The following is a 108392-nucleotide window of genomic DNA, read 5'->3' as shown; positions in this document are numbered from 1 at the left end:
AATTTTTTTCTTCCTTCTCTTTGTTCTCTACGCTGTTTTATTCCTACGTTATTAACGAAGTATATGTAGAAGAAGAATGTGATTTATATATAAGAGGAGTAGATACAAGTAAAAAATATAGGTGCTTATTTTCAGTGGGTGGTTAAACTGTAGTATATAAGTTGCCTAGCGTATAAACCTGCTACTTTATCTATTAAAAAATTTAAACGATCAAAAGGCAAGGTTAAACTAAGCCGACCTTAACTGCAGCTTAAATTCATAAAGAAAATTAAAGCAAAAATTTTGCCTTCAATGTGGCTAATTAGAAATAGTTGTATTAAAGAAAAATTTGATAAATAGCGTTATAAAGTACGATATAAATATATTGACAATTACCTTAGTAGAATGGTTTCATTTAACTTGAAAAAAGTTTCATTTGAAATGAAAAAAGTTTCATTTAAAATGGAAAAAGTTTCATTTAAAATGAAAAAAGTTTCATTTAAAATGAAAGAAGGTTCATTTGAAATGAAAAAAGTTTCATTTGACCTGAAAATGCTATATCAGAATTGAACGAAGCAAACATCGAAAAATTATTCACAAAAGATGTTTGTAGATTATTAAACTGACGTCAAAAATTAAAAAGCTAAAATTTTGCAAACAAGTGAAAATACGAATAGTGCAATTTGTTTATATTGTGAAAAAACGTTGTTAATTGATTTAAATGCCCCAAAAATACGTTTATTATCAGGATCTTAATAAATTCGGATATCCGGATAGTTTCACATAGGAATATTAACCGGATATCGATGCCGTCCGGATTTTATCCGTGTCAACGGATATCCGTATGGATATCCATATATTCGAATATGCGGATAGTCCCAGCCCTAATTGTAATTTCTCTCAGATCTGAACTATGCTCTAAGTATCAAGTGTCTAGCTCAATGGGAGGTTACCAAGAAAGACTTTTCCGTGGGTCAAAAATTCGTATGGAAATGAGGGGACAAACATGAAAGCGACTTAATATAAGGTAAAAAAAATAAAAAAAAGTAATTACTTTTAAACTCCAGGACACGATATTATATCTTTGCTATAGAGTATCTTACACTATTTGTTATCTAGAAATAGTTTCTCAAAAGTAGTGCAATTAGCGCATCATTACTAGTAATTTTGTAGTTTTTCTGAAATAAATAATGATTACCTATTCCATGCTCTAGAAAAATGTCTTTAAAAAATAGACATTTTTTCACTTTCAGAAGCAAAATTTTAAATGTAATGCTTTCTTCACGCCATTATGTAATCTTTTTTCCATTAATTAATAATGTTAAAACAAATACGAAGAAAGAATTAAAAATAATTCCGTTATTACCATATAATATAATCAATTTACTTAAATTGAATTATTAAAAATATTTAAATGCATTGCAAAGTAATTAGAAATACAATTTATTCATTACAGTTAAAAATGTACAATTACTTGTAATGGAATTGAAAAGTAATTACTTTTGAAAACATGCTTAGAAGATCCAAATCCCACTTTGTAATTACTTTGTACACTAACAGCAATTGATTACCATTTACAACCACTCTGGAATGTAATAGTAATTGAAAAGTAATTGTTCAGAAAAAAGCGTCTAAATAATTCGGCTACTTAATAATAACTCTACATATATATATATATATATATATATTCCTACCTAACTGCTCTAGTTAGGGTAACAACAAATTCGAATTGTAACAACAAAAAATAAAGGCCTTTGTTTTTAAATATCTTAGTAGCTAACCTAAAAAACAGCAATCATTGCTAGAATAAGCAACTCTCTTTCACAGCACCAGCGGTCTCACTTGCGATGATCCGGAAACTTGCGATTTCGCGGACTGTGCGATACATCACGACGTGGAAACTCACCCAACTGAAAATTCAAAACATAAAATTATATTCACACATAATCTCCATATTCTACCAACCTTTGATGAGCTGCTTCTCGAGCGACTTGAGCTTGTCTGACGCATTGGCACGTCCATCTCATCGTCTGTGTAGCAGCTGTACTCACGCGACGAATCACTGTTGTAGAAAAGCGTAAATCACTAAAAGCAGTTGCACGCGATATGAATTTTTCCATTTAACTCACCTTGGCTCAATTCCGTCGTGTATTTCGGGATCTAATAGAGGCAGCATATCCTCGCCTTGTTGTAGTAGATCAACGCTATTCATGGATTTACTGCTTGTCACACCGTCGACCTCATCTTCTGCTGCAGCGGCGCCTGTATGAGCACTCGTGTCAGCACCTGCACCCGCACCTGCTTCACGTTTAGTTTCATGACACTCGCACTGACAATCTTCCGGTTTCACATAGTTGTAATGGATTTTGCCATCCATTGTTACATCGGGCTGTGGTCCTTGATGTTCATGTCCATGCGTGTGTGCTGATTGGTTATGTGTCGCGTGTTGCGCATTTGTTGTGCCAGCGTGAGCGCGATTGCCGCTGCTTGACGATGTGATTACGCCATCTTTTGGCAAAGCCGTTATACGCTTTGGTGGCTTGCGTTTTTCTGGTATATTTTCGAAATCTATCCAGTGGCCCGAGAGCTTACGTTGCGTTGTTGTAGCGCTGGATGTAGGTATGCTTTGTTTGTGTGTAGTCTGCACGGTTGTTGTTATTACTTTGCTGTGTGCCACTTTCGATTTTGTTTCAGCCTCGGGCTTTTGGTGTTGCATCAATTGCTTATGAGAGTCCTTGCGCTCTAAGTTTACTGTGGCAGCACGGATGCCTTCTTCAGCAAACTCAAACCAAGATTTACCGCTTGCATTTGATGCACGTCGTGGAGACTTTGCACTCTGTACGCGCTCTTTGGTTGAGTCTTTGCGTGGTAAGCTGATGCGCAACTTTTCGCCGCGTACAGGTGCTGAACCGCTTAACTCGTAGGTTTGTTCTTGTGGCGTAACGATGCCGCAATATTCTTCGAGGTGCGAAGGATTAAGTGGCGTAGTTGAGCGTGGACGCTCGACAGGACAAGTTTTCAATTCCATATTAGCTCGTTCCTTCATTGGGATGATTGGTACACCTTGTGCGCGCTCTTCAGGTAAAGTAGTTGGCACATAAGGAAGCTCATCGAAAGATTCTTGTGATACGAGTCCGGTGCTTTCGTGTTCTTCAATAGCGCCAACATGACGCGGCAAGTGACGTCGTTTGGGATCGCCTGACGCCGAAGAGCCACCAGCTAAATCTGAGTCACGTTCACTTTCGGATGACCCAAATGGTTCGTCGGTAGAAGGCATTGATTGTCTTTCGGCAGTTGAACGTCGTGTAGGTGTTGAGGTTCGTGGTGGTTTGACGGGTGTTTGCTTACCGGAATTATCTATGGGTGATTGGGATTGTGAGCGTGGCGCATGTTTTGTGGGTGTTGGCGAACGACTACCCTCTACTGATGCAGCTGTTGGTCTTGGCGTTGGCGTTGGTGAAGGGCCGGTAGATGGTGGTGGTGGCTGAGGCAGTGTTGGTTTACGTTGTTGATGTGGTTTTGCTTGTTTTTGACCCTCATGCAGCTCTTTAGTTTGTACAATAACCTCCTCTATACTCTCGTCGCCTTTTGTGTCGGTTACAATTTGACGCTTTGGTTTTCGTGGCACATTTTCATGGTACTTTTTGCGTACATCAAAGTTTTCAAGATAACGCGAGTGTCGTTGATTCAAAACTCCACCACCGCTCTCTGCATCTTCTTCTGATGTAGAACGAGATTTCCGCCGTGGCTCTTCGTGTGAGTCTTTACGTCGCATAACAACTGCAGTGACTGTAGTTTGCACAATTTGTTTTTCGTCCTCAGAAGTGGAAACAGATTTCTGACGACGAGTTGAGGTTTCCGTAGAGCTACGCCGTTTCGGTGGCGCCTTCAAGTGCTCTTTTGGCTGCCCAACTTTCGGTGGTGCAGTGCTTTCCGCTTCATCCTCTGAGCGGCGTATTACTGTGCCTTGCCTATGCAGCTTCTCTGGCTCAGGGCTTTCGACTATTGTCTCCTGCACTTGTTCGGACAGCTGACTTGACTGACTCTCGGTTTTAGAAATACTGAATTGCGTAGAAAAAAGTTGATCCTGACTACCAGAGCCCAAACGCGTGGTGAAGAGCAGGCGACGCTTCTCTTTTATATGCGCGTTTTCGGGTTGAACTTGCGTCATGTTCACATTTACCATTGCTACCGTTTCTATGATTTTCGTCTCACTGGTACTTTCTACTGAGGGCAGGCGATGAATTTCCGCTGCAGCGGGCACTCCATTTTCCTGTACTATATTTTCTTTGACATTTGTCAAAGTCGAGCGAAGATTAACTTTTATTGCGCTAGCGTAACTGGTCTCTAAACCGGCTGTTTCTTGTGAGTCCTGTGAACCATACTTATTCACTTCTAAGCTCCACGTGCGCTCCTTATTGTCGTCGTCTTGGGTAAGTGTGTGTATGGCATCAAGATTTTCGATGTGCTGCGCTTTATCGACTTGCTGCGGACGTGATTGAGATTGACCACTGCCCGACGATCCACTGGCCGAGCCCTTACGTGTGCCTACCGGCTTGAGAGCAGCAGCGGCAGCCGCCAATTGGCTCGCCGTTATCGCAGTGGGTACCGGACGCATTGGTTCGGCGTTTAGTTGCTTTATGCCGTGCAGCAATTTCCTCGTTTCCTTTTCTTCTGGTGGGGTGTGGAGTGGTATATGGATTACTCCCTCTACAGGCTCATCATAATAACGTAATCTGCTAGCAGGCCTTGATCCGCCTCCCGTGGTAGTGGACGATGGCGTGTCCGACTTGCTACGCATTTGCTGGATTTGCTGTTGTATTTCTTGACCATCGATAGGAGAGGAACTCTTTGAAGATTTTGTATCAGCGCCTGCATTACTGCCACGTTTACCCGGCTTAAAAATCGCTAAAACGGATTTCTGTTTGCTCGGTGTTTCATTTTGTGATTGTGGCGTTTGACGCTCTTTACTTTTACTACGAGACCGTGAACGTTCACGTGGCGAATCGGGTGAGTCCTTGCCACCCAAACGAAAGAACGAACTAAACGAGCTCTTACGTGAAACGGAGACTGCAGCAGGTGAAGGCGAGCGGCTGCCATGCGTGTCTTTCGTTAGTATACTGTGACGAGTTGGCTTTGGACTAGCTGAAGGCGTGAGCCGATTCTCATCTACAGTGGTACGTCGAGCTAAGCTCAACGAAGCAGGTTTCTTTTGGCTGCTGGGTGCGTATAGTGGTGATATGCTATTGGGCGCTTCAACAACTTTCTCGTGCGGAGCAATACCTTTGTCATCGTACATGTAATCCGGCTTCAGGTTGATGCGTATGTATTCAGTGCCGCCTGGCGTCTTTCCAATCACCATCTGTCCAGGACTTTTACTGCTACGACGCTGTGCGCCCACAGCAGCGCCAGCCGTCATGCCAACACCGCTGGCAGGTGTTACTTTCCTCACCCCTTTCATTGATGGCTTAGCCTCACCATTCGACAGTGATGTAGGCTTCTTCTGTGGCGAACTCTCCACAGTAATACCTTCCGCTAGGACAACCTGTGTTGGATCTTGTTTACGTGCCAACAAAACCTGTTCAAGCAATTCAGCTGTGGGTGGCTCAATTGTGGTTGACACGCGTCCGTCTACTACGTTCTCTAAAGGCTTTGGTCCACAAAATGAACTCTCTAATAGCATGCGATGTGGTGAAGGTGAACGCGAGACACCTGATACGGCCGATAGGCGACTCACAGCAGAACCTTGACTGCCCACACTAGAAATGCGACTTGTACGTCCAGATATACAAAGCAACGCAGCGACTTCGGAGCTTGCAGAGTCCTTACGTTGATGCTGCTGTAAATAGCTTTGATGATCTTCGAATTTGAAAATGTGCGGCGATGAGCGCTTCGTCTGGTGAAAATAAATACAAAAAAATGTATTTAATTAAAGTTTTAAATGCAAAATCGAAGCTCAAGTTAAGAAAAGACTATTGCCACTTTAAAATTTCGCTCAATATTGTCAGCCGCTTGGGTACAAGTGAGTTAAGTGCATACCGAAGTTTCAAAGCAGCCTTTACAGGTGATGAGGAAGAATAATTTAAATTGAAATGTCAGAAGTGGCACCGACGTCAAAAGCAACATTGAAAAGAGAACGAAATAGCAGGCAGCTGGAGACAAGGCGTTACAAAGAGCCGGAGCTGGGGTACTGTTGAGGGCGTGGGCAGACTATGGGGTATGCTAACAAATAATAGGCTAAGCAAGCTCACATACGGTTAATGATGATAACACAGCTCTTACGGCATCATTGGTAAAACAAGTAAGACGAATACAAAGCAGTCAGTCAACATGTGAAAGGAGGTGAATTGGACCACTGAGGACCACTGAGATAAGTGGATATAAAGAGGAGAAAATAATGGTTGGCTAATTCAATTTCGTTGCAAAGAATATCTTGGCGTTGGATTGATAGGAATGGATTCGTGTTAAGTTAGTGGGGTGTGAAGCGGCACCCGATGATAGAATTTTGTATCTTCATTAGGCTTGCACACTTAAGGTTGAACTGCAGTAGTCGTTCGTTTTAATTCGTTTATATCTGGAGCTCATAAAAGACGGAATAGATTAATTAAAGAGGGGAGGCCAGTTTTACTAACATTCATTATGAGTTTGAGCACTAACCGAATGGATGTATCTGTACGTGTTAGATTTAAAACCCAGAAGAATTTAAGAAATTTGAACTTGAGAGCTATAGTAGGTGCTCAAGGAACTGCAAGGCTGTTTTTTGATGCTGTAAGCCTCTTAAGTATCAACTGGGGTATGCACACTGTAATAGTTAGATAAGTGCCGCTGTTTGCGGGGCTTCTGGGAAATAAAGTCCCGCCTGTCTTGAAAAAGTAGGAACTTGAAAAGTACCACAAATCAAACTAGGTAGAGTTTTCCCAACAGTAAAACCAAACCCTTCAAATTGGCACTGGACTAATGGCCTTTTTGGGAAAAAGCAGTTAAATAGGAAATTGGATCACTTGTAAATTTCAAATCATTGGGTATCGATGCCATTAATCCAGGGATATCAACTAATGCATCACCTTCCCAAGAGCATGAGAGACAGCTACATAACTACGGTGTGAAAAAAGCACAGGTTGTGTTTATACCCAAAATAGGAAAAGGGGAATACCCTAAAGCAAAATATTTCACACTAAGATATCTAATCTTAGTTGACTTGAGGGCAATAGGAAAGATAATAGACTACGGAATTAGGTGAGCTGCTCTCAAAATCAAGCCTCTACATTCTAGCGTGCCTAGAGAGGTCACACGCTCACGGGTGGGTGATCCTATACTTTGAATCGGCTATCAACCGGAAATCAGAAAGCGTGCGAATTCATAAAAATAGTAGCTCTGCACTGTTCCTAACTGATAAGAGAAGTTCAGAGTACAATAAGTACTTAGCGGTAATCATTGACACAAATTTACAAACATATAGCAAGCAAACTATGAGCTGCAACCCAGTTTAAGCTGGTAATCTTTGAGAAAAGGTACAAGATACAATTGGGAGAGAAGGCAACGTGGAATGCCGCTCACACAAGATCATATGGCACACAGGTGGCTCGAAGATACCATAGGGAATTTTAGCCGGGAGCCACGTACTCAGAGCAAAACTATCCGTGGCTTTGAAAATATATATACACTTAACGACTGTAGGAAAATGAAAAAAAAGAAAAAGAGACAGAGGAGGAGGTACAGTACAGGAAAGATAGAAGGAGACAGAGGAAAGGCTTAGGCAGAAGATAAGAAGAAAGAGAAGGAGGAGAGATCAGCAATAAAGTAAACCTTTTAAAAGGGAAGTAAATTTTCGGGCAGGACGGCTACTGTCGCGTATGGTACTATCGTACAGAAATGCTTGTTAAAATATTGTAACGATTTTAGTGCAAATCCTCTTATTTGCAACCTTCTACTAACGTTCGAATCACTAAACTGTTGAATAAATAACTCCACTATTAAATAATGTAAAATGACCTTTATTAGACTACTTGAAAATAACACTTATACTTCGCTACTGATTGCTTGCTTAAATCAAACTGACTTGTCGTACTTCAACTGTAGCTGCTTTTATACTGTTTGATTTCCTCGTTGACATATTTCTAGGCGCTTCTATTTCTAAAATTTACTAGTTATTTAGCAGCTATAATGCGGGAAAGGCAGCCGCGGCCCGGTCGTTGGTCAGACTTCGTGATGTGGGTTGTGGGCTTTTCGACTTTATCCCGGACAGGACGGACTATTGTATGCCGATGACCGCTCCCTACGCAACCTTCACCCCAGTCGTTCCCCCGAGGGAGGAGTGGAGAAGAGGAATTATCTGGGGCATGGGACCGGTTAAATTGTTCACGGATGGGTCTCAGTTGGACGGAAAGGTTGGCGGGGGGGTCTTTTGTCAAGAGTTAAATGTAAGCCGTAAGTTTAAGTTGGCTGATCACTGCAGTGTATTCCAAGCGGAAGTTGCTGCGATTAGGGATGCGGTGGATGGAATGCTATCCAGTGCAACCACGGTTAGGGAATTTAACATCTACTCTGACAGCCAAGCGGCTATCAAGGCCTTGAGCTCAACTACAGTGCGATCGAGGGTGGTCTGGGAGTGCTTGACCTCGCTTGCGATTGCATCGAATTATTTTACAATTAAGATTATCTGGGTTCCGGGCGATAGTGATATCCCGGGTAACTGTCAAGCGGATCTCTTAGCCCACATCGGTACAACTGAACCGGATGAAGAGGGCTGTAGGGATTTCGGGATTTCGCTGGCCACCAGTGGATTGCTCCTCCATAGCTGGGCCTCGAGTCAGCTCAGCAAACGTTGGGTGGACACCACGTCTTGCAGGGTAGCAAGATCTTTCTGGCCGAAAGTGGATGGCAGGAGGTCTGCTGAAAAAATTGGGTTCACTAAGGCTCACCTATCAATGGTCATTGACAGGGCACTGTTCGATGGGTATCCATGCGGTACATCTCAATATACTGGAAACTCCATCCTGCTGCAGCTGTATGGAGGACGATGAGGTGGAATCACCAAATCACTTTATGCTTGATTGCCCAGCTTTTGCCAGAACTAGGCGAAAGTACTTCGGTCGCGACTCACTTGGATCTCTCGAGGATTTATCCGATTCACCCTTCGTGTTGTCCAAGTGAGCTATCCTTATCAGGGCAGCTACCACCTAACCTAACCTAACCTAGCATCTATAAATTTCTCAGCTATAATTACAGATGCACGATTTTATAGTTTCTCTCATAGCCCATGCGCGTGTATATGTGAGTGATACTTGCGCAAATTATTGCATACTTTTGGGAGTATCTCAGATATATGCATGTGTTTGTGCGTTACTCTCCGCTGCTTGTATGGACATATGCCTAGACATAATGATTGATTTATTGATGTGCATACAAGTCACTGCTTAGTGTTGGCTTAGAGATGATAGTATCCCTTAGTGTTGCTAATATTCGTCACAATATTATGAACTTTTGTGACCATCCCGTCCTAACTTTTTGTGTAAAAATTGTTGCTTTTCAAATGTAAAACACAGAGTTGGAAATTATCAGCCTACGACTTGCTTTGCCATTTGAAAATGTGTCCATTTATATAAATATGGCAGTGAGGACGGCGCATGCAGCTGCTCGTTATAAAGAGTACTGTTTTTGTTGTTGCATGAAATGGGTCAATCACTGCAACGTTACGACCAACAACTGTCATACTATTAGTACATAAAGAAAATATACAAAATGAATGATTCAGTTCGAAGTCATGCAAAACAATTTCGCCAATGTTAACCTACATTTGGTCGCCTACATAAGATGGACATACACACGTACTGAGTATATGTGGCTATATGAGCGGCCCAATTTGTAAAATGTTTTGTATTTGATTTGTGTCCTTGTTTCTCATGCAATATCCGCAATGTTTTGTTGAGCATCCCAAATTGTGCTTAAGTTTGAGTGGGCATGAACGCAAGCGCTCATATTCGAATGAGCTTTAAATTTAATTTTCTATGTGTCAGCTGACACCAAAGTCTACCATGGACAGTATAAAGTAAATCAATTGGTTCCAAAGCATAAACGTTCACATATTCACAGAGATATTAAATAATTTTGTTGTTTACTCTGGCCTCCTCCCTTGGTATGTATGGCAAGACCGAAATGGTTGAGTTTATTTAGTTACATACTTAGAAACATATTCATTATGTTCTACCATGAGCATTTCGTGCATTTAAGTAGCGTTCTAGTGCTATTCGTGTTGTTATTTGTGTTGCGAAACTGCAATTGCTGTTGCTCCAATTTAACAAACACAAATCGACTTCATATCCTTTAGCTACAAATGGTAAAATTTACCTGTTTGCTCGTTGTTGTATTTGTGGTTTATGCGAAGGAGCTGTGTTTCCAACTAATGCATACCCTTTTCGAAAACATATGAAAATTGTTCTTCATCAGTAATCTAATAAACCAAACCTACACCACGAAAGCTCCTATCATAAGAAGCGCATAAGGATCCAGATAAACTCATTAATTAGGAAGAGGGCTGAATCTGCTACCTAATAAATGTTAAACTCTGCCAGTTATCTTTAAAGCAAAAACACAGAGGCGGTAAGTTGATACCTCCCTCCTTAACTGATTTTATGGCCTCACATAGACGCTATTGCAGCCGATCCAATTTGTAAATATCGCCGTAGCTGGTGACGTTGGTCATCAACCAAATGCTTAGAAGGTTCGGCACGTTACCAGTCAAACTCACGGCACGTGCAAATGCCTGACAAAAATTAGATCTCTGATAGATCAGCCGCTTTTGGAGATGCATGTCTGGGAATTCGAGGTGGGGTTAGTCGCAAACGAGGAAAAGTTGGATCTCAATTTTTTTGAAATTCGGGCAGGACGTCTGTTTTCTCAGCTCTGAACGTATCCTAAGGCCTGTGATCTTACGATACCACAGAACTTTATATATCCTATAATGTTAACTATCTGTAAGCCACTCTTAAGCCATCAGCTATAAAAGAATTCATCAAATAGTTATTTTCAAAAAACAAATGCTTTATAATAACCCCCAGCAGCCAAGCTGCAATCAGACAACTTCAGATATGCAACATCTCCTACAGGGTGATTGATCAAAGGATGCAAACAAGAGCTGCCTGAGTCAGCCAAGCTTAGCTAAACAGTGAAGGTATATGACCACAGATACAGGAGTGTACCTGGAAAGTATGCAGCGGCCGACCTTTTCAGAAAAGCCATGTAGTAGCCTCCTTTGTCTACTAGTAATTACTGGCTTATGATGATTTTCTTTTCATAGTCGAACGCCAGAGTGCACTCAATTGCAAGGTGACTAGGATTATCTAAAAATAAAATACTTGGCGCGATTTACCAACGAGAATGTTTAGGCCGAGTTTCTCTTCAAATTCCGACGTGCTTCTTTTCAATTTTTCCTATAAAGTGGCGGAATGGGACCTACAGGTTTTATGCTGATTCCAACGGCAGCTGGAAGGCAGATGAATTGGGACTGGGAAGCTTTTCATGGCAGAAATACAGTCGGAGTATTTTTGCCAGATCACTGCCGATGGGCGATCCTGCTTAGAAAAGCTTTTCTCTAATTTGATAATTTAGAGCTACGCTCATGATTCGCTATGAGCTTGCAGTTATCCCACGAATTGCGGAGACGAGACGGTTCATTTTTAAGGAACTCTGAGGTAAATCTAAAAGAAGAATAATTGAAGCTCACATCAGGGGCTTAAGAAGAGTTCAGTATGTCTCGTATATTACTTTAGCTGCGACTACCCAGCTTAAAAAATACAAATCGGGCAAGTTTTGCCAAGTATACTCCAACGGTGAATTACCGTAACAAATGAAGAGTTGAAGTATAATAAGAGCATAAACTTTCATTAAAGAATCAAAATTATTAATAGCGCCCAATTAATATTCTGAAAGTACCAACTAAACTTCCAGCAAAATTACAGTCAGGTGGCAAATATGTTGTATACTTTTAGGCACGGTCATTACTTAGTAATTTCAAACCTTAAAGAGATATATATGTACTAAAACTAAAATTGTAAGTAAACATTCACCTGTTGTTGCAACTTTTCCTGCGCTTCCTTCTGCTGTTCGGGATCCATAAAGTACAACTCCTCCGTTGAGCTCCGCAACTCTAGGGCGCCTTCTTCGCCAAAAGCCACGCCAATTGTTTCCTGTAGGGTGCCAGTGCCAACCTTCATTTGATTATCATTTTTATTGCAAACAATTTTTTCAACAAAATCAAAAGTAACAACAATTTTGAAAAGCAAAATCGACAAATAGCGAATACGAAACCAAGGATTTATTTTTGTTCAATTTAATGGCATTATTTATTTTATTTAAAGCGCAGTCAACCCAAAAAAATTTGCAACAAATTCAGGAGGGCAAAATGATAGGGTGGCACAACGAACAACAACAACATGAATAGCCAAACATATACCAATTTGCGTACAAAGAAATAAGGCGTGATAAAGATATGTACAAGAATATAGACAATATAAAAAGGATGAATAAAATAGAAACAATGTGAAAATGATGAAAGGGAGAAAGGGCAAGAAGAGAAGAGAAAAGCAAAGAAAAATTTACTCGTCATGTGTCAGTGTGGAAAGTTTATTTATATGTACAGATGTATGTGTGCATGTGGCAACACGTGTTTGTATGCATTAGGGTGTTTGATTGTTCGACTTTTTTCAAGAGTCGGTTTTTAAGTTATTTGGAAAAAAATTTATAGTTCGTGAAACTTTTAAAACACGAAAATGACAACCATCAAAGCATCGCAATATCACTTTAATTGAAAATGTTAAACTTCAAATACTGTCTGACCAATTTTTAATAGGCACCCTTATAAAAGGGCCGATTAAATATATATTCGTTCAAGCGAGAGCTTCCCGATTTTTTTTTCCACAAAAACAATCCAATTCATTTTCTAAACTATTCTCATTTCGTTTTACGTTTTTTAGATATCTAAACTGGGGCGGCCACCGTGGTCCAGGGTTCAAGTCCCGGACAAAGCAACATTGAAAATTAAGAAAACAGTTTTTATACCCAGCTGTGCTTGTACATAGGGTATTATAACTTTGATTGGGGAACGGTTGGTTGTACAGGTATAAGAGAATCGTGATAGATATAGACTTCCATATATCAAAATCATCAGTATCGAAAACAAATGTGATTAAGACATGTCCGTCTGTCTGTCCGTCCGTCCGTTCACACGATAACTTGAGCATTTATTGAGATATCTTCACCAAATTTGGTATACGGGCTTATCTGGACTCAGAATAGATTGGTATTGAAAATGAGCGAAATGTGACGATAACCACGCACACTTTTTCGATATCTGAAAATTTAGAAAAATGAGATAACTCAAAAACGAATACCGCTTAGCTAATGAAATTTGGTATGTGGATTGTTTTTATGACGCAAAACGTAAATTCCAAAAAAATTTTTAAATATACCACCCACATTTAAAAGAAGAAAATTTGGAAGTTCAGCAAGCCGTTAAAGATATCATTGAAATTTGACAGATACACTATTCTTATATGGACTGAGTGAAGACAATCAATATCGGTTAAAGACCACGCCCATTTTTCCTAAAGGTCTAGCCTTAACAAAGTTTGCATTAACTCTATGGTATTTAACTACATTTGACTGATATTCTACCTCATCAGTGGTATGGTTTAGCTAAGAACGAAACTTAAACAAAATTTGGAAATTGGGCGTAACCCGCCCCTTTTTTGCTACTCTTTCCAAAACACTTTTAATGCCATAAGTCGAACAAAAATCGTCCAAAAAGCTCGGCTAATCGATTTTTAAAAAAGTTAGTAAAAAATATGCCCCATTTATGCAAAAACCGGATCGAAATAAATCTTACCAATCAACCTAGTATGCCTACACACATATATGTCTGTATGTATTTGTTGATTCATTTATTCACGTACGAGTAGCAAGCATAAAAGATTTAAGCACGCTCTCGTGAGTATGTATTCACGTATTTATCATTCAGCGTGCGATTGTGTGCGTGCATATATTAACTTTATTATAATAGCAACAACAACAAAAGCAATTTACTAATCCCAAGCGACATTTCGAATTTATCAGCAGCGCTTTGACAGATGTTTGACAGTTCAAAAGGGCAAATACGGTGCACAGGGCGGAAGGGGAAGACAAGGGCGCCAAAAAAATAGCGAATCAGTAAAGCAGGAAAATGCGAAGAGCAATTAGTAACAACGATTAGGCATGCAAATGTGCTTGAGGAGAGCCAGGGTCACTGTTGCATATGTATGGTTGAATCAGTGTGAGTAATTAAGGATGTATGTATGTATTTACGAGTGAGTGAGAAAAAATGGATCGACGGATGAGGCATTAGGGAAAGTAATGTGCCAGCTTTAAAAAGTTTCGTAAGTAAATTAAATTAATTCAATTAGAGTCGATAGTCACATTTTTTAAATAAATTGGAAACTCGCTATCTTGCGTAAAATAGCCGCGAACTCCCTCTGCCAGTAAAATGTAAAATACTTCAAAGTCTCAAAAAATGTGCGGCAAAGTTGAGCTATTATTTTAAATCTTAAAAACACTGTCAAAGTTACTTCTACAACAGCCTTCCCTTAGCGGGTTAAGCAAATTTTCGTATCGAGCAGAATGTAGACAATATTCAATTTAACTTTTCATTTCCCTCTGTGAACCTCTCAAAATAATTCAATAAATGGAGCGCTGCAGCACTTTTACACAAGCACTTCCTCGTCTGCTGCGTCTCTAGCTCGTTGGTCCTTCATTTTCATGTCGGAGCTTTTACTTTTACTGCTCGCTTTTACGCTTCGTTACGACAACTTTTCATAACTGTAAAGTGCTGCTCCACAAATGACTTCCGTCCAAGTGGTTCGTGCACTTGCAACTTTCTATTAATTTTATAAAATTCCTCGCAGCACAGCAACAACAAACTCACTAAGTAAATTTAGAGTATTACAAAAAAATGTAGATCGTAAATTATTGTTCATCTGTTTTGTTCGTCTTGTATTGTGTTGTTGTATAAAGTTTAAGTGTGGTCTCAAAGCTTCAGCAACAGGCACTAGAAACACTCAAACTCTTACACACTCGCACCGCCTCTTCTAATAGAAATTCTGCATCTACGCCCTCCTGCATTTGTATTGCAATGCTGCGGCTTGGGCGGCAGAGTTGTAGGTTGTGGCTTCACTACGCCATGCAACAACAATGCTGCAGGATTTTTCTCATTAATGCCAACAAAACATAGAAAACCATTTTCGGCAAACAATTGCTGATGGTAGAGCCAGGCACAACCTGCAACAAGCGGAGATAGGGACGTACTGTTTAAGACACAACAAGTTGCAGTAGCTTTCTTACCATACAAAAGAAGCAACTTCAACTTGCCACCAACAACTCAACAAGGACTTAAACATAATAGCTAACAGACAGCAATAACAACTCATCATCCTGTCTTTCCCACATTACGGATGTTTGGTTTGTTGTTACTTGTTCCGTTAGTTTTAATTTTCATTTATATTTTCTCTACTTTTTTTTTGCTTTATCTGTTTTTGTTCCTACTTGTGTATGCTATGTTTCTAATTATATTCTGGGGTTTAGAAACTATAAGTTATGGACCTAAATATTTTAAATAGGTCGATTGATTTGTTGTTGCAGCTGTAAAAGTTACATAGAAAAATTATAACTCATCAGAGCGATTTATGATTCAAATGAACACAAAGCGCCAAAATGTCGTGAATTCACAGCGGGGGGCAAATTTCTAGCCCCGAGCGCTTCTCTAGAAAAGTTTTTGTCAGTGAAACAATAAGAACAGCGTCAGCCACAATACTTGACGGCTCTAGGGATACGTTTTAGAAAAGTTTCAGACGAGTTTTTTGAACTTTGGATGCAGCCGCCAGACCTGAAGGAAGAAAGAAGATGAGCGATCTCACAAAGCAATCTGTTTGGTTCACTGCCATTAAGCTTTTAATGGTTGCGCTTTTTATCACTAATGGAATTTGAAATTAGGGGCGGAGTTATGCAAATCACTTTGAAATTATGCTTGTAAGTAGGATTCCTTTCAAACTGCCTACCGAACGGCAGAATCTTCTTTTACTTATATATTTAAATACCGCTAAATAATCTAACTGTTTTGGCCGTCGAACAACATACGCCAATCACATATTTTCTGCGTTACTCGGCGCCAATTGGAAACGCCGTTGAAAGCAAATCGTTTTCAGTTTCGTCCTTCCAACGAAGTGAGGCCTACTCTTGGTTATTGCTATTCGTACCTTATCACAATCGGGTGGGGAAACATCAATTCGTCTTCGATTGTGGGTTCGGGCTCATCATTTTCCCTGGATACACCCTTTGCTGCCTCATTTAATTTTTTAACGGGCAGATATTTGATCTCTTCATAATCCGAGCACTCTCTGGACATCGTTTATTATATCGCCATTTTCGTTCTAACCTCAATTTTTCCTGCGTTTGATAAAAAATACAGAAATAACGCAACTGTTCTTTGGACTGACGTCTTTCTGCCTATGATTTATTTATTTATTCCTAAAAATATGTCCCATGTTGCTTTTCACAACACACTAGCGTTCACACACTCTTTTCGTAGCGTTCGATCACACCGTTGTGCTGTAAAGAGAGTTGATCGCAACGCGAGATTGTGGACTTTAAGGGACGAACTGCGAAGTCATTTTCAGTCTGTTGTGATTTCAGCTTTTCTGTTTAACTCGCGTTGTTCTGTGTATTATTGGTGGGCGCAGATATATTACCCGAGTCGATGTTGAGACCTCGCTCGACTCTTCTCCTTGTAGCAATAAGGAGACTCCCGGAAGGTTTTAGGGAGTTTTATCGATATTGACGGTCCCTTTCTGGATATTGATCCGGTACGTTCCGGAAAGTCGCATCATTAAGGTACTGCAACTGCTACTACGACAACTGTTGAGTCGAATCGTCCGCACTTCTGTAATAATGAATGCATGCCGTGCGTCTAATCGATTTGGCTGCGTGCTTTTTAATCGGGGTACAGCTGTTTTTGTTGTTGTATTAACGATAAAGACAATCCCCGAAAGCTTTGGGAGTGTTATCGATGTTGATGGTCCTTTTCCGGATATAGATCCGGTACGTTCCGGTAACAAAGCACTATTAAGGTACTAGCCGGACCATCTCGGGAACGATTTGTATGACCACATTAAATCTTCTAGGCCAACCCCCCCTCCCCACGCCCTACTTTCATGAGTAACTTGGGGTCGCCAGAGCGCTTGCCTGCACTCTTCACACATTTTCATTTCGTAACCACATTTTAAATTTCTTGTCTCTGTTTTTACACAGATTTTGTTATAAAAATTCTTTGAAATCGCAACTTAAGTGCACTTTGTGATGGTGCTCACACCAAGTTGGCCTGCTTTCTTTTATTTTCCCACAAAACTTTACACTGATTTTCATTGTTGTTGTCCCACATTCCGAGCTGAACTCATTAACCCATAAAAGTCAAGAGACGAATAGAAGGACAGACGTATGAATGGGAGGCAGAAGTGTGGGAGAAAAAAAAAGCCTAAATAGAAAAAACAGTACAATTTACTTTAAAGACATAAATGAGTAAAACTAAGTACAACAACAACTGCAACAATAATAACCAGAATATCCATTAAATAATGTTGGCAGGTAAAAAGTGTTAAAAAAAAGTGCCGTTAGAGTGTTAGTGAAATGTGAACGAACAATGACGACAGCAACAGGAAATAAATTCAATAATCTCAGTTAGACATGAATGAGCGTGTTCTCGTAGTTGTTGTTATTAGATTTGTATTGTATGTTAAAGTGCTGTGATTCGATTGATTGAAGGGTTGGTGTGCACAGAAATGACTTTAATTGTTGCAAGCAGAAGAAAAAGATGCCGAAGCGAACAAAAATCGCATACCAACATTTACACACTGCCCCGCCCCGTACACGAGGCATGGAAATGAAATACATATAACGGAAATATACAAGCATTTGTGTAAGTTATTATGTAGCTCTAGATATGCCTAGAAATGCGCCTTCGTTCAATGTGCATTGTGCAGTTTTTACTTAAAGTTGGCAGCTGCTTTACAGACTACGCACACACAAAACGACAGATACACGCACACACACACACAAGCACATTCGTGCACATTTATAAATCATAATTCTTGCATTATCATCACCTGTTCAAACACATTTTCCGGACTACTTTCCCGACTATCCGCTTCGTGATGCGACGACGATGAAGCGCGACTCAGTTCAATGCGCGGCGTTGATGGTGCGGTGAGTGTAGTGGCTCCCTTAAACGTGGCACTCACACCTGTCAACATAACCTGCTGATTCGGGGCTTGTGGCGTCTGACCAGCATGCTCGTCGCCATCCAAATTTGTTGTTGTGGCAGTGTTAGCGTTAGTCATCTTCAACGGAGATGGGCGTTTTGTATTGTTACCATCGTATTTGGACTTGCTGCCCGTTGTGGTGGTGGTGGTAGCGGCGTTGCTTTCCGATTTCGTTATGGCGATGATGGGTTGTTGTTGTTGAGAATTTCTTGATATTGTTGCCTTTGTAATGAGCTCGTGTGGCTCCATCTAAATGAAAGAAATGTGGATGATAATTTAAGAAAATTGTATAAAGGCAGCAAAAAAGTACAGAAACAAAAGTCTGTAGATGTGTGTAAATGTATTCGAATGAGTCGATAAATTGAGATAAACTATTTTAAGAGTACATAATAAATGTTAGCGATTGCATTTTTGATGTGCTAATGGCAACAACTCAGTTTCGAATCAAAGCATGATGAAGTGATAAACTCGATTTTCGACGGAATTTAAGTCACTTATCAAAGCATTATAGTAATAAAATTAAATCGAAAGAAGAAGATTTATGTTTCTTTGAAATGGCCTAAGGACATGGCTTTTATGGCTTGGATGAAGCGGAACGCTTGTCGTGGAGGCACAACTTAAATTCATATACTTTGAGATCTAAAAATCGCACTTAGCCATAATTGATTCAAATTTTCCTTAAAAATCCGTGCGGGGTCGACTCATATTATATCCCTGACGACGACTAATTGATAATAAATTAGTAATTCTCTAGCCTAGGCTGGAAGAGAAAGTCACACCAGCTTTTACAACAACAATGAATTAGATACACAAAAAGACAAAGAAACAGAGCTGACAATGTATGAAGAAATTGGCCAGTCGAGCTTATGTTATGCGTTACCAATATGGGTACACTGGAGAAAATTGCAGGTCACTCAAAACTATCACGGGATTTTCCATATAACATCTGAACTACACTGATGTGATACAATCCAAGTAATAGTTCTAAAGCGGAATATCCCAGCATACAACTGCTTTATGTAGTTGCGCCCCCAAACCTTGGATTACCGTTGGGGGACTTTCATGAAAATTTATTGAGCGATCGCCCCTATTGAGCAATTTAAAGCATGGTTACGACAGCAGCGTCACAGACCTCACTGCATTTTTTTTTTTAGTTTCGAGAAAACAAGAATTATATCAATAGAATAATATTTCTCCCTTTGTTAATTGAATGTGAATCTTAGTACAAAGGCGCACCATATTGGAATTCGGCCAAATAATGTCACCCTGTTCGCACTTTTTAGAGCCTCCAGAGGAAGCTATGCCATTACTACAATATCAGCATGTGCTTTCTATAAAATTGAGCGGACCATTTTCCTGTCGATTCGGCCTTTTCAGATAAGGATTGCAAAATTTCCTGTTCTTAGTGGTCAAACCGAAAAGCCGACTTGATTACTTTCAACTTCCCTTAAATTGGAAAAAAATAATTGATTAACCCCTTGAGTTGATTTAACTAGTTCCTTAATAGGGGCAGACGAATAATGATGGCTACGTAGATATAGTGTGAGCTAAGGCAGGGTATATTGGAGCACATGACTGTACGTAAGCGTCCTCCAACACAATTTGTCATCACTTTCAATAGAGTGGGAATATGTATGTATGTAGTAAGTGTATAAGTACTTTCTTCCCATTGAATTTCGTTATGAGCGTTTATTCCGGTGCTGTCAGCGCTCGACATTTTCCATCCTTGAATCAACTTTTATGTTACTCAAAGGAATGGGAATTATTTGATTAAATTTTATTTATAACAAATATAATATTTTTTCTCTTCGGTTGCGTTGAGCGAAGTTTTCATAATTAAATTGATTTCTATATCTAATGCCCTTCAAAACTTTTATAAAATTCGCAACTTGCCACAACAGAAACTTTGCAATTTCATTAAGCAGTAAAAACAAAGCAGCAACAAATTTTATTGCAAATCACTTACCGTATGGATATGACAGTTGTCCCCTACACACACTCGAGAGTGCAGTGTGGAATGCGTGTACATACCCTGCAGCTAAAAAGACTCTTTATCCATGAAAATATACAACTGGCAAAAAGGCTAAGTCTAATTCATTAGCCAATTGCCTTATTTCATTGAAGCAACCAGTATTTTTAAAACAAGGATGCTCTATGATATGAAGTTGTCATAAAAACACATTCTAGTTTAATTATGATAAGCAAAAACGGCTCTTTGTTCGAGATCTACCTTCGGATGCAAGAAAATTAAAGAGCAAATGTATATTTGGTTTGTTCGAACTTCGTACACATTTCTTACAAGTGTAGTACAAGTTTTCCGTTGTAGACCATTTAGAGATGATAAAGATGTAAATCGATTACATTCAGGAAACTCTAGTCTTAAACTGATGTTTGTCGACTTTTTTGATCTTTGACTACGGTCGTGTGAAACTTATACCACCTAAGCCTCCTACCTTCAAAATATTCTGGTAAGTCCCCAGTTGTTCGCATTACAATTTGACCAAAATTGTATCTACCAATGGAATTTTGTTTAGCGTGAACCATAACCACAAGTCGATGGCTGAGCAGAAGATCACCCTGTCCCGACTACCGATTCCAATATGTGTTATCTCCAACTTAGCTCACATTGAAATTAAAGTGTGGACTGCTTGCCTCCATCAATACCATCGTCATAACTTCCAATCGGTCCTTTCACTTACATGCAAACTTAGCATTATGGAAAAAGCGCCTAAAATTATGCACCAAAATATTTATAATTGACGTCAGTGACGTCTGGCCTTCCAAAACACTGCTCTCAAAATCGCTACGGGTTGTCTTCTTATGTCCCCAAAACACCACCTACACAGTGAGGCGAAAGTACTTCCCATTAGGGAGAGATGTGACATGCTGAACAAACGGTTTCTGTTAAATACCCAAAAGCCTGGGCATCCGAACAGACATCTGAATGAATAGGCCTGCAGGGGCTGAAGAAGTCATCTCCGAATGTCATCAGCGAATGTTGGTATTTGGGTACAGGTTCTCATTGATATCCACAAAAAGGCATACTTTTCTGCGCACTTGATATTGTTTTAGAGATTTAAGGCGATAGAGTTTTAGCATATCGACAGCAGGAATTTGGGGGCTGGTTTGGGCTTTGCTTGTAAATTCATGTCAAAATCTGGGCTAACGGTAATCACTATAAGGCGATACATAATTTAGAGGAATTGAACTGTCAAAGCTTTAAAACCTGCAATGTTTTGTTGAAAAAATCAAAAAAGGAGATAGCTAGGTGATGTATATTTGAACGATTTTCCGTCATCCCTTGTCAAATTTGGTTTCGAGACAAACAGGTTTCGGCGTTGTGCCATCATCAGTGTCGATTTTCGTTCTGATCTGTTGCTGTCGTTTGTCCTCGACCACCCTCGGTTCTGAATGAGCACATAAATAAGTATACACAAGCATCAAATTTGACAATACCTACTCATATACCTACGAACAATAAATACAGGACAAACGACAACAACAGATCAGAACGAAAATCGACACTGATGATGGCACAACGCCGAAACCTGTTTGTCTCGAAACCAAATTTGACAAGGTATGACGGAAAGTTGTTCCAATATACATCATTTATCCACCCTGTCGGAAAATCAACAACACAAAATAAGTCAGATGGCTAGGTGCTTTTCGATAAGTGCAGTGTATAATCAAATCTTGTAAAATGCTTAAACAGTTGGTCCCCATTAAAAGAAAATCCTAAATACGGAAGATTGTCAATAATCATGGCAGTGCATATTTTTACGCTGAGTTGTATGCGTTGTTTTTGAGATCGGTTGAAGCATGTGTCTGCATAGAGCAATACTCCACATCCTTTATGCAGACCCCTGCTCTATAAGAGCGTCGAAAAAACGGTTGAAAACTTTGTACAAACTCCTTCACGTTAAGGATGGTTATGAAATCTCTTAAATACTGAAACAGTGAACATTATCCTTAGCAAAATTTAAGAAAAAAGCTAAGATTAATTTAGGCTACGAGGCATACAATTTCACAGAGTTTTACAACAGTGGATGATCTCACTTGCTACCCATTCTGTTACAAAGATCTCTTCATGAAAATATTTCACATGTTTGGCTTATTAGTTAGAAATCTTAAGAACCAGTATGAACCTGGCAAATGAAACTATCCGTAATATATTGGTGGCAAAATCCTTCTTTTTGAATCATGTCTCCTAGAGATCGTATCACAGCAAATGATTCAAGAATGGCCCTTTTCAGAATCCCGTTGGAAAATATACTGTTTTACTCAGGGGCCGAAACTGTTATTCCTTTCATAATATAATTCCTTGCAAAACTATTAATTTTGAACTTTTAATATATTTGGATCAAGATAAAAATTATTTTCGGATTTTTATTTTTTGAGTCCGATCGAACTAGTTAAACTCGGACTTTTAAAAATAAAAGTCCGGAAATAAAAGTTAAATTGTGACTTTTATTTTTTAAGGCCAAATAAAATTCCCGCTTGATAAGAAAGAAACGGCTTATCCGAAACAAACCATTTTTTTTTAATTCGCCAGACTTTTATTTTGGCCTTAAAAAATAAAAGTCCGGATTTAACTTTTATTTCCGGACTTTTATTTTTAAAAGTCCGAGTTTAACTAGTTCTATCGGACTAAAAAAATAAAAATACAGATTTTACTTTTATATGTGGACTTTTATAGAAAAAGTTCGAAAAATAAAAAGGATGCATGATTCGACATGATATTGCTATAGGGATACCTGAGAACTCAAACATTTTCACCTAGGACACTTTTTTTACCAAGAATTTTTCGACTCCGAAAAAAAAAATATTATTTTCCGTCCCTGGTTTTACTTGAAAATGTTTTGGGGTCAGGAAGAGCATCTTTTAGCTTCTACTGAGGTAAAGCATTCTTCAAACAAAATTTTGTATAGGGCGTTATTATATGTGACCCGGTCTATGGGGTCACATATTGTTTTCTGAGAGAGGGTATTTATGCTGACTTGTCCGTTAAAGGCCACTCACCACCCATCTCCATCTTCTAAATTCAATTTTTTGAAAGAGATAACCGGTTTCCGGAAAATTATTTTAGTTATTTTAACTAGATTTTTCCTCTTAACATGCGATAATGAAAGATCTCCTGATGTCTGCATTCAATCTGAGTAATATTTGCTTCTAGTTCGACTTTTGTTTTGCTGATTTGCATAAAATTATTCCATATTATATCTTTACCAATTAAGCTTATTGTCTCTTTTCAACCTTCTAATTATAGTAAAATCCACTGGGTATTATTAACAAGGAAACTGTGATTCCTGCTAAGCTCAAAGATCCCCACCATTAAGCCAAGTTAATGCGGAATGCAAATTCATCGTAAAAAGTAATAAATGAAATGCATGAAAGCAAGAACCCAAAATTCTCTCGATTTCATTACATTCATCCTTGATTAGTTTTTTCATTTTCATTCAAATTTTCTATGCTTCTAAATTTGCTAATGACTTGCTTGTTTCTAGGAATGATTATATGATTGTGTGCGTGCGTGTGCATGTACATGCGTACAACAGTTATATGTGCGTGTGTTTGTATAAATTTTTTATCACAAGTGCACACATTCTTGCACTTTAGCTCTTACTAAAAGCCTTGAATTAAATACTTTATATGTCAGCGCGCCTGGTGGAAAGGAAAGTGCATGCGCCTAAAATTAGGCACTCAAATACTTCACTAATTAAAATAAGCCAATACCAGTAGCAAGAGGAGTAATTAATTATAATCAAAAGTGTTTCCCATTTCAGGGTACACACACATTTTTTTCTGCTCAAGCACATTTTTGACACTCGAACTGTGCAGTTCACAAACACATGCACACAAATAGTTTTCGTAAGCGCACAGCACAACTTGAGGTCGCAAGTTAAAGCTCAATTAACTTTTCACTGCTTTCACATGCAAATCTTTACAACTTTTCTATTTCTTGTATGCAAGGTTATTGCTTTCATTCAATTTATATTGAATCTTCGATAAGTTACAGCAGCATTGCTGATGCGCCTCAAAGTAGGCAATATCTGTGACAAAAACAAAAAATGTATGCCAGTGCACATACCGTTTGCTGGGTAAGACGGCGACTGCGATAACGGCGGTGGCAGTGAAATAAACCACTGCCAGAGTGTAGCGTTACAGCGACAGCAAATATTTTAGCTGATTCACGCACGGACCGAACACCAACTGACAGCTAACAGATTTTGTAAGCAATGACAATGGATACGACTGCTTGTCTGGCGACTGGGCACGTGAGCTTTATTTAAAAAGCATGTATACTTTACGAATACATAGAGCTGCTAGTTAATAACAAGGCATGCAAAAGCTTTTGTGTAAACTCAAATGACAGCTGTCAGTTGGTATGTGCGCTATTACAGTCACAGCTGTTGGGGCGAGCTTTTCTTTTAGCACTTCAGAAACTTTAATTTGAGCTTTTTCAGCATTTTACAGAGACATTTTAAATACTGTGCCTAAAATAATGAGAGAGAGAGAATGAGCAACAAATAGATTTTGTTTTCATTTTTGTGCGTCAATCTACTCTCGAAATTGTTGTTATTCACATAATGTCCTTCATGTTATGCTCTTCCATTTTTTTTTTGTGTCAACCGAGTGCACGTGACTTTGAATTCAAGTGACATAGAGCACTGAGTGGCGCGTGTGAGTTTGCCTTAAAAATCGCCGATAGCTTGTTTACATTAAAAGTCAGTCACAGTTCACTTTGTAACGCAAATAATTTGCACTTGAGAGCGCAGACACGCCGGCGTCTACGCTGCGTGGATGGCAATTTGACAGTTTTGTGGATTTTTTGCTTGTAGATTTTTGCATTTTGAAAGAAAGCGTAAGTTTTGTTCGTTTTTTCAAAATTTTATTCGAAATTCAATAAAATCGCTTAACTCAATTAAATTGAAAAATCATTAAAATTTACTTACCATCATCTCACCATTGGTGTGAATACTTTTGTCGGCCATTTCCAGCAGCTGCGGTGCGCTGGGCGTCGTTGAACTCAACAGCGTCGCTGCCTCTATAATAGTTGTTGTTAAAGCAGAACTATTGCTAGCTATGGAGCTTGTGGTGCTGCTGCTCATTGCGGCATTGCTTGATGATACCGAATCCTCGAACGATTTCTCGAATGATGCAATCGGAGCGGCGCCAAGACGTTTTTGTTTGCGCACATCCATTTCGAGTTTGTGGTTTTAATTTGTGTTTGTTGTTATTATTTTTGCAAAGATTTGTGTGGCGCAAATAAGAGCATTGTCACCATAAATTCAACATTTTATACTTATTTAACAGCGCTATTGTGCAGAATAGCGTAAATATGCACGCCATGTAGTACGCGGCGTATGAGCAACATTTCGTATTTTACTTTTTATCTCTTTTGAGTTTACTTTTTGCCATCTCACAGCATTTTTATATACTTCTATTATCTTTTATTAAATTTTTAAGATTTAGTTGTTGTTTTGGCGTTATAAAAATAAAGTTAGTTTAGCTTTTTGTTGCATACAAGCTGACCTGAAGTCTGCTTACTAGGTGTGGACTCATGTGGAATGGATCTCGTTCTTCTCCCGTACATTCACAATATCTTAACATGAAGCTAAATGTCGAGATAAGCGTTGAGTACTCCAGCAGGTTAGGGGGCTTCGAATATAACCGCGGAAGGTATGTCTGTCGCAAGAGTCGTCTAAAACATCCAAATGACCCAAAGGGGTTGCCAGCGCAATTTATAGCTTCTCCAAACCAAATTCTGTTTCTTAAGCAGCAAAGGCTCTGGCGACCCCAAGTTCCATGGCTTAGACGGTTTAATCTAGTCGTATTAAATCGTTCCCGAGATGGTCGGGCCTGTACTTTAATTGTGCTTGCTACCGGAACGTACCGGATCTATGTATATCCGGCAAAGGACCATCAACATCGATTACACTCCCCAAAACCTTCGAGGAGTGTCTTTATCGTTAATACAACAAAAACAACAACAGAGCTTAGTATTTGGTTTTAATGTCGGATAAGGACGGAAATAGCAAATTATAACGTAACCCGATATTAAATCATTAAAAGAGGCCAAAACGTTCAGAGGTATCTTCAAAGTGCAAGACGCATTCAAAAAGACTTTCATGACTTTCTAAACATTGATCGAAATTCACGACTTCATAAAAAATATATACCAGCAGAACTTCACAGAGCTAAGCAACTTGCATTTACCAATCCAATTAAAGAATTCCATTCAGATTGGTAAACTTTTTTGTCCTTTATATATAGAACGGGGTATTGCAAAATAGTTTATTACTTCGTCTATGATAATATTAGGCTATTTATTTCGTAGTGAACCAGGACCTTGGAGTTCTGCTGACCACTTGTAGCCACTCGTTAGATAGGCGGAACTTGATTTAGCATAGCAGGTGCTGGATGGATACGATCTCTTGTGGGTGGTCAGATCCATATCTCAAGTGTTGAATTTCTTAAGTTTATGTTAGAACTGATCATTGTTACGATTGTTGATGATGCTGGCAACACTAGTGAATCAGTCGTGCTGCAGGAAATTGGAACAGGGAATTAAATCCCGAACAGGACCTATGGTTGAAGCGACCACATGAGGACGTTGATTTCTTTGTTAACCGAGCACGCTTACTTTCGTAAATATCTTCCCCAGAATAGGGAAGATTGAAAACACGAACTGCCTGCATTGTGGTAACATAGACGATTTACGTCACCCTTACCCAAAGTTATGCTAAATAGCGTTCCTAGTATGGAGAGCGTGTGCCGTGGTTGATTAGGTTTTAGTGGAAGGAAGTTCGACACTCGGAGAGTCGCGTATTGATGCATAAAGCAATTTCTCCTTCCACATAACTAAAAAAAAAAAATAAATGAAAATTTGGGAAAATTTGGGAAAAGGTAGGTCTTAAAGGCAACATTTGTAAAGGCTAAGATTTAGAATTTAGATCAAGTGATTTCAAACGGTAGCAGTTATGAACTCGGTTTCATTGATTGTGATTTTTACAAGAGTCTTTGCGTAAATTTTGTTGCTTAAAATCTACTGCTGGGAAGAGCCAAATGCTGCTTAATTTTGAGTACTGCGGAATAGAATCTTTCAAATATCGTGCAGCTTTAGAAGAAAAAGGTCAAGTTATATTGGTACGACATTTTGATGTAATAAACGGAGTGATCTGGCACTAAGAACTGAGGACGCCTATTAGCCGCGATGCGCAGATTTTAAGTGAAATAAAATGCGTCAGCGCTGAATTTCGATTTAATTTCTTTATATTTTCATAACTTATGGGATAAATTTAGTTATTTCAAAAATTACTTAGCATGTTGTTGTTGTTGTACATTTTCTAATTCTGCTGCTGCTCCTTTTTAAGCAATATTATTTGTAAATTACTATTACTTAAATAACGCATAGATTTCCTTTAAGCATGCAACATGTCATTGCCTTTGTTACAAACACATTTAAAAACCTGACCGCTCGCCTATGTGTGGGGGTGTGTGTGTTGTGCTTGTTTTCCTGTCAGTCACGCCTCTATGGAACCTTGTTGCTTTTGGGGTGCCTACTACTAAGTTGTAGAACTGCAAATATTTAAATACCCTTGAGGGCAATAAACTCGAGGTTATTACCAAAGTGAAACCAACAACAACAACAACATAATGCAGCAATGCAACAAGCCAAACAAAAGTCGCCATAATGGCATGCAACGGATGTGAAAACAAAAGTCATAAAAAACAATGGGCATATGTTAAATACAAACACACACACGCACACATATACGAACATACATGCAAATGCAATATTTGCTTATTAAAATAGTAATAAACAGCACGAGGGAATGTTGCTCGTTCTTCTTTGTTTTCTTTTTTTGACTTGGCGCTGCTTGTCTTTGGTTGTTTCGTTCAAAAACGTTTTTTTGTTCAACACAGAAATTTTTAACCACTGCTGTTGCTACAATAAATTCACATATACATACACACAGAAACAATGGGAAAAAATGGCATGACCCTTTCGAAAGACATTCAAGCGCATTTGTATGTAATGCGCCTTTATAACTCATTAAACTATAAAAGGACAGCAACAGGGGGTCCAGGCACGCCTTTTGGGTATTTTTATATAAATTTTTAAAGTGAAATGGTGCCAAGTCTTTTCAAGAGACACAATTTTACAGCAACAACGCACACTAGCTGAGAATACGACAAACATGAAACACAAATTTTTTTTGCAAACAAAGCTAACAAAAAGTTAAGATTGCCAAAAACATTGCTCCTAAAAGTTTGCTACAGTTTTAATGCAAGGAAAATTTGGCTCAGATGCGAAACTGTCACACTTGTGCTTTTAGGCATTGTTGTAATAGAGTTTAGGAATTGCATTATTTTATTATTACTGCAACCAGTTTTACATAACTTCGTTGTTTGTTTGTAAATTTTGTGCATACAGTTAGGCGCTGCAGACTTGCGAGTAAAAGCAAAGTGTGGTCAACGGAGCTGTCACAAGGCATAAAGTGAACCTCATGGCCGACTTACATAGGGTTGTTTTCCAGTTCTTGTCCTTCAAATGAGTTAAATTTTTGGTTTAGTTGCAGCGTTTCTACATAGTGAAGTGTAACATCAAGTGAAGCAAACAGCCAAGCTAGCTATTCTTAACATATGACATGCGATTTATGCAAAAAAAACATGTTTGGCGTGATTTATCTCCGAAGAGATTTAGGACGAGTTTCTCTTCCAATTGCGTCGTGCTACATTTAATTTTTCCTACAAATTTTTCTACAATTTACATCTTTTTCAACCCAATTGTAAACCTCACCTTCCCGTGGTGGATCCTGTTTCTTTAGCAGCATAACTAGAGTGTGGGGAACGGGATGACCTAGAAGATTCAATCTGGTTAAATTAGATTGTACCCTGATGATGCTTGTTACCGGAATGAACCGAATATATAGCCGCCAAAGGTCCATCAACATAGATAATACTCCTCAAAATCTTCGGAGAGGGCCTTGTCGCTATAACAACAACAACAGCAACAACGGGACCTACATGTTAAATGCCGACTCAGAACGGCATCTGCCAAGCAGATAAATTTTCACTGCGAAGCTTTTCATTGCAGAAATACACTCAGAGTATTTGCCAAATCACTACGAGGGGCGACCCTGCTTAGAAAAACTTGTCCTGGTGCATCCACGGCCTTCGAAAAGAAGAAGTGGAGGAACATTTTACAGACCACTGCATCTTCTTCTACATCTTTTCTCAGTCGACGCGCAAATTTGTGAATATTCATCAAAACTATTCAATGAAAGGATCGGGATCTGAACAGAAGCCAAGTGGTGACCCTGCTCTAATGTGCGTTCATATTAGAGTACCAATGCTAGCTGTCAATGAAGTTTCGAGACTATGAATCTTATGATACTAACCCGAACTGTCCCCAGCTAATCTTAGCCATCATCTCAGCTTTAATGTGATCAGTGTCGGCATCGAGTTATCACCATGAACGCACCCTTAGGAGCTATGTGAGTTAGATTGTAGTATGTTATAGAACAAAGATGTGGCTGCAAACCACAGATATCTGAAAACTGGTTGTGTTTTAATTTCCAGGTTTTTGAAATAAATTTGCGACATCATCACGAATATAGAAAAATGCATCACCCTAAACTTATGAGATTTGCAGTGTATTCTAGAATATAAGAATTCAGCTATAACATCAGCGGCAGAGTGGAAGTAAAGTCTACTCGGTTTCCGATTCAAAAACGCGCTATCTCAGCAAGCTTTACAGATCCCTTACAATTCGTTTGAAGTGTGACCAATCTTCGTACATGAGTTTAAGTTCAATAAGTTTTCAGTTGGGATAGGGTATTTTTTTTTATACTCAGCGTGCTTTGCACACAGAGTATATTAACTTTGATTGGATAACGGTTGGTTGTACAGGTATAAAGGATTCGAGATAGATATATACTTCCATATATCAAAATCATTAGTATCGAAAAAAAAATTTGATTGAGCCATATCCGTCCGTCCGTCCGTTAACACGATAACTTGAGTAAATATTGAGAAATCTTCACCAAATTTGGTACACGAGCTTATCTGGACCCAGAATAGATTGGTATTGAAAATGAGCGAAATCAGATGATAACCACGCCCACTTTTTATATATATAACATTTTGGAAAACACAAAAAAACTGATTATTTAGTAAATAATACACCTAGAATGTTGAAATTTGACACGTGGACTGATATTGAGACTCTTGATACAAATTTTGAAAAAAATTTTAAAATGGGCGTGGCACCGCCCACTTGTGATAAAATTAATTTTACAAATATTATAAATCATATATCAAAAATCGGTAAACATATCGTTACAAAATTCGGCAGAGAGGTTGCCTTTACTATAAGGAATGCTTGAAGAAAAATTAACGAAATCGGTTAAGGACCACGCCCACTTTTAAATAAAATATGTTTAAAATGTTTGTGAACGAAAAAAATAAGCTATATCTTTGCTAAAAATAGCTTTATATCAATGGTATTTCATTTCCCAAGTGGATTTATAACAATAAATAGGAAAAACTTCAAATTTTATAAAATGGGCGTGGCACCGACTTTTCTATGACTAAGCAATTTTCTATGTTTCGGGAGCCATAACTCGAAGAAAAATTTACGGATCGTAATAAAATTGGGTACACATATTTTCCCTATAGCAGAAAATATTTCTAGTAAAAATGGACGGGATTGGTTAAAGACCACGGCAACTTAGATATAAAACAAGTTTAAAAGGGTCGTAGACTAGAATAATAAGCTATAACTTATCAAAAAATAGTTTTGAATGAATGATATTTCACTTATCAAGTTTTATTGTAGAAGGAAATGGGGACACATTTTTTTAAACGGGCGGTGCCACGTGTTATGTAGAGAAGTAATTTATCTGAAATGAAAGGTGCAATTGAAGCTCACGCTGAGTATATAATGTTCGGTTACACCCGACCTTGGACACCTTTACTTGTTTTTTTTTTTTTTTTTTTTTTTGATGCATTATGAGACAATGTGATCCCAAACTGACAGTCAATCTTCTTCCACTCTGCCAAAAATATCTTGATATTTTCTCTAAAATGTTTCAGTGTTATACATCACCACGAAATGGTTCATGAGTGGGGCTCAGCGGAAGGAACTGAAGGGATAATCAGTATTGCAGTAGGCATACCCATGGGGGTAGCCAAGGGGGGACATTCGAAATTTTTACGTGAACAAAACTTAGAAAAAACAAGTAAGGAAGGCTAAGTTCGGGTGTAACCGAACATTACATACTCAGTTGAGAGCTATGGAGACAAAATAAGGGAAAATCACCATGTAGGAAAATGAACCTGGGTAACCCTGGGATGTGTTTGTATGACATGCGTATCAAATGGCAGGTATTAAAGAGTATTTTAAGAGGGAGTGGGCCATAGTTCTATAGGTGGACACCTTTTCGAGATATCGATATAAAGGTGGACCAGGGCTGACTCTAGAATTTGTTTGTACGATATGGGTATCAAATGAAAGGTGTTAATGAGTATTTTAAAAGTGGGTGGGCCTTAGTTTTATGGGTGGACGCCTTTTCGAGATATCGCCATAAAGGTGGACCAGGGATGACTCTAGAATGCGTTTGTACAATAAGGGTACCAAATAAAAGGTGCTAATGAGTATTTTAAAAGGGAGTGGGCCTTAGTTCTATGGGCGGACGCCTTTTCGAGATATCGATATAAAGGTGGTCCAGGGTTGACTCTGGAATGCGTTTGTACAATAAGGGTACCAAATAAAAGGTGTTAATGAGTATTTTAAAAGGGAGTGGGCCTTAGTTCTATGGGTGGACGCCTTTTCGAGATATTGCCATAAAGGTGAACCAGGGGTGACTCTATAATGTGTTTGTACAATATGGGTGTCAAATTAAAGGTATTAATAAGAATTTTAAAAGGGAGTGATGGTAGTTGTATATGTGAAGGCGTTTTCGAGATATCGACCAAAATGTGGACCAGGGTGACCCAGAACATCATCTGTCGGATACCCCTAATTTATTTTTATATGTAATACCACGAACAGCATTCCTGCCATGATTCCAAGGGCTTTTGATTTCGCCCTGCAGAACTTTTTCATGTTCTTCTACTTAATATGGTAGGTGTCACACCTATTTTACAAAGTTTCTTTCTAAAGTTATATTTTGCGTCAATAAACTAATCCAATTACCATGTTTCATCCCTTTTTTCGTATTTGGTATAGAATTATGGCACTTTTTTCATTTTTCGTAATTTTCGATATCGAAAAAGTGGGCGTGGTCATAGTCAGATTCCGGCCATTTTTTATACCAATAGAAAGTGAGTTCAATAATTATGTGAACTGAGTTTAGTAAAGATATGTCGATTTTTGCTCAAGTTATCGTGTTAATGGCCGAGCGGAAGGACAGACGGTCGACTGTGTATAAAAACTGGGCGTGGCTTCAACCGATTTCGCCCTTTTTCACAGAAAACAGTTATCGTCCTGGAATCTAAGCCGCTAACAAATTTCACAAGGATTGGTAAATTTTTGTTCGACTTATGGCATTAAATGTATCCTAAACAAATCAAATGAAAAAGGGCGGATCCACGCCCATTTTGAAATTTTCTTTTATTTTTGTATTTTGTTGCACCATATCATTACTGGAGTTGAATGTTGACATAATTTACTTATATACTGTAAAGATATTAAATTTTTTGTAAAAATTTCACTTTAAACAAATTTTTTTTTAAAAGTGGGCGTGGTCGTTCTCCGATTTTGCTAATTTTTATTAAACATAGATATAGTGATAGTAGTAATGTTCCTGCCAAATTTCATCATGATATCTTCAACGACTGTCAAATTACAGCTTGCAAAACTTCTAAATTACCTTCTTTTAAAAGTGGGCGGTGCCACGCCCATTGTCCAAAATTTTACTTATTTTCTATTCTGCGTCATATGTTCAACCCACCTACCAAGTTTCATCGCTTTATCCCTCTTTGGTAATGAATTATCGCAATTTTTCGATTTTTCGAAATTTTCGATATCGAAAAAGTGGGCGTGGTTATAGTCCGATATCGTTCATTTTAAATTGCGATCTGAGATGAGCGCCCAGGAACCTACGTACCAAATTTCGCTCTGCTCAACTGAGTATAATTAAAGAGCGGCATGAGTCGTGAAATTTCAAGAGCTACATACATGGTTAGACTAAAGAAAAAATGGGTAAATATGTAAATACGTAACTACAAAAGATACTATTGAGCACGTTTTGTGTTAATGAACAGCTTTAACTAAAACACGTTTAAGATGCTTCGAAAGCCTCTTTTTAGAAATATGTTTGGTTTTATAAACAACTCGGACTGGTTGTTGTACAAGTCCAACGTAGCACTCAGATGGTTCAAAAGAGTTCTATGGCATCAAAACGGCTCTTCATTACCTACATACATCGGCGGTCTGGGTCGCAGCCGGTATACCTACTTACCTACCTGTGCTGCACCAAACTATCTAAATCCTTTTTGACTGCCCTACGAAGTGTACAATAACTCTCTTAGCCAACGACATCTCCGCAGAAAGCACTTATATTATTTTATTTTGTGTTGCAAACTAAAAATCTCATTGTATGAGAATCTAAATTTATGAAGCAAATCAAATCAAATTATTTACCTCACAGTAAACTTTAGTCAAACGGCATTGAAGGCTGACGCGTCTAACTAAATACATACTTGTAAACCTTCAACCTATTTACGTACAAATATTTGGCTATGTGGAAGGTTTCGTTTACAAAAGCACACTTTAGCTGCCTTTATTTGTGAAGAAGGTTATCAAAGTTTTCTAAAATTAGTTTCTAATTGGAAGGGCATTGGAAGTGGAGTAACTAAAATACCAGAAACTTAGTGGAAATTACACAACTACTAATGAGAGAGGAAAAACACAAGAGATGTGCGTGTTTATAATGATTGATGAACAATTTGTATGCATATTTTATGTAGTTTTTGTTTTTTAATTTTAAATGAAGTAATTACAGAATGGGCGGAAATCTCATTTGACGTGCCACACTGCGTATGAGTAACTTTTCATTCTTCAAATACGCTAGGATCAATATCTTAATATTATTCGATAAAGGATGGAAATTGGGTGTTTCAATTATAATAATATAGCAAAATATAGCAGCTCGATTAATAGTTTTTTTTTTTTTTTGTTTCTCATGATGCTCACATACAACAGAAAACAAACAAATTTACTCCAATAATTTCATTATTGACTTTTGCCGCTACTTTTGTCATATTGCGTATTACTATGACTAGCATTTCTGCTTAAAGAAATTTACTATAATTAATTGTTTTTCAATTTTTTATGCCAACCGGATATGCGAGGTGCTCTGCTGCTAAGGCTGGCGTAATAAAATCGATTAAATCAACATAAAAATGCTGGCGCTCGTACTCTTGCCGAGGATTGTTAACTATGCAAACGTTTACTATATAAGTATGTACGTATGTAAGTTTATGTCGTTAGATCAATGACCACAACAAAATGGTAGAAAATTGTGGAAAATGGGTCAGTAAATGATATGTTAGTGTACTTATTGTAGTGCGTAGCTTGTATTTGGCAAGCAGGGCTAGTTGTTGGCAGAGAATAAAGGCAATAAATTGAAATGTGTTACTACAACAATAGCAACTACAAAATGGCAAACATATTTTCTAAGAAGTCAATGAACCGATTTGAGCCTTTAAGGATTATTGAGTAACTGTGTAAGAAAGTATGTCTGGCACTTGAGTATGTCCGCATGAGCTAAGCAGTATTGCTTGAGCTTGTACACTCCAACAGATAATAGGGCAAATTGACATAAGTTTACTTTAGCAAAAGCCAATGCACTCATTTAGCCATTATTTCAGCGCTGCATAAATTTCTTTTGCATTTTTGTACATAAGCACTTGGTTATGACTTGTACAGCTGCATTGAGTCAAGTCCTTCGCCTCCTTAACTATGTGGTTTTTGGCGTATTATGATTTTGCCGATGGCACAAGAAAAACGAACTCCAAGACAATACTATCTCAGTTGGCAGAAAAGATGGGTAAGAACTCTATAAATAACCATATTTTTGAGGCAGGAATTTTTTAAATAAAAAGCAGCCATTTAAAGCGCGGTTTGTTCGCTTAGCGTTAGAAAGAATAAAGTGGCATACTTTAAGCGGTGTTGTAAAGGGTCAGAGTTAAGGGGTTTTCTATGGAGACTGAAAAAATTATAATTAAGTTTTTTTAATACCCAAAGTGTGAATACTGTTGTAATGAATTTTGTGGAAATTTTGCCTATTTTAAACCTTCTGCTAACGTTCGAATTGCTGAACTGTCGAATAAATAAGTCCAGTATTCAGCATTGCAAAATGATCTTTATTTAGACTAATTTGGAGTAGTACTTCACAATTCCAATACTCGCGTACTGCGCTAAAACGTGTTAAAATCAAACTGGTTAGTTATTCCTCAGCTTGCGCTTCTTTTATACCCTCTGTTGCCTCGTTCGCATATTTCTCCTAAAGTCTAGACTATATGCGTGTGAATAGGTGAGTAATGGGTGAGTAACACCTTCCGCCCCTAGCGGATGACTACATATGTGTATGTGAGATAATCTCTTTGCTTTAATAAGCTGCTGGCTATGTTTGTGAAATATTCTTCGTCGTCTTCTATGTATGTGTGTAAATGGCTTACTTTGATGTGTTGCTGCTTGCTTTATTGTTGTTGTGCATTTATTTAGTAACAGCATAGTTATGTATAGAACTGCTAATATTCGCCACATTATAATTGACGATATCATTTAAGCTCCGATTGGAAACCGTTAAGGCGTGTTGTACGAGGATGCAAGCTCAGATTACCCTCTGAACTTTAGCCACTGTGCGATACGCATTGACCGTTTCTTATCGGCGCCAAAATTTATATGTGATATTTTTGACCTTTGCTATAACCGTCTGAAGGAGTAAGACTTGAAATAATCCTATAATTGAGGACCACCCTAATGTACATATATATACCATTACGTACATGGTTGTGTATATTTATAAAACTGTTTGATATCTTCGATTTTTGATTTGTGTCAAAAGCTTGCAGTATACTTGAAAATTTTGTTTGTATGTGCTCGTATTGACAGCCAGCTTTTCGTATTCATTTATAGCCAAGGAGACTTCTTCACTTAAAAGTTAACTTTCATATGTATAAAACCAATAACAAATGAAAAACAAAAATTGAACACCAATGTATTCCAACCAATATAAATCTGTTCTTATTTTATGCCGTTATTCCTTTAAGTTTGTCTGCATTAGCCGAGAATTGTTGTTGTCGTATTTTACTTGCGGCGGCGGCGATGTCACTGAAATTTTTTAACAAGAATTCACTATAGCATTAGTGAAATGCTAAACAACCTCAAAGCGTCATTTAAATATAGAGAAGCATATTTTTCAGTGAGACCCTGCAGGAATATTTTTGGTGAGAAAAATTTCACGTCTTAGCTCATTTTAAGAATATTAATTTTGCAGTACAGCACTTTCAGGTTATCCAACTCCTGAAAAACTCATTGGATTTATATATGTATTGTATATACCTACAAATTGTATGGGGAAAAAAGGGGGGAAAAACTTCAGGTGCACATCCAGTTTCTGAATTTTATATCCCGGTCCGAATCCGAATTTGACATTTATTTTCTTGTATTTTATTTGTGAGAGCCGCTTTCGGATTGGAATATAAAATTTCCTAACAAACTTAGGGAGGCTCGAAATTCTTTTCAGATCTATGGTCCCATGGACAATATTACTCAGTATGACCCATAGATTCAGAAACTGGATGTGCCTTTTCAACAATAAATTTGACCCACCCTAATACCTACACATATAAATATTTGTGTCTAGTTGTCAAATTAAAGTCTAGCTTAGTGAACTACTTTTCTTCCGACAGGGCAAATTTTTACACTACGTACATACAACACTAAATGCCAAACTCCGACTCATCTTCATAGTCGTCACTCTACAATAAACCCAACTAAAAACTCTAACAAAAAGTAACTTAAACATTGCAGTGATGCTTGTACTCATTGACAAGACAACCAGAGACACTCTCAGTGGTGGAAGCAGGGTCTGCAATTTGTTGTGAAGTATTTGATTTGTGCCACTCTGAAAAGCAGCAGCAACCAACATTTTTGCAGCGGCAAACCGAACAATTTTTATGTTCGATTGAACGGTTGCTTTGTACCAAGCACCGAACACCATGCTTTTCCGCCTATTTGTATGCTACACAACACAAAATTTAATGGAAATAAAATGCTCCGATGTATACAGGCCGGCTTTGCTGTGTGTGTGGGTGTTCAGAAAACAACCACGTAAAACGCCAACCATCAACCACCCTCTTTTGCCTACTTCGCTTATCGTGTTCCAATCATTCACCCACTTCGATGTCATTGTATCAGTTTTGATGAGTATAAGAAATTAACGAAGAAGAGGAAAAGGAAAATATTTGTGGCTACAATATGCAAAGGCGGTTGTGTAAATGGCTCTTTGATGCCACTTTCTTGTACTACATAAGCCATATTCCATTAGTAAAAAAATACAACAACAATGGGGCACTAGACGAATACATACAAATAAAAAAATACACGGATTTACTTTGAATACACATGAATACATACTTACGTATATAGTTACATACACAATCACATTTATATTATTAATATGTATGCATGCGTAAGTGAGGGTGGTTCTGTCATAATATGTTTATGTAGAATTATTAATAATAATCTCATTTAAACTTTAATTTTTATTTATTTCCGTTTACAAACTATTTACATATACGTATGTATGTTTGGTTGAGCATCTATACAGGCTAATCTGATGTTTGTACTTGTAAGAATTGAATGGAGAAGAGCTGGGAGATGTGTGGTAGCGAACCAGTTAAATGGAGGTAAATCGAAATGAAAAGCCAGGCGAAAGGAAACATCGCACGGGGAAAAGAAAAAGAGAAAATTAAATAGAAGTAGGTAGGAAAACGTAAGGGGAGATCGGAAGACGTTGAGCAAGTATTAGACGAGGAGAAAGGGGAAGGGAATGAAAATGGGGGAGGAATGGCGTGGAAGGTTGAGAGGAGAATAACTGAAAGATTAGAAGGGCAGCTTATAGCTGTTAAAATGAAGAAGAAATGATGGATTGCCGTCATCCCTTATCCGAAAAATCGCTTATATGAATAATATATGCCACCGTGGTATGATGGTAGCGTGCTCCGCCTATCACACCGTATGCCCTGGGTTCAACTCCCGGGCAAAGCAACATCAAAATTTTAGAAATAAGGTTTTTCAATTAGAAGACAATTTTTCTAAGCGGGGTCGCCCCTCGGCAGTGTTTGGCAAGCGCTCCGGGTGTATTTCTGCCATGAAAAGCTCTCAGTGAAAACTCGTCTGCCTTGCAGATGCCGTTCGGAGTCGGCATAAAGCATGTAGGTCCCGCCCGGCCAATTTGTAGGGAAAATCAAGAGGAGCACGACGCAAATTGGAAGAGAAGCTCGGCCTTAGATCTCTTCGGAGGTTATCGCGCCTTACATTTATTTTTTTTTAGAATAATATATGCCATAGTGGTCCGATGCGATCGGTTCCGACAAATGATTTATCGAATACTCAAATATACCCGTTACCTAAATTGTATCGATATATATCAAAAGTTGAGGGACAAGTTTACGTTCAAACAGACAGAAGGACAGAACGATAGCTGGATATTGCTAAATCAACTCAGCTCGGACTTACAATTTTCGAGAATCAGACAAAACTTACTATAACATTGCATTGTCATGAAAGGTATAAAAATGGTATTGAAAAGGATGAAGAAGCGAGAAATGAATCTAATAAGAAGAACACGAGGAGTAGTAAAAGAGGAAGGGTAGAAAGAAGAGGAGCATGGAATGAAGCTGAAAAGCGATAGGGGGTGGTGAAAAAGGGAAAGGCTGAAGGCAAATGGAGGAAAATGGAACTGTGAAGGGTAAGAAAGAGTAAAAGGAGAAGGACCAGGAGAGAAACGTGAAATTAAGTTGGCAATTAAAGAGATAGAAAAAAAGATGGAAAATGAAAAAAACGTGAGAGACATAAAGAATACTAAAAGAGGGCGAAGGAGCACGGGGCTGAGGGCCGAAGAAAGGAAAAGGAGAAAGAGCAAAAGTTATAGTAAGTGTAGCAGTAACAGCAATGATTAAGCCGCAAATAAAAGGAACCGGCATATACCTGAACAGTTTTCGTCATCCCTCGATAAATTTGGTTTGGAAACAAACTGGTTTTTGTTATTGTGCCATCTTCAATTCCAATCTTCCCTCTAGAAAAAGCAGATGAAGAAAAAGCGTCAAAGGTTGCCATCGAACTGTTGAATAAATAACTCCACTATTCAATAAGGCAAAAGCGCCTTTATTAAAGTACTTCACAATAAATAAATCTACTATTGCTCGCCAGATAGCGTCTTAAATCCAACTGATTCTCGCGCCTCTACTGTTGGTGCTTTTATACTCTGTGATTTCCTCGTTGCATCATCTAGGCGCTTCCGGAATTTACTTAGTTACTGCCATATAATTATAACTACAGATGCAGGTGTATAGCTTTTCATATGCGCGTGTATTTGTGAGCGACACTTCCACAATTACAATTGCATACTTTTGGGAGCATCTCAGATAAGATATCTGCATGTGTTTGTGCGCCTCTTCTCCGCTGCGTGTACGTACATATGTGTAGGCATAATGATTGATCTATTGATGTGCATACAAGGCACTACTTAGCATCGGCTTAGAGATGAGAGTATCCCTTAATGTTGCTAATATTCGTCACAATATGTTATTAACCCAAAAGTCGTGTTTTTGAGTTATGATACCATTGAAGTATATGAGCTCATAAATAGCTCATATCGTATTAAACAAATTAGCCAAAAAAATTTTCTGCAACTTTAATGGTTCTTGGCATATTTAAAGCATAATGTTTAAAACCTGTGAGATTTGAAAATTTTTGTTTAAGCTTGGGAAAAAATAAAAATGTTGCATAACTTTTAAAAGGGTAAACTCCAGTCAGTGTTCCCTTTTATTATGTGGGAAAACACAATAAATTCCGATCGAAAGCGGTCTGCAAAACATTAATAAACTTTTCATGGAATGGCCCATTGCTAAATTTGTTGCTGTTTATAAAATTTATACACGAGCACTTTCTCTTTCCTTCTATTATTTTACATCGTTTGTATGTGTACTATATTCAGCTGTGCTTTCCACGTCTCTATTTGTAATGCCTTTACTCTATTTGTGGTAATAATACCATTCACCCCCAACAGTTGTCAATATTTTTCCTTTATTCTGACTTAAGTAAGTACACATGCACCACCCAATACATGTTTGTGTTTTTATGGTTCAAAACATCTTTTTTACTTAAATTGTAGGTTAGCATGCCAACCGGCAACTTATTACTACAAATACAATGCGTGCCTTGCCCTGGCTCACCCTCCACGCCTGCCGCGACATCTAACATCTGACACAACTGAAATTCTTTGACTGTAAAAGCTTTATGTGAAGGCATTTTGTTTGCCTTTTTGCGTTCTGCTATTCTTTGTTGTTGTTTTTTTTTTCACGAGAACTTGAGCGTGCAAATCTACACATTCACATATACAAATATTTTTACGCATAAAAAGTGGAGGCGATGGCGTAATAAAAATGAAAAACTGTTGTGTCGAGGAAATCCACTATCGAGGAACTACAAGAATCGTTAAGAAAATTAAAATGAGGAGTTCAGCCAAGATTAAAAAATTTGTTCCATTCTCAATACATAAAATTTTTTTAGGCAGATAATGTACTCAGCCGCAATATAAAGAAAATTTTTCGTATCGATGAACTTATTTTTCGCAAATAACTAAATTTAGAGCTTTCTTATACATCGAACAATTTTACTTATGTACGGCGATGCTAACAAAAGTTCTATTAGTTAGTCTTACTTAACTCCCCAAATATACAAAATTATTTCAAAATGTTCTTCGCAACACTTTTTAAATTTTCGGATCTAATTTTTGTTTAAAATTAAGATAAGCACTCGCAAAATTTCAGATAGGTCAAATTTTAAACAACGATTCCAATCTCTAAATTATTGTCAATCATTTTCAGTGAATTCGGTTTGCTGACTGAGCAAAAAAATTTGGATTAAAAACAAAATTTTTTTTCTTAATCTGAGATGAGCAATGTGGTTGTAGTAAATCGTTAAGTTAATGAATATCCTCAGTTGAAATAATAGTGAATCGCTGATGTAAGTCCGCGGCTATAACTCGATTTTGAAGTAGTTACAATATCCACAGAGTCTAGCACCATTTTATTTAACAAGAATATATGCATTTTTAATAGCGAACATTTGTTAGTCCCCCATGTGTTCATGGCTAATTATCTAATATTCAACTTAATCATCCGCACTTTCTATCAAGTTTTTTTTGTTTTATAAAAAAAAAATACCAGTTATTGATTAAGCCAAATTTAAAAAAATGTTTTGCTTCTTGAATTTTTCAAACCAAACTTTCACTTTTAATTAAAATTGCATACTTTCAGGCAAATAATTTCTGGCACTATATTGCACATTATTATTTTTGTTAGTATAATAATTTTATTTATTTCACTTCATACACATTCTATGTATTTTGTTTTTTAATGGAACATTTTTCATTGCACTACCGTTATATGCTGCTTCCACACAACCACTCGGCATTGCAAACGTTCAAATACTTCAAAAGCCAAATTAAAAATACTCAATTCTGCGCTTCTGCTCGAACACTTTATTTGGTCTGTATGCTTATTGCAACACGTTTGATGTTGCGGTGTGGCGTTCAAAAACAAATCACAGGAAACAAAAGCACACAGCACTTGTAAAGTGTGAAAATTGTTGCCTTCATTTAGGCGCTGCGGTCAAACAAAGCAATTTCCGTTGTGCGAAACTGCAGCGCAGAAAGTCTAAACTTCACAATTTGTATTTTTTGTTCTTTGGGTTGCTTTGTATTAAAAACACTCTCGGCACATTCACTTTTCTACCTTTTTGTACAATAATACAATTCATTTTTCTGCTATCCATTTATGCTTTCATCAGATCAACAGCCACATTGTCACTGGCTGAATACACAAAAGTGATAGTCAAACTACCTGCTAATGTATGACACGCCCACCTAGCTTTTGCGTTAATGCTCTTTTTCTGACCCTCACTCCCCCTATTGAGAAGGCAAACACCATCAATATCCTGCCCTATTTCCTGCTGTGCGTGTCCGTTGGCATGCTATGCTCGAAAATATTTGCTAGCTGAGATAACTGTAATTCAAATTTCGTCCCTTGTCGCACTTTTGAGTTGTAAGTGTGTGTAAGCATTAGGGTGCGTCTTATTTTGACACTTGATCCAAATCCCTCATATAGAACATAATTTGTGAACACTGGCTGTTGTTGTTGTTGTTGTAGCGATAAGGTTGCTCCCCGAAGGGGTCTGGGCAGTTCCATCAGTTATACAAACCCAGCGTGAGAAAAGCCTCACAAGCTTTTACCACCTTGTGGGATGATGGTCTTGAGCAAATCTGGAATGCAGGTGGACCTAAAAGCAAAATATATTATAGTTGGAGTCCCCATTGACCCTCTCCTGTAGTAATGTCATGTTTGTACTGACCAGATCTGCTAAATAGGCTTGTTGATGTTGATGGCCCTTCGCCGATTATAGACCCGGTACGTTCCGATAACAAGCACCATTAAGGTACAAGCCCAATCATCTCAGGAGCGATTTAACATGACCACATTGAACCTTCTAGGCCATCCTGCTGCCCCCTGTTAGTTGCAAGAGGCTCTTGGGGTTGCCAGAGCCTCGCCCGCTAAAAAAAATATGTTCGGCGCGGGTAGATGAGATTGATAGTTGGGCTGGAGAAGCTATAAATTGCGCTACACAACTCCTTGAATAATTTGGTTATTGTAGTCACCTTTTATGACAGACATACCTGCCGCATGTATATTCCAAGCCTACCCTTCCCTACCTGCCCGCTAGACGGCTTCCGTACTGTCTTAAACTTTCGTACCTCTAGTTACCACTTCGCCTGCCCCAAGCAGTGATATAATGTAAGTGAACACTTGCATGCCATCCATTCGCAAGACAATCGCCTTCCGCGAGTGCGTAAACTTTTCAAATAGTTTAAATTAGGCTATACTCAACAACGAAAGGGTGGCTCTAAAAGCACGGGTCTTCCATTTAAGCCGTCCTATACGTATGAGCAACATTGGCACGGATTGACCAATTATCGTTTCACCATCCGCCGACCGACCATCCACCATTCACTTTAAGCAACCTATCAGTCAACTGTTCGTTATTTACCAACCACTGTCTGAATATTTCCTGTTCGTTCTGGATACCAGTCAACTACTCACAGGTCCACCGGTAAGTTTGGGTATCCGTCAATATAATTCACCGGTTGGGTTTGACTTCAACCAACCGTTCACCAACTCAGCAGTCTCCGGTTCTACAGGCAGGTTTGGCGTCGTCCACTGGCTTCACTATTATCCGCCCGCTACTCCTTTTACCTTGATAATCTATCCCTTTACTATCGCTCTAACTCTTACGAAGGTGGGATTTACATGGATGTGACATCGAACTTGATGATTCAGCGTGGCATCAAGCTATCATTCAGACTTCTATTACTTTAGAAAATTATCTAGCAAATTACAAACTAAACGCTAGGTCTTTAGCTCGGTTCACACAGTCTGGCATCACTTCACATTTGTGTAAAGTTTCCATAACTGCCTCCTTTCTTTACAAATTACATTATGTTACTGTTGTGCTACAACAAAATTTGCATATCATTTAGTTTGCTGTGAAACTATTTTTATTATCTACAAGACCTGTAATCAATTGGCGACTTAATTTAAGGGAACAGCAGGTGCTATGGCACAATAAAAAACAATGTTTGATTAAACTTTGCACATTTAAGCTTTTCATCGTCCCCTATATCCCCACGCTCTTCCTAGCTTTGTTACTAAATTCACGCTTCACGGTACTTTTCATTTTTCCGCAATTTTGTCTCGCCACAGTTTGATTTTTTTTTTCTTGCTGATAAACGGCCATAATTAATGTGCTTCAAGTGCATAGAAATCCCAATGGAGTTGTTTAAAGGTTGGCTTACCTCAACGCAGATGCACAATTTTCTCGCCATTGTATGTTTTTACATTATTTGTTGTGCCTTGTTTTGCTTTTCTCTCCCTACCTACCCGTTGAAAATGTGCATCTTGCGAAGCACATGGCCGAGCTGCAAATGATGCGACTTGCCGATGTGCCCCACCCTCACTTGTAGGTTGGGCACTTCAAACAGGAAAAAGAAGTGCACAACACAACGCCGAGTGAATGTGTCCTTTGCATGAAAGAGTTGAATGAATTACGGACATACTTTCTACTATGCAAAGGGGCCGTAAATGCAGCGTATGGCTTTGTGAGTGCTAAAAGGCGTTGCAGTAAGTCAAATTGTGCGCGAACTAAGAGGAAGTACTATTTTCGAGCAAGTAGATCACTGCATATAAGGTCGAGCCAAAGAGTTCGTGAAAGGAGACAAATTGTTGTGCAATATCCAAGTAATTGTTTGCTTCTTTCAAAGGTATAAGTAAATATTTAGTATGGTTTCTTGAAAAAGATCATATGGCTGTGCTAGATTACATGGAGCAACATCAACATCAGCTACGTCAGGCTTAAGAAGCAAGTACCCTAGTTGCACGATACCAGAAGATCTTTCCAAAAAGGCGACGTGAGGACGAGATTGCCTGATATTTTTTCTATTTACACTCAAAAAAAGTTATCATCAAGGCGATGCCATCTAGGCATCAATGTGCAATTTTTGCTTATCTTTTTTTCGTCATCAATGATCTTATGTTATTGACATTTTCGAAATATTAGTTTGATACTTGTATTTGTCAAGTTAATATACTACATACAAATGTAATGCGTTTTATAATCAATCTAGTATTAAATGTTATCATAATGAAACTAGGAAATTTATACAGGTATCATTTTGATACATTTTAAGGGCGAAACAAATATTTTCCATGGGCAAATCAATATCAAGATACAAAATTGATACTTTTAATTATACTTTTTATAATATTTATCGTTGCATTGATACCACGAAAATGATACCGTTTATAGTTTCATTTTTGCACATCGTGTATTAAATTAATAGTGATACTTTTTTTTTTGGAGTGTAGGAATAAGCGTTCCTACAAAAAGTTATTAACGAGGAAGCCCATTGTGAATTTCAAGTATGACTTTACACCGAGTAAGCAATTGAGAAGTGAAGAATTTTGTATATCTATGACCCAAATCAGTGATGTATCCCAGATGGGAGGGACTTGGGAATATTCAAGAGGAAGGTTTCTCAAAAATCATATAAATCTAAGCGAAGGCTAAAACTAAAATGGATTGATTCATAAACTGTTCGAGACTTACGTAGACTTCGACAAGGTTCAGCAAATCAAAATCTATGTTGTTGTTGCTGAAGCAGTGTGACCCCATTTAATCAAAATCCATCGTCTTTGCCATCTTGAGTATGTTAACGTAAAGAATAAAAACTTCCGTACCACACAATATAAATATCAACATCTAAAGAAAAAATCCAGTTGAAATTCCATAAGACGGACACTCATACAGAATGTGTCTCATTCTCCTGATAAGCCCAAAGCTCGTTCAACCAGAGAAATTAATCTGAAGGGGTTTCTATTGGATTCGAGGAAATTTCAATTATTTAATAAATGGAAGTCGTTTGATTGATAATTTTCAGATTACTTTGACAAAAGGAGGTCAAAACCGCTCATCTCGATGTTACACATAATAAGAAGTAAGTTTTTGATTTACCCATTAGGCTTCCTACCAAAGTTTTGCGATTAGGTCAGATCAGTGCCGTTAGAGGTTCTCATAAGAAGCTCACTAAAGATCCTTCGAGATACCATTTCAAAGACATTATGGCCCTGGTTGTAATTATGAAGCCTCAAAGTACTTCACAGCATACGTGAGATTGGAAATTCGGTCAAAATTATGTATTTCTGAAAATGTCTGTCAGAGTTAAGAGAATTGCACGAATTCCTAATAAAAAAAGATTCCTTATAGGCTCTAGTCAACTTTAACTTAAGTTTAAATTTGCACTGAAAAATCGGGTCTAAACGATGAAAACACCGTATAAAATTTTTTATGTACTACAATTGGATCCAAAATTTAGGTTTTTAAGCGCGAAATACATGTGCAGAAGATTCGTACTCATACAAGTGAAAAATCTTTCTATTCCTCCATTGCCATACCTACTTGGCAAATAATAGCTGACAGGGAAAATGGCTGTCGCGAATGGGCAGAGAATGGAAGAAAGGTTTGTTTTTTGCTCGCCGTTATTAAACTGAATTGCCATAAATCGCCCATTTGTGTTTCAAATCAGCTTTTCTTTTAATTGTGTATACAGAAAGTCGAGACTACATATTAACTTTAATTTATTTATTTATTTAGTAATTTGATCAGTTACAAATTACAAAAATAGTCTAGTACAAAAATATACTTACAGAGATAAACAAACATATGTAATACCAAATACAAAAACAAAAAAAAAAATTAAATATAATATAATTATGCATGACCAATTACAGCTTTGAAAATACATTTAGATAATGAAAAGTCGATATCTAAAGAATTTGAGCGAAGATTAAATTCTGTTAGTTCGAGAAATGGCAGCATTAGAAGCATAGAGGGTCCGAATAAACCCCGTATAAAACATGTTGCTATTTCTAAGCGGCCTGTTTGGTACATGGAATCGAATACCCTCGAGGAGAGCTGGCGCATCGATTAAACCGTTGATAATGTCGAAAACAAAAGTCATTGACAGCAAGGTTCTTCTATATTCTAGAGACTGAAGGTTGATGAGTGCACATCTGGCTTCGTAGGAAGGAATCGGGTCGCAAAAATTCAAAGAACGCAGTGCAAAACGAACAAAGATTTTTTGCACACTTTCGAGCCTCTTGATATGACACTCATGACAGGGTCGCCAACTTGGAGCGAACAAGTGAGGTGAACAGTATCTTAAGAGTATAAGGATCCATAAATTTTGAGCTAAAACGCCGGATAAAAGTAAGAAGAAAATATACCTTGGCAATTGTAGAGTTTAAATGTACCGAGAACGAAAATTTTGAGTCGAAAACTACCCCTAGATATTTCAGTTCTGTAAGAGTCGAGAACCACAAATGGTATAAGACGTGAGTACGGGATAACGCGATTTTGAAAATGTTACGTGAAAACATTTACTAACGTTTAGCGGTAGATTATTTGAGTTACACCAGGCAGCGACATTGTCCAAGTCGGATTGTAACTTATCTGAATCTTACAAGTTTGAAATGGTAGAGAAAACCTTTAAATCATCAGCATATAGCACAAAGTTTGAGTGTTGAAAACAGACCGAAATGCCATTTATAAAAATTATAAATAGTAATAGTCCAACAATGCTACCCTGGGGTACGCCTGAGGTGGCAACAAAAGAGTTCGAACGCGCATTTTCTATCACAACTACACAGTTCCGCTGGACAAGATACGAATTTAGCCAAGAAAGAAAAATTTAGTGGAAGCCTACACCGGCCAGTTTTGGGATCAATATTGAATGGCTGATTTTGTCAAACGCTTTAGAAAAATCAGTATATACTGCATCGACTTGAAGGCCACTGTTGAAAGCTGATAGGCAGAATTCAGAAAATCGACATGTTCATCACATTAGATCTGCCAGACACAAAATAATTTCTAAAATCTAGTTATTAGATAAAATTTGAGCAGCCAGTTTAGCAAGAATTTTAAAATATGTGAATAATTTAATATTCCAGTCGTTTAAAAAAATCAAAAATTTGTTCGAATAAGTCAAGCAAATCTCTGCTCTGCATGCAATGGCACAAGTATTTTGAATAGTAAAAATAAGTATTTTTGAAATCTTTCTGCGCATCTATTTTGAGCATTTAAAAAAAAAAAATTACCACACATATTTACGCTTGTAAAAAAATATATATATAATAATACATTATAATATACGAAAATACGTTCAAACAGTTCAATCCACTCTCATCTAATCAATTTCCAATGTTTTCAGGCTTTGTGAAACCTTATCCACCTCTCGGTTTGTCTGCGCGTCTGCTACAACTTTCACCTTTCTGCTTTTGTCGATACTCCACGCATCGAGATTCATCAAATAATCTCTGAAAAGTTAGTATTTGGTTAGACGCCAGAAAACATTATTCTCAATACAATCAATTACCGTTTTTCCATCAATAATTTAACCCATTTTTGTTTCAGCTCCGCGATTTTTCCAGCCTTGCCCCCATATTCGTCTGGCATCATATCGCGCGGAAAGTGTTGATAGGGCGTATCGGCGTCTGGCAGATGAAAATGGATCTGTTAAAACAAAATAAAAATCATTTTTAAAATCAATCACAAATCACACTCCGCTTTCGTTTTATACTCACCAACTTAAACACATCGCTTTTGATGAACGGTTTCACCACGGTAAGCACCTTGTCGAGGTAAGATGGACAATTGAGCACGTGTATAGCCTTCAAGCGCACTGGATGCGCATCCTGCACGAACTTCATATAAATACGCAATGAGCTGAATACTGTGCGAGTCATGTGTCGCAAGGTGTAGCCGGCCATATCGAAAATGGGCACCTCACCATCGGACATACCTGCCTCATCGGTTAAGGCAAAACGTAGATCTGCCATCATGAAGAAAACCTTGATGCCGGCTGTGAAATTAAACTGAGTTGCGATATTACGTAAGTATACTATAACTTTAACTATAGTTAGGAACAAACAAAAGAAACAAAACAGCCACTTACCTTATCCGGCTCAAAATCAATTAAACGATAGAGAATCAACTTGTTCTTGTCTGGTGTCAGCCCGGGTAGCGGCAACAAATCGCTAAAGAAGATTGTTTAAAATATAAAAGATTGTTAGCGTAACTCGTTGTTGTAAGTCATAAAATTGTTAACAAGCAAGAAAAACCAAAAATTTAAAAGCTATTAAAAATAGGTTGCGCAACTACACAGTTTCGCATACGCCTTGCCCCTAAAGCGCATCATCAACGCTCAACGGACGCCGGATTTATAGTTACTTACGCGACTTGCAACAGCTGCTGCGACTCTTGGTCCGCGGGATCTCGCTGCAGAAATATGTGTGGATGCTTATTACGTAGCGCATAGTTAAGTTCCAGCAGCCGCTTGGCGCTCTCCACATCGCCGAATACCGAATAGAGGAAGCGTTCAAGCACTGTATTCTCTGCAATTATAAAAGAAATAATCAAACAAATGAACTGTGAGACGTGCTGAATGCGTTGACAGCTAAAAAGGAAGGTAAATAACCGATAAATGTAAACTTTTGTTGTTATGTGTGTATGAGTGAGTGCAATGCACATTAGGGTGATTCACACATTTAGGGTCGTGTTTGTCATATTCAGTTAATGCTAACTGGCACTTTATGTGACAGATCACCGTGCGATTTTTGGTCAAAGAACATATTTTCAATTGCTTAATATTTGCAATTTTCATTGCTCAAAACCCTACATTATCAGTGTGCGCTATTTGGTGCATTGCATGTTTTGACAACGGAAATAAATTTGCAACAAAACGCTTACGATTTCATAGCATTCGATCGACCCGATAAAGTGTTTCAAAATTCAAACACAATAGAAAAGTTTATAAACAAGTTTTCAAATAAACAAACTTCAAATTGACTGGTGAATGTTTGAATAAACCCCTATCCATGATACAAAAAATGGCGGTAATTCCATTTAGTGCGACGTTAGCCACTTGATTTTCGCGGGGACAATGACAATTTCACCAAAAACAAGCATCCAGATTGAAAAATATTACGAATTTTTCTAATTTTTATGGATTTCATATTAACTATACGACTAAATTACTTTCATAGTGATTTAAAAAAAAACAAAAAAATTAGCCGCATGCGTTGGAAATATTTTAATACGAAATATCAGCCTAGAAAAGAAGGTTTTTAATAAGTTTTTCGTGCTCCCGAAAATTGCTTTGGTGGAAAAAACATGGAACAAAGCAAGAGAAGGCTATATATATATATCTTAAGTGTCAGTACGTTTGCTCAGAACATGTTGACCAAACGTACACGTTTGTCAATCGATGCCCAGAGGAGGTCCTTATAAACCGACACCGCAGTTTCTAAAGAGTTTAGCATAGTTAACGCAATTTTTTTAAATTGAATGGTCATAAATTTGCTACAAGTCCACATTTTTTATTTATTGTATTATTAAAGCGTAGCCCTTGAGGAGGGAGAACATTGCCCTGTTTCTCTGCAGGTTAGCCACTAGTTATGAGAGTTCGTTTGCCCGTAGTACCAGGGGTCACCTTCGGGCAAGCCTATACACATTCTGTGCCGTTTAAGCATTGACATGGATGTGGCCTTTCACAAACGTAACAAATTACATACCATGCCTTGAGAAATATCCACTGTAGAGGCATGATAACAGGAACATGCTAGAACAACATGATTTTTCGTATATTTTTTCTGTCTAGGGGTCAAGCTGCCATAAAGATATGAGTCATTAACCAATGTATGAGTCATTATCCACAATTTTTCAATAAAATTGCAAGTTTTGCTGTATTCTCAATCGATATGTATGCACATAAATTGTGCTAAAGCATATTATTATTGTCTCAGATGACCATTGCGCTTTCATCCTGAGGGAAATTTCCATTCCGAAAAACCACAATTTCGTCTTAAACAGTAACGGTATGGCAACGCTTCTGGCAAAACAACAACCATTATGAAACTTCAAAATCCCCAAATACGTCAAAAAATGTTGAGTGGAACTACCTTCTTTTCTATACCATGCCCCCATCTAAGAACTTTAGTATTCGGAGGAGTTCCTATCTCATTTTATTTAAAAACTGTTATAAAATTTGGTTGAAATGCGTTCAATCTCAGAAACGCCTGAAATTAAAAAGTGATTGGTTTACTTATATATATACCCAAATAAGAACATAAATTGCAAAGAAATTAAATAAAAAAAAAATGCGCAGCGCTCTCAGTTTCCCGTCGCTACCGTTCACGTGCTTAAGTTTGAATATTGTATGCATATTTAAAAATACATACTTATACATAAACATAAATATATATATATTCATATATGGACCTGGTGCATTTACCTTTCTATATCTACTCACATATGTATGAACATTAGGATGCTTCCTCCAAAAAGTGTTGTTTTTTTTTCCCCAACTCAAAAACAAAGTAAATTTTCAGGCTTCTCTTTGAGTATTCCATTTGAATATATTTTTTATTGTACTAACGTAAATTAAAAATCTTCAAAAAACTTCTGTCATCCATGAATTTAAAAACTGCTACTGTCTTAAAATATTTTCCTATAAAAAAATTAGATGATATATGAATTGAAGGCTGCCATACCGGAAATAATTGTAATGATTTAAGATTAAATGAAGATTTAACTTAAATCGTCTGCGTTTTGGGACTTAATTTTGTATGATAAAACTTGTAAGATTTAACGTTAAATTCTTTCAGCTGCCTAAATCTCGAATAAAGTTGTAAGTGGAGATATGCTATTAATTTATTAAGGATGTTCCTTCGTCACGCGTGGGACAGTTCTACGCAGTATTTCAACTTTATTGAAGCTACCTAATAAAACCAACTGGGGATTTCCTGTTCTAATCAGTTGGTTGAGACACTTAATGTTCAGTTAAAAGTTAGTTAAGTTATATATGTATTATTAAAACTTGTTTCTTTAAATACTTGAAAGTTTTCTTACATTTAGGACATCAAACATCGTAAAAATATAAAATTTTTCTTGATTTATATGTTTGCTATAATCTAAAATATAAGTGACACGGGTGGGATATGTTCGAATTAGAAGCATTTGAAAAACTTTTTTACTGTTAAAAAAGTATTTCAAAGGTTCAAAATATGCTTCACGTCATGGTATTATTTCATGGGCTAAATAGATTTAGGTACCAAAAATATAAAGAATTTTTACTTTCTATGACTTATATATTTCAAATTTTGATTAAAATTTCTGCTGGACGTTATGAATTACCATTTTTATTAGGTTTATAAGGCGTATTAGCAATGTGTATCCAATTTTAAAATATGTTAATGCGTAAATTTCACAGTTTGTACATACTTCATTGTTGGTAAAAACCAACTTCAAAAAAGTCAAAACTGAATTGTTGGATATATTTTAAACTAGTCTAACATTGTATAATATCAATTTCACACAGAAACTTAATCGAATTATAATTTTGTTTAATGAAATAATTAAGTTTTCCTTTTCACACACGGCTACTTGCCCCAAAAAAATATTACGCCTTTACCAAAAATAGTTTAAATAGATTGCAGCCGTTTGCTCTTTAACTATTGAGACAATCAAAATAAAATGCATGCGCAACTACTCACATATGTTGCACCTAACCAAATTTGTGCCTATTTTTGAAAAAGCTTGATTATCTTTTGTTGCACTTGCAACGAAAAAAAAATTTTATTTTTTTGGTGTTTTTCTATTTTTTGAAAATAATTTATTTTTTATTTTCATTTGTTAGAAACAAGCAAAAAGTATTAGATTTTTGACTCCATTGGGCATTCAATAAAGCAATAATAAGATAATTAGAAGTTTGTATTTTGTATGGAAAATTTAATTCAATAAAGGCTTTAATGTAGAAAACTTGCCTAATTATTTCATTAAGGTTCTGTGTGAAATTGGTGAACAATTTTGATTTTTTTGTCACGTGTGCGACGAATGACAATATAGGGCTTATATAATTTGGTATTTAAATCAGCTTCATTAAATAAAGATGTGTTGCGCTAGTTATTTTTCGTGAATAAAAGTTTGAGACGTCAATCAGCTAACGTTTCCAAAACTGTCTCTCTATCGTAACTATCTTTCTAGTGATATCATAAATCATCCAAGCTTACACGAAGCTATTTAGGTGTTTCTTAAACTCACTAATTTTTATAAAAGGTTTAAATTAAGATAAATAGCATACCAAGTTTGCCAATATATGTATTCATGGCGAAAGTTTTAAAATATTAGAAATATTATCCGAATGTTTTTGTTTGCATGGAGAATTGAGGCAGCCTAATAGTCATAGTACGTCACTTAACTTAGGTACGAACGATTTCGGTAAATTGGGTTGAAAGTGCAATAAAAACCCAATGAAAAAGCCTTTATGTACTCGTACTCGTAATCAGTAGAACCGGTTAAATTTCTTTTGTATTTTTGCAATATGCAATAACTCTTTGTCTACGTTTGTATGCATGAATGTGTGCCTAGTACTCGTTCCAAAAGTGTTGCAATATGCAATTTGTCACTCATACGAATCTTAACTTAACTTTAGTACAGATGCAAGCACTTTTTACTTCGCTGAGGTGTAAATATGTAATTATTTGAATACCAAAATGCACACGAACCAGGCATAAATGATTTTACGTATTGATATATATTTTAGCAGATGATTAAACAAAAAAATGTTTATTAAATATTTGCTGAATATTCAACGTGCTTAGTTATACATATGAACAACCGAAATATAATATAGTAAATTGTTATTATTCTTTTTTTGCACTCTTTATTTCAAATTTAGCCATTGAAATAAGATATTAAAATAACAACCGGAAATATGTTTGAATTACAAAACGCTGATGATATGACAGAAATTGTCAGACATACCGTTTCACCCTGTTTTATTTATAAGCGTATTTGTCTAAATTCTTCTGATTCACTGATTAAAACGCTTGCCTGTTTTTCTCCCACCCCTTATGATCCTAAACATTGGCAGTTGTTTTTGTTGTAGTTTTAAAAGTGCTTCGCCCCATTCAATAGGTGCGAACGCACATAAATTGTTTTCACTGTAACAAGAGTCCAAGGAAACTAGCAGTTTCAAGAGGGCTGGATCAAGGATGCTCCTGTTGGAGGCGTAGGATCCACATTACAATTGAAAAGATGTTTTGTGTCATCTGGGGACATGTCGTGTACTGGGCATATATTCCGTATGTATGTCAGAGTTGATTCAAGACAGGTAAGAGTTTAAATTGTTACCGTATCCAGAACGAAGCTGGACCATAGTGACTCGTGTTTCCCAGGGTAGTCTGATTTTGTCTTCTGCAAGGGTTGGATAATATATTGTTAACAAGGTTCCGGTTTTCACTCCCTACTGAGTAATTTAGTCTCTATAACGCTCTAACGCTGTTTCGTTTCAGCTCACCCCCTTGCATTTTTAGGGCTTCGTGCTTCTAAATAGTTAATGAAGTAAAAATTGTTTAAGCAAGCTGAGACGACCACGAAGCTTCGAAAGACTAGGATATATTGGGTTTGTATCCGACAAAAGACTCGCTCCCACTTCGGTGAGTGTCATTGTTTCATAACAACAACAACATACGATTTTAATGAAATTCTATGACTGACTTTTTTCTTCAATAAACTTTGAAACGAAAATAAATAAAATATAGCCAAAACATGTTACCTGTCATCGCCGTAAATGGCGCACGTTCGACTTTGAAATTCCCTCAAACAAGATCTAAATAAACAAATAGCAAATATAACCTATTTAATATGCCAGACAGCAATGCAACAAATTTAAGCGCTTATTTTGTGGTTTGGATATATCGCATACCAAGATCAAAGCAGCGATCAACTCAAAAAATTAAAATGTTCAAAAAACGCGAAAAACTGACTGCCTCCCTCATATGCGACAATGCAACTTTTGTTGCTTTTTTCGGTGATTAGAGAAGGGTATTAATAAGTTGAGTATTCAGTTCTGTTGGTTTTAAATTGGGCAGCTCGGTTGTACTCATAACTTCAAAATTTGAAATTTTTGAGTTAGCTCCTTTTTGTTCTAGGTGTGCGATATGCAAGTACGTGTTAAACAGTTATAAAAATCTTTCAAACAAATCGCTCAAAATACTATAAATGTTAGTGAATTAAATGTTAAAGCCCTTTATGATGTGTTGTGATCGGGTTCTAAAGACTTTTCCAAGGTTCCAAACTGTAGCTCCAGGGGAAATCGAGAACTCGGCTTCTCGTGAGATTTTTCTATCTCGAAATACTGGTAAATCTTCCGAGCTCCTCGACATTTATTTGAAATTGGGTAAAGGGGTACTTCTTTAACATAAATAATATTTGAGAAACTTTTCATTCCGGGAAGTGTTCCAGGGGCCGACCTATTCTAAATAAAATAGAGTATAGAGCGATTGGCTTGAAATTTAGTGACTAGCTTACTATTGAGAAACTTTTCTTTCCGAGAAGTGCATCAGGGGCCCACCTATTCCAAAAAATCTTATTTATGGTACGGTCTGCTGAAATTTAATACAGGAGTTCTTATTTTTGGTGCAATTTGTGTGAAACGTATTGTTTAGGCAGCTTTTCGAAAAAGGACGAGATAGTTATCTATCGTGGGTGTATGTCTTATTTATAAAAATAAAATAATAAAAAAAAAATTTTAAGTTAAACGGTTTTATTGAAAAATAATTAGGTAGGTCCTAGGTACTAGTCATCACACTCCTCGTCAATCTATGGCCATGATCAGAAAATTTAATAAAAACGTTGGGCGCGTGAAATTTCTAAAAATGTGAGGCGTAGCAAAAACTGATTAAGGTTAATTTGGTCTTATATATGACTATCAATAGAAATTTGACGCGTCCAACGCTTTTATTTAATTGTCTGATCAACGCCATAGATTGATGAGGAGTGTGATGACTAGTACCTAGGACCTACCTAATTATTTTCTAGCTTTTAGTATTATTATTACTTCATGTGATTATTGTTTTCAATAAAAACATTTAACTTAAACAATTTTTTTTTTTATTATTTTATTTTAAAGTTTTTAGTCTTTATTTAATTGCCTATTATTTCTTATTCTATTTAGTTCATTTCGTGACTCACTATTACAAGGACTCTTTCCTAACAATTTGTTACAATCTAAGTCATCAATACATAATCCTTCCAAAGAATTAACTCGACTCTGGGCCACGTATGCTTGTCCCTCCTCCAACTCCAAAATATTTTGATGTCACTTCTACCGGACTGTATGTAATATTTGTTCCAAATATGAGCCAAATCGGACATCATAGGTCGCTTTCTATTCTTGTTTGTATTATGTGTTCCAAATATGAGCCAAATCAGACCACAAATACGATTTTTTTGAATATCTCGATCCTTGCGCCACCTAGCGCCGATTTTTTTCATATGTCGCTTTTTATTCATGTATGTATTATGTGTTCCAAATCGGATCACAAATACGATTTTTGTGAATATCTCAATCCTTGCGCCACCTAGCGGCGATTTTTTTCATAGGTCGCTTTCTATTCTTGTATGTATTATGTGTTCCAAATATGAGCCAAATCGGACCACAAATTCGATTTTTGTGAATATCTCGATTCTTGCGCCACCTAGCGGCGATTTTTTTCTTATTATTGCATTGTCATCGGGTTCTGAACTTTATTCCAAGTTTCAACCTTGTAGTTTATCGCGAAGTTACTTAAATTTCAATTACAAAATTCGTGCCAGCCAGCCAACCAGCCTGTCAAGTCAAGCTAAATAAAACCGTTTAATTAAAGTGATTTTAAAAATTGCGTTAGTTTTATATAGTTTCGTAAAGACAAGTTTCGTAAACAAAGATATTGAAATCGGTCGGCCAGTTGAAACAGGTGTTCGACATTTAGTATAGAGATTCTACGTAAGAGGAAATTGTTGTGAAAAAGGGAAGGGGAATGGAAGTGGCAGTTGTAGGGGATTGGTACTAGGACTGGAAGTGAGAACGGAAATGTGAAGTTTAGCGGAAACAGGAGTGCGTGTGGGAGTAGGAGTGGGATGGGTAGTAGAGGTGGGATTTGCGAGTGGGAGGAAGACAAATGGAATAAGGGATGGACAAGAATTAAAAGAAAAATGGAAGATAGAGTGGAAGAGAATGGGATTGATAGTGAAGAGGGGAAGAGAGGACCCCAGCGGGTTAGGGGACCCGCGGTAGGTATGCCTGTCGTAAGAGGCGACTAAAATACCAGATTCAAGGGGCTGTGTAGCGCAACCCTTCAGGTTGCCAGCGCAATATATAGCTTCTCCAAGCCCATTTGTCAACCTCACATATCCGCGGCGAATCCTGTTTCACTAACAGACGAGGCTCTGGCGACCCCAAGCTCCTCATGGAACTTGGGGGTGGGGAGGGAGGGAATTGACCTGAAGGTTTAATGTGGCCACATAAATCGTTCCCGGGATGGTCGGGCTAGCACCTTAATGGTGCTGTGGTACCGGAGCGTACCGGATCTGTATCCGGCAAAGGACCATCACATCGATAACACTCCCCAAAGCCTTCGGGGAGCAACCTTATCGCTACAACAACAACAACAGAGGAAGAGTCGCTCAATTTTTAGAGTCTGCCCGGGTACTCTAATATTTATATAAATTAGTTAATAATATTATAATTTTTCATTTAAAAATTTAGAACTCCGCTTCTTGCTAAATTCAGGAATCTCGAAATACTCGTAAAACTCGCGAACTTCTCGACATTCAATTAAGTCGCTGTGTTCCCTGTATTCCGGTGTTTTTTACTTGTGGTTTTGTGGAATTTTTTTCTTATGCTCCAGAAGAGATCTTAAGCTCTACATATATAAAACTTCCAATGCAGCAATTAAATTAAATACCGAGAAGCTCGCGAGCTATGCGAGTATTTCGAGATTCGATAATTTTGCTACAAGCCGAGACTCGCGAGGAATTTTTTTCTCTAACAAACTCGAGAATTTGTAAGCTCTAAAGTCAATTAAAAATCGAGTGACAAATTTTCTATTTACTATGTACTAAAACTTGCCGGCATGCATGAAAACTACTTTATATAAAGGAAATAAAAACGTGTAGATGTATTTATAAGTATTCTGAAAACCAATTACGCAGCCAAAGGAATGGCTTTTATTCAAGTTCGGAAAGAAAAAATACCCCGCTAATAAGAAAGCCAAGCACTTCGATTCGAGGTATGGCCAAAATTGTGGCAGACTCCAAACAAATCGCATAAAAAAAATTAAAAAAATAAAGTCAATAATCTCAAACAAAAATTAAATTTGAAATAAAAATAATGATAATGGCGTTTCTGCAGCTCCATTGTTCCCCAACTCTGCTGCCAGTTCAGAAATGCTCTACCTTACTTTTTGTTTTAAAACGCCCATTTTCTACATTTACTTGAAAAATGTGATTATATATGCTGAATAATTTCATATTTAGAAATATGCTTTAAAAATAGCTTATCTCATTGCATTTATGTTGAAACTTATACATTTTTTCACAAATCCTCCAACCGGCTATTCAATCATTTTGCCACTTAGCGAGTAATATACAAGCAGGCTTAGCATTTGTGAAATGCTTTGGAGGAACAGGAGCGGCCCCTTTCTACATCTTTCTCATTAAGCGACATTTCCGATGATTTTAAAATATTGAGTTCTTACTGAATATTACTTTTCTTACTTTTCTTTCTTTTCTTAAAAAAGAAAAAAAAAGAAACTAATGCATTTAAACAAAATTTTGTTTCTAAAATATCTTTACGAATCGGTCTGCAGTAATACAACAAAATTGAAAGTGTTTAGGTAGACCTTTGTAAATATGTTCCCAGGACTGAAAACAAAAAAGGCCTTAATTAGAGTAGGATTTCCTTTGTTTTAAAGCCTTGCAGTTCATTTCAATTTTGACACTCATTTACACCAATATCCAGCTTCATACATATGTACATAGATATTTCTTTTAAGTGTTTGCTTTTTCCATTAGATTTCTTTGAAAATTTTCACTTATTCTCCATATATAGCTCACCTATAGCTTGTGGCAGATGCGGCTGCGCCTTAATCCATTTTTGCAATTGGATCACAAGCTCATCTAGTTCTGGCTTCACAACCATTTTTTTTATTATTCACAAAAGGTTAAAAATAATAATAAAATATCAGAGGATTTAAAGCTTTATTTCTATGTATTTTTGATCAAAACAAAACACTAGCTGGTTTCCACTTTCCAAAAGTTCGTCGCCTAACTCTTTTATTTTCCGCACATCTTCACATTCAGTCAACAGTGAGTTTCCACACAAATCGCGATTCGCAAGGAGATGAACTAAAATCAGCAGACGACCCGCCCCTCACGAGATACTCGCAGCAACTAAAAGCGCGACCCATCCGCTGCAACTAATATAAAATTTCGGATTTAAACAGCGCCTATATTTACGTTTTGGCTGGTAGGAATACAAATAGATATAAACAAAACCGACTGATGTGTATATACATACATACATATATAAGTAAGCGCGATTTAAGTCAGGTTCTTTGTGGTTCCATTGCAGTTAGCGCTAATGGGATATCGATGGGGTCATTGCAAAACTGTCAATTCAGTTACGTAGCTTTTGAACCGTCAGCTGTTCTTTACTTATGCACTTTTGGGCCCTTATTGAGCGCTTAAAGCAACAGGCCGTTTAAAATAAATATTTACCTTTTTGACAAATTTGTTTTAACTTTTGGACGATAGCATTGAAGCGACAATTAATGGCATATGACACTTACGAGTTTATCTGGTGACATTGAAATTTGTATGCATTGTTGTAACGCATGCGCAAGCGCATCTGCCAAAGGGCTAAGTACCTTTGTTTATTAACTGGCATGAATAAACGCTAAATTAAGAGAAAAAAAGTTAGTACATAAATTCAAGTTTATTAGTTTAAGTAAATAAGTATATGCTAAAGAAAAATTAAAAGTGACAGTGGGTTTGTGTGAGTTCAATCCGAATTCAAACGGTTTATTCTTTCACTTATACATAGGTAATATACCCTTCCCGTTACTTGCTCGAAATGTCCACAAATGGTCCAATATTGTGAAGGCAGTACAAGATGCTAGTGCTTCTACCTATTTAAGTTTATCCTATATTGGTGAGCTGTACTGTATGTTTGGATAAGCATTAGTTTGGCAGCAGAACGACCTGGATTCATATAAGGACATGCTTATAAATATATTGTAACGAATTTAGTGCAACTCCGCTTATTTCAAATCTTCTACTAACGTTCGTATCGATAAACTGTTGAGTAAATAACTCCAATATTCAGTATTGCAAAATGGTCTTTATTACACTACTTCACAATAACACTTATACTTCGCAACTAATAGCGTGCTTAAATCAATCTGACTCTGCTTACTCAGCTTTTGCTACTTTTATACTCTCTGCTGTGTCGTTCGCATACTTCTAGGCGATTCTTCTTCTAGAACTTACTACTTGTTTACCAGCTATAAACTCACCAGTTATAAACTACAGATGCACGTTTATAGCTTCTCGCATAGCCATATGCGCGTGTATATGTGAGTGATACTTCCACCGATGATTGCATACTTTTGTGAGTATCTCAGATATATGCATGTGTCTGTGCATATCTTGTTGTTGTTGTAGCAATGCTTCGCCCCAACATAGCTGCGACCGATCACAAATTGTCATCAATGTCCTTTAACGGGAGTCCAAGGAAACTGGCTGTTTCTCCGCTTCTTGTATGTACATATGTGTAGACATAATGATTGGTTTGTTTATGTAGATACAAGTGACTGCTTATAGATAATAGTATGCCTTAGTGTTGCTAATATTCGTCACAATATGTATGTACATATGTACGTATGTTTGTCCAAAAACAGCAAGTTTTGGAAATGATCACAAAATTTTGAATGGAGTGCACCAAACAATAACAACCAAAGTCAAGTTAGGGTCCTTCGACCTATACCAATAGATAGTCCTTTGCGAACTCTGGAAAAGAAATAAATTAAGGCTGGGTGCGAGTTTGCCTAAATCTTACGTACCTTAACTAATATTCCACTGGAACTTTCCAGCACTGCTATAATTTAGACAAAAAACTGTCAAAAATGTGCGAGTTAATTATCAATTAAATACTCATAAATGCATGCTTCTACAGGACAGGGGTCATCGGAGGAAAAGTATCCTTAGATAACAGAACAAGAAAACGCGACGCCTTCTTATAGGATTTTTTTCGGACGTCGTGGAGTACATGGAGACGGACGCTTGCTTTCATCTCAAGATGAATGCGGACACATTGTGTATGCTCTAAATAAGTAGTTTTAGGGAAGCGGTGAGGCGTTTCGAAAAACAAAAATGCTGATTCTTAACCAGCTTTGGACGGTGCTAACGCCAATCTATTTAAAACTCTTACTACACCTTTCAACAATTGCTCGGACACCACCGCAGCCGAGTCATCGTCCTTTGGTCTATATAGTAGCTTTAATTAGTGCGTAAGTGCAGTTTATTTGTTAAAATTTTGTTGTTTCTCAAATTGGTCATTTAAATTTAGGTTGAAAAGAATGCTCATCAAAATTGTAATTTTTTTATTTTGCCCTGCCTTGCCGACAGTTCCCAGTGGACCACCACGGCAGTAAATGATTGTTTAATAGTGTTTTCTTTTCTGAAGTAAATTGTTGCCTAAGTAAATGGTAAAGTCTTAATAGAGTTACTTCTACCCCAGAAAATTTTCAACATTTATAGTGCATGCAAAGAACATAAATGTCTACCCGTGTATTAGCTGATTTTCACAAACGCGCTGTCAATGATAAAAAAAATTCATTAGCAATTATTTTCTTCATTTCAGTTTTCTTCGCTAAAAATATGTGAAGTTACGAAAATAAATTCTCACGATCAGCTGGTTTAGCAGAGTTGCACTACCACACCGCCATTTTAAGCGGGAGTCATTGGTGCCGTATGTCGTATCGCTGTAGTCGTATCCGTAACGTAATCAGCTGTTTATCGTTACGACGGTAAACCAAAAACCAATTGGTTGGCTACGAACGGTTACGACCTTAGCGGCACCAATAATCGATTGCATTGATTCTCATAAGGTTGGGCGAAGCAGCTGTTAAAAGGTTACCGATACGGTTACCGATAAAGCACCAATGTCTCCAGCTTTATGCAGGGTAAAGTGTAACGCTTTTGCGTTGCGAGCAAGCAACAATTTTCACAAAAGAACGAAATACCCCGTATAGGCGTACAAAAAGCGTAACACTTTTGCCAGAAAAGAAAACCTTCTAAGTGTTGATTACATGTTGCATTCTTCATCTTTTGACAATCAATACACCACTGCAAGGCAAAAAGCAGCTAATGCAATGAGCTAACCTTATGATTCAGCCGTCCGATTCAACTGGGAAAAATTAACAATAAACTGACTGATTCCAGCGGCATCTATATTCCAGGGATGCACCTTAACGTTAAGCTAATCGTTTATCAAAAAATTTCCACCGTTTCCGTTGAAACACTTCGAAATATTATCGATAAAGAAATTATCAAGATAAATTGTATCTCGTTTTTAACCGAAACGAAAAGCTTTCGTTAACGTTAAAAACGTTAACGAAAACGTGATACTTTATGTTTGAATTGTGCTGGCAATGCTATAGCCATGGTGAAGCCGTAAGGTGGCAACAACGAGCGCACATACACACACAAACTCTATGTAATTTGTTTGTGTAATTCGTTGGTGGTAATGTCAAAAATACTCTGAGAAATGTTCGTACTGTCAAAATTCATGAGAAAAGTTGCAATCAGCTTGGATAATGCTTTCACCTTTAATGACTCCGCCATCAATCAGCTTTGCCAGCATAGTTTGAAATTAATAATCAACATAAACGATTTGATTTCGTTTTGATATGGCAGAAAACGAAACGAAATCATTTCGTTAATTTGACGATCTTAACGTTAATAAACGAAACGAAATGACTTCGTTTCGTTTATTAACGTTGATTATCGTAACGAAATGATATCGTTTCGTTGGTTAAGCATGCCTGCTATATTCACAATGTGATATATGCCTTCGATGTTTGACATGGTAAACTATGAATGCACCGAAATCTTTTTCAAATCATTTGACCAAACATAATCATAGTTGCCAGTTATGAAACTAATTACCAAAATAGGTGTTTTATACATATGCACTTACACTTTAAATGTATGCCAAGTGCATAACTTTATCTACACTTCTGAAATTTCTGCGCAGAAAATTACTAGTCCTAAATTTCAATACGCATTATACTCAGATGCAACTGAAATGGGTGTCTATGTTTTATATGGTTGCCAGACGTCCCCACTTTCGGGGATTTCTCCCCGATTTCGACGATTTGTCCCCCTTATACTCTAAATGTCCCCGCTTTTACGATAGCATTTTAGATATAATTTCAGTTTACGATGATCTCCTATCAAAAGTGGATGAACGACAAAACTCGTATTTTATTCCATTAGCTGTAAGGACGAATTTGGCACAATTAAGAAAAGATGGAAAGGACCATGGTTGTGACGAATTTTTGGCAAAAATCGATATTGTTTATTGTGAAACATTAGAATATCTGAAACTTTGGACGTCAGGTTTTTCGGAATTCAGAGTTTTCAAATGGTTGGATTTCAAAACAGATCAAAACTTGCAATATAGTGAAATGGAACTATGCCTCTTTTATTTTCTTGAAAAAAAAGCGACCATACATGATTCTTTGTTACATTAGCAAATAGTAAATTTGAGAAAATTTTTGGAATCCAAGGCCGATTATCACGATTTTTTGCACAAAAATCTGCAAGCGCCAAATGGCTGCGTTTTGTTCAGCTAATAAAGATCTCGAAGGATATTCGGAAGTGCTCCAAATTGCTAAATTTTTTATTCAATACCATGTCACAATGCGAGAGAATTTTCTCCTTAATGAGCTCGCAATGGGTCGTTTGACTGTTGAAAATGTTGGGCACATCCTTCGGGTGAAGTTTAATTTTTCAGATTTTACATGGCTCGAGTTCCAAAGAATTTTAACACATCCTGAGAATGCTGAACTTTTGAAAATTAATCAGCAATTCCCAGAAATATGTCGGGAAGTGCTGACAGAAAAAAGCACCGGATTCTTGAAATTAGAAGTAAGAAAAAATAATGTATAAATAATTATCTGTAATAAACAACATGTTGTCTGGGTGCAATTGCCCGTCTTCGACTGCTTTTAGAAGGTTAAACTTGGTCTAACTGTTCACTATTAAAATTTGATTACATTTTTTGTTGGAAGTGTCCCCGATTCATATCTCGGGCATCTGGTAACCCTATGTTTTACCTCGTAGGTTTTATCTCTACAAGTGGTGTGTGTCCACTATTCACCGCAACGGATTCGGCTATATGTTATACATTATGGCCACCAGAGATTTGTGTCTCCGCTATTTGGTACAACCCGTTCTGTAGCTAGTTTTTTAACCGCTGCCGCTGGGTGGGTCTCCTAAGCATTATCTAAGTGATGATGAGCGTTTTTTTACACGCAAACATGCAAAAAAAAAAAACACGGCTTTTGTAACATATGAATGCGTTTTGAAGTTTTTTTTCGAAAGAACTTTTGATGTGATTTTGCTGTGCAGGAAATTTGACCTTAAAACTCGAGCTGTTTACATTAATTTTGTATGTTGTCTCAGTTAACGCGACCAAAGTAGGACTACAAACATGTAGGTAACTTAACACGCAGTGAAAAACTGGTTGTTGTAGCAGTGTGAACGACTGGGCTTCTGTATTGAATGCATTTAATTACATTTATATGTATTGTTGTTTCTGGTTTTTGACAAAACTGCGTTTTGGACATTTTGCTAATTTTTAGTGATTTTTTTTCGCCATGGTAACTTTTTAATTAACGTTGTGGCAACAGTGAGAACAATCAAGCAAAACACGAGCCAACAGCAACTGCACGCCAAGAACTTGGGAAAAACATTGAAAAAATAACTTGAACCAAGACAATCTTTAATTGGTAAATAACACAAAAATTGCTAGCTCATTAAGCCTATTTTTGTTAAAGTTCCTGGAGCGCAATATACTCAACAGTGTGTCAGTAAAACGAACAATTAATAAAGTCCCAATTGACTGCTTCAGCTCAGGCGGCTATTGCAACAACAACGTGTCGCGTAGAGGCATCATCAGCAATTATAATCACCAAAGTAATTTCAAGCCGCAGCACTGAATTCGTGTCACGCACCATTGCCCTTTGTCCACAGGATGGTACCAATCGGTGCTGTGCATGGTCATCCGGGCGTACATGCGCCACAACCAATGCCAACTGCCCCGACAGGCCCTAACACGCTGCAATCTTCATCATCCGCACCATCTAATGCTCCATCAAACAAGAGTTCAATGTCCGTCAAACCCAACTATGCATTGAAGTTTACACTGGCCGGCCATACCAAAGCTGTATCTGCGGTTAAATTCAGCCCAAACGGTGAGTGGTTGGCTAGCTCTTCAGCTGATAAATTAATCAAAATTTGGGGCGCATATGATGGCAAATTTGAGAAAACTATATCTGGTCATAAGCTTGGCATAAGCGATGTTGCCTGGTCATCTGATTCACGTCTTTTGGTAAGCGCCAGTGACGATAAAACGCTTAAAGTATGGGAACTGAGTTCGGGAAAGTGTTTGAAAACTCTAAAAGGACACAGCAATTATGTCTTCTGTTGCAACTTTAATCCACAATCGAATTTGATTGTGTCTGGCAGTTTTGACGAGAGTGTGCGTATTTGGGATGTGCGCACTGGCAAGTGTTTAAAAACTCTGCCAGCACATTCTGACCCTGTGTCAGCCGTTCACTTCAATCGTGATGGTTCATTGATTGTGAGTTCCAGTTATGACGGACTTTGTCGCATTTGGGATACAGCCAGCGGACAATGCTTGAAAACACTGATTGATGACGATAATCCGCCTGTGAGCTTTGTCAAATTCTCGCCAAATGGAAAATATATACTAGCCGCAACTTTAGACAATACATTAAAGTTATGGGATTACTCAAAGGGAAAATGTCTAAAAACATATACGGGACATAAAAATGAGAAATACTGCATATTCGCCAACTTCTCTGTTACTGGTGGCAAGGTAAGTGAAATCACTCACATTAAATATATTTTGTGTACTACATGAAATACTTGTTCTTTTACAGTGGATAGTGTCGGGCAGTGAGGACAATATGGTCTACATTTGGAATTTGCAAAGTAAAGAAGTGGTGCAAAAGCTGCAGGGCCATACCGACACTGTGCTATGTACAGCCTGTCATCCAACTGAGAATATTATTGCTTCTGCAGCATTGGAAAATGACAAGACGATCAAATTGTGGAAGAGTGATACATAAACATGGACTCATCCACTCAGATGTCTGACTAGATACAAATAGTTCTACGTATACTTATAAAAATAGCTTAAGTAATCCATTTTAATATCTTATATCACGAACTGTATTGGAATAACACATTACATTACTAAACGAAAATCTCATTTACATAAATTTGTTCCCCAATATCCTTGTGGAATTTTTTTTTAAATGATTTCCTATAAATTTTTGATTTAACAACATTGGACTTCCAATTTGAGCTGTCAGCAAAAATGTTTAAGGGAATGTTGTGAGCCCTTAAAAGTATGCAATATTTTGTTGCGAATCAGCCCCCACTAAATAATCTCACCCATGTTCGGTGGAGTCGAATGGTTCGCTTCTCCGAAAGAGCATTGTGTCACTTTTCTGGATCGGAAAGGTTCTATTGCCGATGAAGGATTATCGAGGAGTGTCCTTATTGATAATACAACGCAGCCTTACCAGGATCCGACTGGACCAGGGATGCACCTTAACGTTAAGCTAATCGTTTATCAAAAAATTTCCACCGTTTCCGTTGAAACACTTCGAAATATTATCGATAAAGAAATTATCAAGATAAATTGTATCTCGTTTTTAACCGAAACGAAAAGCTTTCGTTAACGTTAAAAACGTTAACAAAAACGTGATACTTTATGTTTGAATTGTGCTGGCAATGCTATACCCATGGTGAAGCCGTAAGGTGGCAACAACGAGCGCACATACACACACAAACTCTATGTAATTTGTTTGTGTAATTCGATGGTGGTAATGTCAAAAATACTCTGAGAAATGTTTGTACTGTCAAAATTCATGAGAAAAGTTGCAATCAGCTTGGCTAATGCTTTCACCTTTAATGACTCCGCCATCAATCAGCTTTGCCAGCATAGTTTGAAATTAATAATCAACATAAACGATTTGATTTCGTTTTGATATGGCAGAAAACGAAACGAAATCATTTCGTTAATTTGACGATCTTAACGTTAATAAACGAAACGAAATGACTTCGTTTCGTTTATTAACGTTGATTATCGTAACGAAATGATATCGTTTCGTTGGTTAAGCATGCCTGGACTGGACACTGTTCCAGCTAAACATTCAAAATTGACGTTTGTCGAAATGTCAAATCCCTGTATAAAAAAACATTTTCGCCACTCTGGCAGCACTCATTTTTTATCCACGTGAAGCAAAGTGCACCATCTGTCGTCTGCGGTTTCCAAAATCCGAATGAAGTTAATTTTTGTAAATACAATTTTCTAATAAGTCGCACACATTTGCAAAAAAAAAATATGTCCAAGGCTAAGGGTAAAAAGAAGAACGATCGTTTCGATGAAGACGGGGACGTAGAGGTGAAGCCAGCAGCAAACAAAAAGGCAAATAAAAAAGGAAAGAAAGGTAAACGTGGTGGAGACTCCAGTGATGAAGAGTCGGTTGTGAGCAGCAAAGCGACCAACAATGCTGACGATGACTTGGAGAGTGTTAAATCAGGCAGCAAGGCACCACCAAAAGGGAAGAAGGGTAAAAAAGGTAAGCGGAAAGACGACTGGAGTGATAATGATGATGAACCAGTAGCCATCGTACAAGCAGAAGGCAAGAAGGGTGGTGGAAAACTACAACATAGTGATGAAGACGATGAGAATGTGCCACAACCAGCACCTGTCGCAAAAAAACAAATTAAAAAGAACAAGAAGAACAAAAAGAAAGATGATTTCAGCGATGACGATGATAAAAGTAATATAAAACCAAAATTGCCTGAATTTGAGGAAGACGAGGACATTGATGATGATGACGTAGCAGTTGCTATAGCGAAGCCAGTATCTAAAAAATCTGCAAAGAAACATCAAAAGGTCAAAAAATTTGATTTCAGTGATGATGACAATGATGATGACAACGCGGAGGTGGAGCCACTGGAAGAGGAAGAAACCGTGGATACACCAGCGGAAGAATCTAAAATAGAGCAGAGCATACCAGAAAAGATAGATAAGGTAGTTGTGACTTCTGTTACGCCAGAGCAAGTTATAAAGCAAATTGAAGAATTGCAAATTAAAAATATTGTGGCCGGGAAAGAAGAACCGGAATCAGCACAGGATCAAACCACAAAAGTGGATACCAACAAAGAGACGGAGAAGGAAAGTAGCATAGATGCGGCGTCGAAGGAAAAGAAGTTAACTCACAAGGAAAAAAAGAAGCAGAAAAAGCAGCAAGAGTACGAAAAACAAATGGAATTTATGACAAAAAAGGGCGGCACCGGACACTCAGACCTTGATAGCAATTTCACAATGTCGCAAGTACAACGTACAGCTGGCCAGCAAGCGCAGTTGGAACACGCTGTCGACATAAAAATTGAAAACTTTACCATCTCAGCTAAAGGTAAGCTTAAAATAAGTACTCATCTACAGCCTCATTTCAATTGCTTACTCATATATCTTCCTGTATCTAGGTAATGATTTGTTTGTAAACGCAAATCTGCTGATTGCTCACGGACGTCGGTATGGTTTGGTTGGTCCCAACGGACACGGTAAAACCACATTACTTCGTCACATAGCTACACGTGCCTTCGCTATACCACCAAATATTGATGTGCTACTCTGCGAGCAGGAAGTCATCGCCACAGACAAAACTGCCATAGATACAATTCTAGAAGCGGATGAAAAACGTAACAAACTTTTGACCAAAAGCAAGGAACTAGAAGACAAATTTGCAGCTGGTGATTTGAGTGTGCAAGAAGAATTGAATGATACGTTTGCCGAGTTAAAAGCCATTGGCGCATATTCAGCTGAAGCGCGTGCACGTCGGATCTTGGCTGGTCTTGGATTCAATGAAGAAATGCAAAATCGTCCGACGAACAAATTTTCTGGTGGCTGGCGTATGCGCGTTTCGTTGGCACGTGCACTTTATTTGGAACCCACGCTGCTTATGCTTGATGAGCCTACAAATCATTTGGATTTGAACGCAGTAATTTGGTTGGACAATTATTTGCAGGGCTGGAAAAAGACGTTGCTGATTGTTTCACACGACCAGAGTTTCTTAGATAATGTCTGCAACGAAATAATACATCTCGATCAAAAGAAATTGCATTACTACAAGGGTAATTACTCCATGTTTAAAAAGATGTATGTGCAGAAGCGTCGTGAAATGATTAAGGAATATGAGAAACAAGAGAAACGTATAAGGGAACTTAAAGCGCATGGCCAATCGAAAAAAGCAGCGGAGAAAAAACAAAAGGAGGTACTCACCCGCAAGCAAGAAAAGAATAAGTCGAAGCAACAGAAGCAGGAGGATGATGATGGTCCACAGGAGCTGCTTGCGCGTCCGAAAGAATACATTGTCAAGTTTCGCTTCCCCGAACCATCGCAGCTGCAACCACCCATTTTGGGTATACATAATGTTACGTTTGCATATGAGGGCCAGAAACCATTGTTCATCAATACTGATTTTGGTATTGATTTGACAAGTCGTGTTGCTATCGTGGGACCGAATGGTGTTGGCAAATCTACGTTCCTGAAATTATTATTAGGCGAACTTCAACCACAGAAGGGCGAACAAAGAAAAAATCATCGTCTGCGTGTCGGGCGTTTTGATCAGCATTCTGGTGAACATTTGACCGCTGAAGAATCTGCAGCGGAATATTTACAACGACTCTTCAACCTACAACATGAAAAGGCTCGCAAAGCGCTAGGATCCTTTGGTTTGGTATCTCACGCGCATACCATCAAAATGAAGGATCTCTCTGGTGGTCAAAAAGCACGTGTCGCTCTCGCCGAACTTTGTTTAAGTGCACCCGATGTCCTGATTCTTGATGAACCTACAAACAATTTGGATATTGAATCTATTGATGCATTAGCAGAGGCCATTAACGAATATGAGGGTGGAGTAATAATTGTGTCTCACGACGAACGTTTGATACGAGAAACCAGCTGTACCTTGTATGTCATTGAAGATCAGACAATCAATGAAATCGAAGGCGATTTCGACGACTATCGTAAGGAGGTGCTGGATGCGCTGGGTGAAGTGGTCAATAATCCTAGTGTGGTGGCCAATGCTGCCGTTCTACAATAAACAATAATTACACATTTAGATAAATTATAACTTTTTTTTATGTCTATGTGAATATCAGTTTGAAATCGAAATTATTTAAACAAATAAACTGTTAAGGTGGAAACGAAACGTATACGCGTGTAAAAAAACACGGCTAATATTGGTGCCGAATATTAATAAGCCTCAATTGAATTGCATTGGCGGCCACCGTGGTGTGATGGTAGCGTGCTCAGCCTACCACACCGTATGCTCTGGGTTCACACCCCGGGAAAAGCAACATCAAAATTTTAGAAATAAGGTTTTTCAATTAGAAGAAAAATTTTCTAAGCGGGGTCGCCCCTCGGCAGTGTTTGGCAAGTGCTCCGGGTGTATTTCTGCCATGAAAAGCTCTCAGTGAAAACTCATCTGCCTTGCAGATGCCGTTCGGAGTCTGCATAAAACATGTAGGTCCCGTCCGGCCAATTTGTTGGGAAAATCAAGAGGGGCACGACGCAAATTGGAAGAGAAGCTCGGCCTTAGATCTCTTCGGAGGTTATCGCGCCTTAGATTTTTTTTATTATCAATTGAATTGCAACAAATACGCAAACCTTAGTTTGTTTATTTTTGCGCACAACCCGACAAAATTTATCCATTGCACACACCACTCTTCAACAATTCAATTGGCAAAACTTTATTTAACTGGGTTGTGCATTTCGAACGGGTGGCAGCTCTCGCTGGGTGTCGCTGAGCATTTGTCAAACAAATTTTTTACAAGTTGACGAGTTTCACAAATTTGTTGAACGGGTAAACTTCGCGGAATAAATAAAAACAATGAAAATTTGGAAGTAATCTATATTATTGTAGTATTTAGAACAGTGGCTATAAAGTGAAACTTTGAATCGATAAATTTATAAGTTTTTTGTTCGACAACAAACGATTTGCCAAAAGGCGAAGTGAAAAAAGCCATGAACGAATTAGAAAGAGCAGCAAATAGGAATTCCCCAAGCCCCAATATTGGTGTGGTGCAATTTAGGGGCGGAGAGAGTAACATTACAAACAATGGTGCGGGCAGCAGTCCACAGCGGATATTAAAAAGCCCTGAAGCTCGAAACAGAATGGAAAACTCCCAAAACCATCAGATCCGCCTGCCAATAGAGGGCATGACTTGCCAAAGCTGTGTAAAGAATATTGAAGGCACCCTAGCACAGAAACCAGGCGTAGAAAATGTGCGTGTAATCCTAGAAGAAAATGCCGGATATTTCGACTACAATCCGCAGCAAACAGACCCAACAAAAATTGCATTTGAAATAGAGGAAATGGGCTTCGATTGCCCATACAAATCTCCAGTTGGGGATGTTGCAAATAGGGCTGAGGAAACTGTAGCCGTGGATGTCGATAGAACCCAAATACACGTGATTGGCATGACGTGCAACTCCTGTGTGCGTAACATTGAAGAAAATATAGGCACCAAACCGGGTATAATAAGTATAAGTGTAAGTCTAGATGACAAATGCGCAACGGTAGAGTTTGATGCCGCACGTTTAACGCCTCCAAAAATAGCTGAAATGATTGATGACATGGGATTCGAAGCGAGTGTGTGGGTGGACGATAATAAAGCAAGAAGCAGAGGGGATACACGTAAGCACTCGCCAAGGCGTATTTCAGCTTCACCACAAAAGCAACACGTGTCTAGTGCACATCCTGAAATACGTACACCATCGCCTACAAAAGATCATGCCGCAGTTTCGGTTGATGAAGCGCTATCGAAATGCATACTACACATACGTGGCATGACTTGCGCCAGTTGTGTGGCAACCATTGAGAAACACTGCCGAAAAATATATGGCTTGGATAGCATCCTTGTGGCGTTACTCGCTGCAAAGGCGGAAGTTAAATACAATGCAAATGTGCTGACTGCGGAAAATATTGCTAAATCTATAACTGAACTGGGATTTCCTGCAGAAATTATTGATGAGCCAGGTAATGGTGAAGCTGAGTTGGAAATCGAAATCACTGGGATGACCTGTGCGTCCTGTGTGAACAAAATCGAAAATCACGTTCGCAAAGTGAAAGGCGTGACCTCAGCTTCCGTTACGCTAATGACACGAAGAGGTAAGTATGCTCTTGGCAATAAAATACGTAATGGATATATTAGACAAATTTATTAAACTACGAAACGCACCAAAGAGTAATGCGTCATAAAAACTGGTCGGTCAACGTAGTAATTTTCATTGTTTCTCATAGAGTTGCGTTTGATGTGATGCAAAATACTGAACATTAAAAAAGTGAATGAAAATAAATCCAGTTACGGATAATAAAGCTAAAGTGTAATGAATATTAAAGTCGAACAACATTTTTTTTTGAATTCTGTTGGTTAGAATTATGAGGTGTGCCCGATTACATGCGTTCTGCAAAATATAAGCATTCCAGCCATTCACAATTAATTAAAGCCGTGTACTCTACAGCCTAATTTTCAAGGCCTTGTTTCCTCTTTTCCCCACCGCATTTCGACAAATTTCCATATCTACGGCTATTGACAACGCGCAATGTTCATTAATTATCATTTATCATGATTACTGTTATCAGAGTTACTCATGCGTCTAATAAAAAGAACAAATATTTCGACCCCATTCAGATTTCGTTTCGCTACAAAAAAAAATTTTAATCTAACAATATGAGCATATTTTTATATAAATTGCAATACAAAGCAAATCGACTCAAAATGCTCGCTTCCCAAGGCAGTCGGTTCTATGTACCGGAGGGACTCGGGATTTTTCCCGACCAAGGACTGTCATTTCAGTGTGACCCTATTTAATTTGTTGCGTCCCTCCCACAAATTGTCATCCTCCCAGCAGCTCCTTGCAGCAGGACTGCTCCATACTCTCTTACTCCGCGAAGGCATCGAATCCAATCCGGGTCCGTCTCCTGACCCCGGTCCTGAGAAATGGTTTTGCTGCATCTGCCGGAAAAGAATCTTTTTAGGACGGTCATACTATGTTCAGTGTATCTCGTGCAAGGGATGGTTGCATCGGACAGGTTGTTCTGGGCTTGATCCCAAAACCCGACGTCCACGTAACTTTTATAAACCTTTTGTGGCTCCTTGCTGTTCACGCCCAAGGGCGTCCCGTAGTCTACGCCTAAGCGCCCCCACTACCTTCCAACAGCCGCGCTGCTCAGCAAGACATAGTACCCGCTGCTGTTGTTGTTGTTGTTGTTGTTGTAGCGATTAGGTTTCTCCCCGAAGGCTTTGGGGAGTGTTATCGATGTGATGGTCCTTTGACGGATACAGATCCGATACGCTGCGGTAACACAGCACCATTAAGGTGCTGGCCCGACCATCTCGGGAACGATTTATATGGCCACATTGAACCTTCAGGCCATCCCTCCCTCCCCACCCCCAAGTTCCATGAGGAGCTTGGGGTCGCCAGAGCCTCGTCTGTTAGTGAAACGGGATTCGCCGCTCGAAGGTGAGGTTGACAATTGGGTTGGAGAAGCTATATGTTGCGCTACACAACCCCTTGAATCCCACCCGCTGCTGCTCGCGCCCCACGGCGCCAACAACTCAAAAAGCTGATACCACTCATAACTACTACCTTCGTAGTAGAGTTGGTAGCAATGCTGAGCATGAGCCCCTGCCCCCGTCTTCTCCCCCCCCCCCCCCCTCTTTACCGGCAGTAATCGTGCAGGTCAGGGAAACAGACTGAGTCCCTACCTCCGTTTGCACCGTCTGCCAGCACAGAATATATAGGTTTGCGACATCCGCCCAATGCAGATCCTGCCTTGGGTGGTGCCACTATCCTAGACGTTCTGGTCTCCGCGACGGCAAGCCCCGACGGGTTTCATCGCGCCGTGTTGCCAGGTCGCAAACCCAAATCATCCGGGTACCCCAATGCTTGCCCAAGGAAGCCCAGTCCCAGGGCCACAACAGCAATTGCGTCCTGGCCTTCCACAACCCAGGCGTAGTCACCCGTCACTTACCCCCAGAGTGGCCGCGTCTCCCCTTATGCACTTCAGAATTCTGCAGTTAAACTGTAATGAACTAATTGGGAAGATTACGGAGATAGTCGATTTCATGAAGCGGCACAACATCCGCATTGCTGCGATTCAAGAGACTAAACTCACAGCAAGATCTGCATTGCAGACCTGCTCTGGGTATAATGTCCACAGGAAAGACCGCGAGAGCGGAAATGGAGGCGGCCTCGCGTTTATCATACACCACTCTGTGCAATATTATATATTTGATCCTGGCATCGATCGCAGGAACAATGTCTTAGAACGTCAAGGCCTATCTGTCCGGTCAGGCGATGCAAACCTAGAAATCATCAACATCTACATCCCTCCTGCCACCTGTTGCCCCAGTGGATACCGCCCTAATATCAGGGCCTCACCCACTAGCAACAATCGCATTATCTTAGGCGATTTCAATGCCCATCATGTTCTATGGCATTTAAACTTGCGGGCGGACAGTAGGGGTGAGATGTTGGCGGATCAAATAGAAGAAACGACTTTCTGCACAATAAACGGAGACGCCCCCACACGTATGGTAGGAAGCTGTCACAGCTCGCCAAATATCTCAATCGTGAGCGCAGAACTCGTAAACTGCGTCAACTGGCAGCCGATGGTAACATTGGCATCCGACCACCTGCCCATACTTATTTCGCTCGAGCGTATCGCCGACTTCATCGTCACCGAAAAACGTACTTTCATAAACTTCAAAAAAGGAAAGTGGGAAGAATATAAATCTTTTACAGACAGCCGCTTTGCTGCCCTCCCTATCCCGACTGATGCCCGCCAATGGGAGCGTGCCTTCCGTAAGGTCATTGAATCCGCCTCGGCACGTTTCATTCCCGCCGGGAGAATTCCCGAAATCCGGCCCCACTTCCCGGCGGAGGCCGCAAACTTAGCGAGAGAACGTGACCTTATAAGACAGCTTGATCCAGGCGACCCCCAAATAAGGGATATAAACCAACGCATCAGATTGCTTGTGGACGAACACAAGCGGGCGAAATGGGAGGAGGACCTAAGAGGTTGTAACCTCTCTACCTGTGTGGGTAAACTTTGGTCCACCGTAAAGTCCCTATCGAATCCGACTAAGCACAAAGACAAAGTTTCCAGTTCGTTCAGTGTGTCTCGTGCAAGGGATGGTTGCATCGGACAGGTTGTTCTGGGCTTGATCCTAAAACCCGACGTCCACGTAACTTTTATAAATATTTTGTGGCTCCTTGCTGCTCACGACCAAGGGCGTCCCGTAGTCTACGCCTAAGTGCCCCTCCACTACCTTCCAGCAGCCTCGCTGCTCAGCAAGCCACAACAAGTACCCGCTGCTGCTCGCGCCCCACGGCGCCAACAACTCAAACAGCTGATACCACTCATAACTACTACCTTCGTAGTAGAGCTGGTAGCAATGCTGAGCATCAGCCCCTGCCCCCGTCTTCTTCTCCCCCCTCTTTTCTGGCAGCAATCGTGCAGGTCAGGGAAACAGACTCTTAGTCCCTCCCTGCGTTTGCAGCGTCTGCCAGCACAGAATATATAGGTTTGCGACATCCGCTCAATGCAGCTCCTGCCTTGGGTGGTGCCACTTTCCTAGATGTTCTGGTCTCCGTGACGGCAACCCCTCGACGGGTTTCATCGCGCCATGTTGCCAGGTCGCAAACCCAAATCATCCGGGTACCCCAATGCTTGCCCAAGGGCGCCCAGTCCCAAGGCCACAACAGCAATTGCGTCCTGGCCTTCCACAACCTAGGCATAGTCACCCGTCACTTACCCCTAGAGTAGCGGCGTCACCCCTCATGCACTTCAGAATTCTGCAGTTAAACTGTAATGGACTAACTGGGAAGATTACGGAGATAGTCGATTTCATGAAGCGGCACAACATCCGCATTGCTGCGATTCAAGAGACTAAACTCACAGCAAGATCTCCATTGCAGACCTGCTCTGGGTATAATGTCCACAGGAAGGACCGCGAGAGCGGAAATGGAGGCGGCCTCGCGTTTATTATACACCACTCTGTGCAATATCATATATTTGATCCTGGCATCGACCGCAGGGACAATGTCTTAGAACGTCAAGGCCTATCTGTCCGGTCAGGCGATGCAAATCTAGAAATCATCAACATCTACATCCCTCCTGTCACCTGTTGCCCCAGTGGATACCGCCCTAAAATCGAGGCCTTACTCACTGGCAACAAACGCATTATCTTAGGCGATTTCAATGCCCATCACGACCTATGGCATTCAAACTTGCGGGCGGACAGTAGGGGTGAGATGTTGGCGGATCAAATAGAAGAAACGACGTTCTGCACAATAAACGGAGACGCCCCCACACGTATTGTAGGAAGCTGTCATAGCTCGCCAGATATCTCAATCGTGAGCGCAGAACTCGTAAACTGCGTCAACTAGCAGCCGATGGTAACATTGGCATCCGACCACCTGCCCATACTTATTTCGTTCGAGCGTACCGCCGACTTCATCGTCACCGAAAAACGCACTTTAATAAACTTCAAAAAAGGAAAGTGGGAAGAATATAAATCTGCAACAGACAGCAGCTTTGCTGCCCTCCCTATCCCGACTGATGCCCGCCAAGGGGAGCGTGCCTTCCGTAAGCTCATTGAATCCGCCTCGGCACATTTCATTCCCGCCAGGAGAATTCCCGAAATCCGGCCCACTTCCCGGCGGAGGCCGCGAGCTTAGCGAGGGAACGCGACCTTATAAGACAGCTTGATCCAGGCGACCCCCAAATAAGGGATATAAACCAACGCATCAGATTGCTTGTGGACGAACACAAGCGGGCGAAATGGGAAGAGCACCTAAGAGGTTGTAACCTCTCTACCGGTATAGGTAAACTTTGGTCCACCGTAAAGTCCCTATCGAATCCGACTAAGCACAAAGACAAAGTTTCCATCGCCTTTGGCGATAAGGTGCTGTCGGATGCGGAAAAATGCGCGAGCGCTTTCTGCCGACAATATATAATGCATCCTACGGTCGACAAAGATAGACGGAGAGCCAATAGACACGCACATAAACACAAATTCAGCGCGTCACCAATCACCATCACCGCTAGAGAGGTTGAGGACGCCATTGGTCGCGCTAAACCATCCAAATCAGTGGGCCCAGACGGTATAGCCATGCCGATGCTTAAAAACCTAGGGAAAGAGGGTTTCAAATATTTAGCGCATGTCTTCAACCTGTCTCTCTCCACCTTTGCCATACCCGAGAAATGGAAAATGGCCAAGGTGGTCCCGCTACTAAAGCCTGGGAAACCAGCTAACATAGGTGAGTAGTATCGTCCGTATCTCTCCTATCGCCAGTGGCAAAGACGCTTGAAGCCATTTTGCTCCCTTATTTCCGAGCACATTTGCAGCTAGCCCCTCAGCAGCATGGCTTCAGAAAACTTTATAGCACTACCTCCGCGCTAAATGTCATTAGCACCCAGATAAATTGCGGTTTGAATCAATACCCCCACCATAGAACAGTACTCGTAGTGCTAGACCTATCAAAAGCCTTTGATACGGTCAACCATGGCTCATTACTGCAAGACCTGGAAGGGTCTACCCTTCCCCCATGTCTTCAAAGGTGGACCGCAAATTATCTGGGTGGTCGGCAGGCATCGGTGCAATTCAGAAACGAAACATCAAAACCAAGGAGAATTAAACAAGGGGTGCCACAGGCATCGGTGCAATTCAGAAACGAAACATCAAAACCAAGGAGAATTAAACAAGGGGTGCCACAGGGTGGTGTCCTATCCTCACTTTTGTTTAATTTCTACATATCTAAGTACCTTCACGACCGGAAGGAGTCACAATCGTTTCCTACGCCGATGACTGCACAATAATGGCCACAGGCCCAGGCCCAGAGATCGATGAGCTATGCAATAAAATAAACGGCTATCTCCCTGATCTCTCCAGTTTTTTCGCCTCGCGAAACCTGGCATTGTCACCGACTAAATCTTCCGCGACCTTATTTACAATATGGACGCCCCAAATGTCGACCATATTGAACATCCACGTCGATGGCACTACGCTACCGACTGTCCTACACCCCAAGATCTTGGGTGTGACTTCTGATCAGGATCTACATTTTGGTGCGCACGCAACCGCAATTGTTCCGAGAATTCAGAGCCGTAATAAAATCCTCAAATCCCTTGCTGGCAGTACCTGGGGAAAAGATAAAGAAACGCTCATGACCACATACAAAGCAATTAGCCAGCCGATTACGTGCTACGCGTCACCCATATGGTCGCCAAGCCTAAAAACTACCCACTGGAAGAAACTACAGGCCTGCCAAAATACTGCTCTCAGAATCGCCACGGGCTGTCTTCTTATGTCCCCAGAACACCATCTGCATAATGAGGCGAGAATACTCCCCATCAGGGAGAGAAATGAGATGCTGACCAAACAGTTTCTGTTGAATACCCAGAAACCTGGGCATCCCAACAGACATCTGATTGACGAACCAGCACCGCCTAGGGGCCTAAGGAGTCATCTCCGTAAGCATTTTGAGGAAATACGGCACCTGAGAACCCAGCCGTATGAAGCGAAAAAACACAAGCAGGTCCTTGGTGAACTCCATAGACAGGCGTCGGACCTTTATGTCGGGAATTGCCCGGTGAATCCAGTACTTGAAGAAAAATATCCAGAACTCGCGGAAGAGGAACGCATACTCCCCAGGGAAATGCGTGTCACTCTTGCTCAACTTCGTTCTGGATACTGTAACTCTTACCTATCCAGAATCAACCCCGACATACAAAATGTATGCCCCGCTTGCAATGTGTCCCCACATGACACCAACCATCTCTTTAATTGTAATGTGGAACCAACGCCTCGTAACACCCCTTTCCTTATGGTCCACCCCTGTTGAAACGGCAAGTTTCCTTGGACTCCCGTTAGAGGATATTGATGACAATTTGTGATCGGTCGCGGCTATTAGGTGGGGCGAGCATTGCTACAACAACAACAACAACAACAACAAAGTTTCCATCGCCTTTGGCGACAAAGTGCTGTCGGATGCGAAAAAATGCGCGAGCGCTTTCTGCCGACAATATATAATGCATCCTACGGTCGCCAAAGATAGACGGAGAGCCAATAGACACGCACAACATCACAAAACCATTAGAAACCATTTTGGGCCACCTCTGGAGTGCCCCAGGGCAGTATTCTTGGCCCTTTACTATTTATCTTGTTCATTAATGACATTAGCTCTTGCTTCTCATCTATCAAATTTCTGCTTTATGCTGATGATCTCAAGATCTATTCTGAGATCAGTTGTTATAATGATGTCGTTGTTCTTCAATCTGAGATTAATAAGCTTTATATCTAGTGTGTTAAGAACCGTCTTTTCCTTAATATAAGTAAGTGCCACACTGTGACGTATGGTAAACTGCTGAGGCCACTTCATACCTCCTATCATATTGCATAAACCTTTCTTCGAACGACTCTTGAAGTTAAAGACTTGGGGGTATACTTCTTCGACTCAAAGTTTAATTTTAACACTCACGTCAGCTTCACAATTTCGAAGGCGCTTTCAATTCTTGCTTTTGTCAGACGCCTTTTCGCAAACTTGAGTATGCGGCTTTCATTTGGCGGCCCTACCACACAGTTCACATCAACCGCCTGGAGCGGGTTCAAAAAATCTTTATGCGCTTCGCGCTTATTTCATTACGTTTCTCTGAACCGATCCCGTCTTATGAGTCTCGATGCCAACTAATATCCTTATTATCCCTTAACAATCGCAGAATTCTTTTGGCCTCGTTGTTCATTTTCGATCTTTTCACGGGCAAAATTGACTGCGCGCTGCTTCTTGGAAGACTATGCTTAAATACTCCCTGTAGAAACCTCCGCCACTTTGAAATGTTTTTCATAGGGCTGAGTAGCTGTTTATAACTCAAAAGAACCTATTAACAGAGCCCTATCAGAAATTAATTGCTTCTCAAGTGTTTTGGATATTGATTTCTCCGACTCAAAATACGCTTTTCAACTTAAACTAAAAAATTACTTAATCTGTAATAATATAAATTCTTTTTGCTAGTGTTTTCCATTGCTAAATATAAGCTGGTCTCTGTAATTTAGTCATAAGTGTCTGTACTAAACATTTGTTACTAGACTAAATAAATAAATAAATAAAATAAATAAAAATCATTAATTATGTTGTTAGCCAAATTCAGTGTAAATTATTCACTTAATTATTTTTATAATGTTGGTCTCCGATAATGAGTCCCCGAGTTCCAAAGACTGTCTATCTACTTTGTTGCGCATAGTCAGCAAAAAAGCCAACGGGCTGAAAGTTATTCATATCAATACGCAAAGCCTTTATAAAAAGCTTGACGAGTTGAGGTTTCTGTCAGAAGGCTCCGATATTGATGTCATATGTGTTTCAGAAACATGGTTTTCTTCGTTTCATAGAAATGATATGGTGAAGATAAATGGATACCAACTTTTCAGAGTTGATAGAAGTGGTCATGGTGGTGGTGTTGCGATATATGTAAAAAGTAGTATGTCCTGTAAATTGTGTTGTTGTTCTAGTCCAGGTGATCCTGTGGAATATGTGTTTGTTCATATGTTTTCTGATAATAATAGTCGGCTTCCTATCGGCTGTGCATATAGACCGAATCGACTAGTAGATTTTTCCGCGTTTATTGAATTTCTTCAATCGTTACTATTAGACTATGACAATATTATCATCGCTGGAGATTTTAATAGTAACCTACTGGTGGATGCCACTTTAAAACAAAGCATGGAATCTCTAGGACCTTTTCCCACAAACTGTGCTATACCAACGCATTTCACAAATACTAACTCTTCTCTATTAGATTTATTTTTTGTCAATGATCTTCATAAAATGATTCACTACACGCAACTATCCGCCTCCTGCTTCTCAAAACACGACCTGATATTCCTAAACTACAACTTCCAAACATCATGTAGGCCAAGTTCGTTCGCGTATCGCGATTACAGAAATATAGATTATTATTCTCTTGCTGAGTCCGTTGAGTCGGTTGAATGGAGCTTGATTCGTACGTTAACATCGGTTGATGACCAGACAAAGTTTCTGCAGGATAATATAAATAAGTTATTCGATGATCACGTTCCACTAAAAATAAAAACACCTAAATACAAGAATAGCCCTTGGTTCAATGCTACATTAAAACACCTTATCCACCTTCGTAACCAAGCTTACTCACGGTGGAAAAGGTACAAAACAGTCGAAGCGCATAGCTGCTTTAAAACAGCTCGGCTTACTGCAAACAAAGCCATAAGGCTGGCCAAGGCAAATTATTTTAAGTATAAGTTTAGTTCTGCTTTGAATACAAAAGAAAAGTGGAACAAAATCAAACAAATAGGCTTCGCCTAAGCGCCCCCCCCCCCCCCCGCTACCTTCCAGCAGCCTCGCTGCTCAGCAAGCCACATCAAGTACCCGCTGCTGCTCGCGCCCCACGGCGCCAACAACTCTAACAGCTGATACCACTCATAACTACTACCTTCGTAGTAGAGCTGGTAGCAATGCTGAGCATCAGCCCCTGCCCCCGTCTTCTTCTCCCCCCTCTTTTCTGGCAGCAATCGTGCAGGTCAGGGAAACAGACTCTTAGTCCCTACCTCCGTTTGCACCGTCTGCCAGCACAGAATATATAGGTTTGCGACATCCGCTCAATGCAGTTCCTGCCTTGGGTGGTGCCACTTTCCTAGATGTTCTGGTCTCCGCGACGGCAACCCCTCGACGGGTTTCATCGCGCCATGCTGCCAGGTCGCAAACCCAAATCATCCGGGTACCCCAATGCTTGCCCAAGGGCGCCCAGTCCCAAGGCCACAACAGCAATTGCGTCCTGGCCTTCCACAACCTAGGCGTAGTCACCCGTCACTTACCCCTAGAGTGGCGGCGTCACCCCTCATGCACTTCAGAATTCTGCAGTTAAACTGTAATGGACTAACGGGGAAGATTACGGAGATAGTCGATTTCATGAAGCGGCACAACATCCGCATTGCTGCGATTCAAGAGACTAAACTCACAGCAAGATCTGCATTGCAGACCTGCTCTGGGTATAATGTCCACAGGAAAGACCGCGAGAGCGGAAATGGAGGCGGCCTCGCGTTTATTATACACCACTCTGTGCAATATTATATATTTGATCCTAGCATCGACCGCAGGGACAATGTCTTAAAACGTCAAGGCCTATCTGTCCGGTCAGGCGATGCAAATCTAGAAATCATCAACATCTACATTCCTCCTGTCACCTGTTGCCCCAGTGGATACCGCCCTAATATCGAGGCCTTACTCACTGGCAACAATCGCATTATCTTAGGCGATTTCAATGCCTATCACGACCTATGGCATTCAAACTTGCGGGCGGACAGTAGGGGTGAGATGTTGGCGGATCAAATAGAAGAAACGACGTTCTGCACAATAAACGGAGACGCCCCCACACGTATGGTAGGAAGCTGTCATAGCTCGCCAGACATCTCAATCGTGAGCGCAGAACTCGTAAACTGCGTCAACTGGCAGCCGATGGTAACATTGGCATCCGACCACCTGCCCATACTTATTTCGTTCGAGCGTACCGCCGACTTCATCGTCACCGAAAAACGCACTTTCATAAACTTCAAAAAAGGAAAGTGGGAAGAATATAAATCTGCAACAGACAGCAGCTTTGCTGCCCTCCCTATCCCGACTGATGCCCGCCAAGGGGAGTGTGCCTTCCGTAAGGTCATTGAATCCGCCTCGGCAAATTGCATTCCCGCCGGGAGAATTCCCGAAATCCGGCCCCACTTCCCGGCGGAGGCCGTGAGCTTAGCGAGGTAACGCGACCTTATAAGACAGCTTGATGCAGGCGACCCCCAAATAAGGGATATAAACCAACGCATCAGATTGCTTGTGGACGAACACAAGCGGGCGAAATGGGAAGAGCACCTAAGAGGTTGTAACCTCTCTACCGGTGTAGGTAAACTTTGGTCCACCGTAAAGTCCCTATCGAATCCGACTAAGCACAAAGACAAAGTTTCCATCGCCTTTGGCGATAAGGTGCTGTCGGATGCGAAAAAATGCGCGAGCGCTTTCTGCCGACAATATATAATGCATCCTACGGTCGACAAAGATAGACGGAGAGCCAATAGACACGCACATAAACACAAATTCAGCGCGTCACCAATCACGATCACCGCTAAAGAGGTTTAGGACGCCATTGGTCGCGCTAAACCATCCAAAGCAGTGGGCCCAGACGGCATAGCCATGCCGATGCTTAAAAGCCTAGGGAAAGAGGGTTTCAAATATTTAGCGCATGTCTTCAACCTGTCTCTTTCCACCTTTGTCATACCCGAGAAATGGAAAATGGCCAAGGTGGTCCCGCTACTAAAGCCTGGGAACCAGCTAACATAGGTGAGTAGTATCGTCCGTATCTCTCCTATCGCCAGTGGCAAAGAAGCTTGAAGCCATTTTGCTCCCTTATTTCCAAGCAAATTTGCAGCTAGCCCCTCATCAGCATGGCTTCAGAAAACTCCATAGCACTATACCACCGCGCTAAATGCCATTAGCACCCAGATAAATTGCGGTTTAAATCAATACCCCCACCATAGAACAGTACTCGTAGCGCTAGACCTATCAAAAGCTTTTGAAACGGTCAACCATGGCTCGTTACTACAAGACCTGGAAGGGTCTACCCTTCCCCCATGTTTTAAAAGGTGGACCGCAAATTATCTGGGTGGTCGGCAGGCATCGGTGCAATTTAGAAACGAAACATGAAAACCAAGGAGAATTAAACAAGGGGTGCCACAGGGTGGAGTCCTATCCCCACTTTTGTTTAATTTCTACATATCTAAGCTACCTTCACCACCGGAAGGAGTCACAATCGTTTCCTACGCCGATGACTGCACAATAATGGACACAGGCCCAGGCCCAAAGATCGATGCGCTATGCAATAAAATAAACGGCTACCTCCCTGATCTCTCCAGTTTTTTCGCGTCGCGAAACCTGGCATTATCACCGACTAAATCTTCCGCCACCTTATTTACAACATGGACGTCCCAAATGTCGACCATTTTGAACATCCACGTCGATGGCACTACGCTACCGACTGTCCTACACCCCACAATCTTGGGTGTGACGTTTGATCAGGATCTACATTTTGGTGAGCACGCAGCCGCAATTGTTCCAAGAATTCAGAGCCGTAACAAAATCCTCAAATCCCTCGCTGGCAGTACCTGGGAAAAAGATAAAGAAATGCTCATGACTACATTCAAAGCAATTAGCCAGCCGATTACGTGCTACGCGTCACCCATATGGTCGCCAAGCCCAAAAATTACCCACTGGAAGAAACTACAGGCCTGCCAAAATACTGCTCTCAGAATCGCCACGGGCTGTCTTCTTATGTCCCCAGAACACCATCTGCATAATGAGGCGAGAATACTCCCCATCAGGGAGAGAAATGAGATGCTGACCAAACAGTTCCTGTTGAATACCCAGAAACCTGGGCATCCCAACAGACATCTGATTGATGAACCAGCACCGCCTAGGGGCTTAAGGAGTCATCTCCGTAACCATTTTGAGGAAATACGGCACCTGAGAACCCAGTCGTATGAAGCGAAAAAACACAAGCAGGTCCTTGGTGAACTCCATAAACAGGCGTCGGACCTTTATGCCGGGAATTGCCCGGTGAATCCAGTACTTAAAGAAAAGTATCCAAAACTCGCGGAAGAGGAACGCATACTCCCCAGGGAAACGCGTGTCACTCTTGCTCAACTTCGTTCTGGATACTGTAACAGGTTAAACTCTTACCTATCCAGAATCAACCCCGACATACAAAATGTATGCCCCGCTTGCAATGTGTCCCCACATGACACCAACCATCTCTTTGATTGTAATGTGGAACCAACGCCTCTAACACCCCTTTCCTTATGGTCCACCCCTGTTGAAACGGCAAGTTTCCTTGGACTCCCGTTAGAGGATATTGATGACAATTTGTGATCGGTCGCGGCTATTAGGTGGGGCAAGTATTGCTACAACAACAACTCAAAATGCTGTTCGAAAATTCAATTATTTGATCGTGCTTTTGAGGGCATAATATAGTATTATGCTATTTGCATACATATAAAAGGTTTACGCCGATCGCTTTCCTACTTGGTTTTCTTATGTATTTAGGAAAGTAATGGTAAGGAAATTTATTGCCCTACGCTGGGCGAACTGTAGGATTGGAAACGCGTCCTTTCCAACCTCCCTTATATGAGTGGCTCCCAGACTCGCCCGTTTGTCACGCTAGTAAATATGCTTTTGACATGGCATTCCGACAGCATATTCAATAGAAATAAGTGATTGCAATAATGACTTGTATTTAGTAATTTAAGTTTCAGGCCTGTTGTTGTTGTTGTAACGATACGGTTACTCCCGAGGGCTTTGGGGAGTGTTATCGATGTGATGGTCCTTTGCCGATTACAGATCCCGTACGCTCCGGTAACACAGCACCATCGGGAACGATTTATGTGGCCACATTAAACCCTCCCCACCCCAAGTTCCATGAGGAGCTTGTGGTCGCCAGAGCCTCGTCTTTTAGTGAAACAGGATTCGCTGCGGATAGGTGAGGTTGACAATTTCGTTTGGAGAAGCTATATATTGCGCTGGCAACCTGAAGGGTTGTGCTACACAGCCCCTTGAATCTAGTATTTTAGTCGCCTCTTACGACAGGCATACCTACCGCGTGTATATTCTGACCCCTAACGGTTTTGTTTATAAATATTAAGGGGGATCGGGTTATCGGCCATTTCGGACTTCCCACGGCAAACGGTTCTATATACTGGAGTGATCCGGGGTTTTTTTCCAAGACCAATGGCTGACATTTCAATGAAACGCAGCTCAACTTCTCGCGAATCGTTCAATAAATTTCGTCCACGGAGTTGCTCGTTGCGGAGGACGGTCCGCATCTCCCTAGAGAGAGTGCTTTCCTCATCTGCGAGTTCAGGGTATTTATCAGACTTGGGTTTTGGCAATGATCAACATTTCAGATGCTAGGTTTGAATATAAGCCCAAGTGATTTTTCAAACCTTTCTCATACGTATAACTTAAGTAGGTATCAGTTGAGAATCATTTCCAAGGAGTATTTAACAAATGAATAGGACACAAAATATGTCAGCAACTATTTTTCTTGTATAGTGAGAATGTTTATAACAGTACTTAGCGAAATTTCATATGTGAATGTACATTTTTAACCTTATTTCATATTGGAACAGCTTGAATCAATACAATTTTGTTTATCTTTTTCTAAAACATTTGAAATTTTAATTACATTCTCGTGTATTTGATAAAGTGTCCAACATCAGAACTTTTCTCCATAATTGGACTTATTCCATTCTCTCCGAAAGTGTATGTTAACTTCATCAGCATACATATTTCTATTAAATCTCATTACACTCGCTTCTTCTAAACATTATTTTTTATCAAATAAAGTCGAATTCTTTATTGACTTAAGTCTGATGTTGCACTCTTGAGCATGCTCCTACAATTACTTGCATACAGTAGACGTGCACAAAAATATATACAAGATTTAAAAATATAATGGCCAGTGGGATTAAAAAAAAAATAAAATAAATTGCTTTTTAAAGCTTTTATTTAAATTTTCATGTTGTTTTGTCAAATTTCTGAAATCTTAAAAAAATATTTTTTTTGTCGTTTCAAATAGAAAACATACACCGTGCGATTTCTGGCATGAGGAGCTTCTCAGCGAAAAATCATTTGCTTGTAGATGCCGTTCGGGGTTTGGATAAGACATGTAGTAGCTCCCGTTCCCGGAACTCTTTTTTTGCAGTTTTTTTTCGTTTTATTTCATACATGATTTTCAAACTCCAATCGCCAAACTTTTTGTCGCAAATAAATCCGCAAGCAACCGCTTGCTACCGCAATAGGCACGATAGGTTAGGTTAGGTTGCAAGTGCTGAACTGGACACTATGGTAACAGCTCACTACTTAGGCCACCAACGGGCCCATTGTAATACCCTATACGGTCTCAAAGGGGACCCCTACCTTGCCTAAAGCGGGTCAAACCACTTCGTGGGAATTATATATTTTGCTAGAGCCTTGATTTCATAGCTAGAGACCTCAGCAAGGTCATGTAGAAAAGGTTTACCAAGAATGGCCAACCTACGCCTACTAAACGCTGGACAATTACAGAGAAGGTGCTGGGCACTCTCCTCTTCTGTACATCTGCAGCTGCGACAAAAGTCGAAGGTCGTCGCCCCCATTCTAGCACCATGCGTGCCTATTTAACAATGCTAGACACGATAAGTTACTCCAAAAAAATATATATTTATATAAAAATCGGTGTCCTTAGGTTATTTACCATCGCTTTATATGAACGTGTTTCTTTAATTAATTTCTTCATTTAGTTATTTCTTTCTCATTTTTTTTCTTTTGTTTTCCTTCATAACAGAAAACTATGCATTGTTATTAAACAATTTTTTTCTTATTTACAAAACCCGCTTTGTTCTTTTTTCAGGTAAATTTCGTTATAACACAGAGTTGACGGGACCGCGCAGCATTTGTGAGGCAATTGAACACCTGGGCTTCCAAGCACGTCTACTCAGTGGCAAAGATAAAATGACACACGACTATTTGCAGCACAAAGAGGAGATTGCCAAATGGCGTAATGCATTTCTCGTGTCTTTGATTTTCGGGGGTCCATGTATGGTGGCCATGATCTATTTTATGGCTGAGATGAATGAGAAAGGGCACGCAGCTATGTGTTGCGTCGTTCCTGGGTTGTCAATGGAGAATTTGGTTCTTTTTCTGCTCTCGACACCTGTTCAGTTCCTTGGCGGTTGGCATTTTTATGTACAATCTATACGCGCAATACGCCATGGCACCACAAACATGGATGTGCTCATTTCAATGGTCACCACTATATCATATCTCTATTCTTTGGCAGTCGTCATAGCAGCTGTGCTAATGGAACAGAATTCCTCGCCTTTGACCTTCTTTGATACCCCGCCAATGTTGCTAATTTTCATATCGTTGGGTCGCTGGTTAGAGCATATTGCGAAGGGAAAAACTTCAGAAGCACTTTCCAAATTGTTGTCATTAAAAGCAGCTGAGGCATTGTTGGTTGACGTGACTGCAGATTTTGATATAAAATCCGAAAAAATTATCTCGGTAGACTATGTACAGCGCGGCGATGTTCTTAAAGTTATACCCGGTGCCAAAGTGCCCGTTGACGGCAAAGTACTTTATGGTCACTCCACATGTGATGAAAGTCTCATTACCGGCGAGTCGATGCCAGTAGCCAAACGTAAAGGTTCAGTCGTTATTGGCGGATCAATCAATCAGAATGGGGTCTTGTTGATATTAGCTACTCACACAGGTGAGAATACAACTTTATCGCAAATTGTACGATTGGTTGAGGATGCACAAACTTCCAAAGCGCCCATACAACAGCTGGCTGATCGTATTGCTGGTTATTTTGTGCCCTTCGTTGTGGCAGTCTCAACCATTACCTTAATCGGTTGGCTGATAGCTGGCTTCTTAGACCCCAATCTTGTGCCGATCGCAATGGAACATAAAATGCACATGGATTGGAATGCAATTGTCATAAGTCATGCCTTTAAGTGTGCCCTAAGTGTGTTGGCGATTGCGTGTCCATGTGCTTTGGGACTCGCTACACCGACAGCAGTAATGGTAGCTACAGGTACAGGAGCCATAAATGGCGTACTGGTTAAAGGTGCAACAGCTTTAGAAAATGCTTACAAGGTGTGTTGTTAGATTAGAAATTCGAGAAAATATTTCATACAAAGTTAATTTTTCTTCTTAGGTGAAGACAGTTGTCTTTGATAAAACTGGTACCATAACGCACGGCGTGCCCATGACCTCGAAATTAGTGATGTTCGTTAAACCCGCTGTATGTAGTTTGGCACGTGCTCTTACCATTATTGGCGCTGCCGAGTCAAATAGTGAGCATCCTATAGCCACGGCGATCGTCCGCTTTTCTAAGGAAATGTTGGGCGTGCAAACATTCGGCAAGGCACATAATTTCCTTTCTGTTCCTGGTTGCGGCATCAAAGTCACCGTAATGCATTATGAACAACCCCTGCGTAAGGCCTGCAATGCTGAAAAAATAATCAATTACGAAAATAACTATCGTTCGCATCCAAGTGTGGTACACATCGAGAACGGCGCTATCATTGAGGAGGTCATACCCCAATTGGCAACACGTAAAACAATGGAGCTGCAACAGCAACAGTTATTGCAATTAGATGGTGGCATCAATAACGCAGAGGCTATTTCAACGGTGCTAGGCAGCGAGATAAATGTTCTAATTGGTAATCGCGAATGGATGCATCGAAATGCAATTGAGGTACCCGACGAAATCGATAACTGCATGAGCGAAGAGGAATCAAAAGGGCACACAGCTGTGTTGTGCGCAATGAATGGTCAACTGATTTGTATGTACGGTGTATCGGACATGGTTAAACCCGAGGCGCATCTTGCCGTCTATACGCTAAAGAAAATGGGCATAAACGTAATACTGCTGACTGGCGATAACGAGAACACAGCCGCTAGTATTGCGCGCCAGGTATGTGGTGCATCATTTACCAAAAAAATATGCTAACTATAATTCATTTTTAGGTCGGCATCAACCGAATCTTTGCTGAGGTCTTGCCATCACACAAAGTTGCCAAAATCCAATTAATTCAAGAAAGTGGTGTGCGCGTTGCAATGGTTGGCGATGGTGTAAATGACAGTCCCGCATTGGCACAAGCGGATGTCGGCATCGCAATTGCGGCAGGCACTGATGTGGCAGCCGAAGCTGCGGATGTGGTGCTAATGCGTAACGACCTACTGGACGTGGTGGCTTGCCTCGATCTGTCGCGCCGCACTGTGCGCCGTATACGGTACAACTTTCTATTTGCTAGTATGTACAATTTACTCGGTATACCGCTAGCTTCGGGAATATTTGCACCTTTCGGTTTCACTTTGCAGCCATGGATGGCGTCAGTGGCGATGGCGGCCAGCTCTGTATCAGTGGTCTGTTCGTCGTTAATGCTCAAATGCTATCGCAAACCCACGGCAGCTTCGCTGCGTACAACTGAATATATGAAACAATTGACGCTCGAGCGTGGTGGCGGTCACGAACCGGATCAGTTATCATTACATCGCGGCCTAGAAGATTTGCCACGCGCGAAATTAAATCGCTCCAGCAGTTCTCTTTTTTCGCGTATATTTCTGCAAGGTACTGCCAATAGTCGCCACGATCCCAATGAAGGTAGTTTGCTCGATACAGAAGGTGGTGAGTTCACGCCAAAAATTGTTAAAACAAGGAACATAAAAATGGACACGGAAATGCAAAAGCTTTGAAGCGAAGAAAGTAAGAGTTTTATATTTTTTCATAAAGACCGCGAAGAGCAACATTTCCTTACTTGTTATCATCTATGTATGTTTATATATATATGTATATATCTTATACCATGTAAATTATAAGATTAAGTGCGAACCGCAGTTTTTGAAATGCATATTTTTTGGTTTTTTTTGTGTTAATTTCGTGTTCTGGCACTTCTACGATTTAAGCAATCAAACTAAATTGCAAATACTATTGAAGTTGTATGCCTAATTTAAAGTGCATTTACTTTGTAGATATACACCCACATATTTAAGTGAAAACGTATTGATGCTTCTGTGGCGCTAATTCGATGAAAGCCAGGTCTTTGACAAGAACAAATATTCATTAGGTTTTGTACACATAAGAATTCTTTTGTAATGTTTTGCCTTACCACAAATATGTAATCTAATTAAAGGAAGAAATGACGAGCCAATAAATGTATATAATACGCAAAACATATTCTGTATATACATTCGAAATTGTTACGAAATAATAGATTTTTATACATATGCTTTTATAATATATTTACTCATTAATACAGCTTCCATATCGATTCCCAATAAAGACCCTATATCAGCGAAAACTAAAGAGTTTGGGTTTATTATTATTGTATTAGATAAAAGGGTATTTGCAAAAGAAGCGAAGCTCATAGTAAGTATACCGACGCTGGTCACGACACCCCTTACACTAGAAGAAGAAGAAGAATCTTTCATTTTCGCTCATTTATAATTTTCAACCAAAAATACCAGGCGCACATAACTCAATCAGCTGCAAAAAAAAATCGTCCTTGAATGTATGTAAAGTTGTGTATGATCGCGTAAGCACAACGTGAACACTCATTGATTATGTGTTTTGTTGCTGGCATAGCATTTGTACGCACATACACACCTGCATACCACACATGCATGTGCCAACAACAGCTGATTTGGCGTGATTGAATTATGTTCGCCTGGTATTTTGGTTGAAAAATATTAATTCAAAGATTCCTAGATTCTTGTTAGAAAGAAGTGTAAGGGGAGAGAGAGGTTGTCCGTGAGCATCATCGGTATAATTTGAACGACTGTTTCTGTTGATGGATTAGGCGTTCATAAAAAATAGTACGGGGCATGTGCAAGGTGAACTCAGTATATATGTATAGATTCGCCGTAGGTAATGTGAAAGACGAAAGAAATAAAAACAAAAACTGAAGTATATTGAATGGCCGCCGACAGGCTTCAAATGAAGTGGTGAAAATCTGATGCAGATCTTCTAGGGGAGCACCAGATTAGTGCAGGAAAAAAATATTTGCGTGATGTGTGGCCACTTATTGATTTATGTTGTTTGAGAGGCTTCTTAAAAATAAATTATAATGCCAGACTATGGCTATATCGACATAAGCTGTTATTGCTTTAAAAATATTTCATGATAAAAAAGCTTGTAACAATTTTAATACAGCAGCGCAGCTGTTTTTTCGGTAATTACATTGTTTGGTTGCCTTGTCATTTCATCATTATACCACGTTTTCTTTTGTTAGTATTTAGGTCATGAAAACGAAAACGATCTAATTTGATGATAACAGGTGCGCACATGTTCGTCAAAATAGTGATACATCTTTGAACATTGTTACAAAAACGAGTCATTGATTTGCTAGTATGCACATGTCTTGAAAAAAAAAATAGATGAAATGGCCATTCACAGTTCGCTTATCAATCTTCTATGCATCATTTCCATAGCTTTAGCATCATTTCCATTTAAATTAAATTAGGCCAACTTATCAAAACAAGTTTGCATGCAAAATTGCAATTGAAATTACTTTTATTGACTTGAAATTTATTAATTATTTACTTCTAAACGGTGGCGCATAAAAATTGTTAACAGCATCATTGCTTTTGAATTTAATGTGTGTATAATTTGATTCACTAAACGTATTTCTACTAGTCCATTTAGTTGGTTTAAATGTAAATTTTTAACAAGCACTTCAACATTCCTCGATTATTTCCATTGGTGAACGTTCCATGCCATTTTCCAATTTAGTTTTCGTAATTGGATATACATGCAAGTTTTCTTTAAAGTCCTTAATGTCTACAATTGTTGTTGCATCGCCCTCCTTTGGTATGAAACGCACATCTAATTTACTAGCCAATGTATTAAATAGTTCTTCGTCATCCACTTCCGATTCGCTTTCACTGCTGCTGCCACTGTCATTTGAGTTTTGTTCTCCTTCTTCCGCCGTGCGCTTGGGGCGTACTGCATCTTTATTGCCAATTACTTGCACCGATAATTTGCGTAGATTGGTGCGTTCGTTGCTTAAACAAAAATCTATTATATCTTGTTTAGTGAGTGCACGCAATATCTCCACTTCACGCTTTCTTCGATCGAAAACATACTCTTCGGATGTAATCTCTTCCCAATTGTGGCTTACTTCTTCCGCAAGTGATATATCGACTACTTGCTTGATTTTGATTAAAGATTCGCGTACATGGTCAAAGTCTTCGGCAGACATCTCTTCAAGTATTTGTAACATTTTGCCACGGAACACCTCAATACGTTCGTCTACATGAGCTGCGCTGAATTTTGTTTCTTGTGAATTGACTGCGATGGAATAACCAATTATTCCATAATTCATACGCACGGAAGCTGATACATAGTATCCCAATTGTTCTTTTGTACGCAATGTATCGAATAATGGTTCCTCGACGAACATCATCAATAAATCTAAAATTCCCTCGACACGTAGAGAGCATGGCCCGATTTGGTAAAAATTACATATTACGGTATTTATATCCTTATCATTGAGAGCTTGACATCGTATGAAATGAGAACCTTGAGGCAGCTGGACCGTGCGATTCTCGATGTATTTAGTCTTAAAAAAAATAATCAACAAAACAAAATAAGTCAAAATAATGGTGGTTGAAAAGTAGCTCCAAAAAACTAAATTGTTTCGGTATACCTCTTTAATATTTCTACAATTAAGAGTTGTCAGAACGGAATTCATGACATTATGGGCCGATTCCTCTGTCAGATTTCCCTGCATAAGTGTCTGCAAATAAAGTTCGCTCGTATAGGCGTCAGCGAAGTTTAGCACATCGTTCAAAGTAAGGCTATCTAAACATTTATATTTTGTTATTATGGGCCAACGTATGTGTTCGACGATACTCAGACGAATATCCCTTTAAACAAACAAGAATTTTATAAATTGTATATTAAGCGGCATTAATAGCATACTTGTTAAGAGTGCGCGGCTTTATGAGAGCATTGAAATAGGCTTTCTTCTGGTCTGTTTTGAATACGTTGAACAACTCTTCCGTAATATGATCGCGCATCGATACCATAGCACTGGTTATAATACTCACCAGCAAATGCAATTTTTCATTATAACCATTCACCTTAAATATATAAAATAATAATTGGCACAGACGTTTATAATAAGCTACTTTCTTACCTTTAATATCAATCCCTTCTCCGAAGTATAAAACTGATAGGAAAGGCCTGCAACCGTCGCCGGATAAAGTTCTTCACTCAAACGAAACTTAACTAACTTTTCATAGAGCGCACAAAGGGCATCGCTGTGGAAATAAGTAAATACATTATGAGAGATTACGGCATTTTAAAGGTGAGGTGTAATTACTATTTGGGATCCTTCCTTAAAAGCGGTGATATAAAATAAAAGTACATATATGCCTCGGGCAAGAGGAATTTGTCATCCTGTCTAAACCATAACTCACAAATATCCGTTTGTAGTATCTTCTTCGGGGAACTTGGTATCTCAGGTTTGCCATTTTCTTCCCAATGTAAACGGAAATCATTTGATATAAACCGATTTGGTTTCGGCAAGAACAACTCTGGCATTGGCTCAGACTTTTCCCAAAGGTCACGCCATTTCTGTGGCATTTTAATAGTTGTATATTCTGTCCCGAACCATTTTTCCTTTTTGTCATATGTCACACCTTCGTATTTGTGTTGCGACGTAATCATTATGTTGAACCTAAACTCATTTAAATGCTTCACAACCTCCTTTATATGGTCCTCATTGTATTCATAGTACAACTCAGTACCAGTTAATATATCCTTTGGTGGATAATACTTCATTTTTACAGCTAACTTTTCTACATTATCCAAAGCTGGCCGCTGTGACTCGAAACGAAAGTTATTCGCCTCAATATTTTGTAATTCCGTGTACGCTTCTTTAAACGGACCACAATCAGCAAAGAGTTTTATAAAAGCAAAACAAGCAGCGAGTACCTAAAAACAAAACTAACGTAAGACAACATATGACAATTTTATGTGTTTACCTCATCAATATGCTGAAAACCGCGATCAGTCAAAAAGATTCCGATTACAAACGATGAGTATATGGAATTTGATTCGAAACCACTTTCGTCAATACCTGCAGTAAGTTCTAATCCCCATAAACGTTTCCTTAAATATGCACATAAGCTTCCTTCGCCTTCGTACCCCACTAAATGTGATATAAACTGGTCTGGTTTTGTTTTGTAATACTGCCGTGTAAAGAAGTTATTTGTTAGTGAGATTATATATTTTATTTATTTAAAAAATAAAAAATAAAATATTCAAACCTTTAACATTGATGGCAGTATCCATGTGAGTTCTAGCTTACAGATATTTTCCATGGGTTTAACAAAAAATACTTCTTCATAAAACTCTTTACGGAAAGCATCTCGGTAATTGTACGGTGAGAGGTCAATACCTGGAAGATCATTGCTAGGAATGCCCGAAAAATGTTTTACAACCATTTGTTCCAACTCGTCGATAGGGAGACGAGCCTGCACACAAACACACATACGATGGGCACTGTAATGACGCTTTTGAAATTCATGCAGTTGTGCGTGTAGCTCATCGTCACTTATACCATCTTTAAGAGTCTTCAGATTTCCCCACGGAAATGTGGCATGAGGGTAGCCCGCAGTGGCATAGGCAGCTACCAGTTGATCTCGGCGCACTTCGTCATCCAATACAATTTGTTGAAACTCTGATTCAACAGAATCACGTTCGCGCGTCATTGCTTCTTTTTTCATAAGTGGTGCTTTTAGTAAGGCAGAGAAATAATCCATGCTACTATCTAAATGCTCCTCGGATACTTCAAAATAGAAGCAAGTCTCTTCGAATTCTGTGTGTGCATTGTCGAAACCACCACATTTTTTTATGTGCGCATCAAAGGCATTTTCTGCTGGATACTTTTCGGAGCCCATAAATATCATATGCTCTAAAAAGTGCGCTAAACCTTGATATTCAGTAGGCTCTGTAAATGAGCCTACATCAACTAATAATGCACATGCTGCCAGCTTTTCGTCACCTGCAAGAGAAGAATTCAATTTTCATATAAAGGAAAACTATAAATGATGACTCACCTTCTTCTGACTCTAAATCGGAATCGCTTTCACCATTGCCCGTTGTGGAAGTGCTCATCGATTCCTCTTCTTCGCTACTAGTGCTACTACTTTCTTCAGCAACTGAATCGCCGGCGGAGTCGTAAGTGGATGATGATGATGAAGACGTTAATCCGCAATGTGGAACTGGTGTTGGGTCCGAAATGAGTAAAACTCGTATTCCATTACTTAATAATAAATTTCTGAAATAGCAATTATGAATTGTTAACACTTTAGCCAATTTTTAATGTGCCAGTTCTGAACTTACTTGTAATGTTTTTTGTCGCTTTCCGACTTGTCTGGGATGTCCAGATATGTCACTGCTGACTCTGTGTTTACCATAACTGAAGAATGCCTTCTCAAATATCCAGGTCGTAAGAGGGTTGAGCAACTTGGGTTTACACTCTGTCGCAAAATTTGTCCGGACCGTTTAGATATTGTTTTTGCCTTTCGCAAAGGCGCCCAGCAATAAGTTATATTCACACAACGTTCAAACGATGCCTTTGTTGCTAGAAATTTTGAAATTCCCCGAATAAACATAAACTTTTGCTCCGACTTTCTTTTTGAAACGACGCCGCAAAGGCTATTTGGTTTTTTCTTTTTTTTTTTTAGTGGCGAAATTTTAGGATTTAATGATTTAATGAATTCGTTGCAACTTTTTTTGTTTACAGAAAATAATTAAAATTTATTGGTTTTTTTTTTTTCAAAATTTGCCGCAAAATCCATTAAAAAATGAAGAAAATTTACCGAAATAAATATTCTTCTGATGAATTTCGTTCTTTATTTACTTTGACGTTTAACCCACGTTTGAAGGTATTGATCAGTGCTGGTACTTTCTGACGTAAGATGACATTTGGTATTAGGTATGTAATTTAAAATCCAAATATGCGTACGGGTCCAGGTAATGATAATCCAAAAGTTCTTATAGGGACAGTGACTTAAAGAAGTTGGACTTTAAATAATGTACCAGGATTTTAAAACTTTTGATGATTTGCAGTGGTAGAGAGGGTCCTCAAAATCACAAAAACGAGATCCGCAGCTCCAGGAAACTTAAGTTTATGAAAATTTAGTAATATTACAACTTAAGTGATGCGATATTTCTGTCCTCCCTGATGTAGACATTAACGAGATAAATATAAATTTTGTAAATCTGCCAATCTCAACTGACAATATATGTGCTGACAATTATTGTATTCGCGCTAATGTTGATTTTGGTCCTCTTGAGTTTGCTAGTGTCGATGATTGTGATGTCGTTCAAGCCATTCTTTCAGTAAAGTCTAATGCTATGGGGTTCGATGGTATATGTCCGAAATTTTTAAAAATAATTCTTCCTAAAATCCTTCCTCACTTAACCTACTTGGTTAACTCTGTGCTGACGTCCTGTGTATTTCCCAAATGTTGGAAAGTTGCTAAGGTAATCCCAATCCCCAAGCAAAACAAGGAGTATAGACCTATAGCTATTCGGCCTTTCCTTTCCAAGGTCGTCGAAAGAATTTTGCACTGCCAGATAAATACTTTTGTGCAGGATAATAACCTTCTCACAGATTCCCAGTCTGGATTCAGGTCAAATCGTAGCTGTAAAACGGCGCTCCTATCGGTGATAGAGGATATTCGAGAACAAGTTAACAAAAATTTTACTGCTTTCCTGACTCTTCTCGACCATTCAAAAGCATTTGAATCGGTCGACCACACCGTTCTCTGCAACAAGCTGGACAACCTATTTAATTTCTCCAACTGTGCAACAGCCCTAATCAGATCGTATTTGGCCGACCGAACTCAGGCAGTAAGTGTTGGTAGCAGAAAGTCTGACTTCGTCAATGTTTTAAGAGGAGTCCCACAAGGCTCAATCCTTGGTCCCCTGTTATTTGTTTTGTATATAAACGATTTGCTTGGTGTTCTCAAGTATTGTAATATTCACATTTATGCTGACGACGTACAATTGTATATGTGCTGTCCTAGTGATCGTACCAGTTCATGTATTAATAACTTAAATTACGATTTGTGTCTAATTGGTACGTGGGCTTCTATGAACGGCTTATGTCTTAACCCTAAGAAGTCGAAATGTATAGTCATTCATAGAAGGTCACTAGATAAAAGTGGAATGGAAAATTTAATTTTAGACAACACTATTATAGAACACGTTGACACGGCAAAAAATCTAGGTGTAGTTTTTAACAAAACTTTGACATGGAAAGATCACATCTTCCGCACAGTGGGAAAAGTGTATGGGATGCTTCGTACACTCTGGCTTACACAATATTTTACTCCGTTACATATTCGTCTACTAATAGCAAAAGCGTACTTAATACCTACGCTCCTTTATGGTTGTGAGGTTTACTCTAATTGTGACTATGTATGTAATAGGAAACTTAATGTTGTTTATAACAACATTGCTAGATACGTCTATGGGTTGAACAGACTTGACCACGTCTCTCATCATGCTTACAGGTTGCTAAACATTTCTTTCGATAACCTTATTAAACTTAAAACGCTCACTACGCTACATAAATTAATATATATGAAGGAACCTGACTATCTGTATCGGAGGCTAAATTTTCTCCAGTCGTCTAGATCTGTTCTCCTTACCCACTTCAGACATCGTATGCTAATATCTGATCGCCAGTTCTTCATTACTTCCATACGTCTTTGGAACTCGCTCCCTTCTAGACTTAGGCTTATAAGCAATGCTCTGCTCTTCAATAAAGAATTAACAAGTTTCTATAATAACCTAGACAATTAAAATACTGATTTCTTCTAAGCAAATGTACTCTATCATTCGTTTATTTTATTTATTTACTATTTATTAAGCTGGAGACATTGGTGCTTTATCGGTAACCGTATCGGTAACCTTTTAACAGCTGATTCGACCAACCTTATGAGAATCAATGCAATCGATTATTGGTGCCGCTAAGGTCGTAACCGTATCGTAGCCAACCAATTGGGTTTTGGTTTACCGTCGTAACGATAAACAGCTGATTACGTTAGGGATACGGATACAGCGATACGACATACGGCACCAATGACTCCGGCTTTAAATATATTATTTATTGTAACATTTTCTTAGCCATAGTCATGAGCTTTAAGTTTCAAGTTTAAATTGTTCCTATTTTATGCCTTTTACCGACTAGCACTATAAAATAATTTTTGCCAAATTGTTGTGCTGGGATGAACTTTCGGGTGCGACCGATGTCGATAGGGTACCCAAAGAGAATTGCAGTACAAAAAACGGTAATTCTTTACGACATCATGACACTGCTAATACCCGCGAGTCTTTTTTCGGTTTTTCGTCCATATCTTTTGAACGAGTTAAAATCTCGATATTTTTGGACGCATATTAGCAGTGTCATGCTGTCGTAAAGAACTACCAAAAAACACATAAATAGTATACGTTTTTTTTTTTTCTTTTATGTCGACCTGCCACCACCTTATAAAATTCTACCCTCAGAAAAACACAAGTAACTTCTATTGTTGCGGAGCTGGCAAAACAACGAGAAAAGTGACATAGTACCGACCGGTTTTTCGAGAATAACCTTAAAACGGCTAAAAAATATCTTGGCGAAAATACGCGGCTTTGGGTACCACTTCCGACAATTTTGACCTGAATTTCAGGTGCGAAACTTAATTTGCAATAGCCTTGTTTTTTTTACATGCGTATACGTTCCGTTTGCGCGTGGAAAAAACGCCTATCCTCGCTTAGATAATTAGTGCAGAGGGTGCAACATAGACACATATTTCAGTTACGTCTGAGTATAATGCGTATTGAAATTTAGTAAGTAATACTAATTTTATGCGTAGCAATTTCAGAGGTGTAATTAAAGTTTTTCGCTTAGCAGTCCATATAAAGTTTAAGCGTAAACGTATATAGATGTGGAAAAAAACACAGCTAATATTATCAAATTCCGGAATTTAAAGGCTTTTCATAAACTAAGAGTTCCTTAGAATTCCGGATGATAATTTTGTGATATTTAGGGGTGGAGGACCCCTGGAAAATCGTGGTAAACTATTCAAAATAATCCCCTTGAATAGCTTGACCGGCAAGGATAATTTTTTATAGGCGAGCCTGAAGGCGGCCAATGCAGAAAGGTGTTCTGCTACTATGGATCCCCCCGGTTTCGTAAGGGCCCGGGGTAATTTTTCGGTAATATCTTTTCAATTAAAATTTTTATTTTCCGATTTCGGATTATTTATTAATACTGATGTCATGATGCGTCCTTTGTTGTCTCTCTCTCGCCATTAGTTGGCGACCCCTGTTCTAGACTGTTACCGTTAAGCACATCTGATTAACATAAATGCGCCATATGTCAACAATTGCCGTCTTCCAGTGAGTTTTACAGCTCCGGCTCAAGCTCAATTCCCACGGGAATGCTCTGGATCATTGGGAGACTTGAGAAGCAGATGTCGTAAAATTTTCGCACACGTGAAATGTGATAGGCAGATGCCGCCGCTGTTTTTCATTTAACTCATACGGCGAAAGGCTAAGCGGGGACATCTATTTTTGAAAAAATAGGTTTATTAAAGTCAGCGTTGCCAAACTAAAAAGAAGTAATTAGCAAATTAACTGGCTCACAAATTGAACCAGACTTCTATCTGGATTTATCTGGCTCAAATCGTTGTTGTTGTATTTACATGCAAAGTTATTTATCTGGCTCAGGATTTTGCCACCGGATGATGCGAATATCTCAATTTTTTGCTTGCTTTACGTTCTTTACGATTTCAAAAGAAGTAACACCCTTATTCCAGCACCCTTTTTTGCGTTAAATGCCACCCTGAAAATAATTATAAATGTCATGTGAAAAAACATCGAAAAAAATTTTGGAACATGGTACAAAAGAAGGGAGAAGTGAATTTTATTCATTCGTCTGGGAAAAAATATAAAATTTGTTCAGGCAAAGTGATATTTATCTTCTAAATGCATTGATCCCAAAAGTAGCCATTCTAAAGAAGTTAAAAACTGACTATAAAGTTAGATATTTCAAATACGTTTTACCCTTATGATGTTTGTAATGTCAGAATCTTGATGATGACACCACAATAATAAAGAAAACAAAATCATCTAAACCGACGGGAAATTCTTTCATTATCTCATGCAAATCATCTGAAAAAGGCTTCAAACAGGGAATAAAATAGATTAAATCGTAAGTACAAAAGCGCACAAAGAGGGCGGACGCAGTGAATGTGCTGGCGTTTGCAACACGCCCGCCCACAAAGTGCCTCATGGTCGTGTCAATAGAACGGAAACCACCAACACACCACAACAGGGCAGCAGCAATTTATATACATAAGTACTAAGCATTAGTATTCAAACAACGCTCATAATTGAGCTGTCGTCAGTTTTGCTGACAATAGGCGCATCACCAATCATTCGTGCTTAGAAAGAACCAAAGCAATTATTGGATAATAGTTAATTAACAACAAATATGGCCAACATACAAGACCGGAAGCGAAATACATTCTTAAGTTATGTTGCGCCATCGCCTGGTGATGTGAGTATGATAATAATATTGTTGATCATCTTTATTAGTAAGAAGAAAAAGTGACATCATCGAACTTAATACTTTAATTGTTGATTTTGTAGATTCCTCGTCAAGAAGGCAGCGATGACTGGCTTCCAACAGAGCTGCGTGACCTTCATTTAGCCAAACCGCGTTTGTTGCCCAGTGAACTCGTTGTGGCATCAGCTCCTGCTTATTTGTTTTCCGCCATTATGCCTGCACCTACTGAAGGCTCTGAATTGGATAAGTCCCGACAGGCTATATTTGGTTTACTAAGTGTTACCAATTTCAAAATGGCTTTCGTTCCGCTACAACGCGAACAAGAAGTAACGACTCCACAAGAATCGTACCAAGAACATTTATACTTGCAACGCAATGATGTGACACTCAATAACATTGATTACGTATACCAGCTAGCCGAAGGTGGCCGGGTGAGTGTAGGTGCATTCAGTGGTGGAAATAAGCGCAAAAAACTTGACGCACAACAAAAAGTAATGAGTAGTCGAATTACTGCACTCCACATAATATGCAAAAATTTCCGGCTACTTAAATTTGCCTTCCAGCAATCGAGGTCCGGACCAGATTATGGCAAGCTTATTGCTTCGGCATTAGCACGCTTTGCCTACCCATCCCGACATGATCTGAGCTTTGCTTACTGCTATCGTGAGCCATATTATTCCATGTTAGGCAAATCTAGTGTAACAATGTATAATACTAAAAACGATTGGGCACGAGAGTTAATTCGTTGCGGCGCAAACGAATGGCAAGTGGTGAGTGCGGAAAATGTGCCACAGTTGCAAAATTTACTACAAGCCCCGAAGTATACGCTGCCTTCACACTTTGTCATACCTAAATGCTGTACAATTGATCGATTCCTAGACTTGTCTCGTGCTTTCTACGATTCGCGTGCATCGTTTTGGGTATTTAGCTATGGGAATGCGTCGCTTGTACGATTAGCCGAACTGAAGCCGGCAATGCAACAAGATACGAAAGTGGAAAATGTAACACTTGAGCTAGTTAGGAAATGTGATGAACGACGTACTTTGAAACTGCTACAATTGACAGATCGGCTTCCAAGTATTCAAGATGTGCAACGTGCATACCTTAAGTTTCGTCGCTTATGTACCCCTGAAAGTGGGCAGGAGTTTCTGGTGCAGGATTCTAAATTTCTGACGAATGTTGAGAAATCCAATTGGCTCTTTTATGTCTCACTATGTCTGCGGTATTCATGTGAAGCATCAGAATCATTGCGCACGGGTACAACATGCGTTCTGCAAGAAACTAATGGACGAGACTTGTGCTGTGTCGTATCAAGTCTCACACAAATAATACTCGATCCTTTATACCGCACGATTGATGGGTTTCAATCACTAATACAGAAAGAGTGGGTGGCTTTGGAACATCCATTTCAAACACGTTTGGGACATGTGCGTGGAGATGCGGCAGAAGAGGAAGAAAGTCCCGTATTTTTGTTATTTTTGGACTGTGTGTGGCAACTGTTGCAACAATTTTCAGATGAATTCGAATATAGTCAAACATATTTGACGACTTTGTGGGATTCATGTTTTTTGCCCATCTTCGACACATTTCAATTTGACACAGAAGCGGATCGAGCGCGTGCGGTACGTGTTGGCAACCTTGTTTTGCGTCCTGTTTGGGATTGGGGTGAGCAATTTGCTGAGAAGGACAAAGTATTTTTCACAAATCCTTTCTATCAGCGTCAGCGACAAGAGCAGCAGAACCGGCGTTCGATAGCGATACCTGCGGGTGCTATAATGTTACCAGGACTTGCACAAATGCCAACAAAACAACTCCAGCAACAACGTTTCACCACAATTAACCCGCAGTTGTTTGTGACGTCATCAACAATACCGAAGGATCGTTATTTGGAACCACAACATCGCATGGTTGATTTGGCAATATGGGAACAATGCTATTATCGTTGGATGCCCATTTTGGAAATTAAACATGGTGGATTCCCACAAATTGATTTGAACCATCGTTTGTTACTTAGCAATATTGCTAAATTGCAACGCTGTTTAGATCTCCACGACTTTGATGATTTACCTGAAATTTATTATGAGCATACATGTGAAAAGCGACCTGTTGCCGATAGCACTACAAAAAGACGTAACAGTATTGAAATGATCGATGGCGTGGAACGCCGACGAAAGTCTTCCCTACCGGCTACACTAAATGGCATGAACGGTTGTGGATTAATGCCTGAAATATCATCATTTTTTCCCTTTAGCATAAACACTGGTGAATCCGAGCAGCTTATCGATATTCTTACAAATAGCAACGAATTCCTGTTAGAAGGTTCATTCATGGAGCACCTGTCAATCGCATAGCGGCAAAGCAATAATAATGGCAGCAAGTCTGATGCGGATTAATTGGATTGGAATGTCAAGCTTAGCTAAAGTAATTGTTTGCCAGTAGTTTACGTGAATTTTTGTTTTCGTCGATATAATTATATATATAAATATAATTTATTGAATTCTAAGTATAAAAGAAAGCTTCGAAGATTGGGAAAATTATGTGACCCTCTAATAATTCAGTTCAAAAGCATTTTGGTATTTATTTTGTGATGGACCTCAGGAAAATTCGCCCTTAACCTTTCGGAGGTAAAGAATTCTTCCACTCAAACATCGATGTGTGAAAATATTTTTGTTTCTTAGTATACATAAAAAAATTGTAGTCAAAAATCATGCGTATTGTAAACTGAGTGTACGAAAGAACAAAGTCAAAGACTTTTTAACCTGAATACAATTATCTACATAATAACTTTATAGTATTATTCATATTTCTTGCTACCTTATTTTCAAAAGCAAACTGGGATTGATTAAATAATCAAATCTAATACTGACTACAAGTAATTTCTTTTTTACTAAAAATTTATTGAAATAACAAAAATTATGTTTTTATGTAAAAATTCTCACTCAATTCTTCATTATGTAGGTATATAGGTACGCAATGTCTAACTGTATATCTGTATTGCGATTTTCATGCATTTAAAAATGAACAACTTGCATTGTTTAATGTGGTTCAGGTTGTGTCCGATGATAAGCAACGATTTCCACCGCAATTACAGCGGTATCGCAATGAAAACGTTATCACCAAAAAATAAAAACGAACAATAATTACAAGCTTCATACGTACAGATAGAAGTGTATCCAACACAAACACAAACAAAAAAATATTTATTATATTTTACTACGCTAGATATATGATGCTTAATTTCATTTACGAAATATGTTATTCGAAGAAAATAAGTTATTGAATAATTTGTTTAAAATACATTCAATGTATGTATTGCTGAAATAGCGATAATAAAGTGAGGTTATACTACAATATTATTTATTTATTATTATAATTTTTTTTCATTTACTTCGTAGATAATAAAGGTTAGGGTTTAGAAACAGTAAAACAATGTGGTTTTGCAGTCGGTTTAAATAACGGACTTTTCTCGTTTCCGGTTGTAAGACTATGTGCTCATTCTTTTCAACGTCTCGCTTTGTTTGGACTTTTTTAATATTTCTCATTTCGCTTCTAAATGGCACCACGTCGCAATTACAAGTCATCTTCAGAGCAGTTGCATCATCGTGCTGCCTACTCAATCGCTATTATCATTGCTAATATGCGTTTTACAGAATATCGAAGTTATTGTATGCAATTATTGCAGATTCAAGATCCCATACAGGCGTATGTGAAAATATTGGAACTGCTTGCTATGGCTGAATACAAACATGATCGGTGTAAGCGCAGTGGAGCAAACAAGTGAAAATAATGAGCTAAATTGCTTTTCTTGTGTTGTTAAGCTAATGAAATGGCAAAAAATTAAAAGTGGCCAGTTCGGCATTTTAACAAATAAATATGTGTAACAATTTTTGGTTGTATGTAATTAAATATCAAATTTTAAGGTGGAACATTGCTTTACTTTATATCACTGCTGGTATTTTCATTTTGTTGGTGCAGCAGCAGCGATTTTATGCCAACCTTTTTTAATTCCTCGATCAAATCACCACTCTGATGCATTTGCAACAGAATGTCACACCCGCCAACGAATTCACCATTAATGTAGACTTGCGGTATAGTTGGCCAATCTGAAAACTCTTTGATACCTACCAAAATAATTTATTAGATTTCAAATAACAAGGAATTACGTGATGTTAGGGAACATACTTTGACGCAGCACATCACTTTGGAGTACATCATGCGCATCGTATTGTACGCCATGCATGCGCAGAATTTGTACAACCGCATTACTGAAGCCACATTTTGGTGCTTCTGGATTACCTTTCATGAAGATTACAACCTTATTGGTTTTGACCAGCTGTTTCAAAGAATCTTTGTCGAATGTTGGATGTTTTGTGGTTTCGCCTGCAGCTGAAGAAGCATTTTTGTGATGAATAAATATTGGAAAGCGTTGTGCCACCATGCACTGTCGAATAAGTTGGCGAAGGGCCAATTTTCCGGACATTTTGTAGCGATGTTTTTATTTTTTTAAATTTTGTTGAATAACATAAAATTTTGTTCACTACTAATTTTCATAGTGAACCTCATAGTGTACTTATACCAAGTGTGTCAACTAAGCGATAAACGTCAAAACTACAAACAGCCTCGCTCACCTGATGCAAATCTCAGGTCTAGAGTTGCATTTTTGGTACGTAGGAGTACTTTGTAGTATTTACAGATGTAATAGTTGCATATATTTCCGCGGAAATAAGAATACTAGATTTGTAGCCTGCAACAATGCGGAAACATACGGAAAGCAAAATTTATTTAAATTAGAGTCAAAATATGAAGCGCCACACGTGTAACATGGAAAAATTTCACTTCTAAGGCTGTTTACACAAATGCATAAGGGCAAAATTATATAAAACGCTTTGGTCACTTCAAAAGCATATATGACACTACTTTATTTTTGCTTGGATTTCAAGCTAAAAAAACTAACGAAACTTTATCGGAACTTCAAAACACAAAAAAAATTTCTATCATGAAAAAGCGAGGCCACTATTCCCCCATAATTAGCGAGTTTGTCATGTTTTTGTTTATGTTTTACATTTTATCTTTACATTAACATTTTTAACAATAAAACAATGCAAATAACACGCGCAAATTATTTCTTTCTCTAATGGTTCACATTTTTCACAAGAAACTTGATTCTAATTGTGTTTTTATGCACCAAATTTTCAAACTAAAAAAAAACTTTCATTTGCCTGAAAAAAATAAAGAAAAAACGGCCGAGTGTCAAAAAAACCTATCGAAAAACAAACTCGCTCGTTTGTTTTTAATGAAAGGTTGTATTTTTCTTGTATTTCGTTAGTTTTTTGAAATATAGTTTAGCGTAGGCACGCAACCAAAGCATTTATGTAAATTTTTCGATACTTCGCCCGACAGATGAATTAATGAATGCAACACAACCAAAGCGTCTGTTTAAACCGCCTTAATTTTTGTAGCTGTGAAACCTCCTGCAAATATAATGGTGCTGTAATTGCAAACAAATCAAAATGACGCTACTTTATTTTCTATATATTTTTCTTGTATTTTCTCTTATATTTTTTGTCGAGGGAGCCAATAAGGTTTCAATACTGGTGAAAGTGTGTGAACTATATTTGAAAAAACTAACGAAATACAAGAAAAATTCAACGTAGTTCATTAAAAACAAACAAGCCAGTTTGTATTTCGATAGGGTTTTTTGACATTAGGCAGTTTTTTCTTTATTTTTTCTGACAAATGAAAATTTTGTTTTTAGTTTCAAAATTTTGTGCATAAAAACACAATTAAATTTAAAGTGTAAATTGTGTGTGTAAATGAGTTTTCAATAAGTGTACATTTTTCAGTTTTTCATAGTGAACTTGGGTACAGAAATTCAAATTAAAAAGTTTTTCACAAAAATTTGAAAAACTCTACGTTTTCTCTGCTTTTTACAATTAAAGGAGCAACCCTCCGTAATAAATTAAACTTTTAATGAAAATCAATAACTCTGAACTGAACACTTTTCGCCATGATATAAAATTAAAATGCTGTGGCACAGGAGCAACACTTTTGCGACTACATAAACCCTGTTTCAATCTTTTACGTCTCTGCACAGAACCCTAATTGACCTTTTTCAACCGAAACAACAATGGCAACCCAGATTTTCCCGTTATGCCCACTTAAGCGAGTGCCTGTCAGAAAGAAAACACACTTGTTAATTTTACGCCGATAATCAGCTGTTTGAATTGACGCAACGCATTTATCTTTTTTGAGGTTATTTGCAGAGATGCCATACCATTGTAAATTTTACCAAGTAGCGCAACTAACAGCTGATCGGTGAAAATTCGCACATTCACACGCACAGTTCTCGACTCAGTTTCAAAAAAAAAAATTTAGATTACTTAATTCAAATTTTAAAGTGAGATAATCCTTACAAATTTATGTATACAGAATATATATGGCGTTTTTGTTGTTATTGAAACATTTATATTAAAGCTTTTATTATTTTTTTTTTAAATTTGAAAAATCTCCGAACACCATTCCTTCATTATATGACATTCGACTGCCTAGTCCACTGCCTTCAACACTATTCGCAACATAACCTCTACTTAAGCTGCCAAACTATATAGTAAACCATGATTCAATTACTAGAGGTTTGTTCTTCAATGATGACAGATCTTTGACACTCCAAAATTGAAAAATCTGGACGGCTTGCT

The 108392-nt window shown here is 38.9% G+C and overlaps 8 protein-coding genes across 11 annotated transcripts; 4 read left to right on the top strand and 4 right to left on the bottom strand.

Annotated features, from left to right (window-relative positions):
- Positions 1–539: 539 nt before the first annotated feature.
- LOC137247532 (serine-rich adhesin for platelets) lies at positions 540–42015 on the bottom strand. 2 transcript variants are annotated; one of them, XM_067778520.1, is made up of 7 exons: positions 42003–42015; positions 25271–25765; positions 18162–18566; positions 12045–12185; positions 2109–5875; positions 1945–2041; positions 540–1889 (listed from the first exon to the last, which is right to left on the bottom strand). In XM_067778520.1, exons 2-7 carry the CDS (start codon positions 25517–25519, stop codon positions 1818–1820), a joined length of 4731 nt encoding a protein of 1576 aa, XP_067634621.1. In that variant the 5' UTR covers positions 25520–25765; positions 42003–42015; the 3' UTR covers positions 540–1817. The 2 variants fall into 2 exon arrangements, with proteins under 2 accessions (XP_067634621.1, XP_067634620.1); XM_067778519.1 differs by lacking the exon at positions 42003–42015 and having other exon boundaries at positions 25271–25908.
- Positions 42016–46830: 4815 nt separating this feature from the next.
- Positions 46831–59521, bottom strand: LOC137248473 (alpha-tocopherol transfer protein). Of its 2 annotated transcripts, none has more exons than XM_067779401.1 (6): positions 51189–51303; positions 49463–49622; positions 49184–49265; positions 48813–49103; positions 48605–48741; positions 46831–48545 (listed from the first exon to the last, which is right to left on the bottom strand). In XM_067779401.1, exons 1-6 carry the CDS (start codon positions 51211–51213, stop codon positions 48416–48418), a joined length of 825 nt encoding a protein of 274 aa, XP_067635502.1. In that variant the 5' UTR covers positions 51214–51303; the 3' UTR covers positions 46831–48415. The 2 variants fall into 2 exon arrangements, with proteins under 2 accessions (XP_067635502.1, XP_067635501.1); XM_067779400.1 differs by lacking the exon at positions 51189–51303 and adding an exon at positions 59167–59521 and having other exon boundaries at positions 46837–48545.
- A 5210-nt stretch (positions 59522–64731) lies between these two features.
- Positions 64732–66644, top strand: wds (WD repeat-containing protein wds). The gene is made up of 2 exons (XM_067779399.1): positions 64732–66238; positions 66303–66644. The coding sequence occupies exons 1-2, from the start codon at positions 65372–65374 to the stop codon at positions 66489–66491; spliced, it is 1056 nt and encodes a 351-aa protein (XP_067635500.1). The 5' UTR covers positions 64732–65371; the 3' UTR covers positions 66492–66644.
- A 1006-nt stretch (positions 66645–67650) lies between these two features.
- Positions 67651–70652, top strand: LOC137248471 (ATP-binding cassette sub-family F member 1). Its single transcript, XM_067779398.1, has 2 exons — positions 67651–68855; positions 68926–70652. The coding sequence occupies exons 1-2, from the start codon at positions 67775–67777 to the stop codon at positions 70542–70544; spliced, it is 2700 nt and encodes an 899-aa protein (XP_067635499.1). The 5' UTR covers positions 67651–67774; the 3' UTR covers positions 70545–70652.
- A 603-nt stretch (positions 70653–71255) lies between these two features.
- ATP7 (copper-transporting ATPase 1) lies at positions 71256–91427 on the top strand. The gene is made up of 4 exons (XM_067779397.1): positions 71256–72614; positions 87966–89212; positions 89274–90035; positions 90089–91427. The coding sequence occupies exons 1-4, from the start codon at positions 71468–71470 to the stop codon at positions 90815–90817; spliced, it is 3885 nt and encodes a 1294-aa protein (XP_067635498.1). The 5' UTR covers positions 71256–71467; the 3' UTR covers positions 90818–91427.
- Positions 91428–92602: 1175 nt separating this feature from the next.
- Nrd1 (Nardilysin) lies at positions 92603–97015 on the bottom strand. Its single transcript, XM_067779344.1, has 9 exons — positions 96474–97015; positions 96188–96408; positions 95396–96132; positions 95111–95317; positions 94447–95060; positions 94261–94384; positions 94044–94204; positions 93769–93988; positions 92603–93681 (listed from the first exon to the last, which is right to left on the bottom strand). Exons 1-9 carry the CDS (start codon positions 96743–96745, stop codon positions 92797–92799), a joined length of 3441 nt encoding a protein of 1146 aa, XP_067635445.1. The 5' UTR covers positions 96746–97015; the 3' UTR covers positions 92603–92796.
- A 3880-nt stretch (positions 97016–100895) lies between these two features.
- Grx5 (Glutaredoxin 5) lies at positions 100896–106291 on the bottom strand. 2 transcript variants are annotated; one of them, XM_067779342.1, is made up of 3 exons: positions 105880–106291; positions 105635–105818; positions 100896–100971 (listed from the first exon to the last, which is right to left on the bottom strand). In XM_067779342.1, the coding sequence occupies exons 1-3, from the start codon at positions 106175–106177 to the stop codon at positions 100911–100913; spliced, it is 543 nt and encodes a 180-aa protein (XP_067635443.1). In that variant the 5' UTR covers positions 106178–106291; the 3' UTR covers positions 100896–100910. The 2 variants fall into 2 exon arrangements, with proteins under 2 accessions (XP_067635443.1, XP_067635442.1); XM_067779341.1 differs by lacking the exon at positions 100896–100971 and adding an exon at positions 104854–105515.
- On the top strand, positions 100997–105547 carry LOC137248393 (myotubularin-related protein 10-B). Its single transcript, XM_067779333.1, has 2 exons — positions 100997–101688; positions 101781–105547. The coding sequence occupies exons 1-2, from the start codon at positions 101623–101625 to the stop codon at positions 104046–104048; spliced, it is 2334 nt and encodes a 777-aa protein (XP_067635434.1). The 5' UTR covers positions 100997–101622; the 3' UTR covers positions 104049–105547.
- Positions 106292–108392: the final 2101 nt, after the last annotated feature.

Source organism: Eurosta solidaginis, chromosome 4 (genome assembly GCF_040869045.1).
Source record: "Eurosta solidaginis isolate ZX-2024a chromosome 4, ASM4086904v1, whole genome shotgun sequence".
Lineage (NCBI taxonomy): Eukaryota > Metazoa > Arthropoda > Insecta > Diptera > Tephritidae > Eurosta > Eurosta solidaginis.
This window is presented reverse-complemented; position numbering and strand designations above follow the sequence as displayed.

Coding starts and splice junctions, on each gene's coding strand:
- Nrd1 (XM_067779344.1), bottom strand. CDS start 96,745: ATGTTTATTCGGGGAATTTCAAAATTTCTAGCAACAAAGGCATCGTTT. Junction 95,061..95,110: donor GTTTTCAGCATATTGATGAG/GTAAACACATAA, acceptor TTTTGTTTTTAG/GTACTCGCTGCTTGTTTTGC. Junction 94,205..94,260: donor AGAAGGGATTGATATTAAAG/GTAAGAAAGTAG, acceptor TATATATTTAAG/GTGAATGGTTATAATGAAAA.
- wds (XM_067779399.1), top strand. CDS start 65,372: ATGGTACCAATCGGTGCTGTGCATGGTCATCCGGGCGTACATGCGCCA. Junction 66,239..66,302: donor TCTCTGTTACTGGTGGCAAG/GTAAGTGAAATC, acceptor GTTCTTTTACAG/TGGATAGTGTCGGGCAGTGA.
- LOC137248473 (XM_067779400.1), bottom strand. CDS start 59,251: ATGGTTGTGAAGCCAGAACTAGATGAGCTTGTGATCCAATTGCAAAAA. Junction 49,623..59,166: donor GCATCTGCCACAAGCTATAG/GTGAGCTATATA, acceptor TTATAATTGCAG/AGAATACAGTGCTTGAACGC. Junction 49,104..49,183: donor TTGATTTTGAGCCGGATAAG/GTAAGTGGCTGT, acceptor ATCGCAACTCAG/TTTAATTTCACAGCCGGCAT.
- LOC137248471 (XM_067779398.1), top strand. CDS start 67,775: ATGTCCAAGGCTAAGGGTAAAAAGAAGAACGATCGTTTCGATGAAGAC. Junction 68,856..68,925: donor CTTTACCATCTCAGCTAAAG/GTAAGCTTAAAA, acceptor TCCTGTATCTAG/GTAATGATTTGTTTGTAAAC.
- Grx5 (XM_067779341.1), bottom strand. CDS start 106,177: ATGTCCGGAAAATTGGCCCTTCGCCAACTTATTCGACAGTGCATGGTG. Junction 105,819..105,879: donor AAGTGATGTGCTGCGTCAAA/GTATGTTCCCTA, acceptor TTATTTTGGTAG/GTATCAAAGAGTTTTCAGAT. Junction 105,516..105,634: donor AATACCAGCAGTGATATAAA/GTAAAGCAATGT, acceptor CCATTTCATTAG/CTTAACAACACAAGAAAAGC.
- ATP7 (XM_067779397.1), top strand. CDS start 71,468: ATGAACGAATTAGAAAGAGCAGCAAATAGGAATTCCCCAAGCCCCAAT. Junction 72,615..87,965: donor TACGCTAATGACACGAAGAG/GTAAGTATGCTC, acceptor TTCTTTTTTCAG/GTAAATTTCGTTATAACACA. Junction 90,036..90,088: donor CCGCTAGTATTGCGCGCCAG/GTATGTGGTGCA, acceptor ATTCATTTTTAG/GTCGGCATCAACCGAATCTT.
- LOC137248393 (XM_067779333.1), top strand. CDS start 101,623: ATGGCCAACATACAAGACCGGAAGCGAAATACATTCTTAAGTTATGTT. Junction 101,689..101,780: donor TTGCGCCATCGCCTGGTGAT/GTGAGTATGATA, acceptor TTGATTTTGTAG/ATTCCTCGTCAAGAAGGCAG.
- LOC137247532 (XM_067778520.1), bottom strand. CDS start 25,519: ATGGATGTGCGCAAACAAAAACGTCTTGGCGCCGCTCCGATTGCATCA. Junction 18,567..25,270: donor ACACCAATGGTGAGATGATG/GTAAGTAAATTT, acceptor TCTTTCATTTAG/ATGGAGCCACACGAGCTCAT. Junction 12,186..18,161: donor CGGAAAATGTGTTTGAACAG/GTGATGATAATG, acceptor AATCAAATGAAG/GTTGGCACTGGCACCCTACA.